The sequence below is a fragment of the Drosophila mojavensis genome, unplaced genomic scaffold, assembly GCF_018153725.1.
Source record: "Drosophila mojavensis isolate 15081-1352.22 unplaced genomic scaffold, ASM1815372v1 contig_231, whole genome shotgun sequence".
Lineage (NCBI taxonomy): Eukaryota > Metazoa > Arthropoda > Insecta > Diptera > Drosophilidae > Drosophila > Drosophila mojavensis.
This window is the reverse complement of record NW_025318772.1, coordinates 536,364-676,683: the sequence shown is the minus strand read 5'-3', so window position 1 is coordinate 676,683 and position 140,320 is coordinate 536,364. Positions and strand designations below refer to the sequence as shown.

Here is a 140,320-nt window from a genome sequence, read left to right as displayed (position 1 = left end):
TGCTAAAGCACACACAAAATATAATTGCCACACATAAAGTAAAAATATATTTTTGGTATAATTCTGCAAACCACTGGGAGATTAGAGATTAAAGTACACTATAGAACGCATAGAGCTATATGTTGTAGATATAGCTGTCTAATTATAAAGGTGTATGTATATGTATATATATATATTTGTATATATATGCTACAAGAAATACATAAATATTTTGCCTAACATACATTTACATTTGTCTTTTTTTGTTTTTTGTATTTTTGTTAATGTTTCATTGCTTGTGGGAGGGTATATAAAGAAGTTCAGTTTAGTTTAGATTTCATTTGCATTAAAATTAAGTAGAACTCAGTGCCTTTAAATATTATACAGACATAGACGTAGAACTGATGGATGCCCAAAAGAAGAAAACCTGAAAAAATCTCTGAGCGTTTTACGTTCAGGAATTTCAGTATTTTTTCTTTCGACTTTTAGCCAGGGAGCTGCATTGTATCTACAAGATACAAGACCGCATTTGGCTGTCAGTTGTGGGCGCCTGGGAGAAAGTTGAAAATTGTTTATGTACAAGCTACAACAACTAAAGGAGATTTTAAAACAATTAAGCTACACGATTCTCTTTTTTTTTTTTTTTTTTTTACATTTTTCATTAGAGATTTTTTGTTTTGTTTTTTTTTTTTTTTTTTTTTTTTTGTATTTTTTTTTTTTCAATATGCATAAATAATTACACTACTTGACATCCACAATGAGAGGAACTTCACTGATATCGATTAAATTTGGCGGCGATGGCAGCGACTGTTGCTGCTGCTGTTGTTGTTGCTGCTGCTGTTGTTGTTGCTGCTGGGCTGTCGCGACGGTCGTCGCTGTCGGTGTGGACGATGCCGATGACAGCGAGCCCGCTGACGACGAGGACGAGGAGGCGGGGGCCATGACCGCTGCCGTGGCCAGTTGCTCATGGCTGTTGCTGTTGCTATTGCTGCTGCTGTTGCTGTTGCTGGCCAGCAGCAGTCGCTGGTGGTGTTGTTGCAGGCACTGATTTGCATTGACAGCGGCCGCGGCCATCATCATAGTCGCAGCATCGCAGTAATTAGACAGCATTGTTGTTGTGTTCACTGCCGCTGGCATTGTTGTTGTTGTTGCAATTGCTGCTGCCGCAGCGGCTGCGGTTGCTGGTGTCACATATGCAGCAACCGCTGTTGCATTGGCCATATAATCGTTGCTGTAGCCGGCGCCAAGCAAACCGCTGGAGCTCATGTTGCTGTTGTTGTTGCTGCCGTTGATGTTGTTGCTGTTGCTGTAGTTGCTGATTTGCTGCTGATTGCAAACGCTGTGGATGCTGTTGCCGCAGTTGTTGCCGCCGTTGCCATATGTTGCATGCATGGCAGCAACATTGCTGTGATCGTGGCTGTGATTGCCAGCAACAGCAATGCCCCCACCGCCACCGCCAATGACGCCGCCAATGTTGCTGTTGCTGTTACCGTTGCTGTTGCTGTTGCTGTTGCTAGTGATGTTGTTGCAGGGATTGATGTTGAGCGTAGTGCTGCTATGATTGGCTGCCACAGCGGCCGCCACAGCTGCGGCTGATGATCAAGTTGTTGTCAATTGGCGCCACATTGTGTGTCACATCGAAGGCAGATAGGGCCAAGAGAAACTGTTGCCGCTCAGCAGCATGTCGCGTATCAGCGTTTCGATTGGCGTTTTGCCGACTAGACGCACAAAAAACAACTGCTCAATGACCTGGTTAATTGAAAAGACAAAAGGAAAAATAGAATGGAAAATATGAATCAGTATTGCTGTATTTCTTTGTGCTAAAAAATTGAAGCATAGTTCGAGTTCAATGATAATAATTGAATCTATATTCTAATCTGTGACAGATTATTCATTAGACTCTACTTACTTGTGAGGAGACGGTGCGTAACGATGGCAATCTGAGTAGCAATTTGCCGAACCTCGTGGGTTGATTGGGATACTGCGTTCTACAATACTCCTCCAGGGCGCACTGAGACTTCTCTTGCAGGGATTCAATGTGTGTCACATCCGACAGTCCGCAGGCATCTAAAAAAATATAATCAAAAAGATTCATTTAATATTGAACACCTCGAACTACGAGCAATTCCCTATAGAGGCAAATGGTCTGTGAGCCTATGCAGTTCACCTGGTGCTTGTCGCGAAATACGTATCCAGCGAATGGGTTTCCAGCGTCAGCTTAAGGCCACGCCCACACACAACAACATCAATAATAATAATAACTGTAGCTAGAAAATGGCACATGACGGAATTACGTCACTCGCATGATTTATGTCCAATTGAGGACTTCGACTCAAAGTCGAACAAGAGGCCGTTTAATTAAATTTACGAAAATTAAACTGAACGGCAACGCCCCTCTAGACAAAGGCCATAAACAAGACGCATGGACGCAGAGGGGGCTGGGGGTGTGGCTGAGGAGATTTCCTCTCTATGTTGTTGACTAGTTGTTAAAGCTAAAGACATTGCGCATACGCAGCGTGTGCCGTCACGTGTTAATTGCCAGCGACACAAAAGTTTGCTTATCAATATATACTCGTGTGTGTATCTATGCCTGTTTTCAAGTATTGCCGGACAACAACAAATTGTGCACACACGCGCTGTATATATATGAATGTATATGTTTGTGGTGCTGCGCCTATTTGAAATTCAAATTAGACATCAGCACTTGTAAATTTGCATAGCTTGAAGTATTCTCAAATGGATGCTCATATTCCATTTACTTAATTAGTCAGCAAGCAAAAAGTATCTTTAGCTCAAAGCAACAAAATGTAAACATACATAAAGTATCTTTTGCACATTACGCAAAATTTACAAGTGGCATTTATAACAGTTTCTCTTCTTCTTTTTCTACTTGTTGGCTGGCGTGCAGCTGGTTTGCGGTTTAATGAATTGGCCATTTGGTGATGTTGGTGATTTGGCCGTCGCTGGGTGTCCAACTCGTCGTCAAACGTATCCGATTGCAGTGTGAATTCAAAGTTGAAGTCGAATTTGAATTTGAGTTTGATTGCATTGCATTGCGAAATGCCAGCTATGGGACGTAATGTGTCGTTTAAACGTCTCGGATTTCAGCTCTTTGAATTTCATTATGCATTTGGATTGGTCGTAGCTGTAGCTGTCTTTAGCTGCACGCAAGCCTACTTCTGCTTGCCAGCTGTCAATTGAAAGCCAATACATTGAGCCACAATGTAAAATGAGTCAAACAAATCGGCAATAGGTTCATTAGAGCTAACTCCTCTGGTGGCAAAACTAACTGATCGCTAACATATTCGCACTTATGCGATTAAAATTTGCTATAGCCGTTTGAGCAACTCATAAAGATATGCGGCGATATATTTAGCGGGAAATAATAAACTTAGCTATTTATCTTCTATACAGACATAGATAACTCTGAAAAATATTTGTGCTTTGATTTCTTTATACTTAAATTACTTAAATACTTAAATTATTTAATTTAATGAAGTACCAAAAGTTCCAATTACTTAATTATTTTATAAGGTCTTAGCTCATAATATTCTCCCAGAATTGAATTTAGAATACCTAATTGTTGTCTTGAGTGAAACTTAAGCTGAGCTAAAAATCATTAATTTTGTTTAAATATTAAATATTGCAATATACATTCATAAACTTAAATTTAATTAATTTTCTCCAATATAAATTTAGCTATTTTTTAAATTTAAAATTTATTCATTTATGAATCTGTATAAACAGTCGATAGATGCCTTCTGCATTGTAAAGTGCAATAATAAACAAATTTAAAATTCTTAAAAAATGTTTACATGCATTTAACTAGTTTTCTGTCGTTTGCTAAGTGAATAGTCAAGCTGTAATATGCCGCAAAACTGAATAAATATCTATAAAAAAAATTGCATATAATTGCAAGGAATTTTGAGCTGAGTCACTGAGCAGTAAGTAAGTAATTTAGCGAGACGGCAAAATGCAGCGGGACTGTGACAAGTAAGAAAACTCTCCATGCTGCACGCTCGGCTTGCATTTGGGCCATTTCCAGTTGGCCCACAAAGTAAACAAATCATAAACAAAGCTGAACGTTAACTGCGATGCTGGCTAAAAGGCCTCCAGCCACACAATGCGCGTAAATCAAGATAAATGATTTGTCGCCAAAGGCAACAGAAATTCAATTAGCCATTATTAACCATTTCATTTCATAAACAACCAGCAACAACAACAACAACAGCCACAACGGCCATTGGGCCAATAATCGTGAAGTTACAAATTAGATTTGGCCAGTTGGGATTGAAAAGCTGAGCGAATCATTTCACTTGGCCATGGTCAATAATTGTCAATTGACTTTGGCCATTAGGTTTTGATGATCCGGAGCCCAGGCAGCCCGACAACGAATAACATAAAAGACAACGAGTCCAGAGGACATGAGAAGCAGAGGATGAAGAAGAAGCTGAACCAAAAAAATCTGGCTACAATTCGAATCAATAAGCCAGTCAAGCACAAATTTTATTTTCATTGAAATGCAGCAGAAGACGACGGAGTGAAAGAAATTCAAGTTTGTGAATTTGGCCAAAAGAAATGCGGCCCGAAGCCGAAGCAGGCTGCAGCTTTCTCGGGCGTTTGCAACGGGCTGCGGCTATAACTATGGCTTAACTTGGCTTTGATTTTTTCGTTTTGGTTTTCGTTTTTGTATTTTTGCTTCCTTTTTTTTTGTGTTTTTTTTTTGGTTTTTTTTTTGGTTGGACCTCTGCCTGGGCTGCCTTCTGCGCAGTTACTAACTCAGCGCGGAGATCGTGACCGCGTGTTTTAAATGCATAATGACCGTAAAGTAGTTGATGTAACTACGTAACCGAATTGTGCTGCCAATAACAACAACAACAGCAACAATAACAGCAAATGCAGTTACAACAACATGCATATCGAATAAGGAGCAGATTTTGTTGTTGCTTTTTTTTGGTCACACAAGAACGTGGCACAGGCTCCGCCCCCTCCTTCCCCCATCCACAAATCGGACCAAAGTAAAGGTTAAGCTGTTTAACCAAAAAATTATGAATTGCTGCATTATATTTTATTATATAGTTTTTATGGCCGGCAACTAGTACGTTGTTGGACTTCGTGTCTGCTTTTGGTAACAGTTATAACTTTATTTAGTTTTAATAAGCATTAGGAAAATGCAAGGAGAAAAAAAAAATACGGCAACAAGACAAATGCCCGTAGATATGGCTCGAGCCTTTGGGCTGGGTTCATGTGGGGTCAGCTATGAATTTATAATCGAGCGCCATTTGTAAGAGTTGTTGTTCGCCGAAAATTGACAAGAAATGCAACATAAAAATGGCAGGTATTTGCTAGGTGACATAGTTCTGGAGGAGCTTAAAGAAGAGGCAGAGAAATGGCTAAGTTGCAAGGGAATGGTATATGAAATAGCACAATCATTCTTTTGCAAAGAGAAAGTATACCGAAATTGAGGTATGAAAATAAAATTAAAATTTTGAAAAATAAATAAATGTATTTATATTATCTATATTTATTTTATTATTCATTTTATTTTTTATATTTATTTATTTATTTATTTCAAATATCCTATAAGGCTCAGAATTAATTAAATTTGTATAAAAGTTTTCTTTAAAAATTACTACTTGCTCTGGTATTTTTAGTTTGTAATATATAAAAAAAAAAAAATCACCAAACATAACTTTTATTATAAAGTACACTCAATTCATACTGTAAGGCAAGACCTTAGCCTGTTTTGCCAAAGAAAATTGAATATCTCGACAGTTTGATCGAAGCTGAATCTTGTATCTAAGCTTAACTGATTGAACATTTCAGCTGTGAGCGAGTGGGTAAAAGAAAAGAGAGGTTAAGCTAAAACGCGCCCAAAAAATGATTCTGATCAAAGAGAGGTCTCAGTGTACGAAACTGTTAATTACAAGGCACAAAGGCACGTCTGTGGCAATTTTCGGAAAGTAGCGCAGGCGATCAATGAGCACCCACAAAACGATTTGGGCATCAGCAGAGAAAAACTCAGAGTCAGCCGCAGCCGCAGCCGCAGCCACAGACACAGACATTGGCAGAGCCAAGGCACAAAGGTTGGCCAGAGCTAAAACCAACACAAAATGTTGGTCAAAAAGTGTGGCTAAGACATGAAAGCTACAACTCTTAACAACTGCAACAAACGACAGCAATCAGGCAGCGAGCGTGTGGAGCAAGAGTGGAACGGGTGGTGGTGCGGTGAGGCAGTACATAGACGTGGCCACAACCAGATTGGAAGATGCACCACCGAGAGCTTGGGCAGACATGTCGTCAACGTGCCGCCGCCTGGCTGCAAGGCAGCAGGCAGAAGATCTACTAAGTCTATACCCGGTATTTTACTACTGCGATCGTGTCTATCACCGAGGGGGGGGACAGAGCAGAGCTCAAGCGCTGCAGCGATTGATCGGCTGCAGTTTATGGACTCATGCAGCCAATTCAAATGCAATTGCGCTGCACAAGAGACTGAGCTGGAGTCGAACTCGGAGTTGAAGTCGAACTCGAAGTCGACGTAGAAGTCGAAGTTGGAGCCGCAGCTCTGGCAACACGAACTCGCGACGCCCCCTCACAATGGACCCCAGCCCAAAAGCCCAAAACTCGACACACACAGCGTTTTGGAAATTGGAAAATTATTTTCATGGCTGTGGCTGTGGCTGTGGCTAGATCGAGCTGGACCTGGACCTGGCCGAGGAGCAGCCGCTGCGGCTTGTAAGTAAGCGACATAAACGAGTGTTGTATTAATGTTCATAATGTGGTATCTCGACGTCAATAAACGTCGCCAGCTACAAACGGGCGGGGGATAGGGGACTCTGTGCTGTGTGCTGTGTGCAGTCAGTGTCGCAGATCGAGGACAGCTGCTTGACAAAACGAACGGGCCAAGCTGCACACTCGCACACACACACACACTCACGGGTGGCGTGTCGAAGGGGTAAAGCGGAGCTAAACTCCGCTTGAGTTGCAGTTGAATGCATCGCTGCATTATTTGGCCACTGTAAATGGACAATGGGCAGATAAGCGTGCCAGACAGAGCAACAGCTGCGCCATCGGCTCAGCCTCAACTTAGAGCGAAACTTAGACTTAGTTTAGTTTCTACTTAGCCTTAACTTAAATAAAATAAATATGCAGCGTTTATGGTTCAAACAGTTAATATTTGCATACAAATATTTTGAATTTATTTCATTTGAAAACGAAAATAAATAAATAAATAAAAATAAGTTAAAAACAAACATTAACAAACATTAAAAAATTAAGCCATGTGCCAAATTAGTTGGAAAAGTTTAATATTTATGTAAATGCTTATTATATGGATGAATGGGTATATGCATGTGTGTGTGTTAGGCGTATGTGTGTGTGTGCTTGTTTCCAAAGTCCAGAGCGTGTGTGCCATATGTGTATATGTGTGCGTAGCTGCTTTTTGTGGGTTTTTGATGCTTTTGTTTAGAAATAAAAATGCAAAATTAGTAAACGAAAAATATAAATCGAGTGCAGTTTAGAAAGATATGAAAGCAGCTAGTTAATTTTTATTTTAAGATTCCAAACTAGCTGCTTTCATAGATTTCTATGATATATAAATTGTCTTATGAATCGGTTATTATATTATGAAACTTTTTTAATTACCAATTCATAAACAATTTCCACTTTGCTCGAGACCTTAATCAGTAATTGTTTTTTTTTTTTTTTTTTTTCATCATTTTAAGGATTCGCAGCAAAAGAATATTTTTTTCTGAAATTTATAAACTTTTGTGTTCAGCAAAGGACAATCAATTTGTTTTAATACCATTGAGTCAATACAAATTTAATGATATTTAAACGAATTGATTGTATGAATATAAATATTTAGAAAAAAAAAAATGAATAAAATAAAAAATAAATAAATAAATAAAAATAACAAGTTTTGAAATGAGGAAAATATTTCAACACTGTAATTTTCTTAATAAAAATTAAAATTAGAAAGTAAGGAATTTTTTTTAAATGTGAAAAATATTAAAAATAATTGTTGTAAACAGGGAAAAAAATTCAAGACTTTCTAATTTTTTTTACTTACTGAAATTAAAATTAGAAAGTAAAGAATTTTTTTTTTTTTTTTTTTTGAAAACCCAAAAAACAAAACAAAAACTATCAAACAGTTAAATAAGAAATAGATAAATAGAAAAGCAAATAATTAAATAAAAATATTTTCCGAAATATTAATTAGTATTTAAAAGCAGCTATGCCATTTTCTATGGTTGTCAAATATATTGAGTTTGTTCAAAATATTTTAAATAAATACTTTCAATTTTTGGAATTTTCGCTTGAAGCATTCATTCAATTGATTGCTCCAATCGAATCTACAGTGGAAACCGTTAATCAAAGTATCTTAAATTGAAGGTTAGTAATCAAGCCACAAATCGTTGTTAGTTCTCAACTAAATCAAAATAAATAAATGAAAATAATTAAATGAAACGAAAAAAAAAAAAACGAAAAGGGCCAAAATAAAACGCTTAGAACTAGTCAACAACAGCTTAAAGAATTAGTAACAAATGGAATGAGTAAAAACACAGGTTAGGATTAATTTTTTGTTTAACAGCAACAGCAGCGTATATTCTCAACTTCTCTCTACTCCTCTCGCTTCAGCTTCTTCTATCTTTGTTCGTATGGATTTTTGGTAAAGTTGTTCGCTAAACTAGATTACGGCTAAAATAATTTAGGACTTAGACTAAGGCAATAAATACATAAGCAATAGGCACTAAATTTAACTTTACAGTAGATACATAGTTTAAGTACGACATTGATAAATAGATAAGTTACAGTTACATAATCTAAGCCCAACGGTTTAGCTGGGTAAACTAAACAACTGAGATTCTTAAGGTGGGCGGGTGGTTAGGGAGGCGGGGCCTCGGGTCTACAGCTGCCATCTACTGCCCGCTAGGCTGTATGGCGAATATCTATAGCTGGGACTGCCGAAGCTGGCGCCGCTGCCGCTGTGAGCGGCCGCCGCAGCCGCTGCCGCCGCCGCATGGCTAACGCCGAACGGCGTGCTGTGATGGAACATATCAAAGGCCGAGCCGAAGGCGCTGCGCGGCGGCGTCTGATAGAACATGCCCGCCGGCGTCTGATATGCTCCAGCCAGCGAGCTGCTCGTGGCGGGGGCAACAGCGGATGCGGATGCGGAAGCAGTGGGTGAGGCATTGGCACTGGCATTGTGTGTGGATGAGGCGCTGTGGTGGGAGGGCTGGGTGGGCAGCGAGGCGCCTAAGCCACTGCTGTTGCCGCTCGAATCGCCACTGCTGCCGCCGCTGCCACCGCCGGCATTGCCGTTGGAGCTGGCATACAGCGCGGTAAGCAGATCGACTTCAGCATTGGCATTGGCATTGGCACTGGACTTGGCGCAGCTGCTGAAAGCGCTGCCGGCAGAGGGCACAACGGGCACAGCAGGAGCAGCAGCACCTGGATCGCTCTTAACTTGGCTGGCAGTCTGCGATGGCTGCTGCTGCTGGTGCTGGTGCTGGTGCTGGTGCTGTTGCTGGTGCTGCAGCTGCAGCTGCTCTGCCTGCTGCACTGCGGCCTCAACGCCAGCCACGCTCTTCATGAAGGTCGCCAAGTGGATGGGCGCCTGCTGTAGTTGCGTCTCAAACTCTGAGCGATTCAGCTCATCGAGATGTTCGCGTACCACAGCAATGACGTCATCGTGGCTGCACTCAGCGGAGCTGCCAGCATCCACACGCCTGCCGAGCAGTGCTGAAACTTTGGTTAGCAGTGCGGGCACATCCTTGTACAGGATGTCCAGCAACTTACCGGTGGTGAAGAGCACAATGGCCTTGAGGCAGGAGTATTCGGCCGAGTCGACATGCAGCGCCTTCAGCTTCTCCACCTGCTCCTGGAAGATGCGTATGTGATCCATGAATGCAACCACGCGATCCGCCGCCATCGGCGAGGCGTGCAGGCCGGCGGCAGCCAGCAGCGGCGCCACATGCAGTGGCATCGAGCATTGGCTGGCATTCAGGACGAACAGCTCCGACCAGACAAGGCGCAGCAGTGCCACCTGATCGGTAACCTGCAGCTCCGGAAAGAAGGGTATGTTCTTGGCCCACTCGACGGCGGAGAAGAGCAGCCGTGCGGCCAGCTCGCAGATGTTGTCAATGCCCATGATATTGTTGGGCTGCAGGCACTGGCCGTAGCGGGATGTGGGGTACGGCTCGGCGCGCAGCAGCAGCGAGATGTAGGAACTGAGGTACGAGTGCCCATTGAAACCAGCCACGCCCATTGGATCGCCGTTGGCCAATTGATACTGGCCGTGCATGCCAGCTAGGCCGGGCTGTGTGGGCGGCACGCGGCCACGCTGAACAGCTGCAAAGAGTCAGAAAGAGAGAGAGAGAGAATTAGTATGAGAATCTGCATTAGGGAATGTATATGTATGTGTGTATGTGTAACCATGTATATGTGTATCCCTGTATCTCTGTATCTGTGTATCTCTGTGTCTGTAGCCAAGTAATTCAATAGCGCGCTCTTTTGTGCGCTTATTTTGACCGCGACATCACACGCCACACAATGTTGCCCCATTCAGCGTTGTTGGCAAAGCTGCCACAACGCACAATGCCTATCGGGCACCTCAATCTCAGTCGCACTCTCCTAGACGCTGCGCTGCCCTTTTGTTCAGCGACCGACAACGTCATAAGATACTTTTCTCGGCTGCGACTACCTTGAGCCTACCCTGAAACCCTTTTCTTTATTTTCTTTTTTCTTTTTTTTACTTAAACATAATTTCAATGTCGTTGTCCCTTGCAACCCCCTTGTTGCCACAACTGCTTAGATATGCAAATTCAACTAAATACTCTCAACGCATCTTTTAAGATACAACAGCACGTGAGAGTGTGTGTGTGTGTTGAGCAAAATTTAAGCCTAAAATGTGTAAACAGAGCGAAAGCGAAAAGTTAGTCAAATGCCAGCCAACAGCTGTTCGAATCGAGCCCAAAAGCTCAGCTCAGGCGAGCATAGAACGGAGGCAGATGTGTGCGAAAGAGACAGCAGCAGATAAGATTGATCAGAGTGCTAAAAGAGACCAAACGGTAGCTCTGTGACTGATGAAAGGGAAAGAGCTTTTACTTAGAAGTTGCGGTTAGACTTACTCAAAAGTTGCGCCCGGGCAAATCCTGTCATCAGAAAGAGAGACAGGTTATGAAAGAGAAAGAGAGAGATTGAGAGATTACTGTTTACTGAGTTGAGAGGCAAATGAACGCTAGAGCTGAGCTCTGAGAGCACTAAGAAGCTGAGCGGCATCGAAATGGGCCCAGAGGAAACTGAGTATGCAAGTCTACTAAGAATTGATACTAAGATAACTCCATATCAATTGACTGCTATTAAGAATGAGATTCGATTATCTGAGATAGCTTCAATCCAACACGAAATTCATTAAGAATTTATAGTTTTCATGCAAAACTCTGCTCTCAAGTCAAGTTGTTTTTAGGGTGCGCTCCTGGTATAGCCGCATGCCTAGTCTCTGATCTTTGAACTGCAAAGTTCCCTTGCATTAGTTATAGGTACAAAGTTGCACCTGCATAGGCTCGAAACACAGCTCGAGACAATTTTGTAGGGGCTTGGCCAAACGCATTCGATACAAATATTATTTTATATACATTTTGTTGTGAAAATAAAAAACAATGGAGCCTTGCGCATTGATGCTTGAGTGTTGTTGGCAAATGTGGGTTAGCAAAGGCTTTTTTACACCTTCAAATATGAGGTACACACCTAGACGGAGTCATATGCACCACACCTAACCCCACTCGAGGAGCTGGCGCAACAGGCTGGGCTTCAATGGAAGTAATCAAAATAAAAATATCGCAAAAATGTTTGGCTCAAGGCGCTGAAAAGCAAATAAAGCCAAACATGATTATTGATCGGGCCAAGTGTTCGGCACAGCCATTGTCTAACACACACACACATGCATGCACATGCACACAGATACATACGCACACAGCTGTCTAGGCAAAAGTAACGTCTTTTGTTCAAGCGAAAAGCGAAAGCATTTTTGGTCAGCAGACAAATGAAAAATCCAAAGAGCAACATGCGGAGCGAGCAGCACTTGGACCAGGGTAGGGTATTTGTTTATTGCTTTACGCAAGCAATTAAGTGCACGAGGGGGTTGCAGAACCGGAACTGCCAAAGATTTGACCACTGTCCAGCGCCGGACGAGACAATTATTTATGAAATACATTTGCGTAATTTGCGCAGGCAAAGCACGGCTGATCCTCAACGGATCTATGCAGGCAGCCAGGCTGGCAGGCTGGCAGGCTGATAGGCAGAAAGGGCAGAAGACGCTGCAAACCGGTCTCTCACTCACTCACTCTCTCTTGGAGTCTACGACCGTCGTCTCTTTCGCTCCTGTCCAGTGGCTGAGCCGAGGCTTATTTATGCGCCTGGGAAAATATATATTCCACACTGACCACAGTGACTCAAAAACTTGCCAGACTGACCGCAACTGCAGCTCAGCGCAGCTCAGAGCAGATCAACTCCAACGACTTTAGCTGATAACGCAGCAGCCAGCAGCAGTAACAACAACAACAATAACAACAACAGCAACAACAATCCAAAACAAGAAGAGTGAGAAGAGTGAGTGAGTGGAGCAGCAGCGTCTGCTTGGCTTGATTACTTAATGAATGAATTCTGTGGGCCAGCACGTGCTCAAGTCTCTGCTGCGCTTTTGTTGCTCATTGTTTTGGAGGCCTCGCACTTATGTAATCGATAAACGATATACAAGTCATCGCGCCAACAACACTCGAGCGCGTGTCCAAGTGGCTCGCAGCTAATTGTGGTCAAGTGGATAAAGTCTCTGACAGCCGCAATCCGTCCAAATCCGTGCCCCAAGGGCTCGATGCATCTGCGAAAATGTCATTTCCGGCCTCAGGTTCGAAAAGCCTTTCACTCTATGCAAATGCGCGCTTTGAGTATTTGCTTCGCTTTTAATATAGCACTTTACGGTGGTTGTTGTTGCTGTTGTCGCTAATATTATTGTTATTTGTTGTTCAGCTAAAATTTCCATTGTTAATTATAATGCCTGCATGATATATGTAAGTGGCTTTAAGTGTCTGTCTAAATTGAGCAAGTCGATTGCATTTAAAAAGCTTTGCTTTACATATTAAATATTTTGTTTTCGTTTGTTGTTCGCATAGAGTCTAAAAAAATTATAATTATACCTCCAAGCATTATTATATTTTTTAAATATAAATATTCACAGTTGAAGTAGACTTTGATTTTATTTAAAATATATATACTATACAACATTATGGAATTTCAAAAGGGGAATCACAACGGCGTTTCTATTAAAAAAGTCCATATATTGTTTATTTGAATTTTCAATTTTAAGGTGTACATATTTTTTTTGCTATCGTAAGATGAAGATTCCTGATAATCCTACATCACATATCTCTCGATCAACCCACTGACTGAACAAAGCCCACTTCAACCCTCGTTGCTGTAGCTTTGCGACCAGTTTCCTCACTTCAAGTTCAATTTTTACTGTAAATTCTTGTACTTTTCTTTCGTTTTGCTTGCCAAAGAAACTATTTATATAAAAAAGTGCTTTTATAAACAGAAATTAATTTCCCTGGCTCAACCCTTGGGCCGAAACAAGTTTCGGCTCAATTTGTTGTCCAGTTCGGTGACCCAACCTCAGCCCCGGGTTCAGTCCAGCCCAGTCCACCCCGTCCAATTGACACTGCAATTTAATTAGAGCGACCTTCGTGCCTTGATTTTATGCGCTTTTTCGGGTTTTTCGCTGTAGAATTGCTTGACCAGGTCTCCCGAGGCATAACCTTTGTGCTGCTTTTATTCTAAGTAGCGCCCAAAAGGAAGGAAAAAAAAACGAAAAAAAAAAAAAAAAAAAACCGTACTGATATTCTATGCAGAAAAGACATTTTCTCACGATTTCTCAGCTCTGATATAGGTTTTAGGCAATTGTGAACTAGTTTTTACGCAGAACTTGTACATTAGGAAATGCCATGTGGAGAAGGGGGCAAAAGGTGCTGAACTCTTTTGCGTTTTATTATGATGAAGTTGACAAGTTGTTGTCAGTGCCAGTGGCAGTGGCAGAGCTACAGGTAATCGCATGCTTAATGGCCAAACAGGTAGCCCACACCTGGGTTCACAGCCCGCTTCATTAGCCACCAACAGAATTTGGTACTGGGCCTAGCCAGAGCTATGAAGAACGAACGTGAATTTAGTCATGTGTATTTCTTTTTTTTCTTGTTTTGGCTATAAGCAAATATTCGTTTAATATTTTCATTTGCGCAATAGCCGCGCTTAAATCAATGTTTAGATACATTTAATTACAATGGCGGTGTCTGTAGCTGCATTTTAATTGCCTCGTTCTTAACCCAAATCACTGCAGCAGCGACAACATCTGCTGTCGTCAGCAGCAACAGCAGCAACAGCAGCAACAGCAGCAGCAGCGTCAGCAGCGGCGGCTATTAGCATTTTGCGAAAAACCTGTCAATATTAGTGCAAATAATAACAGCTTTGTGCAGCAGCTGGACAAGTCTCTCTCTCTCTCTGTCTCTCTCTCTCTCTCTCTTTCTCAGTATATATATGTATGTTTATAGAGACATATATATTAATATGTATATCTGCCGCCAGACAGTTGTTAATTGTTAATGCCGACAACTGCAACTAAGCAAGCGACCACGCAGTCACCGAAACCAGTCAGTCAGTCAATCAGTCAGTCAGTCAGTCATTCATTGATCGATTCACTGTGGCGTCTGTCAATTTGTCGTCGTTTGCCAATTTGTGGACAAAGCATTTGTGGCCCAGCTATGCCAAATATTTGCGCTGTTGCATGCTGCCTTCGATTAAGTCAGCTCGTGCACTGCAAGAAATTACCGAAAATTTCCCATATGCTTGACAGATTGCATATACTTTGCGTCTTCCTATTTAGCCAGCAAAGCTCTATGATTAGGCTGTGCATGCTGCGGCTCGTTAGCTCATAATTTTCTGCCAGTGTATGTCACTAGATCTAATCGAATTAACTTTAATAAATCATTTGAGCCAGCGCCATGGACAGAAAAAAGTGTCGACACACAAATTACAATATCGAGCTAATTCCTAATTCAACTATTCAACTATTCATGCATTCAAGTATTCCAACTGTTTGCGTATTCGATTATTCGAGTACTCGTGTATTTTTTTTTTTTTTACTCATTCAGTTTTAATTATTAACCAACGAGCGAACAAGTTTGCATTTGATCTTTGGGGTCAATATGCTGCAGCCATAGCTTAATTGTTATTTTGTATACCCTGTAATCATAAAAGTGTGACTAGCGGGCCTGATGAGCCTATGCGAGAGCTGCTAACTCAACTGTTTCTTGTATATGTTAAGCTGTCTATTTATAGGGTATGCTCTAGTTGATGTACCTTGGTACCTTGCACCTTGACTCTTTGAGCTGGTTTCACTGTAGTTATGGAACTTGACTAAATGTCATGTGGAGTTTGATATGCAATGCAGTCCGACAATGAATGGATAGCAAAATTGAACGCTAGTCATATAATGTCATTAATAGACGGCGATTATTAAGTTATTTAGAAGAGTTTGATTAGGATTCCTAGCAGCTCTGACAGTATAAGTCTTATATAGATCTAGAGAAGAGCGCTAGCTTTTCTTGAGAGTGGTATGGCGAGTCTCGTGATATAACATCTGTTTCTTGCGCGCTATTTTGAGGCATGACCCGTTTTTTCGCTAAGGTTCTTAGAGTTTCGGCCTATCATCAAGTGGCGCATTCCTTGGCAGACCACTTGGCACTGCCGCAGCAGCCAAAGGAGAGCAGCCCACACTTGTCACTCGTGTGTTGAGTGCAAATTCGTAGCATCTGACATTTAGTTGTCCCATTTATTGGACCGCACGTAACCCACATGCGATAGAAAATCAAATTTGAATTCGCTCGCAGTCTGTGCAGTGCTCTACTTCCGTTTTGCAGTGTAGTTGCTGCTTGCTCTGTCTCGGCGCATTTAATTTATTTATGTATTTGCCTCACTGTTTGACTTTTAATTGACCCACAGCCAATGCAAGAAATTTCGCTGATCACAGTTTGTCTACATAGGTATACTATATGTGCTATATAGGATGGACTTACCTTCGCGTCGCATGCCCATTTTGAGGCACTTTTTCAAGCGGCAATATTGGCATTGATTGCGATGATGCTGATCTATGGGACAGTTTCTGCTGCCCCGACACGAATATGTGAGATTGCGTCGCACGGAGCGCTTGAAGAACGATTTGCAGCCTGTAAAGATGGATGGTAAATAAATGAATAAATGTATTCTGAGAACTGAAGAAAAATAGTTGTAAAGCATATTTGAAATTGTCTAAATATATATCTATAAAATATTCAAAGAAAAGTCAATCTATATAATAATGTAGAAATTATGATAATTATTATAATTCTGCACTCTACTGATTATTATAATATAGTATTATATAGTCTAAGATATACCGATTCCTGAGATTCTTTACTCTTCTCTGTGCTTTTCTCTCGTAAACATCTTTATGATCTATCCAATATATAAATGCTAAATACTTTAAGCCTCGGCTACACCTCCAAATGCTTTGGAACAAGCGAAACAAATTCCATGGCACTTGAATCAAATGGGGCAAAAAAAGGGCAACAAGAATTGTTACCACTTGTAAAGCAAAGTATCCAAAAGCGCAGAACATGCCACCAAATGCGGCAAGTTGCGCTTCACTTCATGACACTCGCAGCTGTTAGTCCGAGTCCTGCCATACGATGCCCTCCCTCCCCTTCCCTCGCTCACTTGTTGGCCATGTCAATGGTCATGTTACACGTTTCATGGCTTAACGCCTTCCATAAAATTACCTTTAATGGCTTTCAATTAACAAAGTGTATCTGTGGGCACGAAGATACGACTGTCCCGGGCACTGTCCCAGGCACTGTCCCAGGCACTGGAGTAGCCAACAGGCTGTCGAAGAGCAGGCAGTGCCTCTTATATTGCTGGGCGGCTGCTGAATTTTAGTTTTTGGCTCCACGAATTTACTGTTAAGACTAAAGACTAGACAAGCTTGTTGTTGTAGCTATTGTTGTTGTTGTTGTGGGCAGCCATTAAGCACTCACTGATATAGTTGGAGCCCGTCGCGTTGTTTGCAAGCTGCATTGCAATTTGATGTCGCCATCCTGCTAAACATGTGTATCACTTGCGTTGCCCAGCTCCGTACAACATCTACCGCGCCCCACCTCCGCCCCCTCTCTATCTATCTTCGCTTACAGTCAGCATCCTGGTGCTGATCCTGTTTGGCTGCGGGGGCCGCAGTTTAGGCCATGCCACACAAAATTTCTCACAATAACTCAAAACAATGGCATATGCTCATAAAATTCGTTTTAAGCTGTAAAATCATCATCAAACAAAATATGTTAGGCCCAGCCAGCCAGCCAGTCAGCCAGCTAGGCAGCCAGCCAGCACTGCAGTCACAGTCGCAGCCCAGTCTCGAGCTATGCGATCTGTGTGCTATAAAAGATTTTCAATGCGCGCTCCTGCCCAAGCAGTCAAGGCACGGGGAGGCGTTCGGCGCTGCGACTGCGTTGCGATCGTGTGCACTAAAACGTGCCCAGGCACAGGCAACTAAAGCTGGCTGTCCAAGTCGATCAACAGATGCGCTATAGACGAGCTATGAGCTGCATTGAAGTAGGATTTGATCTGGGCTGAAGGTCTGACTGAGAAGCTTGCAAATAGTTTGTATAATTTTGAAGAGAAAAGACAAAATCTGCTTGAAAGTGAGACTTAAATAGATAACAAAATCAAATGGAAAATTTTAATACAAAATTTGATTGAGAATCACATGCATAGATAGACAGCAAAAGTGTCAATAGTATGCTTTTTACTGGAAAGGAAAATATTAATAATAATATACATACATATATCGGTCGATAAGATGTTGGATCTGCGAGTAGCTGCATTTAATATGAGAAGGGCATGCGGCAGTGTCTCAGCTGGCAAGGCAAACGTTGGCCTCACACGCCGCGCTAGACAAGCCCAAGATGCAACTGAAAGGCATCTAGGAAATATACACACACTCACACACACACACACACACACACTTATAGAGAGACACACTCACACACACATGTACATGCACACACTTAAGCTTTTACACCATATGATCTACGAATAACGATATTGTACCGAGTCACGATTTCTGCACAAAACGTACCGTTGCCTGTGCCTCTTTGCGACTGGCTGTGGCTCTCGCTGTTGCTGCTGCTTGCCGGGAGGTACGGAGGGAGGGAGCTACGGGCCGGACAGGCATAGGCCTGGCCGTGGTACCTACGGCTCTTGGCCGCGCAGCGAAAATAAAAGAACTGCAAGCGGGCGACCAGGCGCTGCCCATATGCGCATATCGCGGCTTTATCTGGAGCTCAGACGATGCGAAAGCTGTGCCGTGTCGTTATTGATGAAGATACGAGCAGAAGCATTCAGCTATGAGCCAAAAGATACCGTAAGCCTAGGCAGAGAGCGGGCAGCTGAGAGGGCGGGCGCTGCTGGCATATCATGTTATATCAATAATCGCAAAAGGGTGGAGCGAGCGAGCGAGAGAGATACAGATACAGATGCAGATGCAGCGAGTACAGATGAAGATGCAGTTGTGAAGCTGTGAAGGTGTAAGGCCCAAAAAGTCATTTCGAGTGGAGTATAGAGGAGTCTCCCGCCCACCCCCACTGCCAGCCGTCTGGGAAGCCCTAGAGCTGATTGGCTCTCCGGGCCTTGCTAAGGCTTCGAAATGTATCTCATAAGTGCAGACAGTTTAGTTATAAGCCAGGCGCACTTTGCGGTAGTTTCAATTACGCTTCAGCTTAATTGCAGGCCTGCGGCGAAGGTGTAGAACGGGGGGCGGCAGGGGGGCGGGTGCTGGTAGCTACTCGCGTGCGCTACGCGCCATAAAGCGTTCAATACAGTTAGACTTCCAAGAACAACAGCTAAGCTCAAGCGTTCGTTCTATTAATTGAAGTTCCTGCAATGTGTGCGAAAACAGCACGATATCAACCGACCCCCATCAGCCCCTCACTGCCCCACTCACTGCTAGCGTGACCATGGCCATGGGTGCCCGTTGATGGCCCCTGCCCCCTCCCCTCCTCCCCTCATAAATGAAAGTGCAGACTTTTGCCGCTTGGCCGCTTCAATTTGAAGCGTGAAATTGGTTTGGGCCACAGCGAGCGAGCACATATGACCAACTGCTAATGAGTGCATATGAGTGTCGCTACGAGTACTCTGAGTGTCTATTCGAACATTATTCAATTGCCAAAACAAGCCCCAGGGTTCTTGGCCAATCGCAGAGGTTTTAGCGGTCGGTCAATGCACCGTTGCGCAGAAGTGTAACACACACACACACACACAGCAAGTCGATAGCAGTGGCCAGACGCCGCCCCATTGTCGGCTCATTTTCTAATTATTAATACATACACACACACACACACACACACAGCTAGAGTACACAGCTAGAGAGCCATCATTAAGTCGCAATAATTAAATGTTAAGCTTACATGTGCAGGCTGCTAGTTCAAGTAATTAGCACAGCGGCTCAAGACTTGCTGGCTAGAGATGAGCGTGGGCTCGTGACACGAGCGAGATCAAAGTATTATGAAGTAAGCAAATGAACTAATGCCATTACGAATTGTAGAAAGTGGATTACTTTCAGAGTGGGTAAATCGTAAATAAACAAATTTCTTAGTTTTACTATGCGATTTCCAGTTGAAAACGATTCGACACGCTCTCCTCTCTAGGGCAGTCTGGCTAAACTGATGACTGAGATTGAGCCGGCGGCAAAGCCAAAGCGCTGCAAAAGCTAGACAAAGTATCTGGAGTACAACCGAAACATAATTGCAGACCCAGACACGAACCGCAAAATGTTTTAACTTGCATGCACTTCGAGTATCTACAAAATGCACTGATTATGAACGCGCTTGAACTTCGCGAGGCGGAAGCTCAGTTTCAATTGCTGCTGCTGCTGCTGTTGCTGCAGTTGCTGTGATTTCAGCTGCTGCTGCTGCTGTGCAGGTGCCCCCACAGCTGATTACCTGGCAACAGGTAACAGCAGGCAATGCCATTCGGGGTTGACATTGCTATAAACCAGCGGGGTTTATAGCTCGATATAGGTCAATGGTAACGATTGTTGTGGGAAGCTGAGAGTTGAGAGCTGCGGCTGCTGCTGCGGCTGCTTCTGCTGCTGCAATTGAAGAACTCTCCACTTAATGAAAATGCTGCTCAGACTGAGTCAATTGTAAATTGGTTACAGTTGGTTTCTGGCCTCGTTACTTTCGGAGTAGATACGAATTTAAAATAAGAGAAAAACAGAAACTTATTAATGTGAACTGAGATAAGGCTGATGAGCTATAGATACACGTTAAGGGAATGCATTAACTCATTTCGGTACAAACTCAGCATCGACTCAGCTAATGAGAATCGCCTAGAGAGGCGATGGAATGTTTAGCATTTGCATTTGGGCACATTTAGAGGTACTTATATCAGAAATTCTTGGGGCTTCTTGAGGCCTGGGCACAGATATTTATGCTGTTGAGCCAACTGCAGACGCAAACCCGTTTTCTTAGCCTACAATTTGTGTATATTAGGTACGTCTAGGCAGCGTCTTGGCCCATATGCCACCATATGCAGAGCAATTCGCACGTTGCCAACGCCAACGAGAACAACAACAGCAGTTGCTGCTGCTGCTGCAACAACATCAACAACAAAAGGCCGCCAGAGTCTTGGCGAAAATAAAGATAAGCGATTTAGCTTTGATTTAACTGATGCTATGTGAAGTTATGCGCAGCCGAAAGTCTCTATGGGAAGTGGCGCGGCCAAAGCCCAGTTCGAGGCCCGGCTCAAGTCCGAGTCATGTAGCTGGGCAGCAACAACAACAGCAACAACAGCGACAGCGACAGCAACTGCGAGACATTTGGCGATAAGAGCGACTATATTGCAGCGGCGTTGCTGCACTATTAAAGCGGCTACGCCGCGGGGCATGTCGTCATGTTGCAAGTGCATATGGAGGATGCCACGGAACGTGCACAGCTGAGGCAAAGGGCACAGCAAGCGAGTTTGGAGTTAGTCGAATATACATACACACATACATGCATATATATATGTATATTTGTGGAAGGGCCATGCTGCAGCTGATCGATTAGCCAGGTTAGCTGCAAACGAAAATTGCGCATGAAGTGGCAACAACTGTGTCTGCGGCATGTTGCACGTTGCCCCTGGCTGAGCGGCGGCTGTAGCTTAACATAATTAATTAAACCGTTACATTATAAAGCGGATCAAGTCGCTCGCTAGTTCACGATTTTTCCGCTCGAGACGATGGGCCAGGGGCCAGGGGCAGGGGCAGGGGCTAGTTTACGAAATCGCTTCGTGTCAGGATGCATTTTTTGCGCCTCATTTGGCAGAGAGACGAGGCACAGTTGCAACTGCAACTGCAACTTCAACTGCAACTGCAACTGTGGCAGCAGCTTTATTGGCTTTAACTTGGCTTCTAAGTACAACGATTTGTACTACAAGTCGGCGCTTAATGATTACAATGTCTGCCCTCAGTTGTTGTTATTGTTGTCACTGTTGTTGTTGTTGCTGCTGTTGTTTTGGTTGTTTGTTTTGTCTTTGCACAAAATCTGTTTACAATTAAGTTTCGTATTCGACGCGATTTCGCTGTTGCTTTTTAATGAAGGGCTGGCGCTTGTGCCAAATATTTTCCAATACCAGGGAAATAAAAACAACAAGGAATACAGGCCAAGCTCTGCCAGCTCATTAATGTTGACAAAGAGTTGAGTATTGCTCCACAGCTCCAGATTAGAGCCCACCAGAAAACCAAAAAAAAAAGAACAAAAAAAAAACAAAAAACAAAAAACAGACTATAAATATTCAATTTCTTGCCTTCAGCTACCTCACAATTTGTATGGCCACAACGAAATAAGAGTTGAGCCAAGAGTCTGCTGAGGGGAGGACACGTAAATCATGCCAAATCGCACGGAAGTTATAAATGTTTATCATGCAGCGATTTATATGCACTCATATATGATATGATATGGGGGCTTAATTCAACTAACCCCATCTCTTTCACTCTCACTCTCACTCCCTCTCTCTGCCTGTGGCTCGAAATGAATGCAAATTTAATACAAGCTTCGATATTTATTAAGCTTTTCGTTACTAATTAATAAGTAAAATACGCTGTTTTTGTGGCGGGCGTCGCTGCCACGCCCCCACAAGCCGAAAAGGCTGCAACGCCATAAATTGCAGCCACGAAAAACACATCTGAAAAATGCGCAGTGGGCGTTCTTAATTTTTTTGCAATCGTATTTACTTTGTTGCTCTTACTTTTGTTTTTACTTTTTGATTTTAGTTGATTTTTACTTTGTTTTGTTTTTATTTTTTGGGGCAACGAGTGGACAGCTAATTGATTTATGTGCGCCTTTTGTTAAAGCTCAGCGACCGAGTCTACCAACTGGAATTTTCATATAATTTATTGAAGGCGAGCCAAAAAGTGCTGAGGCTGAAGCGCCATTTCGAATATTTTCCCTAAACCGTTGCGAGGTATAAAAGTGAAAAGCCATACATATATTTCGTATGCCAATCAATTTAATTATTGGCGTCAGAATCTTGCTGGCATCTTTGATATCAAAGGAATCAGACAAAGAATTTCTCAAAAAACTGTTCACATTTGATTTCAACTCAAACAGTTTTCTACAGACTTATCGCGGATTTTTCCACAACTTTGAGTGGACTTTGAATGGAATGAATAAACGAATATTATATATTAGCCAAGTCTTTAATCATATTAGAAACTCTCACTCAAATTTCAGCCCTATCCCATATATCATATCACTTCTCCAGCATAAGGCCGCGCTGAAGTCCATAAGAAAAAGTATTTCCTTATTTTTTTTTCCTTTGCTGAATGCAATTTACAATTATTTCGTCTTTTTCTTTTGCATATGGAATGAAATTTGTGCTAAATGCTTTATTTGCCTACAGCATAATGAAGTGAATTAAAAAGCCACACATGTTGTTCAGCAAATTTCTTCAAAAGGAAACGCTCATCCCACAGCCAGCATACAATAACAACAACAACAACAACAGCAAAGGAAAAAGATCTCTTCGGACAGATACAAGATACAAACGCACAATGATGACTTTGGACAAGCATAAAGCATAAACTGTGACATTGTCAACATCAAAAATTGTACTTTTTTTTTACGAACTTTTCGACAACGAACGAACAGAAGGAACAAACGAGATTCCGCTTGACCACATACATATGAATTCTTGAGTTTGGGCTGCGCTTTAATTGCGGGAACGTGGGAAACTATTTAAATGGGCTGACATCAAACGCTGCCTCCTGCGCATTGCGCATTGCGCAAAATGTTAATGTGGCCCACAGCGCTGGGTTGACAAAGTATCTGTGTGTCTTCGTATCTTTGAGATACATTCGCAGCGAGCTCTAATGCAAGTCGCTCGCGCTTAACAATTAGACAAGCGCCAGCCCAGAGTCTGCCTGTCGTATTTTTATATTATTTACTAGCTTTTCCTTGCATTTTCTTAAAGAGTTTTCTCTTCTCGCTGCGCGGCACTGCGCTGGCTGATGTTTATGTGGCATTTAATTAATTGCATGCCAGCTACTTAGATGTTGGAGTAATTTTTCATAAAATTTATTTGTCATTTTCATGTGGGGCAGCAGATAAATCAACTTAATTAGCTTTTGACATGGGCGCTAAGATAACTCTTCATGCAATAAATAAACGCAGCGCAATTTGCAATGCAAAAGGTGTGTACGTCTCTGCAAAGTTCTTGGAAAGCTGCTGCAGCCATAAGAGAGAAACAACTGTGAAAAAAAGCTCAAGTATTGCCAACTAATAGCCATGACAAATAGCTAAATTAATGGGGGAGCAGGAGGCGTGCAGTTGTGTGTGTGGGTGTGTGTGTGTGTGTGTGTGTGTGTTGTCGATGTTGCATTAGAGCGAGGCACTCATTATTAATATTATCAGTCGGCTGATATCAGCGCACATTTTTCAACAGGAGTTTGAACCGTGACTTTTTAGCCAAAAAGGTTAGCCAGCCGAGTTACAAAAACAAAAAAATAATGAGTGGGGAACTGATATTGCTCAAGGTATGCCAAAATCGCCTACAAATTGAAGAAGCAGCTGTGTGCAAAATCAAACAAGTTGGACACAGCAAACCTAAAGGACTGAGGGGTTAGGGTTCAAGGCACAGATACACACACACATATACACACACACACACATACGCATATGCATAAGCATAGGCTACAATTAATCTTGAGACGTGAAGGGGGTTGCCTTTTGGAATAAATTTCACATACTGCGCCCTGCCACCGGACAGAGCGGCAAGCACAGTGAGACAGACTGGCAGGCAGACTGAGCGACAGACAGACAAGTGAGACAGCGGCGAGAAAACGAGTTGGGCCAAGTATCTGCAAGTACGTGTAGCTCAGCTTTTGGAAGTGAATCAGCTGAAAGGACGCAAACGGCGCACATTATGGCATTTTGAAGCCAAAGCATGACAGAGAGAGAGAGAGAGGGGGAGAGAGAGAGAGAGAGAGAGAAAGAGGGAGAGAGAGGGGCGAGCGGAGAGTGAGCTGTAAAGAGAGCGCTCACATAACGCATAACTGGCAATGATATGCGTCTAAGCGCTTTACTATTTATTTTCGAAAAAAAAAAAAAAAACATTCTCGCAGCGAGACTTGAGAGACTAGCATAGAACAAAATAGATTGCTATCGTGGCAACATCATCAGCGGCAGTTGGAGCAGCAGCAGCGCCCCCAAAAGATATACAACAACAACAGCAAAAGCAACAGCAGATACATGTATCTGTTAGCTACATGCATGGCAACATGCGGCTGGCAGAAAACACCTTCAGAATGCAGCGAGGCGGTCACTGAGCCACATTTTTTGATTGTTGTTGTTGTTGTTGTTATTCTAGTTGTCTGTGTTGTTGTTGTTGTTGTTGCTGCTGCGCATGCGTACAAAATGCTGGGTGATTAATAATAATAAAAGCGCCTACAATGCATAGTACAGTGGTTGCAGCTGCGCAATGTATCTGTGAGATACTTTTTTATGCGCTGTTGATAAGAAGAACTGAGGGCAGTTGATAGCCTGATGAGTGTGTGTTGCAGTTTAGGCTTAAGCTTCTTAAACTTTATTTAATATATTCATTAATATAATTCATTTCAAGAGAGCTTGGCTGGAATATTTTTACAATATCTATTTGAGAATTTCTTTAAATGAATTTCTTAAGAAATGAAACATAAAATATTGACAAAATAAACAAATTTATGTTTATAAAACTTGAATTTAATTATAGTTATAGTGAATTTCAATATATTATAGTCATAATGAATTTCAATATTCTTATAACTCAATATTCTAATTTCCCATTACTTTTGCTAGTTTTTATACAAGCTCAACCACTGTGCGCATGTAGCTACGCTCCGCAGCTGTAATTTCTCTCTGACTAAAAGCAGAACATTTGAAGAGATACGAATATGACAAGTTCAGCCTGGCTGTTGTACTAAATGCCAGCGCTGCGTGCAGCGTTAATCTAAACTCATGAGTGCAGTTTTTTGCCCCACAGCTGAAGTACCTACACCCTGGCCGCCGTCGCTCTCCCTCTCTCTCGCTCTCTCTCTTACTCTTTCTCTCTTTTTGCAGTCCCTCTGCCAACTGGCATCTCGACCAGGTCTAAGACAATAAAAAGGTGGGCGCTTCATTTAGCGGCCACAGCCGCCACAATTTGCATGTTTGCACAACAATTGTTTGGCTTGCTACAAAAGCGCGCACCGTATTTTATTTAGATAATAATAATTTTTTCCACTCGTTCTCTTTTCCTATTTTTTTTTGTTTTTATTTTTTATCTAGCGATAAGCGAGTCGAGTGGAGATGCGTGCGCGGGATCGCGGCAAGTTTGTTGTGTTGTAACGGCGTTTTGACCAGCCCAAAGTATCTGAGAAGTGCGCCGTCTTACATAATACGCAGCTCAAGTGGCGGCTGCTTTTTTGAGATATTTTCTGCGAAAAATTTCATATGCAAAAATAGCTGAGATTGCGAGGGACTCTCAGGCGATATTTAGATACAAAAGTATCTGAAAGCAGGTTGATACTAGTCAAAAGATACAAAAGTATCTGAGCTAGACTTGGCTGTTGGATATACAGTGAAAACTAAAAATATATAAATTGTTGTTGTTTTTTTTTTAATATCTTTATCTTACTTTAAGTAATTGCAACTGTAACTGTACTTGAATAATATTATTTGTTAAGTAATTTTAGTAGCCGCAAAAGTATCTTTATGGCTGAGATTGTGTAAATGCATCTAATTAAAGTTTTCGACTAACAACAAGCAGAATATTAGTGGCACAGTGGTAACTGGCTACAGCAGAAGGCAGATTCTATGATCATCTAGTGTAGGGTTGTTGAGATACAAAATAATCTTTTTTTACGCATCTGCAATATTTATGGCTTTGACTCAGACTTGCAGCAGGTACAGTAAATACACGCTATTAGATGAGGATATACACAAATAACAGCAGCCGAGTTTGTTTGGCAAATCAGCTATGTCTGAGATACAAAAGTATCTTTTGCGTATTGCAACAATAACTCAGCTCAGTTAGCGTGGGCTTTGCACCAACTAGCTAAATCAAATTGGAATTCTCACACAACCAGGTGTGGACTGCTTGTGTTTTCGTAAACAGTTAGCAAAGTAACTACGACTGTTGTCATTCGACGAGCCTCGCTCCCTGCACACCCACCTCAGGCAGCTGGCCAACTTGTCTCACATCACCGAATTTTATTGCCAACTCATCAAACTGCCATAATTCACAGTAACTGTCAAGATCAGCACGCTTTTGAGTAGTTGGCGAGTCTGCGAGCTGAGCTGCCAGCCAAACTATCTGAGGCCCAAACATTTCTGTTCAGTCATCATCGCTGCAGATCCACTCGGAGTGGGGCAGCGCTGGCGCAGTCACAATTGAAATCAACTGTCGACTGGCAGTCAATGGATATCTGGCGATTAGAATTAGGCCCGGCTGGGGTACTCACCTTCACAGGTAAATTGTCCGTAGTGCTTGCCGGAGCTCTTGTCGCCGCAGACGACGCACTCGATGTTCTGTTTGGAGTCGATCTGGGAGCCGCTGTTGCTGCTCTGGGAGTGGGAGCTGTTGGCCTGGGAGCTGGGCGTGGTGCTGCCGCCGTTGTTGCCGCCCGCCGAGCCGCCCAGGCAGCTGGCCGACTGTGAGCCCTTGATGATGGGCACCAGATCCACCGAGCCGTGGCCGGACTGGCCGCCGCTTGTGTGATGGCCGGACGTGGAGCCGCTGCCATTGGCGCTGGGTAAGCTGGAGAGATCCTCCTTGATGACGTGATGCGCGCTTTGGTTCAGGTTCGCCGTGGAGGCGGTCAAGCCGGACAGATCCTGCTTGATGCCCGACGACTGTTGGCTGGCCACGCTGCTGGGCGTGGTGCCACCACCGTTGCCGCCCCCACTTGTGTTGGTGCCCGCCAGCGAGCCGGGTCCGGCCGAGGCGTGCAGATGGCCACCCAAATTGGGATCGTGCCAGGCACTGTGCGGCGGCACGCCCAGCGTCATGGAGCGCGACAGGCCCAGATCGAAGGCGGACAGCTCGGCGCCGGACTGCGGCCGCGGGTTGAAGAAGCCGGGAGCCGTGGACGGGGAGGCGCACATGACGCCGCCACCGTACACGCTCAGGGAATTGTGCGTAATAATTTTGGCGGCCGGATCGGAACACGTGGAATAACCGCTGGAATACACTTTGCACGGACTTTCCACGCCCAAAACGCAGCAAAGTCACCAAAACAACTTCTTTCCGAAAATTGCTTTCAATATTTTTCCCAAATATTTTTTTCACACTTTTTGGGCAGAGTATTTTCTGGGCATAAATATTTTTTAAAGAATTTCTTTTCGAATGCAATTTTGTTGTTAATTATTTTCTTTTTGATCTGCACATTTTACACAAAACACTTTCTGTGGTTTTTTTCAATTTTCAATTTATTTTCAATATTTTGTAAATATTTCTTTATTTTTTTATTTCAAAAATTTATTTCGTTGATTCACGCACACGATTTAAAATTTTTGCGACTTGTTGAAATATTTAATTTTATTTGATTAAATTTTTTGAAGATATCTTTAATTTGTTTGCTCGCCTTAGCGCTGCACTTTGATTTGCTCATATATGTGTACATATATATTTATTTCGATTGTAATATATTTGAAAGAAAATTCAAAAATTTTTCTATCTTGTGTGGAAAATGCGCGTCATGCGAGCAGCGAAATCTCAGCTGTTCTCGTAAGGCCTTTTAGAGCCTGACTGGCAAAACATTCGTGGCAAAAGGTACACGACCCGACCCGACTCGACCGTTTCGACCTAACGACACATCACACAAATCTCTCTCATTCCACCACAGATACAGAGATATACAGCAACAGCAACTGCACCCCGGCGACTGTGTCTGCTCTATTGCTGCACTGTTCGCGCTCACGGCGACCCAATGGCCTGCCCGCAATTGAGTGGAAATCTTCGCTCGCACTCGCACTCGCACTCGTACTGGCGCTCGCGCTCGGCAAGAGCGAGCACTCTGCTCTCTTTGGTGGCGGGGCAAGACCTTCGATGCGTTTGGCTGATTTGCTCAGCGGACTCACCACCACCACCACCATCAGTACCACTACTACTACCACTCCAACCATTAGCATGAATATGAACTACCACTACCATCACCAACCGCCGCACCACCACCACCACGAAAACACCTCACTCACTCTCCTTCTCCGACTCTCTCACTCTCTGTGAGTGCATTTTGTGGCCGGCTCTCGCGCTCATTTGATTTGCTGGGCGTCCAACAAGAACTTGTTTCTGTTAACATTTTCTTATTAGTTTTGTTGTTGGTGCATCTGTTCGTTGCTTTACCGTTAGGTTTCTTATCTATTTGCAGCCGAAATCCGCTTTTTTAGCAGAAAAAAACTAACTTTAAAATGAGCTCCACCTACCCGAAAAAAATAACACATACTAATATGTGTATCTATGTATATATACAAAATTTGAGTCGAAAAGTTTTCTGGTTGGTTGATTAAAGTGCGTCGTGCTCCACATTTTGTCGTTTGCTTATCTTTGCTCAGCTTTAAAGTAATGGCCGATATGTGGATATATATGCGTATATATATGTATGCGTGTATATATAGATATTGGAGCTGCCATTGGCTGTGCCCAGAGATAAGCTAAGTAAACTTTCGTTAGAGTTTCCAATAGTTAGGACTTGCTCTTTAAAGTGGGCGCAAAGTGAAAATTCAGTTGTCTTTTCCATATTTTAGTTTTTCATATTTTCTGCCCTACTTGCACTACGCCCCATTTGCCGTTACTTGGGGGAAGCCCCTTGACTGCTTGTGTCTTAATAAAATTAGAATAATATTCGATGCTAATTGGATGAGGCGTGTGCTCTGGTTGGACTCCAGTTACGTGTCACGACACGCAATTGGATACACTTCAAAAGTGCCAAAACATGAAATCATATTTTAATTTGATTTTAACGAGAGGCCGTAGGCGATGCCACATGTGGCACCTGCCCCCCGCCACAACGGGCGTTGCACAATTAGAGACGCCAACATAAATTGTTTTCCCCAACATTGTGGAATTAGCATTTTGCAGCGATTTGCACGCAAAGAGCGTAGAAATTGAAAAAGATTTAAATGCCGAAGAGGCCTAAACAATTTTTAGGCACGCGAGCAGCGGTTAGAGGACCGAGGGGCACTCCTCCCCGGGCAGCACCGAAGAAGTTGCAAGTGCAGCAAAAATATATTGAAAAGAAAAGAAGACAGACAGAAAAAAGTCTCGACCCAGTTGAGGGGCCAAATGTAGTGGGCCACCCCTAACCCGTTGCATGCCTTGCACTTGGGGCTGGGCATGCAGAGCAAATATACAATTGGATGATCAGCGAGTTGAAGTGTTGCAAGCGATGGGGGAAAGGGGGCGGGATGGGTGGAAAGGGACCGCAGGCAGCTGCTAATAAGTCGAGTGCCAATTCGAAGTGCTCGCTGTGTTTCCAATAAGCACACGCACTCGCACTCTCACTCACACTCACTCAATGTTTCGTCAAGTTTTGCTGAGTCGCACTCACGAGCGGATACACACATATACACTCACACACACTTTCGTCGCTCTCAAGCGCGCTCTCCACTCAATGCTTGGCAACGCCCTCGTTAGCCTTGCGTCTCGCTCGCACCGGCACGCAGCTGTCTCGCTTGCACGCGACTGGCTTATCATTAACTGTATCGGAATTCGCTTTTTGTTGGCGCTCTTTAAAAACAAAACAGAAACAACAGCAAAAAACCAAAAAGAGAAGAATAAGGCAGAGTAAAAAAGGAGAGCAGCGCCAAGTGGCAGCAGCTAGAAATGTTGAGTTTGCTTTTTATTAACACCGCTAGATGTCTCTCTCTGGCGCCCATTAAAGTCTAATTCAATTGGATTTCAGTGGCTGCTGCCAAATGGGGGGCCGGGCGGTAGCTCAGCACATCCTGCAGCTGGATTTTTTTTTTTTTAACTTTCTATTCTCTTTTTTATGGTAAGCGTCCTGCCTTTGAACCTAATCTCGTGGTTCTCGGCACCTCTTGTTAGTGCCTCGTATGTTACTCGTGTGGCAGCTGGCGCCCCCCTCCCCCACCCCTTCGACCCTTGGCAGTCCCCTCCCGTTGCTCGCTGCTCCTTGGGCAATGCATTGTTGTGGTCGTGGCTCTGCGCAGAGTTCGCGCAGCCAGGCAGCACCTCCACCCTTTTGGGTTAAATACTGACAACCCCATTTGAGCGCCTCTTTGCACTCGCTGCCCGCTGCCCGCTGTCCACCCGCTGCCCCTTGTTGCACCTAGCCCACAACTTTTGCCATCATGTTGGCAACTGGCCAGTTCCATTATTCCGTTTGCTTCCAATCTTTTTCTCTTTTTTGCCTCCTGCTCGCTGGCGCTTCGCTGGGCAGTTCATTGAAAGTAGGTGCCTTTCCGTTAAATGTTCCCTTTAAACAAAACGAACAAAAAAACAAGTAAGAAGGCTCCAGTCGAGACTGCTCGACTAGGAGATACCCTGAACCCTCCAAGCTGATATTCTAATCATTCTGGACCTATTTTATGCACACATACAAACACATGCATCCACACGCATGCATAAGCCTGCGCTCTGCTAACTGCGCAGTAAGCAGCGACTGCGCTTGGGCTGCGCTGCAGTGTGGGCAATATTATGAAAATTTATTTGTTAAATAATTTCTTTTGTAGACATACGATCTTAATAAAACTTTCAGAGCATAATCATATGGTGAATATGTATGTACATTCCAAAGCACAAGACTCTAGTACTTGAAATGCAAATTACAAATAGGGGGAGAAGGGGGCGTGGTATCCAAAATCTGTAAATTACAAAATCTTTGTATCGATTAACTTTATATACAACGCAAATTTGAAGACTCCAGGTCCAAAAGTGTTCAAATTAGGCTGAAAAAACAATGTCGATTTTTCGATTATTCTCGATAAAAAAGTTATCGGACGATTTATCGAAAAAATAAAGCAAACTCGTACTACGTATGGTACACACGAGTATGCATGCCAAATTTCAGCTCTCTAGCTCTTGTAACTTCTGAGATCGACGCACTCATACGGACGGACGGACAGACGGACAGGGCTATATCGACTCAGCTCGTCGCGCTGATCAAGAATATATATACTTTGTGGGGTCTGCCACGCCTCCTTCTGCCCGTTACATACTTTTTCACAAAACCATTATACCCTGATTTCCCATTTTCAATGGGTTCAGGGTATAATAACAAATCAGAGAAACTGTTGGGCACAGTGGAACCTCAAGATATTTTTTTATTGAACTAAATTTATTTCGATAAGACTAAAAGTTAATGATATTTTTACATAAGATTGAGATTTTTAGTAATAAAATCAATCCTAAAACAGTTAATAGTTGTTGATTGTATCAATGTTAAGTCTATTGGGAAATGTTAGCCATGAATAAATTAATAAAATAATATCTAAGTAGTTCATAATCTGAATTGATATTGATAAAAACTTTTTTCTAATAATCATTAGTTCGTAAAATTAAAATAAAATCATATCATCTAAAAACTAGGATCAACAAATATTCGTTAGATTAATAAATATTATTTTCATATATAAGAAATAATTTTAATAAATAATAATATTTAGAATATTATATACAAATTCAATACATACAGTATAAATATTTAATTCATAAATGAGTTAAATTATTTAGGCGGATAGAAATTAAGAAAATATCAGGAATTGTTTATATATCAAATACATCAAAAAATCCATCAAAATAATTTATTATTTATTAAAATAATTTCTTAAGTTATTTTGGTTTATTTATTTATTTTTTTTAATGCTATATATAAATTTAAAAATTATAAATGAAGCAATAAATGATGTTTAATAATAAGAGATTGGATATGTTTTATATAATAAATATATTAACATAATACCATTTTGTCTTAATAATTATAAAAATAATATTATATTGACTTTTATATGTATTTACTGTTCTAACTATAAATAAATTTAATTCACTCAAAAAATTATATTTATACCAAGGTGAATAATTTAATTGTTTCAAAGAATTTAAAAGAGTTAGCTAGGTTTGAATACATATAACAGGGCGAGTTGGCTGATATAACGAAACAGTTATATCTACTTATATGTAGTATTCCGAGACAGCAACTACTATATAGACAGATGGTACAAGTTTCTGGACTCCTAAAGTTTGACTTGTTTTTAGAGGCTCTACATGTTTGCATTTAGTTCTGCTGCACAAATAGTTATAGGAGTGTTAGAAATATATGCGCCAAGGACTCGAGCAGGAAGTGCACTTATATAACTCATGTGTGCACGCACACAGACACACACGCACACACACAGGCACATAGATACATGCAGATTTCAGACAAAGGCAAACTTGGCTTACAGCAGCCAACTGGCATATAATTTACATTGTTGCTTGTTTCCTCTTTGCCACGCCCTCAACTGCCCAACCGCCCCGCCAGCCCCGCCCACTGCGCTGTGCTGCAAACTTTTACATTGATAAATTTTTAGTAATTCCTCTTTTCGCGTCGCTTTTGCTTGTCTCCTTTTTTTCCGCTTTTCTGTTTGCCGTTGTTTTCCCTTTTCTGTTCTCTGCTTTGTCTCGTTTGCCACGTTTTGGGGCAAGTTGTGGGTGCGCGAGGACTTTATGAATAAGTGCTAAAATGCCAGAGTCCAGGACCGCAATGGACCGGGCCATGTCATCCTGGTTAAACTGACGAGCAGAAGCATGCCATCTGCAAGGCTCCACCCAACCAGCCCGTATTTTGTTGCCTTTTGTTGTTGTTGTTGTTGTTGTTGCTCCTGCTGCTCAGCCTGATGATTCATTGTGGAAAGTGGAGCCACAGCCGCCGCCGTCGTCAAATGAACAATATGTATTCGCTGCCGCGTACACATACACACATCACACACACACATACACACACACAGAGAGACTTTGCCAACTCAATATATGTGATGTCTGCTTGTCCTGTTGATGAAATCCTTCTGCGATTTTTCATTAGTTTTAAAGTCGAGTTTCTAGCTAGCTCTTGAGGTCTTTGAATTGTTTATTTGAACTGTGAGTGAGTTAAGCACATCTTAAAAAGGAATTAGATTTACATGTCTTAGTCATACTATATATTTTTAACTTTTGGTATACATTCATAGGCTGCTAGTATCTTTCGATGTAGTTATTAATCAACTTCAATAGATGTATTATATTTATAAGTATGATATTACTAGATTTATATGCAAAAAAGTCAATGCTAAAATTTGTTGAGATATTCTGTTCTCTATTATCTTATATCATATATTACATATATACCTGATAGACGTTTTGAATGTTATAGAGTTCATTTAGATAAAAATGGTATTCGATATACATTTATACAATATATGAATTGACTGGATATAAATGTATATAATACTTATGTTCACTACTTTTATCTTACAGCTCAATTACTTCTTAGAATTTTCGTCATGAGGCACAGTACTTCAGCTATATCAAAATAGTTTATATATAACTGATTTCATGAACATATACTATATGATTTATACAAAAACCTCGATAATAAACTCAGAAGCAGACCAATAACATTTGCTTGGCAATTTCATTATGGAAGTCGTTAAAAGCATTAAACCCAATCAAATGCAGCGCATGCAACCAGATAGGCGATAAATTTAAGGGTTTGAAATGCCATATACCATATATAGAAAACATGTGTATATATATTTCTGTGTGTGCGTGTGTGTGTGTGTGTGTACTCCCTCAGCATATAGCTCTATATATGACAACTGTTTAACTGAAAACGCACTCACAAATGTATTTGTGCTCCACTCGAAATGTATTTCGAGCGCGCATGTCAAAAGGTCACCTGAACGAGAGTGAGTGTGTGTGAGTATGTGTGTGTGTATGTGTTTATGTGTGTGCGCTGTGCTTGGCTGTAATTACATGCGAGCCTCCCCTTTTTAGTATGAGCAACTAAAACGCCCAATTTTATTTATGTGTCTCGACCAAGCCCAAGTCCAACCCCATATAAAGCAAGGCTGCACTTAGAGAAAAGATTTTTATTTAAAATATATATATATATATATTTTTTTTTTTTTTTTATATAAAATTACTGTATCTTTAGAACAATTTGGAAATAAAATAAAAAATGATTTAAGCATTAAAATTCTGTAAGTAGTTATTTTATTTCACATTTGGTTTAATTGGCTTTTCGCTAAGTGCATCTTTATTTTAACTGTCTCTCTCCCTTTCTATCTCTCGCTCTCTCTCAATACTCTGAGTGCATTGTCCAAGGCCCCATGAATTAAACATGTGCGATAAAAGGCTGACTGTTTGGAACTGCAACTGCTGAACATGTCACAAATCATTAGCACATATTCAAATCGGGTGCCAGAGGTCAGTCAAAATGGGGCGTACCTACCCCAGAAGCACATATGCATATACTTAAATATACATGCAGACATACAAATATAAGAAGCGCTTGAAGTCTCAGGCAACAATCAGAGCATTTTGCAAGCGAGGCGAAGAATACGAAAAAATTAATGCAAAATATTCAAATGCGAATTTTTGACCTTAAAAATGTAGCCTAATTGCGGCCACAGGCAGCAAGGTCAGAGGTCGCAGGCTGTACAATAGCCAAGAGATGCGAGCATTCAAATTTCAAACTATTTTTGCGGATGCTGCTCAGGTAAATTTCTGAAGATTCGAGTGTCCAGCTGACCCCGAGCTATAAGAAAATTAACCTTTGTGTCGCCGAGGATAAGCCTCACGGCGCATTCGCTGACAAGTTCAACCCCCTGGCTGGACCCTACATCGGGTACCCACTGGTCAGCTAGCAATCAATTTTTCCTTTTTGCGTAAATTTTCTGCTTGATTTTCTTGAAATTGTCCACAAATATTTCCAAAGGGTTCCTCTGGCTGTCACTCTACCTGGGAGAGCTAAGCGCCTCGGCTTGGGGTTGCTTTTGGCTTTGGTTCTGATTGTGATTTTGGGCCAATTTTATACGCATTGCCATCTGAAGGTTTTTGCATACGCCGAGATTTGTTGGCGTTTCGTGTCCTTTTCTGGTCAGCGTGGGAATCGCACCAGAAGGACCATTTGTCCAGTCTGAATATTTGTCAGCTAGCAACGGACTTTAATCCGATTTTAATGAAGCGCAACGCTTTGCGGTCTGCTGCACTTTCTTATTCGCTCAGTTTCTGCTCCTTACTTATGCCGCACAATTTTCTCGATTTCATTTTGTGGAAAACTATTTTAAAAATACATTTTCTTTATGACTCTTCGGTACATTCATATGTTGAGTCGCACAACTATTTTGATAACCAAATTTTGTGAGTTTTTATCAGGGAAAAATTTAGTTTTGATGAAATGTGACCGAGCTGTAAGGAAATCAGTTATAATATCACAGTTTGCCGCTTGCTGATTTGGAATAAATTGTGGATTGATATTGTGAAACTCTACTATAAGCATAAATCATTAGAATGCAGAGGTTGAGTTAGAGAAAGAGAGAGAGAGAGAGAGAGAGAGGAAGTGATGTCGACAAACTGCAGATATTACGCAATATTAGAATATCTAGCATTTATGCATAGCTTTCCGACTAAGAATTTATGTAAAATAATATGAGATACACTTCCTAGAGCTCTAAATGAGCTTCTCTTTGTTAATTCTTAAACGTCAGCTACCTACACAAGGTGAGCCCAGCCAAGTCGCATAATGACTGCTATTTATGTTATGTAAAAGAACTCGAAAAGGTTAAGCATTGTAGACGAATCGAACGCATTTCACACATGGGCGCTAATGAATTTAATGAAGTCATTTTTCTTAAACCGATTAACAAAACTGCTTACAACAACAGCGACTGCTCAGCGCCCCAACGATTCCTGGCTGACGTTGGCTGTGCTGCTGCTCCAAGCCTTTGCCACACGTCACTTAGAACAAGCGAGTTCATAATTTCGCATCATTAATCAAGCCGTAACAAAGAGATCTCGGCCTCTGAGGGTAAACTGATGCGCCGATTGACAGCTACCAAAGTGCCCGGACGAAAGTAATTGGAGAGCTCGTATTGAAGTTGGAGTTGGAGTTGGAGTTGGAGCTGGTGTTGGAGGTTTTGAGATTTGCTGCTGCAGTATTAAAAAACAATTGTTAATTATTAAATTTTAAATTTTACACACTTTGCCGCAAATGAGGCTCATCAGTGCAAGGGGCAAAACAGCAGCAACAATAACAACTGTGGCACAACTTGCGGCCCAATCATCGACTGTGTTGTGGCCGACACCTCGCTGATGAGATCATTCATCAAACTTCCAGCTCCAGCTGGAAACATGAAACGAGCGGGTGAAATGAGTTGCCATTGTTGATTGAGAGCTGCCTGCCGAGACAACAGAAACACATTCGCCTCCAGTTGGAGACTCTTTTTGTTTTGCCTGCTTTTTTCTCTACAGTGTATGGCTCCCAACGTTTGACTTTGACTGCTTAATTATGGCAGTCAACGGTGGCTGCAACAACAACAACAACAACAGCAGCAGCAGCAACAGCAGAGGCATCAAATAACTGCTTCAGCTCTAAAGAGATCTACTGAGCCTTGAATGGCTTATGAATGTTTATTTATCCCATGATGGCTAAGAGTCAAAACTTGAAGCTTGAGAAAAAAATAAGCAATATAATTATTGCTATAAAAATCTTTTGGGGGTAATGCGAATTTGTGTGATTTGTGTTTGAGTGCGTTAAAGCAAATATCTTACGCTCAAAAGCCAATTTTGTGTTGACAACTTAAAAATTGTTTGATTAGATGTAGTGAATGCATTTAAGAATAAGTCTTAGCAGGAAATTGTTTGAGTCGAAGCAGTAAAGGTATTCTAGAATAAAACTTTGCAGAAATTGAACTTTCAGAAGAGCCGTCAATGACATTATAGAGCAAGCAAAGTTTTCTATTTTTGAGCAAAGTGTTACTACATGTATTAAAAAGATATTTATCTTTAACCTTTCATCTTTAGCAGAAGCCATGAAAGAAGCTGTATAACCAGAATAATGCAGCTCGACTTTGTCTGAAAATCTTAAGAAATTAAATAATTTCATGGAAAAATATCAAAATATCATTTTGTCAAAAATAATTTTTTTTTTTTTTAATTTATTTATTTTTTTTTTACAGCACTTAAACCAAGAGCCAAGATAAATATTTAACTATGTTAATGTAAACTGTTAAAGTCATCGTCATCAATACTTTTATTTATCCTCTCACATATTTAATGCCTGCAATAGAAGACATTTTAATCAAAAGAAAAATTTTAATCTTAATATAGAGAATAATATTTTTAGCAATAATGAAAGTCGAACTGAAATACATACAATGCAATTCATATATAATTCACTTATAATTCACTTATAAACTTTCCAACAATTTAACATTCGTAGGTCGATCATCGTTAAAAGGTAGGTCAATCATTGTCTTAGCATATTTGGTGTACTAATAATGTTCACTTTTCATCATAATATCAGTTTCAATTTGTACTTGAACCCCATTTAAAATCACTTATACTCTGGCAAATTCTGTGCTCTTTAGTTTCAATCAAGTCGGATTAAGCTAGCCACACACATTTGCTCCATTTCGAGGCACACTGCACACCGCTCACCCACACATTGGACGCAGCTCAAATGCCTGGCGAGTGCTAGGAGTGGAAATCTAATCGCAACAATGATTTCCTTGGCTTATGGCTATTTGCGTTGAGCATGGGAAAATCAATATGCAGTTGGCCAGGAAAATGTCTGAGCTGTCTGTTTGGCTGAGGCTGAGACTGAGACTGAGACGAAGACTGGGTCGAGTGCGCCGCAAAGACGGATTTACGTGAAGCGAGCTGAGAAGCTGGACATGGACCATAAGTCATCCGCATTGATAGCCATCAATCGCAGGCCGTTTTCTGTTTACGCGGTGCGAAGTGTAACTACAATTAGTCGGGGGCTGCAGAGACTGCTGCCAGCCTGCAGTGGAGCTCTCTGTTGGCCAAGTTGCCTTTTGGCTAACACATATGAAAATCTGTTTTGTGGGCTCGTTACTCCAACGCATTTTCCAAAACTTGGTCATTTTTCTTAGACACTGCACACCATGTGCAGGCGGCTGCCTAGGTAACCGCAGACTCAGTTCCCCCCAGTCCCCGCCGCCGCTTGTCTCCCTCTGCCAACGTCGCTTTGTCAGTTTGTCAGTTTGGAGCTCCGTTCGGGTCTCCGTTCGTTGTCTTGTTTCGCTGCTCAGAAGTCTGCGGCTCGTTGAACCTTTTTAACCGTTGCTTGGTCAAGACTTGTTAACCATATTAAAGTGTTCAATGATTAATTACACGCGTCCAAGATTAATTGAAATCAATCAAAGCTGAAGTTAACTAATGGCAACACGTTTGTAATCTCTTCCTCCTGCCTGCCCCACCAGTGTCTCCCCCCTCTCATCCGTGTGCACGCCTGGAATTTCATGCACGGCTTCTACTCCCTGGCCAACACATTCGTTTTCATAGCCATTTTATTGGCCACATATGTATTTAGTTGGCTCTCTTCTAGCTTCGATTCCCATGCTTAATTACAATTAGAGGTCTGTGGGTTAGGCGTCTAATAGCACTCGGGTTGGCTTTGAGTCGAAGCCTCGGCTATATTTCAACAAAAAGTAAAAGTAATGAACAGAATGCGCTCAAATTTATGGAATAAATATATATATAGAATGATTGAAATTCAAATAGGGCACACAAGACTTCATATAAAGCGAGCTCTTACCTAACCACTTATTATTTTATTTAATTTTATTTAGTAATCATCATCTATTGCTTGAAATAGTATTCGCATGGAGAAAACATAATATTTTAGTCCTTCCCTTAATTATAAAAATCTTTATTATTACATATATATCTATAATTATTTCATTTGCACACCTCTCTCTCTCTCTCTCCCCCTCTCACTCTATCATTTCCGTTCACAACAACCACAATGTAACACGTGCCTAAGCTCCAAAATCCTGTACTAATTAAATTTAATATTTTTGAGCTTAATCATGTGACACACACACACACATATACTAAGGTACAATCGGATGAGGGCAAGGCAATATCAATTGGCTGACAGTATGGTAAATTATGGATGATGCCCCTGGGGCAACAATCCGCATATCGGTTACCATGTGCCCGCACAGCGCACACGTGACACAGGAGCAGCGAGTGGCGTGCGCATCCTGGCCGAGTCCTGTGGCAGCCATAACCGATTCGCTTCCTTCCGCTAGCACGCCTCGGCACAAAAGGCGTCGCAGATGAGCGAAAGGCGAGCGGAAGCAGTCGGAGGACACGTTGAGCCAGGACCCCGCACCCGCTACCCCTTTCTCGTCGGTGGCTCAAACCCACATGTGGTTAATTATAATTACGCAATTTTAATATCAAAACAAGCCACGGCACGAAAGTCAGGTTGTGGCTACCGGGTTTCGGGTTCAGGTTGAGCTCGGAGACAACCTACCTTTAACTAACTGCCGGCCGTAGTGGAGGGTTGTTGTTGGCGTTGAAAAGGCGCAAAATGATGAATGAAATAGGACGATATTCAATGACAACAACGACAAGCAACCCCCAATGGCACAAGCAACTCGACAGGTTCGGGCCGACCACCCCAGCCCCGCGCCCCCAGCCCACACCACCCGCCCCTGCTCACACCTCACGCATACTTTGAGCTTTGATTGAGCATATCCGGTGGGATTAATGTGGGGTAGATTCTTGCGGTTATTTATGCCCACAAGTCAACTCCTGCTTCGCCTCGTCCAGCCAACCGCAAAATATTAGCTTTTATGATATTGATAGAAGCCGATGTCTATTGACAATTAAACAATAGCCAAAACAGAGGCCGGCACGCCCATTCACTTCTTGTTGCCACAACAAGGCAGCAGTATGAATACGAATCCGGGCCCAAGCACCCATATGCCACACAGGGCAACTTGATAACCATCTAACATATAGAACGCCCGAATTGACGCAGAAATTAATATGCGCGACTCGACTGGGGTTTGAGTTTGGGCTTGGCTCTTGCCGCTTGCGGGACTTTTATTTGCGTTGATTTTTATGTTTATTAGCGGGATTAATACGTCGTTAATCTAATCAGCAGATATTCGCTCCATTGATGGGCATAATTTGTGCGTGGCTCGGGCTTAACGCATATGCTGCAAATTTAATTGCCAAACTGTCTCTATTTGAGTGAACCAGATTGTCGTTCCGTTGGCAGGCAATACTGGGAACAATTGGGAGTGGGAACTTTAAGTGATGTTCAGAAGAGACAATTGATATACATATGTATAAATATGAGTGGTTGGGGAGTTGATATTGAAGAAAAGGTATATTCTCTGATTTTTCGATTTTACTCACTCCAAATCTTTTTTGTCAAGCCCTGCGTTTGGAATGATCAGACATGTACATATATATATCGAATATTTATACATATATGTATGGATTAAGGGCAGAGGGAATGCGTATATGAAAATGTTCTATACGTATGTGGTTTAGGTCATTAGGGTTTAGCTCAAAGGTAATTTATGCGGAACACGCTGTTTACTTGAAGCAACAAACAAATTCATTTAAATACGTATTTTGTTTGGAGGAGAACAGCACGCAGTTGCTGGCAGAGCATCACAGAAATAACAAACAAAGGTGACGGAAAGACACAGTCAGAGGGAGAAAGAGAGAGAGAGAGAGAGGGACAGAGGGGGAGAGTTGAGAGCTAAAGGTCATCTAATATAAATTCAAATGATAATTATGACAATCGTACGTGATAATTGCATAAAGACAGAGAACTCCCACTCACACACAAGCACCTCAACACACACCCACACACACACACACAAACATGCATACTTATTCATGCACTCTCCAGCACTCCGATAGCTCTCTGGATGATGATCTGTCGTGTCTGCAAATGGTTTACAAAAAAGAACACAAAAAATAGAAGCTGCCGACGTGTGACAGCTCTGAAACATAAACAAACAGACGGCGGACAAAAATCAACTAATTAGCAGGCAGCGCGGCTGGGGACGGACTGCAGCCAGAGATTAATAAATAAATGGAGATTTGCTGTTATTTATTTTTAAACATATTCTGGAGCAGACAGCGCGGCAACAGGCACGCACAGCCGAAATCGGGTCAGCTGCAGCCCACGGGCGAGGTCAAGTTTGGCCAGCCGAATGGGGAATTTCACTTTCGAAAGATCGAAACTAACTAATCTAATTAGCAGTTCCTATTTTCGTAATGGATTGAGTTAAAAACACTTTCGAATTCGCTCAGTCTTCGTTTATTCAATGCGCAATTTAACCGTAGAAGGGTCCTCCGAATCCGCCAAAGCCGCCATAGCCGCCATAGCCGCCATAGCGCTGTCCATAGCCATAGCGACCAAAGCCGCCTCCATAGCCTCCATAGCCTCCGTAGCCACCGTAGCGACCGAAGCCGCCGTAGCCGCCATAAGGACCGCCAAAGCCTCCGAAAGGTCCACCGAAGCCGAATTGACGCTTCTGACGCAGCTGCTCCTGCTCCTGGTCTTCGGCAAAGGCCAGTGATAGCAGGACTCCCAGAATGACGGCGAACAGGATAACGGCACGCATTTTAAGTTTTTGTTCTCGACTAACTTCTGTTTGAGACAAATTGAAAGATCGAACTGTGTCTAGATATTGGGCTGGTATACGCTTTTATAGGCTGCGCTTCTATCGTTTATCGCCTCGATATTAATGAAATTCAAGAACAATCTACAAAGAATTCCCCCAAACTGTTTACCGAAAATATAAAAACAAAAAAAAAACTTGTTTTTTACTAAACTCAACAACAACAAAAATAAATAAACAAATAAAAAAAAAAAAAAAAAAGCAATCCACTTAATCTTTGCGGTTTTTTGTGATTTTAGTTTTGACAAGCATTGTGACGAAATAGATGAGTTTGAAAAAAAAAACGAGTTTGAGCTCGATTTCGATTTAAAGTCAGTGCCCAAAGTCAATGAGCTGATATTTATATTTGATTTCATTTCGGATTATGCAAACTAACCCATAATCAAAAACACCAAATACATTCTAATGTGATAGATTTCAATATATACATATATAAGTGGTATATATAGATATCTAAACCTTTTTTTTTTTTTTGGTTGGTTTTATTAGGGGATTTTTTTGTAAGTTGTCGGGTAGTAATTTCTCAGCTGTCAATCGGCATGATATATATTATTCAATTAACTAAAATTGTGATATACTAATGTATATTAATGTACATAGCTGAGAAGTTTCCATTCTGATTTCATTTTATATATTGTTAACCCATGCCCGTTTACGCCAAGCCTCTAACTCGTTCTCTGAATATTAAGTTTCGTAAATGTAAATAAGTTCCAATACTGTTTAAAATATATACATGCTTAAATAAGACATTAATTAACGCTATAAATAATAATCGAATGGAAATTTCTAAGCAAATTTTGTGTGCACAGTTTATTCAAATTAGGGTGGAGAATCATCTAGCAAAACAAATCTGGGACAAAGGCCATTTCATACGGAAATTGCAAGCAGTTTTGACTAACGTCATTGGGTAGTTCAAATACATTGCAAACTATGGGTTTTCAAATATTATTTGAAAAAAAAAAAAAAAAAAAAAAGAAAAATAAAAGAAATAAATAAACAAAACAAAAAAAAAAGTACATAAATAAATAAATAAAATAAAATAAATAATAATAATAATAATAAATTGGAAATTTTTTGAAAAATATTATACATTTTTTATGTTAATTATTATTAATTTTTATTTATTTAATATTAATATTTAACTAGAATTGAAAGTGCTGATCAAACGTGCTTCAACTTTCATAAATAGCGCTAATTGATAGAATTGATAGATAGTATTTGCTATAGATTGTCTGCCTCTTGAGATCAAACAGGTGTGAAATGTTGTTGCTATTTCATGAGTGTAAGACAAAGTAGAGTTCTATTGCGGAAGCTGGACGGTTGTTGTGCTAGGGAGGTAAAAACAAATTTATGTTTATCGTTGGAAATGCCCAGAATGATCAATGATAAGGCGGCAAGCAAAAGCATATTGAATTACCACAAATATAAGAAGAAGAAAAAATAAATAAAAGAAACTCCAATGAGCTTTAAAAGTTATTTCCTTTCGAACTTGGTTCTGATCTCCTTTGATCTTTAATATTGTTTTTATTTTTAATTTTTTATTCTTCGCATTTGAGTTGTGAGTAGGCAAATAAAACTTCGAACTTGTAGAACAATCGAATTCGCGCCATAAATCAGCAAAAGTTGGCGCGACGCAGCGGAAGCATCGATCGATTGTACTGTCAACGGAGCGACAGAGCAGATCATCATCATTATATTATCATCATGAACGTGCACATTAACAGCGTCTGGTTCTGACTCGCTGTGGCTTCCAAGTTCCACCCAGTGGCACATGTGCGCCGCAGACTTTGACTTCGACAACGCAATTTTCTTCTGGCGAGTTTTCACTTCGATTTCCAATATATGAGTGTGTGTGTTGTCATGTGATTTAAGGGTACCCGTAAATCACGACGCTTGTCTAATTTCGTCTCGCTTGAAATTCTCCGCATACTTGCCAGCTCAATGGAATTATTTCTTCATTTCGAGCCTGTCAAGTGCTTCCAGCACTCTGTCCCACATTTTCGCACATGATCGTCGCACTCTATGTGTGTATCTGCCTTTCTCTCTCTCTCTCTTTTTCTCTCTGTCTCCATCTGTCTCCCTGTGTGTCTTTCCATGTATGCATATCGATGCGGCTTGGTTTTGGCGCACCATTTATCGCATCTTTATCTGTCGCCTGCATTTGTATCTGTAACTGCATCTTCATCTGTGTCTGTGCCTGTGCTTGCTGATCGTACAACTGTTGGTAACTTACTTTGCATGCTCAAAGCTCAACCCCTCCACACCGCCCCTCTATCAACAGTTTTCTCATTCGCTTTTTGCAAGAGAGCGATCGATGATGTATGTATTGCCGATCCTCGATCGAGCATAACATTTACAGACATATCAGCCAGATCAACTCGCACACTAGCTCTGGCTCATGCCCAAGTTGTTGTTGGTGTCTTGTTGAAACCACCAAGCGATCGCTTGTCGATCGTCGAGTAAGCTGACAGAGTTACCAACTTGGTTGGACAAGTTCTTCGACAACTGCGACAAACTACACCGCAGAAACGAAAAGTGAAAGTAGTTGAAGCTTTAATAGAGCTACAAAATGATTACCCAGTCACTCAAATATTTTGAAATTTTTGTTCTAACAATATCAAAATATACCGAAATAAAAATATATAATAATAATAATCATTAGGTTAGCTCGATGTTTATTGTTCACTTTTACACTGTCAATCTATGGTTAATAACCTTCGCTGAACTCTATAAATATATAACTATTTATTACAGCAATCAAATATGAACTATTTATGGCTTTGGCTACAGGCGAGCTGTAAATTTGTGATTATTTTTCCCTTGCGGATGGCGCCACTTGCCCGACACGCCCCACGGCCAAGCCCACAGAGGGCCACACCTGAACAATAGGTGAAAATCCGAACCTGTCGTTACGCTGAAAGGAGCGCTGACAGGTAAAATGTCATGCGGACATCGAGCCATAAACCGTTTGGCATGTCATCAAAACAATGGGAGGCACCTGAAATCACGCAATGCGCACAGAAATTGAAGTTCCAATTTCATATTCTATCACGGTTTGTTTGCATGCATGTGTATGGGTTCAAGTATTACCTTTTTTGTGCTCTGTCGAGAGTTCATTTGGAAATGTCACGAGTTTGACAGGCATTCGAATGTGCTTTAACTAAGTTTTATGACACCAATTATTTGATTACAGCTGGACTAGTTGACATTTCCGACTGTCAGTTACTAAGCAAATTAATTACCTTCAAGCGGAACTAGTTCACGCTTGAACTTATGCTAGTAGAGCTTGTATATGTCTGAATTTCTTGGCAACAAATTGAGGAACTCCTTGGAGCAATGCGCACTACATACACTTTATTTGCTTTTATTTAGAGTTTATTTTTTGAACTAGTTCATTTTGCTTGACATTGTCCTAGAGTTTATATGTGTGAATTTTCCCGTAAATTCTTAGGAAAAATTCTTGTCATTTTCATTGCCTTTGTTCCGTCCGAAATGAAGATTTATGCATATTCCTTTAGGTAAATGAGAATTGCAAACATTTCGATACGCAAATAAACAAAACTGCGAATCATTTGAATTCTGAATTTCGCTGTCTTTGTTCGATCGCAAACTTTAATTTGGAAATTTCATTAGGATTATGGGGTAGATTTTCGCACATGCCCAACGCTGACCTACATAAACGCTCTACTTGGTCCGTCCACACAATAGACTCGATCCAGCGTCGGGCGCTGTGCCTCTCAGGTAACTCCTATGCAAACGCAGCTGGACACGAACTGGACTCATTCTTTGGGTGGTTGCGCTGCAGATCTTATAGATCTCAACCGAAATGCATTTGGTGTGATTTTAGGGTCAGTTTTCGTGAGTTTGCGAATATTTGATGATCGGTTTCTTGTATGCAAAACATTGTTACAAATTTTTTAAGATTATCAAAGATTTTTTTGTGGGGTAAGAAACTGTTTTCCGTTTCTTTTTTTGTGCACGCAGTCATAATAAGGCGTAACGTGTTGTAAGGAGTAGTAGCTGGGGTCGAAATAACCTCAATTAGGTCATGTTGACCTCTTGAGTATGTGTTCTGGGAAAAAGAAAACTCAAAAATAATGGCAAGGCAATAAAAAATTGAATTATAAGGATTTGTATATAATGTGTATATAACAGAATGGACAATATTTGATTAAAAGTTTGAATTGAATTAAATTAGAGCATGATTTATTTTCAAGTACCTCTATAGACTATCTGAATTATAATAATTTGTACATGTTATCATAGGAATAGTATCATATTCTTAAAGTTCTTTTTTTTCTTATATCTATATAGCGCAATAATCAAGTAAACTTTTTTTTTTGTGATTTGAGTTTTCTCTTTAAATTTCTTATACGTTAATATTTTGTCGTACACCTGGTCCTCGTGCTCTACATTTTGCCGCCAAAAATAAATTGCAGAGCTGACAGCTAAAAGAAAACCCCAAAATCCGTATTCAAATGCCGACTTCACGCCTAATCAGCGTCTAAGGCGCTGGACAAAGGCGACTCAGCATAATTTTCGAGACCAAAGGAAGAAAATTCGAAAATCCGAGCACAAAATGTAAAATTGTCAGGCAATCTTTTGGGTAGAAACTTCCCTTAGAAACAAGAACTCTGTCAACAGTGATCTTTGACCTTTACGCCTGAGCAGCCAAATCGCCAGACATGCAAAATAATGCATATGAGAGCAGAACGGACTTCAGGGGTGCAACTGGACGAAGGGCGCGCGGCTGCAGAGGAAAGGCAGAAAGGGAAAGTGATATGCATATATATATACTCTGAAAGTAAAGTACAGTTTATATAGTTGCTATCTGTGGAGCAATATCAAATTTATTACGAATTTCCATCAGTTGGCCATAAAAATGATATCAAAGGGTAATTTCGAAAACCGTTTCAATGAATTGCTGCCGCGAACTAAGGGAAACTTTTCAACTAACCTCAGGTGATAGAGCTCATAAAAATAACACTTGAGATCTATCAATATTTATGGGCACCAGCCCTGGACCCTTTTAGCGTGGAGCTCCTGTGGATGGACGCCCTATATAGAAATCGCCACCTCAATAGGCGCGACTCAAGTGGAGTATGCCTGGCATTTCGGGCCGACGAACTTCATAGATCTGTTGACAGAATACTTAGGGCATACGCGTGGGCGTAGGCATGGCTGTGGGCGTGGTCGTGGACGCTGTCTGGAAGCACGCGCCGTCGACAGTTGCAGGCTGGGCCATAACTTTTCCAAGTTGTCAGAGCGTTTAGCTACTTAAGCACTTGAGATATCATTTTTGGACGTCTGCTCATTCTCTCTCTCTCTCACTCTCTCTCTCTCAATCACTCTCGCTCTCTCCATCTATTTTCTGCTCAGTCTTAATTGCATTGCTTTGATGCCACACATGTCACACACTCGAGAGTCAAGTTGGCGCTTCATTTCATTTCCGAAGGGAGTTTCGCTCTTGTTCTTCTTCTCGTTCTCAGCGTGTTAATTTTTGGTATTAGTAAATTTATTTGGTTTTTGGCAGAGATTTCGTCGCTGGAAAATTTATTAGCACATTAAGATAAAAATGTAGTCGTTTATGTCTTTGGCTCCATGGTTTGGATGCCTCTTCAGTTGCGTGGCACTCGTGCCACTCGCTCCGCTTGCATTTGACATTAAATTTTATTGCCTTTTTTGCTGAACGTGGAAGGGCGAGAGGCGGGGGCGTGGAGCGTGGGGCGAGGGCCGGCTCAATGCCTAGGGGCTGGGCGTGGCATTATCGCATCATTTGCTCGTCATCTGCTCCTCCTCAAGCATTTGTGGAATCTTGTAGTTCCGTATTTTGAATAATGTCAAGCATCTTTATGCTAGATTTATTGGGGGCTTACAGCATTTTGGGCGCGTTCTGTGGGCCCAAAGTTGGATTGGCAGGTGCGGTTAGCCAGCGGCAATAGCTTGAGTGCGTTTCGATATAATAACGGCATTTTTGAATGCTTCCACTTAATGGCAAACAAATTCGACAAATTTGTTCAGCCAAGGTGACTAGAGGTGGCCTTAGCTATCCCTGAGTGTTGGATTAGGTCGAAAGCACGCCATTCATATTCTGGAGTTGATTTCCATTGTTCAAGAAAATTGTTTTGCCTTAAATTTATTATTAAAACTTTAGCCAAATATGAGCAGCACCAGAGAGATATTTAGGGGTATTGAACTATTTCTGTTCTATTTTTATTTCTATATAGTGGACTTTAGTAATTCATTCAATATTGAATGTGTGCCGAATTGTTCTAAACATTTTTATGGGCGATTCATGTACATTTATTCGTGTTAAAAGTAAAATTAATCCCAAGCTAAAAGGAACTTGATCCTAGACTTTGAACTAGTACATTTATAATAACTTTCATTCGAGTTCTTTTCTAGATTGTTCCTATTAAGCATAAACTGTGTATCCTTTGCTTGTGAGAAACTGTGCTGTGCACTTACCTCCCCCGAGCTAAACATTCGAAATTCCCATAGAAGGATAACGCAGCAAGTTCCGCTTAGGAAGTCAAGCTTCCTGCAACGGTTGCAGGGCTGCGAGGGTGCGAGAGTGCGAGGCTGCGAGGGTGTGAGCACTCGAACTCCGCCCAGACAGTGCGGGAGGGGTGGGCCGGCTGACAAGTCCTGAGTCATTTGGCTGGGCTGATTTGCTTTGCTGGCTTGTTATCCTGTGCACTATGCCTGTCCGACCACAGATTGAGTGCATGACTGACCGAAACAGGACTGTGGGCTACCTTGACGAGCGGACTAACTGTCTGACTGACAATTAAGCGACACACAGCGGAAAATAGACGTCGCGACGTGGCATGCAACATCAAAGCTGCGGCCAGCTGTGGCAGGTTCGTTTGATTTTTCAGTTGTTCGTCACATGACAGCAGAGACAGAAACAGAGAAAGAGACAGAGACAGATACACAGACACAGACCGAGACAGAGATAGCGCCAATGCCGTGTGAAAAAGTGACTTGGTGATTTTTGTGTACCAACAGGAAGTTGACGCTGCACAGGAAATGTGATTTGTAGTTTTCATTTCTCCTTTTTTATTTCAACTATATTAAAAGTTTGTTTGTTTTAGCGTCGCGTCGCCTGAAGTGTCCTGCGCTGAGTGCCGCCCGTGTCCTGTGTCTGACACAGGTGAGCGTCCGCGTTGAGTTGCGCTTTTTTCCACAACATTTTCAACCGCTCTTAAAGTCAGACTGCATGACGGGCCGCCATTTTGTTTTGGAAAAGTCAATGCTCCAGGTTGACGCGGTTTTATTTGACAACGCGTTCCAGTTTCAGCAGCACAAAGCCAAGCCGTTGCCGACATGGATACTGATATTTATTTATACTCTCAAAAAATATGTGAGATAATTATAGGGTATATCGGGGAAATCGAGGTTGAAATGTGACCCACATTTATTATAAAATTGATTCATACAATATATGAAGAGCTGAGCTACAAAGACGTTATTAAATAAATCTTTAGCAATTTATATAATTTATTTATATATTCCAATTATTCTTCTTTAATCCTTACACTATATATAGGTGTTCAGACCTATATCTTAGAGTTATATTTTCTTGTAAACATTTTCTATTTAAGAAAGTGAAGTATCAACTGCAATTACTAGGGTATTACTTAGTCAGATATTATTGCCTAAGTTGCTCTATTTATAATTTTATTTACTTCAGGCATTTACGGGGTTCGTTTATTGCTTATCTTTCCTCTAGATTGCTCAGTCAGGGTATTTATAAGTTCGTCAGTTTTACAAATCTAGATTTATAAAATTTTTCATTTCCTTTGCTACTTTTTTTTGGCGCATGTCCTTTTGCGGCTGCGACTGCGGCCTCAAAGGCGGAAATGTCGGGCTCATGTGTCGCCGTGTGCTGCCGATGTTGTCTGACTGTGTATATGTGTATGTGTCTATATATGTGTGTGTTTGTTGTTGTCACTGGCAGTTGTACTCAACATTTTTGCAATGAGCAAAAGGCTGCCAGAAAATCATTTCTTCTCATGAAGGTATAAGTGTATGTGTGTGTGTGTGTTTATCAAAAGAGTCAACTGTGCGCAACCTGGTTGCTCTGAAATTTTCAATTTAATTTTCCTGTGCTGCCTTTCATGTTGTTTGCTTTGACTTCAGCTCCGCTGCCTGGCTCTCTGTGTGTGCATGTATGTGTGCTTGCGCCTCTTTTTGACGCATGACAACGCGCCAGTGACAGGCGCATGTCCTTCTGCCCAGCAACGGCTGCACCTACACACAGCCTTCACTCCAGCTCATTCCCATTTTCGTCCTGGCATTCTCGTCCTCCTGCCGCCAGAGGAAACGCGCACGCTGCTCATTTGTCGCACATTTGGCTCGTCTGCTTTTACTTTTTCATTTTCTCTATTTCGTTTTTTTTTTTTTTTCTTTTTTGCAAGAAATTGAAGTGTCAGAAATTTTGACATTCGAATTGTGCCGTATGACAGATCGACTCCAGGCCAGAGGTGGCACAGCAAAACGCATTAGCACAGAGCACAAACACCATATGGTTTATCTCCTTACAATTGCTCTGCACCTTGGCGACGAACAGCCTCTACGATTTCCATTTACATTTTAAGAAACATTTCTTAAGACTCACATACGGTTCCCATACATGTAAGATGCTGAAAATCCAAGACTGGACTTTTGCGCTCTGCTTAAAACAAAGGAATGATTTGAGCCTTTAATTATTGTTCATATAAATATAATTTAATAATTTACGTATTTGCTAAATGATGTTCCAGAATAAATATAGATCCATTATATGGTAAAGGTATCTGCATATGTTAGGCTTAAGACTGTGGATGAGAGCTCAATTTCAAATGTAATTCATTTTGAAAAGTTTAAATAAATCATGAAGAGTCCCTCTGCATTACCTAAATTTTTCTATACTTTGTAATTAATTTACATTTTTATTTTTATTAATATATGACTTGGCTTGGGTTTTCCAAAGAATTAACAATATTATTCAACTTGATGAAAATATTAGCTAAATACTTAACTTAAATATATACGAAACGTGAGTTTAATACAAAGAACAGGCAGCTATATCATTTACATACATAAGTAAAGATATTTCAAGCCTACGTGAAAGTCAAACCTTTATCCCTAGATCCAAGAACAACCCGCTAAACCGAAAAAAGGGGTTCGGCTGTGGGCCAGCGCGAAGCTAAAGAAAAATTATGAATTTATGCAGATCGTGTTGTAAGGGAGCGACAAGGATTCATTTCGTGTCATCAGTCAACTTGATGGTGTAATTATATGAAATTACAAAAACAACAACAACAACAGCAGGAGTAGCAGCCGAGCAGCAGAGCAGCAGCAGCTGAGAGCCAAGTTCAAGTGCTGTGCAGAGCCGTGGAAAGTGTTAATAATGATGATGCCGAAACTGGATGCTGCCGATGCTGGCTGCAGCCGAAACAGGATCTGCCTGCCGTACACAAATGCAAATAATTGACTGTTACGCGCCTGTTAGCCTGCACACAGGACGCTGTGGCCGGGCAGTTTATTAATTTACATGTCAAACGAAACTCGCGAAGGCGACATAGACAGAGAGAAAGAGAGTCAGAGAGATGGAGAAAGGAGAGGTGGAGAGAGAGTCACTGTTGGGTGTCAAAAGGTGAAATTTCAAACCAAAACACAGCTACAAACTGCATCAAGAAATTCATATCCGACAGATATTTTCCTGTTCCAGCGAAACTAACACATAACGAGATTTATCTTCATTAAAGTTGAACAAACGTTGTGTTTTCTTTATCTTCTTCTTCCTCATTTTATGGCCGGCAGCAGTTCCGGAAGTGCACTACCTGTAAATAGTTCCAGGTAAGGCGGGCCACCTCAAAGCGCTTGACAGCAACAAACAAAAGCTGTGTTTGGCCAGCGCCAACAGCGCCAGGGCACTGCAGTTGCAACCGTCAGATAGTCAGATGGTGGCACTCATAGATGCGAGCAAATTAGCAAGATCTTTGGAACAAAGACCCACCTCACAGTGACCCAAAGTTGTCACCAAATTGAGCTGCAGGTGTCAGCGGGCCTGGTCAAGATGTTACCATTAAAAAACAAACAAACACGTCGCCCAGGCCGTTAAAAAGCCATTAAAAGCCATGAAAAAAACATTTGGACGGTCGCTGCTCTAGAAACAAAACAAAAACAAAAAAACTTATAAAGTTATAAATGAACAAACAATTTTATGAGCACCACGAGTCAACGCTTGAGGTCCGCGATAAGTTCACTGAAATAGGTTTTTGGAATACTTTTTAAAGTGCAGAAACGCCGGATGTCTGTGCGGATAATTAGTTATACGGAACTCGCACGCCACTTGGGTTGGCCGCGCACCAAGAAACGCTTTGAAGGATGCCCGCAAAGACGGCATAGTAATAGTAGTATAGCACTCGCTTTAATTGTGCTACATTAGCTGAGAAAAGTCAAAGGTTTTGCCAACATAGAAAGAACAATTTTAGATTGTGCGAAAATGGAGAATGCGAAAAACTTTCTAGCGAGAATATTCATCCATTAGCTGCTAACAAGGCTGACTCACTTTAGCACTCGATGGTTGGTTACATTTCAACAAAATGGCTTCTTGGCAACACACTCAACACACACGGAAATGTTGCCCTTTGAAGCCTTGACCCTTTTTTGGCGGAACTGTTGCAATGTGAGGCGCACAAGCGACTGGAGCCATTTTGAAAATATTCGCGCAGCTTGACCTATGAGGACAACTGGGACTCGGACACTCCCCTGGCAGCAAGCCGGCCAAACGGGAATGGAGAGGAGAGTAGAGGAATGGAATGGAAAACTGCGCACTTTGGGAAGGGCGCGCAAAGCTAATTTGAATATAAAAATCATTAAAATTCAACGTGAAAACGTCTTAAGTTTCCTGCTGTTTGCATGACGAGTGCTCAGAACTCGAATTCGTACTGGTTCTCTTACTGTGAGAAGAAATGCTCAAAAGTACGGTGCTGACCTCTGATCCCGTTGGGTGTCCCGAGCGCGTCCCAAAGGACATGCGAAAATTACGTGCGTGACTGACCAATGCGCTGACCAATGTCCAGTTTGTAAGCTGACCGCTGCACAATATCCTTTCGCGCAAAGGGATGCGCGCTCAACTCGTTGTCCTTCAACTGTCCCGTCTGAGGATGGGCAGCGACAGCTACTTGCCTCTTGCCTCCTGCCTCCTGCCTCCTGCTTCATGCCTCATGCTGGCGTCTTAATGATTAATAAAGTCTAATTTATGAAAATAATCTGTTTGCCTCTGCAATGGAGAATTGAAATGGCAGCCGCCTATTGTTGCGCCCCTTCTTATAGATGTATGTACGTATGGGCATTCAGATGTCTGTGCCCAACCCAACCAGGTGTAATTCGAATCGCAATTGCGTTGCATAACTTATCGGCCTGACAAACCAAAACAATGCCAACATCAATCAAAAGATTTCCCCGCGAAAGCTTTACAGAACAGCTTAGGCCTGTGTTTTGTATAATTAGCTAAAAAGGATTCATTATGTTCGAAATAGAATAGGATTACATAAACGCAATTTCGAGCCAGCTTTTGAACTTTGCAAAGGTGATGGAGATGAGGATAGGAATGGGAGGAAGAAGATATGTGGAGAAACATTTAAAATACCTAATTCAATGATGAAAGAGATTTGCAAAGAGAGTGAGAGAGAGAGAGAGAGAGAGAGAGAGAGAGAGAGATGGGAGAACTTATTCTAAATATTCTAAAATAATTAATCCTTTAATCGTTGCATATCGAATATTGAAACTATTAATATAAGACAATATTAGGCATAAATATTTTTAATACAATTTTTTTTTTTTTTTATATAAATACAATATATCAAAAATATATCAAAAAATGTATTCATATTTGATATCTACAAATATTATTCTTATTCTTGTATGCAAAAAGTAATTAAATAATACATTTATTGGCTCCATCAAAAAGAGTTTACAACTCAAACACACGCACACACGTCAATTAAAATTTAACGACCGACCTCGAAGATCTAATGGCACGTGGAGTCTGAGAAAATAAAAAACAAAAACACAAGCAAACCCAGAGATGAAAGTGCAAAAGTCAAACTAAATAAACAGCAGTCGGAGAACCTGAGCATTCGGGCAGCCCGAATCGAGATCGGCAATGCAGATATAAATCAAACCAAGAGAATATCATGGCAGAGCGATAATATGGACCAACACACAAAGAGGAGGAAGGCACTGAACAAGATCAACAAGATCAACCCTTCGGTGCAAACATTTTGATCTCGGGCATTAAAAAGCAAACAAAACAGCCCAAAACCAAACCCGATTTCAATGATAGCCCAAAAGGCGCAAGGATGATGATGACGATGGTGCTGATGCGGATGCTGAGTGCCCTAATTTGTCGAGCTAACTCCGTTTCGAGCCTAAATGGGTTAAAGAGCCGACGAACCGCACACACACACACGCACACTAAATGGTCCACAATGGAAGCGGAGGCTGTTGCACGCGCAGGGTCCCAGACCTTAACCATAGGGTTCGATCGGGTGCAAGGGTTTTGGTCTCTTTGCGTCTTCAACTCGCCACGCCTGATCGGCTTAAGTGGCACATTGAAAGGATTACGAGATCTTGGCTGCCTCTTTGTTTGTTTTCTATTGCCAGCTACTGTCTCGCAACCCTCTCGCACAAAGGAAAGAAGCAACCTGGATGCTGTCATTGAGAGTTTCTTTTTTCTTTACACTCAACTAGCTCTTGAATGCTCATTGAGTTTTACGCAGCCGAATGAGACGATTAGCATAGCAATCCGATTGTGAGGATCTGCAATTGTTGGCATTGTCTATAAGGTTTTTAACACTCTCCCAGAGGGTTGTTGCCACTCTTGTGGGCGTGTGAGACAAGTTTCCCGTCCCTCAGTCAACGCGACTCGAACCACGCTCAACGGGGCGCTCCGTAGCATCAGCCCTTGCCAATTGTCACTATCTCTGTGGCCTATTAGACGAGCACTTGTCACGTTGTGAGAGTGTGTGAGTGAGTGCATGTGTGTGTGTGTGTGTGTGTGTGAATTTCGAGTGCCATTGAAAAGGCGTTGAAGCGCGCAATTTTACGTGTTATTTTCGCTAAATTGCACTAATCGCTTAAACTTTTCAGCAATGAAACGAACGCAGTGCAGGGGGAAGGTGTTGCAACAGAGGGGGGAGGGCCGTAGAGGAGGCGGTCTGCTTAGTATTTGCTCATTGTCATTGCGGCTTATTAAATAAGTACTCATGGCAACGTCGACAACGACAACAGCTTAGAGCACATTTCAATTACATATTAAACAGAAATTAAATGTGGAAAAAAGTCTCAGTTAAGCTGTTCAACAAGCATTTAGGAATTTTTGATTATGAGCCAATTTTATTATACTTATTTTTGACGCACTCATGGTGAGTCATGAAGTATTTAAATAATTAAGTCAAATTGACATTTTAATATTTAATACAAAAGTTATCAAAATAATATTTTTATAACTTTAAGTAGATTCTATGTTTAGCTATAAAGTTAGAAAAATTTTTGAAAACTTTTAATAGCAAATAAAAGTTTATAACTATTTAAAAATATTAAATAAATTGAAGCAAAGACTTTGGAAAAGTATAGATTAATTTATTATTTTATTTTATATAAATACATGTATATATTATATATATATATATTTTTTTTTTTAATTTATTTTTTTATTTTTTTTTTTTTTTTTTTTTTTTTTTTTTTTTTTTTTATATTTTATTTGCAATCTGTCTTGTATAAAAATATAAGCAAATCTTTAAGCTATAATTATAAATAACCGGTAGGTTTGAAGTCCAACGAGATCAATCCATATATTTACATATATATAATTTCTAGTATCATTTGCTTACTTTACCTCTTTAAAATTCGTATTGCAATTTCTGCAGATTCAAATGAAAAAAATAAAATGAAAAAAAAAAAAAAAACTTCCAGACAAGCAAAATAATTAATATGCTACAAAGGGAGCCAGAATATACAGAGATCTGAGCACATATGCTATTTACCAGCTGTATATATATTATATATACACATTTTTACTTATAAGTACATACATATATTTATGTATTGCTGGCAGCCACTCAAGTGTTGTTGTTGCTGCTATTGCTGCAGACAGTTTGTTGATAAGAAGCATTTTGTTTCTTTTGAGCAACTGATAAGCCCCATTAAAAAAGAACGCTGGACCGAGGTCGATTGACCTGCTTTTAAGCGTCGACTTGTGCGCGTTCGTTTTTCATCAAAAGTGCTCTCCAGCTGCCACGCCCCACCCCCTATAGCCAACCGCACCGCCCCTCCCGACAGCAGCGCATATTTCGTTGTTTATGACAGCCCGTCAATTGTCTGTCTACAAATGTAAACAAAATTGCATAGCAAATGAAATGTTCAACCGAAAAGCCTCCGCTCATAATTAGCAGCCAAATAGCACTCAAAGAAAGTGTATAAGTACTCAAACTATAATAATACATGTATGTATGTGTATACGTCAGATTCAGTGCCTTATCAGCGTACTTTATTCATAATAATCGCAAATGGTTTATATAAGTCGCATAGATAGTAACGGCAAGTGTGATTGTTGTTGCTTTTGAGTTATTTTTCCTGCTATGCCGCGATTAACTGGATTCTATAAGTATAGCTCTATAACTACAGCTGTTGCTGTTGCTGTTGCTGCTGCTGCTGCTGTTCCATGCTGAACTTTTGGTCCTGATCTGTATGCAGCAAATGTCGATCTTTGGTGACATCAATTTTTAGGGTGAACAATTTCAATTAGGTTTACGCTGAACCGCGATTGAGATTAAAGACGCCAAAGAGCGCCGTCCAGCAGCTGCTTAGTTGAGCATGAACAGCAGCAAATCGATTGCCAAGTCGAGAATTTGCCATTGATAATTGCAATTGTTGTGCACGTTAATCAGGCAAACTAGACGTGCTACTATTTATAAACTAGCACTCAAATTAAATATTAAATTTGTCACACTTAACGAAGAATAAAATATCAAGTTGAATTAAATTTGATTCCTTAAGCTACATATGAATACTTGTAAATTTATTTTACAAACATCTATAACCTGAACTGGAATATCGAACTAGACTTCCTCCTTACCACAATATTTTTCTCTCTGTGCAGCTGCGTTTTTAGCTTATTAGCACATACTATAGTTTTAAGAGCAACTTTTCGCTGAGTGTATCTGCGGTTTTCGCCAGTGTCCCACGCTGTGCAACAATGCCGTTCATTTTGAGTGGCTCGAACAATAGATACATATTCATATTAGATGCACATTAGCTGCCGCCAAACTGCCCTCCCTCGCCTTTTGCACGCGCTGTCACATTGAGGCACTCAGGAGCGGCTGCTGCAGGAGCCGCACGATCCCACGAGACCCAACTCCGAACCCAAAATGCAAACAAAGGTTGCTTTTTGTCTGCGGCAGTTGAGGCATAGATGGATGGCTAGATGGATGCTGCGCTTGCTGCTCTTCTCTTTGGCCAACCGCAAATTGTCGCCAAGGAAGCTGTAAATGTTGTCTAACGTGCACCCTCGTTGTCCCACACACACTCTCACACAGCTAACAAGATGAAAACTCTGAGATACAATGGGCTCGGGCTGGCCACAAAAATACCGTTTAATGAGCACAGCTTGAGGACTCCGTAGATCTTGTCAAAGGATATTGATATTAGCCGGCTGCCCATTATCTTGAAAATCTTTTCCTTAAGCCATTTCGGCAATAATTCTTCCTACTTTATGCGCCGCTCTATACCTTACACACAGTCTCTCTCTCTCTCTCTCCTCCTCTCTCTTTTGTTTGACCGCAAGCTGTCCGTGTCGGGAGTTTCGATTGAATTACCGTTTCCTTCCGCTTCTCTAAGTCGTATAAAATCTAAATAGTTTTGGGATACTCGGCTGGAGGACCCAAACAAAAAATGCAGCGATGGCAAGACTCAAAACGAACTGGTTACGATTCGATTAGATGATGTTGAATTGGTTTGGTATTCTAGATTCTATTGAAATGTGGACAAACTACTGAATATGCAAAAATTTGATTAGCTTGAGAGCCGTTACACTAAAAGGAGCTAAAAAGGAGAATAAACAGCCAATTGGAAATATTGGGAAAACAGAGATCAAGCTGAAAATAATAAATTAAAATTATGTAAATTAAAAGAAAAATACTATAAATAAATAATCTATATAATTATTAATTAATTATTAAATTTTTAGAATTTGTTCACTTGCTTTCTTTTTGTATATTTTTAACGCAATAGAAACAACTGAGATTGGCCAACAAATAAGCTTTATTTTATGTAGTGTAGTGAGTGAGGCTTAGCCTCATTTTTGCATTTTTTCTCCTATCCTTGCCAGACAAAAGGCGTAAAAGGATAATGCTTAGGACACTCGAGACTCATCATCTGTGCACTTCACATGAATGTATAATTTTATATGCAATGAATGAATCGCTATAACAAAGCCAATTGCTCTCAAGCCAGCTTAAAGATGCATCCATTAAATGGATAAAAAGTTATAAGTGGATAAATCAATATTTATAAAAAATATATGTAAAGCAGAGGAGAATAATTCGATTGACAATATTTAAATATACATATTTTCAAATGAAATATAAGCGAACTTCATTTGGAGTTACAGTTGATGCATATGGCTATTATCTTCCAAATTCAGTATAAATGGGGCGTAGCAGGAGGTGATAGATGGCTTGGGAAAGTGAATGCCGAAATGAAGGTTCACATATTGTCAACCTTTTGGGCAGCACCTTTGTAGCTTTTGCTCTCCATTGATCTGGTCAATTTGTGAAAGATTTCACACCCAAGACGCGCACATCATTAATTACGGCCCTAATCCGTCAGCATCCATCAACAGCTGAAGCCTTTCGCTCACCTCTCGGTGTCCAGTTGGCAATGTCCATCGGAATCTGTGCATCATTAGGCGCAACTTTCTCACACTCAGCCAGGACGCAGGATAATAATTAACCAAGCCAAAATAGCGAAACTGACCATCAAGACCGTTGCATCAGTCAGTCAGAAACTATTATCTCTTTAATAGCCATAAACACACGCGCTGGCCCTGTAAGGGGATACTTTTTATTTCAGATGGATTCCGTCGGCTATTATATACCTGGTTGAATATTTCATAATTTTCTGTCTGCTGTCCAGTTTGCAACCCTTTGGTTATCCTTCATTGGTATATTCTTATTCTTATTTTTATTTTTTACATACACACATCCTTTTTCTTTGCTTAAGCCCTTTGTTTCTCTCGCCATTGTCCGGTTCGGGCACTTTGCATAATCAATAATCCTTGACGCTGGCTCCTTTCACATTGTCGCATCGGCTGACCAGCGAGCCAACACGTCTGAAAAGATAAATTATGGTTTGTAGTCAAATTGAAGGCAAACAATCCGCACAAAGACGCACATACCGCACGGGAATTGTGCCTCGGCTCAGCCCAGGGATCTCTGGCAGCCAGCATACGGGGTAAGTCCACCAGAGGCAGCTGCCTGCCCAGAGACTGGACACTGGTCAGAGCTGCGCTGCGCCGTCCTGAAGGGGTGGACTGTTAGCTCGCCTATGGCTCAGAACAGTCTATTTGTTTTTCTTACCCATTTGAATTTCTCTATTAATTTGATTACACTCGGCTGTTAAGCAACATAGTCAAAGTTAGCTGAAGAAGTAGGTAAGACTTTCACTGGAGTTAAGCAATGAATAAGCTGTTATTCTGTAAGGAATAACAATTGATGTTTCTGATATGTATATATTATTGTAGTCACTTTATCAATAATTTATAGTAATAAATTTGATATCTCTGTAATATATTATTATAGTCAATTGCTTATCTGATGATAAATTAGGGATGCTCATATTGCTAAATAAATATTATTCGATAGAGTTGATTCAGTTTCTAGACTATGGCAAATGGGAGCTGAGACATTGTATATTTCCATTTATTTTGATGGCATTTGGCATGATGACCTTCGCTGATTCACAAAGTTTCCAGAGTATATAAGAAATATTTCATATTATGTATATATTTAAGATCAACATATCATCCCGTTTTCAGGATGCAAACACTAAGCAAACACTATCCTCAGATTACCAAGTCGCTGGTTCTAGGTGATCAATTGAGTGACCCGTAGTAAAATGCAAACATAATTACAGTTTTATTCAAATGGCCGAGGTCAGTTGACCTTTTGCTATTGCATCTCGTTGACTATTATCTCTGGGGTAACATTTGCTCAAGAAATGACCGTAAGCAAGTCCTAAGACAAACGAGCAGCTGTGCAAATGTCAAGACGTAAGTGTCAAAATGCTCATTAATAACAGAGTCCTTAACGCGGAATTGAAACCCAGGATGCGATGCGATGCGATGCGATGCGATGCGATGTGATGCGATGGGATGCGATGCAGATGCGGCTGTGCTGAAGGATAACGGGAGCTGAGCAAACACATTGGCAGCTAGCAAAAGATGGATCGATGAGAATGCAAAATTGTGAAAGTAGAGGCTAAGCCATCAAAGCAACTGGACAATGCGGAAACTTTGTCAAAGGATGTTTGCGCAAGTAAACATTGAGGCAACTATCCACAGGACATGCAGGACAATGTCTCTATGGAACGGTGTTAAATTGAAAAATTATGATAAATAGCATAATAGGAAGTTGCACAACAACAACAACAACAGCAACAGCACACATCGCAACACAGCAAACGTCCCACTGTGAGCAGTCGAGTAAGTAATATGCAAAACGGACATAAATAGACGTCGGGCAGGACGTCTCAGGACATGCGGCAAGGGTTGCGGCTGCAAGACAATCGCGACGAGTCGAGTGTTGAGTGCCGAGACCTGAGTGTCGCTAAAGTGTGCAGCGGCCTATAAAGGAAATCCTTTCGCCACGGGATATCATTTACGCAAACTCCAAGTTTGACCGATCCCCAGCCCGGCCGCATGGCAGGCCGTACATGCCGCGTGTATGTATCTCTGTGTGTGTGTGTGTGAGTGTGTTGGCACAGCTTTTGTTTATCTATCCGGCAATAGTTCACATAAGCTTATCTCCGTCCTCTGGCAGTCGTGCAAAATGTTTGCGAAAACTTCACCAATTGCCCGGCTGGTCGTGGCGGGGGTTTGCTGCTGGCAGCCGGCAAAGGGTTAAGGGAATGGCGCCATGTCGTTGCCCAGCTTCGCTGCTACTTAAAGGATATTCACAGCTTAGCCGTGTAATGCGTTTGGCGACTATCCTGTTTGCATTTTATTCGCCAGCGGGCGATAAATGTCACGTAAATTACATGCCCACATTTTCAGCTGCAGCTCGTCTTTCTAAATCGCAATTCCCTATATGCCAAGCGGCTATCAGTAAGTGCATTAATTTCCTTTATTTCTCCGCTCGACGCTCATATCCTGCGGCGCGTATGGCATACTGTTTCTTACTTAAGAACTGTTTGACTTGAGATATGAGTGCAATTGAGCAGAAAAGAAAAGCTAAATAGGATATAAGGATTTTACTAGATGAAAGACTCAATCGACTAAGTAATCGAAGTTGGACTCCCTATTCTATATACGTTAATTGTAACTACATTACCTTTAATAAAGCCCTGGAATATCTAGCTTCAGACAAAGTTTTTACCCTATCTTAGATTTGTATGCCTAATGAAACTATTAACTGATCTTTAAGGCAGTCTTTACATGATCCACTCCCTTTCTCTATAAATAATTTAGACATCTACATGGAGATGGAGCCACAGCTGAAACGGGAACTGGAGCTGTGTCTGCGGCTGTAGTCCGTTGGCATGTGTCTATCCCCTTCATTTGCCGCCTAATCGCTGTTGACGCGCATAAATTTCAGCTTGCTGGAGGAGGCAATTAATTATAAGGGGTATCTAGTTAGAGAAGAGCGGCTGCCTGCATGGCGGGATCACCCTTTTCCGAATTTCCGCGTATTTATTTTGTCAACAAACGGATTAGGCTGCGTGGTAATACGATCGCCCCCGAATGCAGGCGAGGGTTCCCGTCCTCGTCGAAGCCGTAGCGCTGCGCGCTGTGATTCAGTTGAGGTGAGAAATTGATATATCCGAAGTGTTTCGAAATGTTCGAAAATGTTTCAATTGACAACTGTCAAAAGTCGGCGTGTCTTGCCGAGCACATGTCTAATTTTAGAAGCTGCGTCGCTCAAACTTTCTCAGCAACCACCCCAGGAGCCGGCAGCTCCAATTAAAATTTAATTTTAAAGCAAACACTAATTGCGCTTTTTATTTTCCCTACTCGACCGACTCGATCCACGCCCCTGGCAAACCCCTATTTAAGGTATTGCGCTCGCCCTATTTCCAATTGAGCTGAGCTGCATGCTTGTTCGCCTGCTCTCCTGCTCGGCTGTCGCAGGTGGTTCATTTCATGGCGTTTCAGTGGTGCTTGCGTGCCAGGAGCCCAAACACACAGATTTTGTTGTGGCAGCCAAAGCAATTTTATAGTTTCCGGATCAAAAGATCACTTCCTGACAGGATGCTTGTAGGCTGCTCCTGCGAGTGGGCTTGTGGGAAAATATTTAGTCCTGGCTCAACAAACACTATTTATAGCTGGCTAATGATGTGCTTTGATATGGGTTGGCTTGAACATTACTAAATTGAAGCAGCTATGATTATACTATAAATGAACTATGTAAACTATAATTGAACTCCATGACTAGCATTTAGTAACCTCCTTAAACAGCAGCAGTTCTGATTTGCCCTCAGCCTGGCCAAGCAGCAGAGCCTGGCACGCGATCAATGTAGACGTATTTACATACAGTTCGGTTTCTGGGAACACTTGTGCTCAAAACCGCAAAACGAGTGCTAGAAGTGCACCCGCTGTCCAGAGTCCGAATCCGTGTCCATGTCCATGTCCATCTCCTTGTCTCACCACGGGACAGCTGAAACCGAACACTAATGGTGGCGGTGCAGGAGTCGAAGCATATCCTGCTGGCAGCTACCTGCCAAGAAGCAGCACTTGACTGCCATTGTTTAACGTGATTTGTTTGGCTCTCAGTTACGACTGCAATTAGGGCGCACGAAAGGCAAAGCCGCAGCATGTGCCCAGCGCCTGCAGGTAGCAGGTAGCGATAGCGCAAGGTGCAAATCTGATCACGGTTCAGCGGCTCAACCTTTGGCATATGCAACGATTTGCAGCACTTCCTGTGTTTCCATTCAATTGCGACATTTCGCTGAAACTCTAGACAAAATACTAATTAAGCATAAACTGACTAATTCCTTTTGTTGTTCTACTCCACTCCGCTGCCCTTAAAATAGTCTTAAAGAAAAGTGTGGGAATTTCCAGCTAGAAATTCAAATTGGAAAACTGTGTACCGAGCCGCGTTTTCTCGCGGTGTTCAAATTACGCTCATTGCAGAGCAGGCTGCGCACACCCGCGCATTGCTCTGAGGTGCCCCTCGGTGTCCGGGTGGAAAATGCATTTTTCCTGCTCGCCTGCTTGTAGTTGAATATCCTTGGGAAAGGCAAGCGCAGCAGTCTTTTCTCTTCATTGAGTCAGCATTGTTTTGTATGTTTCTTGCGCTAGGTAAATATTTGAATATTTTACGTGATTTTGGAGCAGTTGGATTTCCTGGCGACCCGGACACAGGATGTGTTTGCATAGGCAGGTTACGCTGTGGCTCGAAACAGGTGTAGGAAGTGAAGTCTTCTCAGGATGAGCGAGCACTCTGATGACCTAAAACGAGAGCAAAAGTAACTAAGAGAGCTTACACATAGATTATATATGAGAAATGGATGACGATCTACGGTTTGTCAATTTTATATTTTCCACCCGATCAACTCGAACGGAGACTAGAATAATTTATAGAATATGTGCATAGAATAGATATATGTGAAAGTTAACAGAGTATAAAAAACACTCGACTAGAACTTGATCGATTGTTCTATCAATCTTCTCAACTCGATCAACGCTCATTTGGTCCAGCTAGGCTCACTTCCCATTTGGTAAACCTGACGTCACACCCTCTAACCTCGGTATGGTAAACATGTCAATAAATCATTAGATCTTGCGGCACTAGCACGTCATCCATCCACTCGAGTGTCAATAAAGCAACAGCTACAACAACAACAACAACAACAACAGCAGCGACTATGAAATCAATAGCCGGAAAATAGTTGACAAAGCAACCGTAAAACAAACACGCAACCAAAAATCCAACACCGAAAACACCAGAAATCACAAATTAGCTACACGAGTGTGAGAAACGAACCGGGAGAGAGAGAGACAGAGAAGAGAAAACCCCCAAACGACCGTATTTAAATGAGTAGAGAAACCTCGACACATGGTAGTGTGTAGTGCTCAGTGAACATCTGGAGAGGCATTAAAAAAACGACAATCGTATTCCTGTGGAGGATCTACGACAATTTGCCCGTGGAAGATCACAATTTATGGTGGAGACCCAATCGATTCCGAACAGCGCTTAACTATAAACGGGGGAATTCCTGCCCGAAGGCGTGTACTCCCTGCACTCGCTGGAATTTGTTACAGTACGAGAAAAACAGAAAGAAGAGGAGAGGAAAGCATTTCCGTGAGAAATATGTGACATTTTATTATATATGCATATGCAGTCACAGGGGCAGGATGAGGATGTGGGGACCTCAGCAGAACTTTTCCAATCAAATAAAAAACATACACAAATCCTTTGCTATCACGCCATGCTGTTGACTTATTTATGATTCTAATGAACTGTAAGCGGAGATAGGATCGAGTGTTATCTGCCGCGGACACGCTCTGCTTCCCCGCCTGCTCTAGTTCGCAGTCGATAAGCGAGATGATGCTGTGGCTTATCGCACAGATATGGATGCAGTTTCCAATTGAACAAATTTTATTTATTGCCCGCCCAAGCAACAAGTGACTCAATTTCCAAGAACCCGAGCTAAATCTAACTCGAGATAAGCTGGTACGCAGATAAAGATTACGAGTTAACTGTATCTATTTATAGTCGCAGCTCAAAAGACACTGGAAACCTCTCACGAAACGAATGCAACCCTTTGGCTTTTGGTCAATTATGACTCAATAATACTTTCAATATTTATATCAATTGTTATTAAATATTGTGTGCCAGCCCTAAAGGGTCGTTTATTGACCGCAAACCCTGCCAACAGGAGTTGGCCATTGGCAACTGTCGCTCCAGTTCCAGCACGAAACTCGACACCGTCTGGCAATCAAAGCCGCACAATGTGAGCGAATGATTGGGTTTCAGCAATTGCGACTTCGATTCGAGAGGGTTGCCTCGAAGGTGTTGAATAACCTGGTTCCGCTGTGGCAGAGCTACCTACTAAATAAGACCCGATGTGGTCAATCGCGCATGCCTAATGCCTGCGATTTGCATTTCACAAGGAAGTAATTAACCGGCTCGAGAAATGTAATGCTTAAGAAATCGTATAGCTAGCTTTGCATACTGAGGACCGGATGTGAAGCGTATCGCATGGAATTCGATTTGCATTAAAAGCAATAATGAAAGCCCTAAATGACAGACTCACAGATGTTATTCAGGAATGTAAACGAATCACTTAAGCAGTTTATATTTGTAAATTACAGCAAAGTGACAACTGTGTGAGTAGCTTAAGAACTCATGTGTGATACGGGCGGACATAATTGGAATTCTTAGTTAACATTGCTGTCTGAGATAATGAGGAGCTCTAGTGAGAGTCGACTAGGCAAGATTGCTCTGTTACATATTTTTTATTCCCAAATACTTTTGATTTCTTAAATAGCTCTCTCTCTCTCTCTCCTCATGCACTATTCCACAATGATAACAAAAATGCATATCTATAATTATATCATCATTACAATTATAAGCATTTCATTGCTAAACGGAACCGCAGCTTCTTATCTCAGACTTCCGCTAGTCAGCGTGCAAGATAGATTTTCCAAATAGTTCCCACAACATTTTTCACCTCTGGTATTTACGAAATGATCAACGGAGACAACATTGTGCATACGCTTGGCTTGGCCCACAGCCCAATGCGCATCTAAACTTGTGTCTCGTTCGACGACCCAGTTGCACTGCACTGCTCTATTATGATGTCAAATATTTGCATTCTGATAAACTTAGAAGATCTCGTTTGTTCTCTCTTTGTTTTGCTCGATTGTTTGGCTTTTACTGCATTACGCATACTCGCACTTCCTTCAGGCCGCAGAGCTTTTGGGGGACTGTAAGTCTCTAAGTGAGTTCATTCATAAAAATAAATTTGGTGAGAAAGTCGGGGTGTATTGCGTAACGCAGTGCATATCTCTTTCATGAAATAGTTGGGACTTCAGCTAAGAAAATCTTGCCGCTAACTGCAAATAGACTTGAACAAATTTACACACGCCAGACTTTGCTTTAGAAACCGCTGATAACTGATAAATTTCTGGTTGTTTCTTGTGCAGCTGCTGCTGGACGCTTTCCCACCAAAAAACGAGAAAACTTATTCTCGAAATACTTATATACATACGTATACAATATATAGTCTGTTGGCCTATACTCAAACGGGCCTTGGCCAAGTTCAAAGGTCATATTAAAATTTTAATGCCAAAAAAAGGTTATTGAAATTGGTGCAGAAACGAGTTTTCTATGCCCAAAAAGCAGACTGACCCATGGGAAGTTTTCGTGCAGTTTGACCTTTGACACGAACCACCCCAGGAGTAAAGCCCGACCAGTTCGGCCAGAGAGCCGAAAAAATAACAATTGAACCCCTAAACTGCAAGCTCGAGCACTAGTGAAGCTGAGCAGCTAGTCGACTAGTCTCTGGCCTATTCATTTCGCTTTCATATGCATTCACTTAGCATTCACATTCACATTTATGAATGCGCGATCAGAGATCAATTGTTCAATTAGCTGCCGCAGAAGTTGTTTTCCTATACGCGAAGAGAGAATTATGAATGAAAGGCAAGTGCGCGTGCGGAGTGCAAAGCCCCCCTTTGGGCCGCCTCCAAAGGGCAACCAGCGGGTGACTGGACCCCTGTCCACACACTCTCTGCCCGGCACTTACTTAATCATGTTAATGCCATTAAGCAGCTTAATCGACGGCAAGATCTAAGCGCTGGCGTCGATAATCAGCAGAGCCAGAGTCCAGAGTCGCAAGCCCCAGAGCTGGGAGACCACCCAACCGGCTAGTCGTACCCCGGCCTGGGCCTCATCTAATTAAAAACCAAAAGTGCAAGCGGCTTGTAAATGTCAAGCCGATTACCGAAGAGTTCGCGGATCACGAACTTCCCAGCCAGTTGCCAGTTGCCAGTTGCCAGTTGCAAAATCAAAATGCATTTAACCCAAGCCCCTCCCGCCAATCGCTGGCGACAATTAAATGAAAGCCGGCAGAGATCACAAAACAGAAATCGGAGTAGGGGAACAAATTATACTCGATGAATAATATAATTGATGTTGTGCCGAATCAACCCCGCATATTGACATTTGCCTAGTTGACATTTTAATATATTTGTTTGCGAAACTTCATTCCATTTCGGTTTCTTTTTTTTTTATTATTATTATTATTTTTTTTTTTAACTGCGGCTTTTGCTTATGTGTAGCAACTTTTTCATAAAAAAATATAAAACTGAAATATAACATTATTTGTTGGCCACAATAATGGCCAAATTAAAAGGGGTTAAACATTTTGTTGATCTCCTCGTGGCTGCGCGCAGCATCTCTCGGACCGGTAAACGACCTCATGTGAGCGCAGCTCTTGTGAAATAGTAGATGGAAATGTGGACACACTCGGGAGCAAAGGGTTCGGGCACGGGGTTCAGGGTTCAGTGAGCGGCTTTAGAGGTGACCAGAGCAGATCACTTCGTAATTTAAATAGTTTTAGCTGTACACAGTTTTCAACCAAACTTCAATGATTTTTAATATATAATTAAAATATATCGCTTTTTAAATATTTTTAGGATATATTTATTATTTCATATATTTATATTGTATACTTCATATTTTTTAAAATATATATTTAAATTCATTTTAAAATGTATAATAATAATAAACATATGTATATTTTAATAGAAATATCAATTAAAATATTGTTAATAATGGTAATAAAAATGCTGAAAATAATTTAAAAATATAAATTAAAATATAAAATATTATATTGGAATAAATATCTCAGATAAATTAATAAATTATTCTTCTTCTTATGATATACTACAACTCTTTCAATATGATAGATATACATAAACCCAGCAAATTCATCCTTGTCTACATTAAAATTAATTCATTGCTGTTGCCCTTATTTCTGCTTCCATAGGAGATAAAATCGACCATACAAAACTACTATAAATCTCTCTGTGCCGCCTGGTGGTAAAAGGAGCCGAGATATCAAACAGAAGCCACAGCGTTAATCACCTGAACATAAAGATATCCACGCCTTGGACTGGCTCGAATGACCAGAGGACAGTTTTTGTTGTTTCTTCGGTCATCTTTTTTTTTTTTATATTGTGGCTCTAGCATCTGGCCTGGAGGACAATAAACCAATTTGAACGCCCACAAAATGAGCATGAAATTGCTTACGGAAGGAAGTTCGTATGCCACAAAAACAAGGCCTAAAACAATTGTGGACCACTACAACTAACATAGTTGTCCGAGCTAAAGAAATTTGTGGTAATAGATGCACAAATGGCAAAGGAAATATGCCCTGCATAAAAGGCTAAAATGCCTCATAAATATGGCCAATTATCTTTGGTAACAGACACAGCACACGCTGGGTTTGTGTGTTTGTGTGTGTGTGTGTGGGCGTGGCTGTGTGTTTTGTGTTGTGTCGCAGGTCGCTCTTCGCAGTCCTTTCGTCAGCACGTAAATCAAGTCAATGCTGGCTCAGTAGGTGTTGCCCATTGACCATTGTCCTGGCTTCCTGTGACTCTGCCAACTGCTGCTACTCCTGCTACTCCGGCTACTCCTGCTGCTGCTGACAAAGACATCAAAACCATGCGCCCAAGGGCTTGCCAACTATTTTGTATGCCGTAACTTGGCCAACACCCACGTGGCAGCTGGTCTCGGCCAACTAATGCGGTAATTAGATAATGCCTCTAGCCCTGAGGCACGAGCCCTGCCTCGACGGGTTAGAGATCTGCAATCTGCAACTGTAATGCGATACGTGAGACGGACCTACCGCGGCCCAGGCGCAACGCAACTCGACATCCTTGAGGTAGCTACTGCCACCCCTTTTTCTCTCGCGATGTATCAATTTCGTGATCCTTTTGCCAGCATCCTTTTGAAATCGAAAACCGCAAAACATTAGTAAACCCATTTCAGTTATTATTTTTCGCTCTGTTATCTTTTATTGTTCTCTAGCCGCAATTGTATTTTTATCAAGCAATTTGTGCAGTCAAAAAAAAAAAAAAAAAAAACCAAAAAAAAATGCCATGTCCCCGAAGGGGTTTGAGCCATATGATACTTTATTAGATGTTTTGATTAGCTGAAGTTTTTTATCGTTGACAAGTTGGAGAGATTTGTCAAATTTCGGGTTCAATTAACAGTTTCGTTTTAGTTTAGCATGGAGATTCGAACTAAATGATAGATGTACATATGTGAATGGTTTTTATTATCAATTGAAATATATATTATAGTTTGAATCGGTTTAAAGATGACTTAGGCATATGTTTCTATCAACTTAAACCACAGTGAAAATGTCTCAGCAATAAAAGAGATCATAAATAGAGCTGGACTCTATATATTTCATAAATATTTCACTAGTATCATCTACTCTAACCAAGCGAACGACAACTTTGTGAGAGAGAGATAGAGCTTACTCCGTAGTAATCATTTGAATCTCAATGAAATTTTTTGAGTTTCCTTCAAGACTTTCACTCTCAAAGCAGTCGCAGAGAAAACCCTAAAGACAACTAGAAATGTCAGACTTTCCGTTACTTTCTCCAATTGCCACCTCATTAATTCCAAGCATAGCCTTGCAGCATCCATCGAGGGCAACCCTTTGGCAACCCATCTGACCATTGGTCAAATGTCAGCTAGAAGCTCAATGCCAACTTATGTTTGCAAGCGGCAAAGGGCAGCTGTCGGCTTTAGGCAGTCAAACTGTAGCAAGACTCGAGATGCTGCGACCCCTGAGCGAGACCCTAGCAAAAATTAAGATCTTGTTTGGCAACTATGTCAACTACAATTAAAAGACACAGAGAAATATAAAGAGCTCCGTACATAAATGCAATTTGATGGAAATGCCAGCGAAATGTCAATCAAGGAATTATGAGCACAGAAACTTAGGATCTGCGTTACAGCGAGAATTGAGGTATACATTTCAATCTTATGGTTCAATTGGCTTCCCCTACTTTTACATTTGGGAAGTTTTCCTTTCTCACCATTCAGCGAAAATTCATTAAAAATTTTCACATTTTTTACCCAAAAAGAATTCAAGTTTTATCCCAAAGACATGAAAACCAGAAAAAATTTGTAAAAAATCATGCAACGACATATATTCCCGAAATATATTCAATTGTCCATAGCTTTAACGGTCTATGCAAATGCAAGTAATGCTCGAGGTCAGCAGAGGTCAATGGCGGACCGTTATTGTTGTCTTTGGCCGAAGGGTTGCTCGTCTTATTTGTCCAGCTGCCGTCGCGAAGCTCAAAGATCTTCAGTTCTGATTTTTCATTAGAAAGTCATAAAAATGAAATCGCAATTGCCTCTGGCCGTCGAGGCTTATTATGCGTGACAGTCCACAAAGCATTCGTATAAGCATGACAATCGTATCGCCGCGCACATATCTTGTGAGACATCCACCATATGAGGCTTTGATTGCGCAATCAAATTCGAGGCAGATGTCCTGATGCCTCGGCCACTACTTCACACATCCCGATACTTGCCTAATTCAATTAGCACCAAATATCGATAGAGCTGGATGGGGGGAAGAGCTCTTCAGCCCTTGTCCTAGGCGTTGGTGGTGGCGATTGCGCTCGTTTTTATGAGGCGTGTCCAAAGGGGCTGACAAAAGGCAGTTGGCACCTTCGATTGAATTGATATTTCGGCTGTCAGCTATGCGGAATATGGAGCTCTGCTCTATATAAAATATACATATATAGGTACAATAAAAGTGATTTTTTCTATAGAAATGAATGGTATATGATGCTAGAAGGGCAGTTAATTAGATATAAGTATATGTGAGCTATTCCATGGGACTTTGTCGAACAGCTATCATAAGTTGGGACTGCAAATGTAGTCTGTAATGTAGAGAGCTCTTGAGTGAATGAGAAGTAGTCGATGCTGTATGCTAAAAATTATTTTTATTGAGCTTATTACACAAAAACAACAAAAGTATAAGATGTCAGATTAGATATATTGATATATATGTGTATTTATTTATCTATCAATTCGATTTGATGCGATTAATTAAAAGTTATTTTCTTTACTGTTTTTATCATATATAAATGTTCAAATAAACTGTAACCAATCTATATCTAAATTGCAGATCTATGATATATTATGATTTTTATCCATATCCATTTACTATTTAATCTAAAATTTTTTTTTAATAGAAAATAAATAAAGAATTTGAAATGGAACAAATATTAAAAAAACAAGTAAGAAGGCTCCAGTCGAGACTGCTCGACTAGGAGATACCCTCCAAGCTGATATTCTAATCGTTCTGGACCTCTTTTATGCACACATACATACACATGCACTTATAAGCACGCGCTCTGCTAACTGCGCAGTAGGCAGCGGCTGCGTTTGGGCTGCGCTGCAATTTGGGCAATATTATGGGAATTTATTTGTTGAATAATTTCTTTTGTAGACGTACAATCCTAATGAAACTTTCAGAATGTAATCATAATGTTCAAATGTATGTACATTCTAAAGCACAAGTCTCTAGTATTTGAAATGCGTTTTTTCCAAATTGGGGGCGAAGGGGGCGTGGTATCCAAAATCTGTAAACGACAACATCTATGTATCCATTAACTTTATATACAACCCAAATTTGAAGTCTCCAGGTCTAAAAGTGTTCAAATTAGGCTGAAAAAACAAAGTCGATTTTTCGATTATTCTCGATAAAAAAGTTATCGGATGAGTTATCGAAAAAATAAAGCAAACTTGTACTGCATATGGTATACACAAGTATGCATGCCAAATTTCAGCTCTCTAGCTCTTATATCTTCTGAGATCCTTTTGCTCATACGGACGGACGGACGGACGGACAGACGGACAGGCCTATATCGACTCAGCTCGTCGTCCTGATCAAGAATATATATACTTTATGGGGTCTGCGATGATTCCTTCTGCCTGTTACATACTTTTCACAAAACCATTATACCCTGATTTCCCATTTTCAATGGGTTCAGGGTATAAAAAAAATACATATAGCAAAATATCTCGTAAGCGCTATCAAATATCAAATCTCATGCTGATCTTAAGCTTAACATTTTTTATGCCTCACTTATCTCATTTTCTTCGTTTTTTGCCCAAGAAAATCTCGTTTTAGGCGCGAAATGGATTTTCTTTATTCCTGCAAAATTATGAAAGAAAATGCGCGAAAATTTACTCCAGATCCATTGTGCAGATACGTATTGCTCTTATACGCTTATGCCTCGAGCTGTCAATAAATATTTATGCATTATGCGTAAACAAAAATAATAAAGTCAACTCAACAAAGGTGCAAAAAAATAATAATAACAATAAGGTAAAACGCAGACAAAGCAATTTCTGAAGTGTGCAAAGTAGGAAGAAGAAGAAGACGAATATGAAGAAAACTGGGCGCTGCCCCACGACACGCGGCTTTTCGTTGCACATTTCCATACCCAACTCACAGAGTTTTCCATTTTCACGAACCGTCAATGAAAGAAAGCAAATGAGTTTGGGAAATGAGATGAAATATTCAAAGGGCGACGGCTGCTGTGGCTGCTGTTGCTGCAGCATATGCAAAAGCCAAAGATGCAAAAATATTGGCAAAGCCTAAGAAACTGGGTCAAAGGTCAGCAACAGCCACACACACACACACACATACACACGCACGCACAGCGATCTCTTTGGGGTGCAACAATTTTCTATGCCATTGCATATGCAAAAAAAAAAAAAAAAAAAAAAATTGCCCTAGTTCAGGCACGATCTTGATATGCCAATGCCCGCTGTCCCCCTTCTCCTCCTGCCGACCAGCCTGCTTTGCCGTTTTTCCGCTTTCCGCTTCCCCTTGTTACGCTTGACATTATTTCTGCCCATTTTCAATGCATTTTTCGCTGCAAATAATTTGGATTTCGCATTTTATAGTTGCCTTTTTTTTTCGATTTTCCAACATTTTTGCTCAGCATTTCCCAGTTTTCCCGCAGGGTAGGCGTAGTTGCGTTGGAAAAGTGCGCGCAATTCAACGCATTTACACAAATTTTTGGTTTTTAGCTGAAAGATCATTAATTATCATTTTTATCTGTTGCTGTGACTAATTCGATTTTTATGTGCTGAAATGAAATTCCTTTTCTTCTTCCTCCTTTTTTTTTAAGGGTGTGGAGGTGAAAATTGCTGTTGTTACATTTGCTATGCAAACAAAAAGTAGAGCCTGAAAAATGTTTATAAAAATGTATATTTATTTAATGTTTTACATAGATGGAATTTGGAGAAAAACGTTTGGCAGAACTGCAAATAGATGAAATAGATGAAACAGAGTAAGGAGAATATACAAAATTTTATTTCATAAACATTTTTTTTATTTTTTTAATATGGAAAAGGCAAAAGTTTTTAAAAATATCTTAAGTCTCATGAAAATCTTTCTTAACTAATATATAAAAGTTCTTCTCTCAAAGATATGATGAGCCCCTGCAGAAATCAAATTTCTCATTTAAATTTCTTTAAAAAGTGTCAAGTTTTTTTTTTTTTTATGTTATCTGTTAAGTTTCTCAGGAATTATACGTTTGCAACGGTCAACTGTCCATCATTTGCCGGCTCTGGCTGCTGTTTCCCATCTTAACTGGACCAAACCGCTTGGCACCTCTGAACCCGAATCGCCTCTGACAACACGTCAGGGGCAATTAATAAAGAAAGTTCAAGATTTGAGGAAAAAAGTAAACACACTTCTGGTTCTTAACCCCAGACACATATTGGCCAAATGGACCAGCATCTCTGATCTCTCGAGATCTGCACCCTAAAAGCACTAGAGGGTCTCGACACTCATCCCTTTCTCTTTATGAACTCTTTAACGAAAATTAATTTTTTTTCTCGTCTTTTCAACCCAAAAAGGAAATCTTTTTTGTGATGAATGAGTTGCAGCATCTTTGTGGCAAGGGTCGGAAAGGGCTATTTGTTGAGAGGAGAGAAGGTTCAAAGCGGTTCAAGGGGTAAACGGCGCTTGTGTATTGGCACAACAAGTTATTAATTATAGCTGTATGTGAACCTTTGCGGCAGCCCCTCGAGAGGGCAACTAAATATAGCAAAATGATTTCATTGAATGCGGAATTATCTGTTGCCAGCTTATGTCACAAAGTCTACAAATTCCGAATAATTTTTTTTATTTACTTTTTATATTTTTGGTAGATGTTTAATCTTTATAGATTTTCGCTGCTGCTGATAAACAGTTCGTTTTTTTGACTGTAAAAATCTCAATATTTTATGGCTACTTCAAGAATAAATAAGCAGAAGCCCGGCGACAGAGAGGCACACGAGAAATTCATTGCTCAACGTGATAAGCGGCGCGGACTGATAAGCATATGCTACAAAAACAAAGATGCGACTAGAAACCGTTAGACGCTGGCAAATGCTGCGTGTGTGCTCCACTTGGCTGTCGCCTGCTCGCCTCCAACTAGAAATTTTCTCATTTCTCTGCCTCTGCCTCGCTCTCGGCTTCTGCCTCTGCCTCTGCCTTTGTCTCTGCCACTGTCTCTGCAATTGGCCATCTCGCTCGCGCACCCAACGAGGCGCCACACAATTGGAGCAGTTGAGGTCTTACAGTGCAAGTCCGAAGGTTAGAGTAGCACACAATTTGATTAGCAAATAAAAAATGAGCGCCAGCCGCTGCACTGCTCTGCAGGCGCTCTCACTCACACGCACGTACACACAGCCAAAAGCACTCAAGCAAAAGGGGCGGCGCTCCGCGTGAGCAGGAGAGCGTGTATGCGAGCGAATGAGTGTGCGAGTGAGTGAGTGTGCGAGTGAGTGAATGAGTGAGTTAGCTGTAGCCTGCTGAGCACCTTTACAGCATTTGAGTTTCGTTAAATAATTCTTATTTGAGCTTAACAGTGAGTCGTTTACCAATTGGCTAAATTAACAGTAATGGCAAATGTTAATCAACAGCATTCTTGTTGCTTATGTTTTATAGGAAATAGAAAGAGTGCATAATTATAGGAAATGAAAAAAGATTGAACTGCAATTATACATATACATAAATATGTATCAGTTAATATGAAAATATATAATAAATCATAGCGAATATTTAACAGAAAACTGTTAAATACCAAAAATGAAAGCTTCTTTGGTAGATCATAAATATTGCATAGATAACTTTGGATTTGGTGTCCTGCAGAGTGTCAAATTGTGAATAAAAAATTGTGAAATTCCAATGCGAATTTTCTATTAATTAACAACCTTTCAGAGAGGCATTCGACCGGTATTCATGCAGACCGTCTCCAGCTCGAAGCTGGGACTGAAATCTCGCCTCACCTCGCCTCGCGTTTGTGCCTGAAATAATTAATGATGTTGGCAACACGGCGGCGTCTCAGCTTTCTGGCTGTGCAAATATTAGCAAATTATTTTAGTTTTAGAAAATCTCCACACAGCTAAACGAGCGGGAAGGAGAAAGAGAGGTAAAGGAATCCTGCTCCTGCTCCGATTCCGGCTCCTGCTGCAGCATTCGCTGTTTACTGTCAGTTTTCTCAACTCTCAAGACAAAGTCGAGCATCCCCTGATACCGGGCCGTGGGAGGGAGAGGTATGAGGGGCACTAATGATGTTGCTGTGTGGGTTTTCCATTCCATTTTCCATTTTCCCTTACCCGTTGCCCTTGCAGCCAGCAGCATCCATTCATTCACTCCTGCCCGGGACTAACTGACAATATTTGCACTTTTCCGTTTGGTTAAATGTCAACCCGGAGCCAAGGCTCTGTCGTCGGCCTTTAATTGTTCCTCTTGTCAACTACTTCGAGTAATTAAAAACACCTTTCAGCTCAGCTCAGCTCTGCTCAACTCAGCTCCAGCCAAAGATGTTCCACATTCTGTCTCCCTTCCTCTCCTTCTGCCACTCTCTTTGTCTCTTCTGCTGGCATTCTGTTTGATTAGCAAATTTGTCAAATTTGCCACAGAGAATCAATTTATCAAAGGCTGCTAATGATGGTCGATAGCATCAAAGATATTCGATCAATTACTCCAAGGACTACAAGGGACCTCGAATCTAAAGACTGAAAGACTCTGATTTATTAAGAAAGCATAGTCAAACTTAATATATCAATGAAAAATATATATTTTCCAAGAATAAAAATATATATGAATAAAATTGTATAGAAAATAATATATGATTAAAAATCAAAGGAAAGTATTTAACGCTCAAGTCCCATATCATATACAACTATTCAATAAGCTGGCTATAGCTAACATATAAGTTTATGCATAAGCTATATAAAGATAAAATTCTATTTTCATCCTCTTCATGGCATTATACTTTCTCCAAATTAAAAACACATCTCAGTCAAATATCAAGCGAATTCATGAGAATTGCAAAGGAGAGCTGCAGCATTATACTATTATTATACTATTATAAGTACACTCTGTAAATATATATGAATAAACATAATATAGTTAATAATAATCTACATAATCAATTATTTTACTCCTATATATATCATATCTATATCTATATCTATTAGATATATAAGTATTCAGTAAGTGAAAAAAGTTGCCGTAAAAATTAGTGCAAAAATATGTGGAATATACGTATATGTATATATTAACATATGGACATTTTTCCAGAAAAGTCTACATTTTTTAGCGTGAGAACACTTTTTTTTTCAACTATCTTGAAAATGCATCAATTATAATTTGAGTATAAATAATGAATAAACACATATTTAAAATTTTTACATTACTTCTTTCACGCCAAATATTATTGAGAATCGCAAAGAAAGGCTAAAAGAAATGTATTTCTATTTAACTGTATTTAGAATGTAATATAGCTTACTCGCTTTCTCTATCTCTCTCTCTCTCTCTCTCTCTCTCTCTCTCTCTCTCCCCCCATTCTATATACATCTATATACATATATATTTCTTTATTGCTGTTCTTAAACGCTTCTTAACGCTCGCTTGGCGCGTTCGCCAATGCCTGAATAATTAAAACGCAGGACATATGTAAGCAGGATAATAACAATAACAGCTGCAACAACAGCAACAACAACAATGGAAATAATAAACTTTTGCCACGCTATGAATGGCAAAATGTTGGCATATATCATATATGCATATGCTTGGCTGGCGCCTGTTGCCAAAGGCAACAATTATGGCTAGAAGATGATGGGTGAGAGGGGAGAGGAGAGGAGTGGAAAGGAGAGGGGGATGCTGGGAGTGAAAGCGCGTAAAGGAGCGAAAGGATAAAAGCCGGATGTCAAAATATGGGCAATAAATGTGCTAAGCAGGCGCAGCAAGATGATACACTTGATACACACACACACACACACACACACACACACACACACACACACACACACACACACACGCATGCTGGGCTGATGAGTTAAATGGCAAATGCTAATGGAAATGTGACAGGCTGAAGGCAGCAGCTGCCTGAAGACCACACACATACAGCATACACACCCCCACACCCCCACACACACACACACACACACACACTCAAAGAGACGCCACGTGAATTTAGTGGTTCCGGAAACTTGATGGCATTTGGGAGCGAGTTTTATTGCCGTCTTGAAAGTTTGCTTACGCCTGCGAGCATAAATGAAAAGACGCGAATTCAAATTCCTGCTGAAAGCCACCCAACAGGAGGTGAGTGTGTATGTGTGTGTGTGTGTGTGTGTTGTCTTTTATTGTGTGTGCCTGCTGTGTGTGTGGGTGTGTGTGTGCCAACTAAACGTGCCACAAAGCCAAGTCGCCACCCGTGCCTTAATCTAAATCAGCGTCGCTTTGCACTCCGAATTTTTGGTGGCTTGGGACGGATTCGGCTAACTGGCGTGTAAATATGAATAGCAATAGCAATTCCCACGGAGCATATGTCTGTTTATTCATTCCACTTGCTGTTTGCTGTTTGCTGTCGTTTGGAGACAAACAATTAAAATGTGGATGCGGCTTTAATTGAAAATTAATTGCAACTGTCTTCTGGCGGAGCGCAATCTCCACGTCTTCACGTTTTTCATTAATTCTAATATATATGTATGGCATGTGTGTATGTGTCTAATGATGGTACAAGTTTGTGTTTTATATCTTGCTTTATAGGAAAAACAAAAATAATAATATGAAAGACATTAAAGAGTTGCCAGATGAGACGAAATGAAAGTACATATAACTTATGAGAATTGCATAGGAGAGCGATACGTATTAAAATGTGGAGGAAAATTCACAGGATTACTAGTCCATATTCATATTAGTAACTCATGAGAATCGCATAGCAAGGTGATATGTCATAGAATATATGCCAATTTAGGTTAACTTTTAAGTAGCAAATGGATTGCATATGTATATATGTAAATAATTATATTATACATATAAGTTCAAGAAAATTGGAGTGAAATGTGATGCGATTACTAATGTGGAACTGAAAAGTCTAATGAATATAATAGAAATACTAACAAATATTATAATGAATATAATGAACAAATACTAAAAAAAATACTAAAAAATATTATAGTCAATATAATAAACAAATACTAAAAAATACGAAACAGAATTTGTCTTAAAAGTTTATATTAAATATTAATTCAACTTGACATTGAGAAAGATATTTTAATAAATTGAATAGCATACATATACTAGACTTGTTTTAAGAGACTATTTATATTAACGAAAAACATGATAGTTGAAAAGAAGAAATCTGAGCAGATGAATAAAATATAATGTACAATTGAATATAGTATAAATTAAAACTTTAAAATGTTGTAAAGAGAAAATATTTCAACCGTTCATCTCGAATAGTAAATTACGAATCGCTTTACACTAGAATACGATGGACATATGATGATTTGACATACAACATACTACAATGCAGTTTTACATGTACTCATCCACTCATACGATCATTTTTAGTTCGTAGAGATCGAAGTCAACTCAAGAGGACAAGAAACTTGTGCAAGTGAATAAGAACTCAATTAGAGAGTTTCTGTTTGATTAGTTTGCAGTGGGCATCAGCTATTTGTGCGAATCGAGCCATTCCATTGAGTGGGGTAAGGGTGAGTGCAAATGGAATTTAACCTCGAGCGGGGTGTGGAGCGCAATAAATGAGCTGCTATTGGCTACTGATTGTTGAACTCTTGAACTGCATCGGTACTTAATGGAAACGCAATCAAATAATTGCGCAAAGTGTGCCACAATCAAATATAGCAACAAATTAAGCAACGCCAACACCAAATCCAACAACAACAACTACAGCAGCAGCAGCAGATGATGATGAAGAAGAAGAAACTAACTGTCAATGCGGTTTGCTTCTGCCTGCAAATCGATAAATCGACAAAACCGCAACAAAACTCCAAGAAGAAGAAGAAGAAGAAGCAGCAGCAGCTGAAAAATAGTTAAGAGACGCGAAATAAGTTATCCCAATGCCCCCCACAGCCGACGTCTGGCTGCGTCCATAGACCAAAGCGATAAGTTTACAATTGCTTATGACTTCAATTAATCTGTGGAAAGCGCCTACGCGCTGCAGTTCATGGGCGGAACACAGGGGGGTGGACGAAAAAAAAGAGAAAATGAAATAGGAGAGAACGAGAAAGAGAGACAGAGTCGAAGCTGAAATACCCTTACTGATAGGGCGCCGAATCGACCTAAGAAGGGTTTCTCTATGTCAAGTTTATTCGTTAGTAAAATCAACTCAAATGCCCCTCGACTAATATATGAGCTAAATTTTATATGTAAACTAAATTGAGAGAAGATATAATGTTTAGCTTTTTATACATAAATACATTCCAATTCTTGTTTTTCCATAAATATTATTATTATATATTGTTAATTGATCTTATTTTTTACCCCTATCCTAATATAATAATTTATTAGTTATACTCTTTATTAAAGTGACTCGATTTCCATTCACAAACTGCACAAAAATATATACGTTAGACTAAAATCTGCATTTGTTCAATATTAATATTCAATATAACATTAAAACTCTATTTATAATTCATAATTCATAATTCATAATTTACTTTAATCCAAAAATTCATCACTTGACTTATTTATTTAAATATATTATTATATGTAATATACATATATCTATTACCAAGCTGAAACCCTCAATTGCCAGTCCTTCATTTTGAATTCAGCTTATAATAAATAAATAAAAATATATAAATTATGACAGTAGAATAAGCTAAGAAATATTTTAAAAAAATTCAATTTTTGTATTATTTTTCTTATAAGCTTATAATCTAGTAGCAGAAAAAATGTATATACAAATATTTCAAAATATATACTTTTATACAATATCTAAACTTTTATTTGTAAGTATAGTATTTTATAATTTTGCAAGCTGCATTGCAAATCTGTTCATATATTTTCAAGCTAGGGTATTCGGCTGCACAGTTCACACACAGAAAATAATAAAAATTAAAAAAAAAAAAAAAAAAAAAAGACTATACAGGCTAGAATTCTGCACGAAAATAGAAATTGGCAAGAGCTGCGTCTGCGTCTGCGTTTGCGTCTGAGTTTCAGTTTGAGTCTGCGGTTGAATCGGCTTGGGCCCTCGCCTCGTACAGTTGCAGGCGGGCACTGAGCCATCGCTCAGTTCAGCTCAGCTCAGCTCAGATGCAGACGCAGTCGCAGTTGCAGTTGCCGCCGCAGAACACAATTGACCTGAAATTTCATTGAAGATGCGCGCGGTCTGCGGCCAGAGCCACGGTCAGAGGCACAGTTAGCGGTGGGAGGGGCGGGCGGAGTTGTTGCTATTGTAGATGGGTGCAAGGCTTTGAAATCTATACAAAACGGTAAATTGCTTAGTCATTTGGCCAAGTTGCTGCGTTGATGATGCCACAGCATACAGCCATAGCCATAGACATAGACATAGCCACAGCCATAGCCTGGGTCTCAGCCTCAGAGACCTCGACAGGCGCTGCCCGCATCGATGATTGTAATCATGATCATTATAATTATTTGACTTTGGCATTATTATCAAAATGAAATCGCATGCTGAGTGCAATGCGACCCACACCACACCACACCACGCCCTGCACCGCCCTGCACCACCTATTGCCAAAGTCCATGCTCATGTCCAGCACGCAGCTCTCGGGCATTCTCTAGCTTCTCCTTTAGCTCCCTAGCTCAGAGCCCTATTTCACACACCCACGCGAACGATGCTCGTCTGCAGCGCCACCTCCACTTGGCCAGCTCCAGCTCCAACTCCAGCTGCAGGTAAGCGGGCGAACAGGTAAGGGAACGTTGGCCAGACTACAGCTGAAATTGCTTTCTTATGAGCTGAACGCCGAGCACTTGCTATAGCCACTTCGACTAATTTCTTGGGTAATTTCGATGGGAATATAAGAAATTGTGGGAGAATGGAAGAACTTATTGAGTTAGGATAGAGGCGTCGTTTTATGTGCTAACTAAATTGAAATCAAGCCAACTGAAGTTGTCAACTCCTTTCGGTAAGAATGTCATTTTAACAAGCTTAGCTAATCATGCTCATTCTTGTAAGTGAAATGAGAATATTGGTTTTGTGCAATGTCGGCTTTGATAACCGTTCGACTTTAAGTCTAACACAAGATCAAACAAATATAGCGCATATATGCCCACCGGGGGCGTGGCAAATCTGAAAAGCCTCTATCTTGCCATTGTGAATGAGTATTCTGCAGTCGGTGGCACCCAATAGCAACATTCTTACTTGCTTTGATATCTGTATGCCTAGTCTAAGACACGCCTATCATAAGATAAGCTAACTGAAAAGTTATCAGATTTCTATACTATACCGAAGCTTAAATAGTCTTTATAGATACACATTTTGCTAGGGGAGTTCCGATACTGAGATACGCCTACTCACAGATGAAGGTGCGCAGTTGCCTAGCTACACACAGAGATTGGCCAGGCTACCAATTTCTATATAGCTATATCATATATGTTTATGGTATATTCATGTTTATAGATAAGCATGCCACGCCTACTTCTAGATACATGTTTTCATATTAATACATAATAATAGATACGCTTGCTCAGAGCTGCTTATGTGTATCTCTATCTTTATCTACAACGCACATATATTACATAAATACCAAATTTCTTATACAATATATTTGTATATAGTCTATCTCCCAGAACTAAAGTCCAAGCATATTTGTTTTCTGGCAGTCAATTTTAGATTTAATAATATTTTTTTCTACTGCATCAACAAGACATTTATGGACTTAACTTTAGACCCAGTCCTCAGGCCATTGATAACATGTTTATTAATAAATACATTTATTTAAAGCACACTTTTTACTACAGATTTGATTGTGATTATAATAATATGAAATAATTTGCTTTGCTATTGCATATAGCATATATATATTATTAAACAATCTTCTACATTCATGGCATATAGCTACACGACTTTCCTTATAATTTGCAGCTCTAATTTAATTTGCGCTCGCAATTTTCATAATTCAAATTGATTTCGATATCGAACCGGAGCACATGAGCGAGTTAAGTGATTGCAGGTGTGTGCGAGAAATCCTTGGGAGGCTCATTTTCAATTTACGCAAAGACAAATCAAATTAGCCAAAGGAAAACGGAAAATGAGCTCAGATGCGGCACACACACACACGTGTGGGTATGTGTGATTGTGTGTGTGGAGCCAGGTGCTCAAATTGCCACAGGTAGAAATAAGTCGCTGCAAGCCGAAATTCAGCTGCAATTGCAACTGCAACAGGAACCACAAGAGGTTAAGCGAGCAAAGTTCACGAACGTGGCACATGTGTGTGCGTGTGTCTGTGTTAGCTGCAACTGCATCTCAATTTCAACTGCAGCTGTGCAGTAGCGAGCTCCTATTTGGGGTCTCGGTCTCGGTCTCTGCGTGGCTGCCGCCGCTTCCAGTCTCCAGTCTCCAGTCGCCATTCCCAGTTCCAGCTCCAGTCTTTATTTTTTTTCTTTAGCCACATTCACTGCGTTTGGAAAACTCTTGACCTTCTCACGCGTCTGCAAAGATTTCCATAATTGTAAGCGCCATTTCATTTATTTTGCTTCTCTTTTTTTGGACAAGAGAAAAGTTGATTGTGAAATATGATTAGGCGCAACGGAACGTGTTCAAAGTTGGGAAAGTTGATCGATTGCAATGGATGAGTTCTTAGTTCTGGTATGAGCTCTTAATGAATTGAAGGAGCTAATGGGCATTGATATAATTATGACTCCTATATAAGGTCTAGACTGTCAAATCTCTATTGAACTTGACCTCATTGATATAAACTTGACTCTCATTGACTAAAGTGCAATAATATTTGATCTGATATTCTTCAGACTGCAACCCTGACCAGAATTATTATCGTATACTTTAGCTATGTACAACATTTATCCATATCTGCATAGCATTTATTTAAGTTCGCCTTATCTAGGCAAATTTCTGAAGATCGAGCTGCACTTGCAGGCAGCGCATCTATGGGATTCATTTAGTATAAAAGATAAGACTCTATGGATTGTGAGATATTTGTAAAGCGCTGACTGACAAAATGCCAACATCGAAATATCAACTGCTCGTGCTGAATCTCTGCCTGGCTCTGCTCAAGACTCCCATAGTTGAGGCGGGCGAGCAATTGCCCTCCCAGCAGGAGCAGGAGCAGCAGGATATCTTTCGCATCAATGGCGGACAGCTGATGAATCAATCGGTGCCCTATCAGGTCTCCATGCAGATGCTGCGACGCGGCGGCTGGCGTCACTTCTGCAGCGGCTCCATAGTCAGCGAGCAGCACGTCCTCACCGCCGCCCACTGCGTGGACAAGCTGGAGCTGCAGAGCTTCAGCGTGCTCGCTGGCGTGCTCAACTGGAGGCAGGCCGGCCAGCGGCACAGGATCGTGGCCAAGCACGTGCATCCCCAGTACACAATGAGTCCACGCATCATCTACGACATTGCCCTGCTGCAGGTCAGTCCGCCGTTTCAGCTGCAGCTCGCCGAGATATCCACAATACATTTGGGTGGCAGCGAGCGTATTGGCCGGCGCATACCCGTCCGGCTCACCGGCTGGGGCTCCACACTGCCCAGCAGCACGGGCGCTCAGCTGCCCGATCGGCTGCAGGTGCTCGACTATCAGACCATCTCGAATGAGGAATGCGCCAAGCGGGGCTTTCGCGTCACGCCCAACGAGATTTGCGCGCTGTCCGCGCCGGGCCGCGGCGCCTGCATGGTGAGTAACTGACTCGTTCCACTGAGATTCGCCCCAGCTAATCCGCATCTTCAGGGTGACTCGGGTGGTCCGCTGATCTTGGCCAGCGACGGCAGCAGGCAGCAGCAGCTGGTGGGCATTGTGTCATATGGCAGCTCCACCTGTGCCCAGGGCAAACCTGATGTCTACACGCGCGTCTCCAGCTATTTGCCCTACATCAGCGCGATCCTTAACCAGGATCTGCACAAACAATAAATTCCGCAAAGACTTGCACTTTGTCTCATTTCGTTTACTTTTATTTGGTTTCTTGACTCATTTCTTCTTTTATTTTTGTTTTGGCTGCTAATTAAAAATCTTGTTCAATATTCGCCACAGTCGTTGGCCTGGCAGCATCTTCTGCCCGGCCTTAGGCCCAGCCCTGGCTCAGGGTCGGCTCTGGCCCTGGCTCTGGCTCTGGCTTTGGCTCTGGCTTTGGCTCGGCTCCAGCTTGTGGACCATGATAAATGCAAAAAGCAATTTATCGCACATTTAACTCAATTCAGTTTCTTTATGGGCAGCCGAAGCGAGCCGGCGAGGGGCAGCGGCTTCGAGCTGGGGGCACGCCTTACAGGCAGCCAGTCAGCCAGCCAAGCGGACGGACGGACAGACAGACGGCCAGGCAACTAGTCAGACAGACAAAGTTTCGCTAACACGCACGCTTCACAGACTGCAGTCGGCTGCCCCCTTGGCCGGTTGCATGCCACATGCCGCATGCCGCATGCTGCATGGAACTGTGGCACGGCTCTTGTAATTCGATATTAGATTTTATGTGCGACAAATACGAAGTGCAAACATTTTTATGTTCCCTCAATTTCTATGCTGCATTCGTATTTGTAGTGGAACCAAAGCGAGAGATGGCCCAAGCAGCTCTCCTTTCCAGTTACATAATTAAGTTCCAAACAAATAATACGGAGCTCACGCTTTTCGATTTGACTGCAACAGATTGGCGAAAAGAGCCTCAGATCCAAGAGCTGCACTTGCTTCCTGTAGGCAACTCAATTCATTCGCTTTGGAATGAACTAAGTCGAGCTTATCGCAGCTGAAATGTAAATTCTAATTCGTCTATTAATTCTTTTCATTCCATTTGTGTTTTTGATGTAATCTATAACTATTTTTGCCCCCATAAAGTATTTGTTAGTTAAATTTATGAAGCCATCCCAATGAATGACGTCTTTTGAAAACACGTCAACCAAACTCCGCGAAAGTTTTTAAGGCATGTGGAGGCTAGGCTTGGTTTATTCGAATAACATTTCTATTTTAAGATGAGACTCGACTGCTGTTAAATAAAAAGTATAAATATTTAAGCTGCTTAAATCATATCGAGATAGCATATTAACTAGTTTTCGATGTTAAAAACTTACATAACTGAATATTTATATGGTTTGTTCTTAGCAGGAGGTATTGGTCATTTCTTAGTGTTCGCTAGGTAGACCGAATACAAAAATAAATTTATATGAATGGTTTAGTTTTGTTGTATTTACATTTAGATTTAGCGTAATCTTTGAAAACGAAATTGACAAAAATTTTATATTTCCATCATGCTATATAATTAACTCTTACTCATATCAGGACTTTGTCCTCAAGTATTCCTTTCAAAACCTAATACCTAATACTTATACTCCAATAATACATAATAACTATAGAATCTTCTGAAGTATTCCCAGTATGCTGAGTAATATTAAATATTTATGTAATATAACTAAGACAAACATATGGAATTCAGATAGTCCACTTTGAGCTAGTCCTAAGTATGCCTAGTACCACACCCCCAAATATCCACTCAAACTAGAGCAGGATCAAATAATATATATGGTCACACTGTCCGCATGACAAATCCAATTCCAATTCGCTTCATTCCGAGTTTCAGATCCAGTTAAAGCTGGTAATGCCTAGAAAATATATAGTGACTAAAGAACTACGTACGTAGTTATGAATAAGAATACAAGTCTGAGCTATTGTGAGTGTGCAATGGAGCATGAGGCGCGATATGGGGGTAAAGAAAGGCTGAGAGAAGGAGAGCTCAAGCGAGAGAGTGAGACTGAGAGATTGGGCTTGGGTATTTGTTAGACGCTCGTCGCTGACCGCATAAATTCATTTAGATCAATCAATTCAATTTGTTTGTCAATAAAGCCTAAATGAGTATTTCATTTAAACAAATTAAAATTCGACCCATTTGAATGTCGCGCAACAGAAATTCCAACTGAACCCGAACAACAACAATTAAAATTGACGTCGAAATGAGACTGGGATTGGGTCGAGAGACTGCAGACTGAAGCCAGATATCTCTCTATATCTATATGCATATACATGTATGTATATATGTGCATCTGCATAAGTATATATACACATATACATATAGTTATGCATTGGTATATATATCTTTGGCTTGGCTGTGGTCTGGCAGCCTTTGTTGACTTTTCATTGTCAATTAAAATCAAATAAATTTATTTGCTGCTTGACATTCGCGTTTTTCGCTCACTCTCTCAATTCCGATTCCGATTTTGATTCGGATTCAGACACAAACACAGATTGTGCCCAGCATCTGTGCAAGTGCATTGGGCAATATATTGTTTTGACCTTCTTCTCGTATTTATGGCAATTTATTTGGCTGCGCTCTGCAGCAAATGCGTCGAACCCTAGAAATAACTACTTAGCCTTGCCCTGCTTGGCCACGGCTTCCATGGCCTTCTTAACTGTTTCGGGATCACCCAGAAATTTCATGGACGTCAGCGGCGCCATGCTGGCGTCTAGCTCATAGATAAAGGGTATGCCCGTCGGCAGGTTCAGCTCCATGATGGCCTGGTCGGAAATCTTATCCAGATACTTGACGATTCCCCTCAGGCTGTTCCCGTGCGCGGCAATGATCAGCTTCTTGCCCTCCCTTATCTGGGGCACAATCACCTTGTTCCAGTAGGGCATGGTGCGCTCGATGGTCAGCTTCAGCGACTCGGTCTTGGGAAACTCCGAGGGCTTGGGCCCATCGCAGTATCTGGGATCCTTGGTTATGCACTCGTAGTACTGGTGATCCTGCTCCATGGGCGGCGGGGGCGTGTCGAAGCTGCGACGCCAGATCTTCACCTGATCCTCGCCATACTTCTTGGCAGTGTCCGCCTTGTTGAGCCCCGTCAGACCGCCATAGTGGCGCTCGTTGAGGCGCCACGACCTCTGTATCGGTATGCCCTCCTGTCCACATTCCTTCAGTATGATATCGAGCGTTTTCTGCGCTCGCGACAGCACCGACGTATGCGCTATATCGAACTTCATTTTGGCATCCTTGATGGCCTTGCCCGCCGCAATCGCCTCCTTCTGTCCCTTCTCGCTCAGCTGGGCGTCGTACCAGCCGCAAAAGAGATTCTTCTGGTTCCACTCGGACTCACCGTGCCGCACCATCACCACCACGAACTTATCACAGCTACTCGAGCGCCGCAGCGGCTGCTGCATTGCCGCGCAGTTGCAGCCCTTCTGGTTGCCCCCGGAACAGGGGCTGAGGGAAGGACTGGCGCAAGCAAGTCTTGGTAGAACAATCATAGCTTCAAATTTATACAACTAGAAAATTGGACTAGGAAAATTTAGTGTTTGGTTTTCGCAAAGCTAAATCTGTAACTGAATAATCCCCATGAGCTTAGGCGCCATGATAGCTAGATATATAGAAAATTGAGAGTGCATTGCGAATATGATATTTTCTGTTCGTGTTTAAATCTGATTGTTGGAAAATGTGCAAAACTATATAGATATTAATTATATTAATTTAAAAATATTAATTATATTTTGTGTAGTATTATGAGGTCTAGTGGTAAAATTACTAGATTACAAAATTTTAATTATATTTTATATAGAATCTCTGTGAGGCTGAGCGCCATGATAACTAGATATATAGAAAACTGGGATTGAAATGAATTTGTAAATTATATAGGAAATCATTTTTATACTATTATGAGCTCTATTGGTCTAATTTCTAAATTTTAAAGTTAAAATCTATCAAAATATTATTTCGTATGTCAAATAGAAAGCTCTAAAAATTTAGCAAACATTAAAAATTCGATCTCTTAATTAAAGGAATGAAACTATAAATATTATTTCGTACATTAAAAAGAAAGTTATAAATATTTAAATATAATTTATAGCTCTATCTTAAATATAGCGAATGTAATTGGTTTTCATGTAAGCAAAAGACCTGCTTGAATAGCTGAGAGAGCGTTGCATATGGGCGAGTAGAGTAAATCATTTTGTGCATAAAAGCGAACGACAGCTCAATGCAAACTGTCAAAGTGAAACGCGAGCAGAAAAGCTATTGGCTTGGAGTATGTGGCTCAGGCTATGTGGTTAGAGCAGGCGCAGGAGCCACAGTTGGAGCAGGAGCAGGAGCAGGAGCAGGAGCAGGAGCAGAAGCAGAAGCAGAAGCAGCCATAAAGAGCTTTTACGACCGCCACTAGGCGGCAGCTCAAATGATAAATTGTCTACAGTGGTCAGCTCTGGTGGTGCTGGCTACCAGAGATCGATGCACCACCAGCCAAATAGCCACATAGCCAAATGGCCAACAGTCTGAGCAACGCAGTCGGAGATTAGACAATTTGTAGAGGAGCTGCAGACTGTTCGCCTGTGCCTGCAAGCGCCACTCTGCTGGCAGAGCCAAGCACGGGCCATCGGGCCATGTGGAATGCCAAGCGGCCGAGCCGAGCTGAGCTGAGCTGCGCTGAGCTGGTGCTCAGTCCGCTTTACAGTTGCCTCGTGTTAATTGAAAATTGTACGGTAATGTTGCTTATCGCCTGGCTATCAGGCGATGTCGTCGTCGTCGTCGTCTCCCAAGTTTGAGGTCTGGGGCTTGCGTGTAGCATGGAGCCGTGCGGCATGCTTGGTGCCACACCTCGAGGCCTCACGCATTGGCAGAGGTGTTTGATAAACATCCAAAGTCATGTCTCAAGATTTTTGTGGGCTTTTTTCTCAGAGTGTGTGTGTGCTGTGTTTGTGTGTGTGCGTGTGTGTGTGTGTATGTCGCTTGCGGTGAAAATTTCTCAAACGCTTTTTGACAACTTTCATGTGAACGCACTTAACAAAATTTATCGCCTCGCGCATTATTTGTGGCTTTAATTGCTTATAGACGTTAAGAACTTGTCCTCCAGCTTCTTGTCGCCGCCAACACCTGCGCGTTGCGAGGCCGAGGCTTAGCCTTCTAAGCAGGGCCTTAAACGCGTTGCCAGTTGACACGAAACGCGGCTTAAATGCTTTTACAAATTGATTGATGGGGCGACTATTCAGAGTAATCAAATCTATTACTGGAACAAGCCTCAACTTTTGTACTGTTTCAGTTCTTAGATGCACACTTATATATATATATATATATATATATATATATATATATATATTTATATATATGTATATGTGTATATGAGTGCCTATGTCCACTGAGAACTTCATTAATTTGCCGCTGCCAATTGCCTTGACGAAATTCCTGCTAAATTAAAGAGAGACAAAATCCACTTTGTATTCGCTGCTTTAGATCGTTTCCCGATTTGGTTTTTATTGGACTCGTTGCAGTTAACGCCAGTAGGTTGCAAGGTACGCGGTGTTAACAAGATAAGCATCCTGTCGGATCCGCCCGGAACGCCATCATTATTATGACATTTTGGTTGATTGGCCGGCTCATGCGCGCGGCCTTGTTTGTCGGCCAACTTCTGCGGAATTGTGCGTGTGGCCGGCCAAGCTAAGAACTACACAAAAAAAAAAATATATATATATATATATACATATATAAATATTCAGCAACTGCAATTTTTATGGCCCGACCGCTGGCTTCAATGTGATTTATATGCGGCTTCTTAAAGCAACGCCGCTCGTTTTATGACCCGCCGTGGCAGAGCTCACAACTGGCTGAACCTTCACAAAACAGTAGCCCCTTTGGGCCTCAGCCTTTAATTGTGAACTGCTCCGAAATGGTCGTTACCTTAGGATTTGTATAACCCATAAAACAAAAGGCGTCACACGGCCAAAGTGAAACGCCTATCAGCAGTGAATGCATATGCAAATGTAATTCAAATACCTCGACATTCTCCCTAGCTAAAGCTAAACTTCTATGCTAAGCCTTCAGTTTTTGGCAATAAAATTAAATGAGAATTATTTGAGTCAATCAATTTGCACAGCAAATAGTTTATATCTAAGCCAATTAGCAATCGTAATATGCAAATGCTTCCAGCCACAATTATAGATAATAAATTAGCCCTATGCCTGGCCTTGGCTTGGCTAGCAGCAGCAGCAGTAGATGCATTTTCTACATGCCTGTTTGTCAGCGCGATTCCAAATAAATTTTCCACCTGTTGTTGCAGCAATTAATTTTCCCCACTCGTTGCGACAATTTCGCGAGACAACAACAAGTTGCAGTTAATGCCACGGCATGGAAGTTTTGGAATAAATGTGGAGTGGAATAAATTAATTGCATGTTTTGCATAATCAGTAAATTGGTCGTTTATTTCAGTGCTTAATTTGCCAGGCAGTCGCCCAGGTAATTCCCCCCCTCCCCTCCCACCAAATCTTTGCATGAACTATAAATTATGAGTGCAGTGTAGCTGACTCTGTCTCCCTCTCCCCCTCTTCTGCTCTCTCTCTCTCTCTCTCTCTCTAAGCGTGCCTTCGATGTGGCCACATGAAATACATTTTTATTTGCAAATCAGATAAGAGATCTTGGATCAGAGCGAGCAGCTTGAACCATATGCATGCATCCAGCACACGGACAGAGGATATTTATCGGCTGCGTGTGCTTGTTACCTAATTGATGACAACAGGTAGGCGCTTCTGTCAACCCGGTGAGAGAATATGATTGCAGCAGCTCATCTGCGAGATATCTCTTACGATTATCTGGCACGCACACCCAAAACAGCAGGCGGCAACAGTTGTCCCACTGTGCGCGCCCAGGGCCAGAGCCAGAGATTGGTTTATAAAGTGAAATGGTGGCTGAATGTGATACCTAATGCAAGTTATGCAAGTTGTTATGCAGTTTTTCTGCTCAAGGCCTGACCAAAGGTATTATAATTAGAGCCAATGTATAAATATAGATATTCTAGATAACTATCAACGGATAAGTCGACGACATATGCCGCCAAGCATAAAGTTTCTCTCCCTCTCTCTCTCTCTCTCTTTCTCTGCTTTTTCACAGCCATCCTACTAAATGTAATATATATTTTAAAATATATAAGTCGCCATTGCTATATTATATAGCTAAACTTGAGACGAGTGATTTGTAAAATATACATACATAGACACAGACAATACATACATATGTATATACAAAATACTTAAATACATAAAATGCTTAAAAAATACTTAAAATCATGGATAAACTCAACTAGATGGTTCGTCTCATTAATTGCAAATTTAAAAATTATTTTCTGACTGTTTATATTAAATAGTCTATATCAAAAAACAAAAAAATAGTTAAATTATTTAAAGTTAAATAAATATGTTTAAAAATGTAAAAATAATAAAAAAAAAAAAAAGTATATAAATAGAGTAGATACAAATATTCAAATGTTTATGTTTTACCTTTCTTCTGGGTCTGTTATCACATCCTATATTATCGAATATCATATTACAAATATTTTTTTTTATTGTACATTATTATATATATTTAATATAACTTTGTATTGTACGATTGAAAAAAATATCCCAACTAAACTCACAGACAAAGAACTTATTAAACTAAAATACATTTATACAATTATAATATAATTTTCAAGTGATGACTTTTTGATCAAATCATGTTATTCAGATATTAACTTCAGACAAACAGCTTCTAGTATCTCAATATATGGTCGAGCTCGAGGCTTTGCTTGTGCATAAATCGCGCATTCTTCGCTTGCCAGCAATTGAATAGCATTTGAAATGGCTGTGGAGAACACTCAATTGCAGTTCTGATTGCATTGCATGCACTTTCGGAGAGTTGCTTAGCAAATGCATTAATCATGCCAAGCGCTTTGTTGCTGCCACTTCTTGTGGGTCTCATTTTGGGTGGCATTCGACAGAGAGGAAGAGAATGTGAGAGAGGGAGGAGTGGGAGGAAGGGGAGGCAGTTGAAGCTGTTTCCTCAATTCCTGGGAATGGCACCTACAGAGACTCGGCAGAGAGGTCTGTAGTCGAGAGCAACACCTACAACCAAATTGAAACGACAAGCACAAGTGGCACACGAGAAACACAGAGAGAGGTAGAGAGAGAGAGGAGAGCAACCTGTGTGTGGCTGCAGCTTGATCTGGTTGCAGTTTTAATCAATGAATAATTTAAATATTCCGATTAAACAAGCTGCTGGCTTGGCAGCGGACATTTCTTTTAATTCATTGCAGCCAGCGGGAAGGGCAGCAATTGGAGCGCACTGGGAGCTCAGTGGAGCCCAATCAACACCTTTTTGGCTACAGACTATCTTCGTTTTTTGTTTTCTGTTTTTGGTTTTTTTTTTTTTTTTTTTTTGTGGCTCACATGTTCGATGCAAATCAAGTTGGCAACGTCTGGGCGGGCACAGGACACAGACTTGGGCTATCTCGCCGTCGATCCCGATGCCTGCCAAATGTCAGTTCCGGCCTGATTGCAAGCCAGCTAATGAATCATTTTGCTCAGCTCTACAGCTGCCCCTCTGCACGCCCTGTCCCCCTGTCCCACTGTCCGTCTGCCGGTGTGTGGCGCGAATTAATTATGCACACCTCTTCGTTTTCTGGGTAGTCGCATGTTGAGGTCTTGATCTTTGGACTACTGTGTTAATTGTTGGCTCTGGTTTTTGGCGCTCACTACGAACCGATTTGAACCCGAAATGGCTTTATTACGCCCTCCTTTTCGTCTCTTTAGCCAGGATGTGGCTCTGCCTGGCTTGGCGTCTGCCTTTAGTTAATTGGACCACCCAGCCCCAAAGCCGCGTGACGCGAAAGGATTTGAATCAGGGCCTTTGTTTCCTATCGTATTCTCAGCTGTCAGGTTTAATTTGCATGCGAGACCTTGACAGCTCCGTCCTGACAGATTAATCCACGTGTTAGACTGGGGATTCTCATTGAATGAACTCTTTAGAGTTCAGATTCCACATGAGCTCTAGCTATGTGGACTACGCCAGCTGGTTTTACCTAGCAAGCAATGTTCTACATTTGAGCAGCTTATCGTTTTCGATGGAACGACCTTGTTACCTATTCATATGTAGTTGATCAGACCGCCCACAGCTAGCGCCTCGTTTGGCATTCGATAAAATTCTAATGAGTGCTGAGTGCAACATATAAAAGCCCAACAATCCCCCATCGCAGCCAGACAGTGCACAGTTCTAATCCAAAGCCTCAACATGGTCAATCAATGGAGCTATGTCTTCGTGCTCGTTTTGCTGGCGTCGCTGCAGTCCTCAATTGGAAAGCCCATGGGCACAGTCATCGATTGTAAGTAGCAGTAGATCACCTAGAGCAGGACTTAGTTAACCCCCATTGCAAATCCAAGTGGATGCCTACTTTGAGAACGCGGATGGCAGTTCGCAGGAGCGCGTAGTGGGCGGCTACGATGTGCCCGATGATGAGTATGTGCCCTACCAGGTCTCGATGCAGTTTCTCACGAAGAGCGGGAAAATGCGCCACTTCTGCGGTGGCTCCCTAATCGCCCCCAACAGAGTCCTCACGGCGGCCCACTGTGTCAATGGACAGAATGCGAGCAGGATTAGTGTGGTAGCAGGCATTCGGGACCTCAACGACGACAGCGGCCAGCGAGCCCAAGTGCAGTCGTACGAGATGAACGAGAACTACGAGGAGTTGGTGACCAGCGACATAGCTATACTGAAAATCGATCCACCCTTCGAGATAGACGACAAACGCGTCAGCACCATCGATGTGAGCAGCAGTGATCTGGTCGGAGCCGATCAGGAGGTGATGCTCACGGGCTGGGGATCTGTTTTTCATTTCGGCACCGGACCCTTTGCCAAGTATCCAAACATACTGCAGAAGCTGTCCTACAAAACGCTAGACAATGCCAAGTGCAAGGAGACCATGACGCAGCTGACGGACACGGAGATTTGTGCTCTGGAAAGGTTTGGCAAGGGCGCCTGCAATGTGAGTGGAAAACTGTAGCTCGGCATTATCGAAACCGAATAATGCATATCTCTTTCAATTCAGGGTGATTCGGGCGGACCTTTGGTCATGGCTAACGGCGACTCCCTTAAGCAGGTCGGCGTTGTCTCCTATGGCACCGCTTTCTGCGCATCCAACAGTCCCGATGTCTACACTCGCGTCTCCATGTTTAATACTTGGATAAAGGAGCGCATGGCCTAGACCGGAAATTCCGATGTACTGCAACTGCATTTGCACATACATATATGAAAATAAATTCAAATTCATCAAATGGCACACGCTCATTAATTCAAGCAGTTGAAACGGCGGCAAGCAGTTCACACAATAGTTGAGTCTTTCCTTGCATACTTTCAGGCTGAAAAGACAGTTTCCGACAAACCGTTTATAATTAAAATTTATTCGAATGTTTTTATTGTTATTTGTAAATTATTTCATTACCTAATGATACATTTAATACTCTAGGTAGTCACCATATACTTTAAATGGATTACGGCGCTGGCTTACTGCTAAAATGATTGGTCTATTTCCGCTTCTTGCGTGAACTACATAGCCTTCGACTGGCTGCTCTGGGTCCTCTGGTTCTATGTCGTTGGTCTCTCCACTATCGTTATCATCCTGGTATTCTTCGTCCTCCACATTTTCATCGTCATTCTCTTTCGTTTCTTCTTCGTCTGCATCTGCATTTACATCTACATATGCATCTGCTTCTGCATTTGCATCATTATTTACATTTGCATCGGCATCAGCATGATCTTCAGCATCAGCATCTACATCTGCATCTGCATCTGCATCTGCATCAGCATCACCATGAGCATCAGCATCAGCATCAGCATCAGCATCAGTATCACCATCAGCATCTGCATCTGCATCTCCATCTCCATCTCCATCTCCATCTCCATCTTTATCATGGTTCTGTGACTCTTGAGCTTGTGCCGCATCTTCTTCGGAATCCTCTACACGTTCATCTTCCAATTCTTCTTCTTCGCTGTTATGCTCCTCATACACTGTTGTCTTCCCATTTTGTTGATCATCTAGTGTAAGTAGACTCTTAGTAGAGGCTTCTATTGTTGTTGTCGGTGGTGTGGTAGGCGTCGTGGTAGGTGCTTCTGTTGTGGTTGTCGGTGGTGTGGTAGGCGTCGTAGTAGGTGCTTCTGTTGTGGTTGTCGGTGGTGTGGTAGGCGTCGTAGTAGGTGCTTCTGTTGTGGTTGTCGGTGGTGTGGTAGGCGTCGTAGTAGGTGCTTCTGTTGTGGTTGTCGGTGGTGTGGTAGGCGTCGTGGTAGGTGCTTCTTTTGTGGTTGTCGGTGGTGTGGTAGGCGTCGTAGTAGGTGCTTCTGTTGTGGTTGTCGGTGGTGTGGTAGGCGTCGTGGTAGGTGCTTCTGTTGTGGTTGTCGGTGGTGTGGTAGGTATCGTAGTAGGAGGCCAAGTGGGTGGCCATGTTGGCCTTGTAGGCCAAGTGGGTGGCCATGTTGGCCTTGGAGGCCAAGTGGGTGGCCATGTTGGCCTTGGAGGCCAAGTGGGTTTCCATGTTGGTTTCCATGTTGGTTTTGGAGGCCAAATGGGCTTATGAGGTTTGTGTGGCCTATGAGGCCTGTGAGGCTTGTGAGGCTTGTGAGGCTTGTGTGGCTTATGGGGCTTATGGGGCTTGTGCGGCTTATGGGGATTATGGGGCTTATGAGGCTTGTGGGGCTTATGCGGCTTAGATGGATGTCCTTCTTTATGATGGTGATGATGATGGTGGTGTTCTCCGTGAGGTCCCTTGTGTGGAGGCACAGGATATGGATAAATTATTTGCGGCGGATGGTGATGGGATGGCGGTGGCGGTGGAGGCACAGACCACACAGGTGACGATGGCTTTCCAGGGTGTCCTGGGGGTCCTGGTGGGCCTTGGGATCCAGGAGACCCAGGCGAACCAGGAGATCCAGAGGAACCTGGTGGTCCAAGAGCGCCTTGAGGTCCTGGTATACCAGGTGTTCCTGGTGAACCTTGAGGTCCCTGGGAGCCTTGGGGGCCAGGAGGTCCTTGAGATCCTTGGGAGCCTGGAGCTCCAGGTGGACCTAGAGGCCCTTGTGGTCCCTGTGGTCCCTGAATTCCTTGTGGACCAGCGGGACCCTTATCGCCCCTCGCGCCCGTGTCTCCTTTATCACCCTTCAGGCCATCGTCACCCTTATCACCCTTGTCGCCTGGACGTCCTGGTTTTCCGGTCATGCCTGGGAGTCCGGGAGGACCCGGTGGACCGGGGGGGCCAGGCGGACAATTACATTTAGGTGGCGGATGATGATGATGATGATGTGGTCGTGGCGGCGGCGGCGGCGGCGGCGGTGGGAAGAAAACTGGCGGCGGCGGTGGCGGTGGTGGATGATAGTGGGCAGGCCTTTTGATAATCACATTTGGTGGAGATGGCGCTGGAGCAGGAGCAGGTGCAGGAGCGGGAGCTGGCACTTGAAGTGTAATATGTCTTCCAACACCGTTGCTGTTATGATTCCGGGTGGGCACACTCGATCCACCAACTATTGCCAAATCTGGAATTGCATGGGGAAATAAATTTATTTTTAAGGATCAAATATTTAGAAGCCATAACTCACATAGACAGAGGAGCGCAGCGATCTGCATCATGGCTAGAACTTATTTGCTGGGGACAACATATAATTGATTTCTTTTATACCAGTTGAACGGTTCTGCCACACAAATTTGCTAATCAAATAACTTTCAAATGTCTAAACCTGATCAAACCGTTATTGAAATATAGAGCAAACCATTTTTACTTAATAGTTTTTTTTTATGATCTTATCAGCGATGGATGAATATAAATAGTATAAATGTTCTTGATTTGGCTAGCTAAAACAACGAAAAAAACTCGTTTCCTACACTCACGCAAGAAATGAGAATCAAGTTAAAAGGCTATTATGACTGCAAATGGACCCAGAACAGGCAATTCACATATTTCTGTCCACACTCTATAAGTTCATCAAAACTAATATGCTAAATAAATGTTCTTGCAGATCATTGGGTGCGCCAAAGAGCGTAAGAATCTGTGTCCAGAATTTATAACATAACATAATAACGTAGAATAAGAGTGGCACATTACTGTTAAAATTTCTTTTTGTTTTGTTTGACCTTTTTAATTTGTTTGGAACACAATGCACTAATTGGATTTTATCGGATGCAAATGGGCATAATGTTTCTGAGAAGTCCATTGAACGAATACCCAAATAAATTTGCGGCTAATATATACATACATTTTTTTTCAATAAGAGCCGTAGCATGAATGGGTAATAAGCATTATAATATATTGTATAATATTAGATAATATTAATAATAAATGGAAATATTTAAAATAGGTACGGTCGGACAGACAGACTAAGCAAGACTAGTTTAATGTGCTTGCCACACTAGGGGATATTAAGTGGACACTACATATATTATCATCATCGGTATCTCATTATCACGTTCCTAAAATTTAATGTTATAAAGAAAGTTTCTGCAGGAGACAAATTATTCAATAAATAAGTTCCCATAGTAAAGGCCAATACATACAAACCAACAACCTCTACCTTGCTGCTTCTTGAATACAAAATCATTATGCTGTAAATTATAATCTAATCATTTTTAGCAGTTTTCAAGCTAACCGAGTTGATTTCATTGCACAGTGAAAATTTCAACCAAAACAGATATCAATTTATTAGAAAGTAAATATTTCTACATATACAGTAAGCTACACAGCTCCATATTTAACATCACACAACCTTACGCATGTTTCTCTGCTTTCCCTTGAATCGTCAATCGGTACTATATCTCTGTCCACTGGCAGATCGAGCAGTTCAGGATTGTCATCGCTACGGGATGGGCCATCTAACTGTTCCTTTTCACCGCTAAGTCCGGGATCTCCTTTTAATACACGCATCATTTCTGCCTCCTCAATAGGGACAGCTTGACCATTGTTATCTCTGCGCCGTCTACGAAAACCTGGCGGTCCCATTGCACCCATGTTACCCTTATCGCCCCTGACGCCCGGCGCACCTTGAACGCCGGCATCACCCTTGTATCCCATTGGGCCCTGAACGCCTGGTTGACCGGGAATACCATCTCTACCGGGTGTTCCATTGCGACTTCGAGGACCAGGTGGACCCGGCGGACCCGGCCGACCCAGCGGGCAAAAACAACCACTTCGCGGATAAGGCGGATAAGGTGTATATAGATAGGAGGATGGGGAAAAGTATCCAGATTCTTTGCGACGTGCACTAGATGAGCTAGAGCTACGGTTTGGAATCTCTATAGAAATTGTCCGACCAACATCATTATCGTTGATTTTTTTCGCAGAGAGAATGCTGATGCTGGCCACTAGGATCAGACCTAGGGAATACAATTTCATTTAACACCATTTCAATGGATTTAATATCCGGTCTTACCTATACAGAGAAGCGTTGTGAGCCGGGTCATCTCCGAATCACATATGTCACCATGGACATTATGCGATGCCATTTATACGCAACTCTTCCATTCTGACACGTTAATTTAACGACGAATATGTATGCTAATGAAGTTACATTTAAACCAAAGTATTTTAAGACCAGATCTGAGAGTCTAGATTCTATGAAACCGTTATGAACTTACTGTTGGTTGTGGTAAGTCAGCAAACATATAATATATGTGCATATATAATACGTATCTCTGAAAGTATTTGTGGGTTACGTTCATATATTTAATAATTAAATTATCTAATTTTTAAGCCGAGAAATATGAAATATTATATTGACCGAGCTGGGAAAACTGTCTACTTCACTCTAATACGTAGCCTGACTGGTTGCTAGGAAAATTTTTATCATGGAGCATGTCCCACAAGAAGATACCCTTTAGAGTTTGACGAACAGAGTCAGCTCATCATCCACATTAGACAAATTTACAAAACCATTTAAACTCTGAAGCCATTTTCATTTTGTTCGCTGTATAATAATTTGCATTTAATAAATTTTAGAGGCAGCAGTTACAGACAATCATTATTTTATTGACAAGTATTTTAAATAAAAGTTCCATATTTTTCATCACACAACTTGACGCATGTTGCTCTGCTTTCCCTTGAGCCCGCTGATTGGTATGCTTCGTCAATCGCTCCTAAGTCTTTGTCCCCAGACAGGTCGAGCAGTTCAGGATGGTCATCGCTAAGCTGTTGGTCAGAAGTTGAGCGATTGGGTTGTTCCCTTTCATCGCCTAATCCAGGATCGCCTTTTAATATGGGGAGCTCTTTCGTGCTCTCTGGCGATTTAACATCTATATTCTCAGTTAGAGTGAGAATTTGTGCATTATAATCTCTGCGTCGGCGACGACAAGATATTCCTGGTGGTCCCCTGTCACCCATCGTGCCCTTTTGCCCCATAGCTCCTGGTTGACCACTAGGGCCGGGTTCACCCTTGAGTCCCATTGGACCCTGAACGCCTGGCTGACCGGGAATACCAGGTCTACCGGGAATCCCAGGAGGACTTGCAGGCCCAGGTGGACCCGGCGGGCCCGGCGGGCAATAACAGCTCGGATAGGGTGAATAGTGATAAGAAGGGGGCGAAAAGTATCCAGACTCATCTTGGCGACGTCCTTTGGATGTGCTACGGCCTGGAATCTCTATAGAAATTGTCCGGCCAACATCGTCATAGTTGTGTTTTTTTGCAGAGATGATGACCACTAGGATCAGACCTAGGGAATAAAAGATAATTTAACTCAAATTTATTTGATTTATTATGCGGTTTTACCTAGGCAGAGGAGCGTTGTGAGCCGAATCATCTCCAAATCATTTATGTCACCATGGACATTATGCGATGCCATTTATATGTAGCTTCTACGTCATCACATGTTAATTTTATTATAATTATTCATAATTATAATTATTCATTCTAGTGAAATAACGTCTGAGCTTAAATTTTTGAAGATGCTTTCTAGTTTGAAACCGTTACAATCTTATTGTTGTTTTTTTTTTTTTTTTTGAATTTGAAGCTGTGTAGGTATGTTAAAGCATTCGCACGTTTCTATGCGAATATTTTTCAATAATTTAAAATCGAAATTATATCATTTCTAAAGTGTAAACCATGAACAAATCTTTGATTACTCGAGTTATGAAAATACTAGTCCAGCCATAGCTATATTTAACTCTAAGAAAATATGTAGAACGATTAACGAATCAACTTATCTGAAACTGTGCCAACTTGACTCGGTTTTTTTTGCTTTTGCATAATGACGGTTATTGTTATTCGCCGATTTGATGAGAAGCCGGTTGACAAAATGCCATGCTATTGTTCTAGCCACATCTGTCCAATCAAGCCAATCAGATCGTAGATTTTTATTGACCCAATTCAGAGCGTCGCGAAGAAAAAAATCAAAAGCTGAGCGAAAGTAAATTCTCAAATGAATTGGATAGATCAACTAAAGCTAACTGCCCGGGAATCTACTCTCTAATAAATATTTACAGATATATAATATATGAATTAATTATATAGTCAGTTATGGTTTGCTCTCCTAGAAAGTCGTTTAGTTCCAGAAAAAGAAAAAATTCCCTAACGAGCCGCGACTTAGTTAGCCTCCAAAGTTTATCAGCTAATTGTCGTTTTCTGGGTTAGGGCGATGCATATGAGGCATATGCCAATTACCGGCATGAAGGCTCATTACATTTTGAATTTCAAGATCAAAACTAATGGCATAACTCTGCTTTATCTATGTTAATTTTTAGCGCAATGGGTCTCGCGTCGAATCCAATAAATAGGCTGAGGCATGGGCCAAATGGTATGCATAACCCAAGCAAACATGGCTCTTATTGAACTCATTCTGTGGACAGCTCTGGCCCTAGGCACCGCCACGGCACGTCACAACTGTAAGTAGGAATATTGATGGCATGGACCGAAGGTATATTTGCAAATACTCTCCGACAGCTCGTCAGCCCAATGACTCTACGCCCTCTCGCATCGTGGGCGGCTCCGATGTGCCACAAGGCGAATATGTGCCCTACCAAGTGTCGATGCAGTACCGAACCCGTGACGGCTATGCCCACTTCTGTGGCGGATCGATCATAGCTCCCGATCGCATACTCACAGCGGCCCACTGCTGTGACGGTATGAATGTAACGCGCATGTCTGTCGTCGCGGGCATACGCAATCTGTATGATAAGGGCGGATCACGCTCTCGGGTGGTCTCCTTTGTCATACACCCCGATTACAGGCCGCTGAAGACCAGCGATATCGCAGTGCTGACAATCGACCCGCCACTGGTCTACAACAATGTCAGTGTGGCCCCCATTGAATTTTCCTCCGATACGTTTGTGGGCGGCGGAGTCCCTGTGACCCTAACCGGTTGGGGCTTACGGCTGCCGGCCCCTTTTCCCTTCCTGGACAACCTAAACTATCCGAATACACTGCAACGCATGAGCTACAGAACGATTACGAACCAAGAGTGCCGCGAAAGGGGCATGGAAGATGTGACGGATACGGAGATATGTGCCAGAGGCATCTTTAGGGGCGCCTGTTCGGTGAGCAAATCAAAAAGTAAACATCTTGAGGTATCTGAAGATTTAATTCCTAATTGTAGGGCGACTCGGGTGGTCCCTTGGTTCGCGACGACAATGGTCTCAAGCAGGTCGGAGTCGTCTCCTATGGACTGGTTGTGTGCGGCCTCTTTATCTCCCCCGATGTCTACACCAGAGTCTCCACCTTCAGGAACTGGATACAAGAGGGCATAGCGAACAGCAAATGATTCGATTGCTATATTCAAAACAAGTTGAGTTCGTCTGAGCTGAGTTGTCATTTAATTGTGTTCATTCAGTTGGTTATTCTCGAGACGTTTTAAATATATGCAATTTCACGTTGAACTAATTTACAAGCTTAAAGATCACGAATTCGTAAATTTGAAAGGACGCGGGGAGCATCTGTCGATGGTTGTTAAATAAGAGAACATAACGAAAGAAAAAAAAAAAAAACTTAATACTATTCAGCAGGAGGTGCTTCTTCTGCAGCTGGTGGTGCTTCCTCTGCAGCTGGTGGTGGTGCTGGCTCTTCAGCTGGTGGTGGCGGTGGTGCTGTCTCTTCAGCCGGTGGTGGTGGTGCCTCTGCTGCTGCAGCCGGCTCCGCCTCAGGTACCGGAGCTGGAGCTGGAGCTGCAGCTTCCTCTGGCGGTGGCGCGTCTTCACCTGGCGGTGCTACCTCTGGAGAAGATTCGTCTGGTTTGGCCGCCTCTTCCTCAATCTCCACTTGGGATGGAACGGCTGTGGCTAGAGCTGTGCCAGCAGCAGTGGATGTTGCTGTAACCGCAGTGCCTGTAGCTTGCTCCGCGCTATCGTCTCTGTCAGTTGGCGTTTCCTTTTCCTGGCAAGGATCTTCAATCTACAAATATATACAGGTTAGGACCAGAGCATCGCCTAAGCTCTACAACACTTACCGGCTTAATGGCCTGGCGCTGTAATTCAGGATTCGAGTATTAGGCTGTGGTCTACGCATACAATTGTCAAGTGAAAACCCACCGATAGAACGTAGCGGAAGAAGCGCTGTATCACGCGAGCAGCTCTGTCCAGGCGCATGAACTCGTCGTCGTCCTTGTCCTGCAGCATACAGGTGCACAGGCACACGTGCTGGTCCATCATGCGGCGCACCAGGTAGCCACGATAAGCGGCTTGTATGGTGGTGGCCGCTTTGTTGCGCATGAGTTCCTCAAGGCGCTTCAACTCGCGGTCGCGGAAGTATTGATAGAGCAGCTCGGTGCCCTGGGACTCCTTGCCTGCAGTCATGTAGGCGTCCACGAAGCGCTTGTAGGCGCTCGCGATTGCTGGCCGCGAGGCGTCCAGCTCCTCCTCGGTGAATTTGCACTTGCGTATGAGCTCCTCCAACATGTCAATGTCGGCGAATTTAATGGTCTCCTTGCCGCGTCGCATCTCGCAGCGACGTTTCTCCAGGAAGTTGCGGAAGCAGTCCTCCATTACCTGGGCCATCTCATCCGATTTCTCCTTAGTCAGATCACAAATGCACAAGTCGGATATAATGCTGTCCACCTGGCGTAGAGCGCGCTCCAAAATGGTCTTGGCCACTGCAGAACAACCCTCGTTAGCTTCTATGACTAAATTCATATAATTAGATAGAACTCACCCAAGGCCTTCTCTCGAGTGACAATCACCGAGTGCAAATAGTCGATGATGAATTGGCAGAGGCACTCTTTGGTCGGCTGGCAGCGCAGCACTTCTCGGGTTATGTCGGAGAGCAGCTCCGGCAGGCCTTCGGGCACATTGATTGCCTGCTGCCGCAATTTGCCGCGTTGAATTAAATAATTCATATTGCTATCATATATTTAGATGTTCTTTTTCTCAAATTATAAAAGAAACCCGTCAAAATAATTTTGGAACTGTTTGGGTCGGCAATTGTGTTCAGATCTACAGATTATCCTTAACTTCAAAAGAAATGTATGATATTATAAAAACTACTTTGAAGGAAAGCAAAGTCTACTGAGCTCCATCTGCAGATGCAGGAAAAATGATTTCATAATAGAAGAGATGAAAAACGGTTTATGATCAATGAAAAATACTACATGAACCTTATCTTCATATAGCTATATTGTTTTTTAGCTATAGTGCGTTTGCAAAAGTGGGTGTGTTTTATTTCGCCAGCGCAAGTCATTAAATTGCACTTAAATTTGCAATCCAAATTTAATTCTCAGCTGCGGGTAGCGACAATAGCACTAAATCGTTGAACCGCTTTCCATTTCTGCTATAAGCTGAACTTTCTACCCAGTAGAGTTCATTTGTAAAGCGCTGCGCGACTAGCCGATACCCTAAGCAAAAGCAACATTTGAATTTGAACGCAGGCTGTGTAGGTCGTGGTATATACCCGTTGACTTCCTCAACACGGGAACCTTAAGAACTAACATATGCAAACTTGAAAATCTACTTGATGTAGGCTCAATGTATTTTAAGTAGATCAGGGGCGTTGTAAAAGACTTTTCACTCACAAACAGGGGCTTTTTCTTCCATCAAATTTAACAATTCCTAAACCTTAAACCATAACGAGTTGCATTTTCCTTCTTTGGTTTGATTCTTGACTAAATTGTGAGGTTAGCTTCTTAGCTCGGAGACTAAACGTTAACTCTTCATTAATTAATTATATTATCATGCTTAATACCAACTACTTCAAATCTCAAGTTCTCTTTTTTTTGTGCCTTACATACTTGTATTAATTGCATATTTACTTTGAACTGTAAAAATGCAAGCATTCCAATAAGCATTCACTCACATCAGCTGATCATTCCATTGGGAACTGCTTGCCGTAGCTGTTCCCTCGCTCAAAAGTTGCAGCGCCGTCTTTGTTTGCATGGGCTGACGTCAGAGCTCTGAAATTGCATATAAAAGTTTTTATGGCATGCTGATTGTTTTCGATTGCTCATCGGATTTCAGTGCGCGACGAACCTTTCCGCGAAGCAGACAGCGTCCAAAAGCTTTTCCGGATAACACAAGCAAAAGCGGCTAAAGCTTTCTCACCATGCAAAAGCTGTGTAGAAGCGTATGGGCGCTTGGTAATAGATACATTCACATATATTAAAAACAATAACAATAAGCTTTGCCACTTTGTAGGTCATCGAACTGCCAGAAGCGGCAACAGAGGTATCGCTTGCCTGGCCGCCCTCTCAGAGACCCATCAAATACTGCAAAAGACCTGCCGCGACTTTGCAAATGCGGAACTGGCGCCCCATGCGAGACGTCACGATCGTGAGCGCCTGTACCCGGTTGAACAGGTGAGACGCCTCGGCGAACTGGGCCTCATGTCGGTCACGGTGCAGGAGGAGTACGGTGAGCACTGCACCCAGAGATTGGGCAGAGCCAGAGCCTGATTGTCAACGACTACTTGCAGGTGGCACCGGTCTGGACTACCAAGCCTATGCAATAGGCATGGAGGAAGTGGCGCGTGGTGATGCGGCCGTGTCGATTGTGATGGGCGTGAACAATCTCTATCTGGGTGCAGTGCAGCAGCATGGCACCGAGGCGCAGAAGCAACAGTTCCTGGTACCCTACACCCAAGGTCAACACATTGCCTTCTATGCACTGTCGGAGCCGGGCAGCGGCTCAGATGCCAGCGCCGCCAGTACCACTGCAAAGCTGAATGCTGGAGGGGATTACCTGCTGAATGGCACAAAGGCGTGGATATCCAACTCCAAGGAGGCCAGCGGTGGCATCATCTTTGCCACTATTGACAAAAGCCTCAAGCACAAGGGCATAACAGCTTTTCTGACCGAAAAGAATGTGCCTGGCCTGGCTATAGCGAAAAACGAGAGCAAGATGGGCATGTGTGCCAGCTCCACGTGCCAGTTGACGCTCGACGATGTGTGTGTGCCACAGTCTCAGGTGCTGGGATCGCCTGGAGGCGGGTTTAGGATTGCCATGGAGTCCCTCGACTGCGGTCGCATAGGCATTGCCGCTCAGTCAACGGGAATAGCGCAAGCGGCTCTCGAGCTGGCGCTCGACTATGCAGAGAAGCGAGTGGCCTTCGGGCAGCGCTTGTCCCGACTGCAGATGATTCAACAGAAGCTGGCGGACATGGCATTGCGCGTGGAGACGGCACGGCTACTCACTTGGCGAGCAGCATGGCTAAAGGATAACGGAATGTCTATTACTAAAGAGGCAGCCATGGCCAAGCTGCACGCTTCCGAGACGGCCACCTACTGCGCGCATCAGTGCATCCAAATCCTGGGCGGCATGGGATATACAACAGATCTGCCAGCAGAGATGTATTACAGAAATGCCCGCGTGACGGAAATCTACGAGGGCACCTCAGAGATACAGCGTATTGTCATTGCCAATTGTGTTTTGCAAAGCATTTCCAATTAGTGTAAATAATAAAACGAGATTTTGTGCAATCCACATTTAAAACTGTTGCCGATGTTAAATAATCGTGTTACCGCCACAAATAATCGCTCGTCAAACAGCTGTTAGCATATGCGGTGTAATCGGACGACCACCACAACGGCTGCGACTTGCACAATAATCGTTATCGCCATTATCGAATTAAGAAAGCCGAAAGAACTTTACAATTTGTGGATAATCTGAAATCAATGAGCACCGATCTATTGCAATTAGATGTGGACACGCTGTTTGAGCAGCACAGCGTGTCCGAGATCGATGCTGTGCAGAAGAAAATCCAAACAGTAGTGGAGAATAAGCGAGAAGAGCTGCGCACCATGGTCGGGTAAGCTGTGTGATGTGGCACATAGAGAGCCAGCGCAACGAAATTAAATAGGAATTAATCTCTTAACTGCAACTGCAGCGAACGCTATCGGGACCTGCTCAAGGCTGCCGACACCATAGCTGCCATGCAGGCGTCGGCAGGCACGCTCATCGAGCAGGTCCACTGCATCCAGGGCAATTGTCGCAGCCTCAACGAACAGCAACTGCTGGGCTTCAAGACCACGCCCACCGAAACCGAAGTACTCCTACATAAGCGGGCGGTGAGCAAACAACTGACCAATTACTATAGCACCATGGTCCAGATCAAACTGCTGAGCAGCCTGCCAGAGCTGATCTGGACCCACCTTGACCAGGAGGAGTTCTATGCAGCCACAGAGCTGTTCATATTCAGTAGACACATTAGCACGGGCTTACAGCTGGATGCGAAGAATACGCTGATGCAGCGGCTGCCTGTGGCACAGAAGCAATGGGAAATCTTGCGTCCATTCCATATAACCATCAAACAGGCGGTGCTCGGAGTGCTGGAGCGAGAGCAGCTCAGCGCCGATATGGCAGTGGACTGCCTGTTGAGTCTGCTGTTGCTGGAGAAATGCGACTTGGGTCAAGTGCTTCAAACGTTTCTGCATCTACGTTCCACAGCGTACTTTAACTGCCTGCAGAGTCAAAGCAGCGAAGGCGAAAAGGACAAGCCGCGGCGTGTCAAGGAGCGCATCCTGGCCAGCTTGCACATACTAAATGGCACCATTGAGCTCCTAGACACCTGCTTACTAGGTTAATGAGAGATATTTTCAATACTTAAATATTTTTCTGACTTATATTTTCTTTGTCTTTCAGCTGATGGCTTGCTCTTTAAACGCTTAGCGGAGTGCGTGGCGCCTACTGCAGCGCCCAGCATCAATCGCATGGATAGCAGCGATCGAGAGTTGGCGCATCTGCTACCCGACATTATAGCCGGCTATAAGCCGCAGTTTGAGGCGCCAAAGCTATTGCCCGCACAGCTGTGCGATGCACTGCAGCAGTGGATGTCGAAAATTGACAGCTTGGCGGACAAGCATCTGCAGCCCATCTTTGGGCTGGTCAGCAGCATGCAGACCATACAGGATATCAAACTGGCAGCGGGCAGCACGGCCAAGCGCGACTATGCCCAGCTGGAGCAGCAGCTAGCGCTACCGCAAGCACAGTTGGACTTCTACAAGCTGAAGTATATGCCGCTGATCAATGCGCGCATTCGTGAGATAATACGCAGCAGCTGGGTGGAGGCAATGCAGCAAGCTTACGACGAGGTGGTCACGCTCGCGGAGAACAGCAGTCCTCCCGCACCACTGCAAATCTGGCGAGAGCAGAGCGATGATCTTCCGTTAAGTCTGGCTGCCGCTCTCAGCGATCAGCCGAAGCGCTTGGCCAATCGCACCAAGGGCTACGACGCACCCACCATTACGCTTTGCGCCCAGTTCGATGCTCAGCTGGCAGCCATTGTACAGGAGCTGGATGTGCTGCTCCAAGAGCAAACAGCCCGCAGCGAGGATAAATTGGCGTTGATCAATTTTCTGCGCGAAACGGCGGAGCAGCAGATGACGAGCTACCTGACTCAATTGAAGGCGCTGCGTCTGACGGAGCGACAGGCTCTGTTGCAGGCGCTCCGCAATACGCTAGCCCTGGTCGAGCTGTGCCCCCATCTGAAGCTCTGCTTCTGCCAGTCCAGCAGCTGGCGTCAATGGGTGGGCAATCAGACAGCAGCCGGCGCCGAGCATTGGCAACGTTTGTGTGCACTGATCGAAGAGGAGCTGATGCAGTTCTGGCAGCTGGTTGTCGATGATATTCTGGCCACGCACAGCTGCGCGGATAAGCTGCCACAGACCATAACACACGATGTGGTCTTAAGGGACTTTGCTGTAAGTAAATTAACCTAATCCAAGTCTTGGAACCAAGTCTAACTCTTCTTCTTCAACAGCTGTGGCAAACCCAGACACTGGAGCAGCGCGATGAGGAGCACGATCAGAGTGTCCAGTCCACCATACGCATACCCTGCCAGCCACGTCTCTCGCTCCAAACTTACTTGCATCAATTGATTGAAGTCCTGAACATAGCCGTACCCCAAACGCTACCCTCCAAAGTGCTTCAGGCTTTCAATCAGAAATTACTCGGACAACTCTTGACCCACTACGAGCATCTGTCGGCCGCAGAGAGCACTAAAAGCAGTCAGAACATTGCGCTGCAGCTGTACTTCGATCTGAAGTTTCTGGAACGTGTGTTTGGTGTGAATCGCGAGGAGCGCAGTCTCTACGAACAGTTCCATGTGCTGCAGCGCAGCCTGCGCGACTGCATCGATCCGTTTGATTTCGAGCTGTTCGCCGAGCACATAACGACGCATGTTTCCCGCGCCACGGCTCGATTGCATGGCGAACTGGGCGTTCTAACACCTCCGCAGGATAACACGCCGGCTGCAAACGCTAGCTCCCTATCCCATGAGGCCGATCCCAATATGCTTTGTCTAAGCTCCTCCGGCTCCACTTCGCTTTGGTTCCCATTGTTGCCTATTGTTATGCCGCAGGCGGCATCAACGACCACTTTTCCTGTCGAGCGCAAGCCTCCTGCCACGGAGGCAGATAAGGTGAGTTTTCCAATGGCTTTGCTCTTAAGTGGAGAATAATCTCCAATATAAACCAAACTCATTCTCTTTAGATCTAATTTTAATGCAATGAATTTTTATGTGCAGCCCATAAATATCTGGGTAGTGGTCCGAATATTATGCATTGGGATATGGTTTATATCCTTTCATTGCATATAATTATCGTGTATTGACACATCCACTCAGTACGTCTGTTATTTTCTTAGTTGATATATGATATCATATAGTGTGTTGGTAATATGACGTATTAGTTATACTGATATCTGTTTAAATATATGGGTGTGTCTGGGAGAGTATAAAATCTTCGGTACTTCGAAGAATAATGTTATATATTGTATTTAACAAATATTCTTTACTATTTTATAAACATATATATTTTTATTTTAGGAGCTCTTTGAATTGTAGTTAATTTCCAAATTTCTCATCGTTTATTCATTTGGGTAGGCATTGTGTGCTAAGTTCTGTTTGTTCTATATGTTTAGCATGATTGTTGGTTTTTTAAATGGTTTATAAAGAGAATAATTTAGGGATTCAAGTGTTGAATCTTTTGTGTTTACTGCTTTGCATGAGAAGTGTTGTATGAACTGCTTGCTGCGCACTGCTTTTGACCGTTGCCGCACAGCCAAGACACAAACCACTTTTCTATTAATGTGTTTCTTTTATGCATTATTGTTGTCAATGCTTGATTTCTTTTTTTTTTTGCATCTTCATTATGTTGGAGCTTAATTAGACTAGCCAATTTCAGCAATTAACAATAAATAAAGCAAAAGAGCCATTAAATAAATTATAATTAGCAGTAGCCACAGCTGTAATGGCATTCGCAATCGCCGTCCGCGCAAAAGTTTTGTCCGTTTCCAAAATGGCGAAAATCTGAAATCGAAATCAAAAACTTGCAACTGCCACACACCTGGGTTATTAGCGTGCGCGTGTGTCTGTCTGTCTGTCTGTTTGTCTGCAGCTTAAATGGTAATTAATGAATTGGTCCATTATTGAAATCAAATCGTTGGGCAAATGTTAATTTATAGCCGCGCTGACTTTGTTGGTTATGTGAGCGCAGTTAGTCGCATGTTTCACCATATAAATTGAGCTCTAATTATGTCCATGTTTATTGCCCTGGCCCATAAATCTTTGCACAGTGCCGCAAATTAATAGATTAATCAACCCAAAACTGCCACAACACATTAATAACCCATATGTACGCCTGTATATCTCTCTGTAGGCGGCAACGACACCAACCCGCAAGCCCGGCGCACGCAGGAGCGATGCGAGCAGCAAATCCAAGTCGAGCGCCGCCTCATTCTTCGGCATGTCCCAGGAGTGGTTCCGTTAGAGCCGTTTGCCATCAATGCCACAGCGAGTGCTCACAGCAGCAGATGAGCCTAATGAAGTGGCCAAGTGGAGTGCACGAAACGCGCTCATCCAACCGGAAATCCAATGCAGCAACAACAGCAGCAGCAGCCCCAGCCGAAGCAGCAGCAGCAACTGTCATTGCTGTCTATTCAGTTGTGTAATGACTGTGTGCTGGGTGTGTCAGCGTGTGTGTGTGTGTGTTTGTTATCTGTTCCATTCCAAGCGTTTACGATCCACAAAATGTTCAGTATGCAGTACGCAGCTAAATATCGTTATTCAACTACTGTTTCTTCATTTATAAGCTCCCCTTTGAATACATCTTAAAAATATAGTGGCATATTTATTCTTATATTGTAACTTAATGCGCTTTGTATTTCGGCACACCCCCAAGGGCTATTTTTTGCCACCCTTCTTGCCGCCACCGCCTGCCTTTTGATCCGCTCCTTTCTTGCCACCTTTATCAGCCGCAGGAATTGGTGGTTTGTTTTTACCGCCGCCTCCGCCACCGCCTCCGCCTCCACCGCCTTTTTTCTGTTAACAAGGAGCACAAAACGGATTGCAAAAGAAAAAGTAAGAAGTAAGAATAGTGCACATAATAATAAAGATTCACTGAGAATTGCTGCGAGGTAAGTACATAAATGACATGATAAGTAAACTGGGAAAGGTAAATCATTAAATCAAATGAAACAAAAAAGTGGCTCTCTATTTAAAATGTAGTAAAGTCTTGTATAGTATATAAGTCATTATAAGCTTGTTTTCGTTTTATGTTATACGTAGAGTATTTATCAGCACTTTAATGAATTGTCTAAATAAATAGATTTAGACTGTGATGAAATTATTAAGAAAAATTTCATTGAGTTGAGTTTTAGTTCTTGGTAGAAAATCAACTTAGGAATAATTATGAAAAATTAGTATTGAAATATTGAAATATATATATATGATGTTAACACTGTAGCTGTTTTATCGAATTGATTTGCTATTCTCCTAACTATAATTAAATTTTAATATTATTACTATTATTATATTATATTCTCTTCTGACTAATCACAAAAGCTGATTTCATTTTGAAATTTTCAACTCTAAGTTTTAATTAGCGATTTGCAACTTTCGTTGAATTAGCTGTTTCAATTCGGATCCCTCAATAGGTTTATCTACTTAAAAATAATATTAAAGGTTATGGATAAGAAACTTTTAGAAATTGCTGTAAATCTATATATACTCAATAAATGTTATGAATAATTTTTTTTTTTTAATTTTTCGCACACTACAAATTCGTTACATTGAATGAACATTGAATTTATGCATAACTATTTAGTATTTGCGATTTTCGGGAAATGTCGATTGAGTCTACAGCTAATTCACACTTTGGGACTCACAATTAAAACGTTAGTTGCATAACACAAATATTGCTTACATTGCCGCCGCCGCCACCACCGGAAGTGCCACCGCCACCGCCGCCGCCTCCACCACCGCCTCCACCCTTGTTTTTGCCCATTTGAGCAACTTTCTTTGCGTTAAATTATTTAATTTGTTCGACTTGTTGGCGAACAACTTTCGCCGCAAGCAAATTGAAACTAATAAGCGCTCGACGCAAAAAAAGAGAGACAAAATGCAAAATGCATAAATAATTTTGCAGTCTAGAGAAATACGAACTAAACCATGAAACCAAAACAAAATGCAAAAGCGCAAAAGTAAAAAAAAAAAAAAAAAAATAAATAAAAATAAAACAAAACGAATCATTGAAACGCCAAAGGAAATGGGGAGTGGCAGAGGGGCGGTGTGGCGATGTGGTGGACCCAGCGCGACCTCCGATGGACGCCAATGCAGCCACAAAAGCAACAATGGCCAACTGCTCTCTCCTCTCTCCTCTCTCCTCCCTCCTCTCTTTCTCTTTCTCTATCTCGCTCTCCCGCTCGCTTAACTGATTTAGTTATCGACCCCCCCTTCGGCCACGCCCCCGGGGACATTGCTTGTGTTTGTGTTTGCGCTCGACGAAACGAGTGGATTATTTTGTAGTTCTTTCTATTTGGCATTTTGTGTTCCGCCTTCCTTCCCCAAGTGGGCGACACCCCCTCGATGACGACAATGACATTGACATTGGGCTCTTCCGCATAGACGCTGGCACCTCGCACCGCGCACCGCGCACCTTGGGGGCCTAATAAAAATGCAGCGAAAGTTTCGAAAGCTCTGAAGCGCAGCGGACGATGGTTGGCTACAACAATTTGTAGCAAAACTTTCGGCGATGATTGCGTATACTTAATGTGTAGCTTTTGTGGTTGTTGCGTATGGCCAGTGTGTGAATAACTCGGGAAATATTGAAAAATAGCTTCAGTTTATTTAAAGCAGGAATTTTCTCTACCCCAATTGGATATTCTATGCGAATGGATTTGCAAGGAATTTTCTTGAATTCTGAAATATTTTAACAAGCACGAGAATAAACAAAACTGTTATAATTTTTCAGTAATATTCCTTCCGCAAACTTCTTGTTTATTAATTGAATTGAATGATGATCTCTTTTCATTCTGGTTTTTAAATTCCCCCTCAAGATAAAAATGTAAACTTTGATGCAACGCAAATGCTCAAAAAATGTCTTAAAATATGTTTTGCATAGTAAATTGCTCAGCCATCTGCATAAATGGTGTCTGCAGTCGGCATTTTAATGGCTTTGTGAGATACACTTTGACTTAAACCTGTAAAGGTCCTGGCAAAGGTCTACAAGTAATTCAATTAAATTTACATGCGTGCGCACAAGCAGACGCTCCAGAGGCAGTGCGGCTGTGGGTGGGCGGAGTGTGTGGGCGACGGCGGCGTGGGGCAGCAGAAGGTGACCAATTTAATAAATTTTCCACGTGCCTGCATGCTGCCCGGGCAGCTCGGCAACAATAGGACAAAGCTGTGTGGCAGAGTCGGATTTCTTCATATGCTAATTGCATGTGACCTGGCATCCAGTTGCTATGACGTTGACGTCAGCAGCTGACACCCGAATTAGGATGCCCCAAACTCAATGCATAGCTAATGAGTGAGCATCTCATTCGGTCTAGTCGACTCACTCGCCACGGGCTCCATGCTGGTGGCTAATTAAGTGCGATGTTTAAGCTGGTCAGTTGCTAAGTGAAACTGATCTGCAGCATGTTGAAGGAACTATGCTTCACTCCTCCCCTTGGCCCTTTGGCCAGCTCGGAGTTTCATTCCGTTTCATCCGTGTCGCTGCGCACTGTGTGGCCTTGGCTCGCCGTGCACTCAGTTAATTCAACAAGTTGGAATCTGTTCATGGCTTATAAGCAATGAACATAAAACCAAATTAAAAGCGAAAAGTATAAAATAAGCTCATCAAATTACATACATGAGCCAGCGGGATGGTAGTTGAGTGCCTTCCTCGAAACAAAGTCGTATCGCTGGGCCATTTGCAGCAGGTGCAGCAGGTAAGATAAACTGAAAGCCGCCCATTCGAGAGAATGGCAAAAAATAAATGTAACCCAGTATATAAAGAACGGACAGACAGACGAACTGTGGAAACGTGGGCGTGACCCGTGGGCGTAACTGTGCTGACTAAATACATATATAAGAGCTGGTGCAGCACGAGCAGGAGCAGCAACAGGAGCAGGGGCAGCAAGTGCAGTAGCCAACGTTTGGGCCGGCCACCGGAAAAGTGCGGAACTTTAATTAAGTTTTGGTTCTCCCAGCTGACTGACATCTTGAATTACAAATGAAAAACTTGTGTGCAAACTACAGGAAAACCTAAAGAAAAAAAGGAGAAATATATATATACATATATATATATATATAAGAGAAAAACCTAAAAGGAAAAACTGGCAGCATAATAACACAGCCAGCTAAAGGTGGAATGGCAGCGGACAAGAATGCGAATAACTTGCGTTTGGACAGACAAACCGACTGACAGCCAGAAGAAGAAAGTGCGAGAGGGACAGACTGAGCGACCCGGAGATAGAGCTGGACAGGGAGAACTACTGAGAACCTAAGCAGGCCAAAATACATAGTAGCATCGCCCCAGCTAGTTAGCCATTATAAAATCAGCTAACAGTTGCTTGCGGAAAGGAAAGCAGCAAAAACGCAATGATGTCGCCGTACACTGTGACAAAAATCACAGTAGGTACATGTACTTCTGGGAAATGCCGTGAATGTAACAAACGTACAACAGTAGCCCGCTGAATGGAAAATTTTATATTCATGCCGCAAGGAAATGATTACAGCTGAACCATTTCAAGCACCAAGTAGTCGGCGCAAAGATACCCTACATTAAATACGGAGAATCTGAAATAAATTGAACTACTTACCTTAAAAGCTATCTCTGATATTATTTATAATATTTTTAGTATATTTAAGTATTTTCTTTTATTCGACTTCGGAGAATTGCAAAAATATATGCAAAGTAAATTTGAGCATAAAGCATTGTCGAATATAAATATTCTATAGAATATAGAAAAAAAAAATAAAAGAAATCATGTAAATTACTTTATCGCAGCCACCCTAGTTATGGCTCCATTGCAGGGTATTTTTAGCTGACTAACTTGTCAAATGAATGAATGGGGATTATCGCTGGTCTGAGCCATTGGATAGACCGCATTGGAACTTCATCATCAGCGATTTTGCTGGCAGCTGGCACTGCACTCGGTTCTCCAATTGCAGCTTGATTTTGTGCTCTGGCTGTGCGGTGGGGCGCGGTAAGCGTCGAGGAAAAAGGGAGCTCGGCGCAGGCAACCAGGAAACAGATGTTTGCAAATATCTTGAGAAAAGTTTTGGCTGAGGTATTTAAATAAAGGTGCGCTTCAACAACTTTTTCGACAGCCGCAAAATTAACAAAAAGAAAAAAAAAAAAAAATAGAAAAAAGAAAAAATCAAAGGGAAGAAAATATACGAAATGCGCAGCAAAAATAAGAGGAAATAAAATTGAAAATGTGCGGAAAAAGGAAAAGCGAAACCAAAGCTATTCAATTGCATCATTGAATTGCCAGATTATTCCAAGGCAGAGACTTGACTCTAATGGAAATTCAAAGGATATGCCAGTCAAGATCTGAGCTCCTAATAGCTGTCATAGTATATGCACGAACATATCTCTCTCTATATATAGTATTTGAATATCTGTTCTTATCTAAGTGAGCAATGTAATGGGCTATGCGATAGCTGTCTGTGATTATTATAGAAATGCAGAAAGCCTGGGGATATAGAGATAGATGCGGAGGATAATAGACATTGAGATTGAAGTAACAATGTAAATGAGTTATTAATTAAGATATATTCAAGTTTAATTGAAAATGAAAGCTGCAGCAAGTAAATTAATTATAATTGAATAGGTTTTGTACTATTTAATTATTTATTACTCCTTCAATTCTTTCACCCTACCTTATTCCTTTTATATGAAATATGATGTTATTCCTATTTTTATATCCTAACTAAATAAATTTGTATACGAATTGTTTTCAATGCCTAGCAACAAATGATGAGCCCGAAAAACAATAGCGACACAAGATTTGATTCACGTTTGCCATAAAAGAGACGTAAAGTTGCATAAATCAAAGACCCAATGGAAAAATTTGTATGTGTTTATTTATGGTTAAAGACTTTCAAACTCATGTCTGTCTCTGTCTCTCTCTCTCTCTCTCTCTGTCTGCTGGGTAAATAGAAATTGGCATTTTGAGACGTGGGGATAGCCCACATATCGTTCAAGTGGCTCAGTGTCGGAGCAGCGCATCAAAACATTTTATTTAGTCATAAAAATCGCGTGCGTTTAATTCAACAATTGCCTGGGTGAGATTTGCTCGCCCACAGTTCAGGCAGATGTTAAGCTGGTGGGCGGGTGAGGCGAGTAAGGGGTGTGGCGCGGCTGGGTCGTAGGGAAAATCACATTAAATCACGGCGTGAAAGCATAAAAGGCGCTTCGCACGAAATTAAAGGTAAATAAAATGTTTATGAGTGGAGAGCAATCGTTCATATGATTTCACATTTGATTGAATAACATTTACACACGCTAACGCCAGCTTCTGATTTCTGGAGTGGGCTCTGCTATCGCATTGCTATATGCGTGTATGTGCGTGTGTGTGTGTGTGTGTGTGTGTGTGTGTGTGTGTGTGTGTGTGTGCGTCCATATCCAGGCACTCGCTTCTTTGCCAAAGATGGGCAATAAATTCAAACATGTGCACATAAATTTTTATTTCGATTTGCTGAGCCGCCCACGCACCCGCACCCGCACCAGGCCACGCCCAATTCCGCCCAGTGGCTCAATTTTATGAACTGTGAATATGGACGTCACGGAAAGACCTTTTGCTCCGTACGCCCGCCCATCTGCCAGCAGGATGCGGTTGTAGGTGGCAGGATGCTGTGCCGCAAAGGATGCTGCCTGCCTGCCTGAATGTCTGCTTGGGGCGCTGCATGTGGTGCAGTGGTGCGCCAGTGGCATTCGGCATCACAAATTATTGCATCCGTTCGTTGCTTGGGATTACGTTAAGCGATGTTGTTGTCTGTCAATTGACTTGTCATGTCCCACCGAAGGCGTCTCTGCTGTGCGCTCTGCGCTCTGTCTCTATTCAGATTTCTCGAGATATTCCACTAAAAGACAAATTTCTGAGGCCACCTCTTGATCTAATTTTTGGTCATGGTCGACTTGGCAAACGAATGATGATTCGATTTAAATGAAAGAATGCGCCGTCTATTCATCTCATATTGCTGAAGTTTTCCCTGAATTTACTGACTCCAATCAGTGCCCAAGCTCCCTTTTTATTTATTTCTATAAAAAAGTCGTCCCTATTGCCTCCTGTGAGAATTGAACTCACGGCCCCTGGTTTACAAGACCAGTGCTCTGCCACTGAGCTAAAGAGGCCGGCGATTGGGATCGCACAGCTCTGGCATAAGAGAGAAAACGCATCATTAGCTAAGTGCTGGCACAGATCATCAAAGCAGATATTAATTAGTTAAGTGAAACTTCTTGATAAGAGTACAGAGCGTCGAATTCAGCTTCGCACACGCAGCGAAGCTGCTTCACATGCGATATTTGATAAGAGCGAGGGAGTGCTCAGGGCGCGACTGCTCGACTAGATGATACCCCTGGCTGTGTTGACAAACCAAGCATTGAGCATCCACTTTCTATGTATATACCCAACAGCTCCAGCATCCACACAGACACAGGCACACGCTCTTTCTACTGAGCAGTTTATGTAGCTCTGCTCTTGCGCTTTGCGATGGGACGTTAATGGTTTTTTTCACTTTAATATAAAGTCTTGCTTTTTGTTCTACGGATCTACGTTACTTAAGTTACTTGTTAAGATCAAAGTCAAATTATCAGCTTGGCATTGCTAGTGTGCCAAATCAACAAAAAGATATCCTGAACTTCCATTATCTTTGATTTTGGATGAATATAGCTTCCTTTTAAACTCGACATAAGCATTGCAAATAAAAGACTCCATGAGTAATAAATTCCATTAAAAAATATGATATCCTAATTGATATATTTATAGTAAATGGAGTACAGTTTAAAATCAAAATATTTCCATGTTAAATGTGTTTATAAAATAAATTTTTAAAATTCCTGTCTTGCAAATAAAATCGCATATAGTTTTCGGTAATTGAATCATTTTGATGATGGTAACATTAAATATTATCTTCGTTGAATTGAATGGGCCTTTGATTGCCTTTGTCCGAGTGGCTCTTAAATAAGCTTCTAAACATATATACCTTGCACCTCGTATTATCTGTCTCTATCGATGCGTAATTGCGTGCGCCACTGAGCCGCAACGTTTCATGTATGCATGTGCATGTGCATATGCGTGTGTGTGTGTGGTTGTGTGTGTGTCTGCGTGCATTTCCCTTGCTTTAGTGAATTGCCAAATCAATTGGCTGTGAGCAATACCCCACCCACATGAAGCCAACAGCAGCACCTGTGTATTTTGACAGCCACCCACCCGGCATCAGGCAGAGCTTTTCATTAGCTAACTGTCGAGGTGTAAAACATTTTCCCATTTGCGGCATATCAATTTCGCCTGTTGCATGTGACTGAAGGATAGCAATTAGAGCGGGAGCAGTGCCAGCCCTAGGTAGGGGCTGGGGATTGCATTAAATTGACTGCCAACATGAATGCACGTAGTAATTGACAAATATATAAACGACTTTTCCGCGCATTTTCCTCTCGGGCCAAACGTAATTGGAGTATCGCATTCAGTTAATGAATTCACATCTGATTGAATTGAATTTGTGTGATAACGGTAAACACACCTGTCCCAGCATCACACCCAACTGTATTGTTAAGCACTCATTAGGAGATATCTGACATCACGCATTCAGATGCAGCAGATACTAAAAAAGCTCATTCGATTTGTATGCAACGACGTCGATAGCTAATTGACCAAATACGTAAATTAATGAAAGATTGACTCACGTTTCTTTAGATGAGACCAGAAATGAAAAAAGATATGAAATATTTTAAATTAATCATTCTTTTGACTTGAATTTCATATGACTTAATGCTAAGCTGCTCAAGTATTCAAATAAAATTCAATAAGAAATACTTTAAAATGCCTTGAATTTAATATTACCAAAATCTAGTCTACTGAGTTTTAGTTGTCTTGAATAATATATTAACTGATTATTTATTTATTTTTTATTATTTTTAATTTTTTTTTATTTAATTTATTTTTTTTGTTTTTATTTTCTTATGATATATCCTAAGGAAATGGGTTTATCCTGTTGGTCGCATAAGTTAATATTATCTTAAAACTCCTTTCAGCTATTAATAGTTTTACTTATACGTTCTTTTCAAGCAAATAAGTAATATGAGAGATAAAAAAGAAACGTATTATACCCATGGGCAACAATTAAAGTATTAAAAAAAAAAATAATAATAATAATAATTTTTAGTTCAATTTTCAAAGATATTGTATTCGTCTCTAGTGCATAGATAATCAGCAGCAGCAGTTATAGTAGCAGCGACAGCTTGGAGAAAGAGTGAAAAGGGAGAATGAGAGAGAGAGAGCAACCAAGGGAGCTACAGATAGTAAGTAAGAGAGAGATAGAGTGCTTGAAGGCAACGGAGCCCGTAGCCAGACTTAACAAGTATTTATCGTGTTTTTCAATATTTTTAATGTCAGTTTAAATACTTGATGCGATTATTTTTCCAGCGATTTTGTTTTGCATACACCCCAAATGCTACGCCGCGAACAGCGCCTGGGGGCACGCTCCGAACTTTTCAAGTGCCAAACACACGCAAAGTTTTTCAGAACATGCAGCGAGAGACATAAAACTTTTATGCAAGTTATTAAAAGTGCAATGTTCGTGGGATGGCAAGGGGCACGACGCAACGGATGAGCTTCAACGTCAAACGAGTTGATGCAACAAAAAATACAAAAAATACAAAAAGGCCAGCAGGCCGATTAAAGCTGTAGCCGAAGTTTCAATGCCCTTGCAGTTGAATGACTTGGAAATATTGCTCCATAATATAATTTTTTTTTTCGATTATTTAATCCTATAAAAAAAAGATATTTTATATGAAGGTTTTGGCAAATGAAAACGCTTTCAATTGCAGTGCTTGTTTATCTTGATTGGCCAGATATTATCATAAAAAGTGTCTGCAATAAAGAAGCGGATGAATATGAAATGAGACTCTATACTGACTTGCTAGTTTAGCATTCATTTATTTATTTATGTAGAGGCTGAAAATAATTAATTATAGAGTGAATCGCTGGCTGCAGAGGCCTTTAGCTGCTTTAATATATACTTAATGGAAGAGCGTAGATCAAAGATGTCTGATTGATGCAACTAAGATGCCCCTCTGCTTGTCGATACCCTAAGAAATGGTCTGTCATTACTCATTATCAGCTTTTTAATATGGATTGTACTTTGACTTTGAGTAAAATATTTGAATGAGATAAACGAAGTAGTTCGAGCAATGTAAAACTATTTAACTTAATTACTGAAACTTAATTTAGACTATGACTATGCCGAATCGATAGTATACATATGTATGTTTGAATACTGTATATCTCTTAATGTATTATACAAGTCTTTACTTTTCTATCATCACATTCAGCTTGTGATTTATATATCCGGCTATTTACATTAAATACAATTTACACTCTGTTCACCCATTCATGGCGCATGCAGGGTATCAGAAATAAAGACGAAAAAATGACTCATCTGGCATTCAATAAATCTTAACGCGTTTTTGCTGCCAGATGGCCGCCAGTTGCAAGCCTCGAGCTGTGCTACAGACGGCCCTCTAAATAATGACCGCGCAACGGCGCCAGTTTGTACATTGTTATCTGCTCAGGGCGAGAGGCAGAGAGCGAGAGAGATAGAGATAGAAAGAGCGAGAGAGAGAGAGGGAGAGAGGGGACAGGTTTGAGGCTGGTTGCAAGGTGCACGCCGGCTAAAAGTAGTCTTGCATTCATTATTCAAACGCATTAACTGAAGCTGAAGTTGGCCGGAACGAGTGCACGACAATCTCATGATATCCTTGACTTGGCATAACTTTTGCGCCAAGACGGCAGAGCGAGTCCAAGCCTTGTCCCAGCACACACACACACACATACACACACACCGTTGGCGCCGCCGGCTGCACACAGAGTGGTAGCAAAAGTTGCCTTGCTGCACTCGAACAATAACAGAGCCAAGTATTTAAATGCAAATTAGCCCCAAATGATGCAATCATAATGCGGGGCTACTTGCCTCAGGCAATTGCTGCAACTCCCGTGGATGCCCATGGATGGCCATGGATGCAGTGCTCGTCCCTCGACTCCGTTGGCCATGCCCGTTCCCATTCCCGTTCCCCTTTTTAGTTTTTAATTTCGACTTGGCGCTCATTTAGCACAATTTGGCAGGTTTTCCTACGTTTGCTGCCGCTGCTGCCCCTGCTCCAGGCCGAAATTAATTTCCACCTTTTTTCCCCAGTTGTTAAGCGAAGTTTTAGTGTCCGGTTGCCTCGACGGCCAGAACGTGGCGCGGGGCGGTATGCTCGTTATGAGTCCGGAAGATAAATGCATTTCAACACATGTTGTTGAAAGTTAATTTTCTGAAAACGCAGCTCATTTCTGCTAAGTGCGCATTTGGATTTCTTTTGCTGCCATTTTCCTTGTTCCCTTCATTTTTCTTTGGCCCATCCTTTAATGCGCGCAAATGTGTTTTTGATTCCAGCGACTGTTTCTGCTGCTCTAGTTCCCGGGAAACTGCAGTTACTTGCGCAGCTATGAATTGCTGTCCAATTATTTTAACGTTGGTAACGAATGAATAGCTACCTAATAATCTTGTTTAAATTTAGTTAGTAATATATATTTTGTGCATATTTATCACTCACACTCTATTCCTGTTTAACTTAAGCAATTGGCCAGCCGCTTAACCAAGTAAGGCTAAAAGCCCCAAAAGCCAGAGAATGCCAAATGACTGTCCTGAGAGTTGAAACAATGAGCTAAGAGCAGAGGACAAGCGTGCGAGCTGACCTCAGGACACTGACTGGAAACTTGAGTCTTATAAACGGCATCAAATTTAAGTGCTGTTGATATTCCTAATTAACACACACACTCTTGCACACATACAAACATAGATGAATTGATGCTGTGCATGTGGCAATAAAAGCAATTTGCAAAATTAGAAAAAAAAATCTAGACAATGCGCAAGTTGAGCATGCTTAGCTCCAAATAGTTTTTCTGTGTGTGTGACTGAGTGTGCATGTTCGTGTGTGTGTGTGTGTTCTTGGCGTATTTCGAATGAGGACATTTTACTATTTACACAAAATTATTGTAGCAGCTACATGCTCAAGCGATTGTCTGCTTTTTATATGAGTGCCAGGGGAGTTTTTGAAGCTGCCACAGTAACAGGGGGCGTATGCGCAACGTGTGTGGAGCACTTTAAACTTTGGCAACTGTCTGCTCGAAATCTGGCACTGAACGCTTCAGAACACACTTTAAAGTCCATTAGCGTCGAGTAGCTGGACAGGCAGTAAGGCGGCTACACTCGAATGTGTAACACGAGGCGTATGCGCAATTTGCAATTTGATTTGAGTCATGCTCTTGCCCTGCAGTTGCAGCTCAATCTGTCAATATACTAACATATATATATGAACATATATGGGCGTATACACATCTTTTCAGTCCACTTACAAAAGCACAAGATTTGCTTGTCGTCGCCATTGTTGTTTTTATTTGCATTCCTAATTTATCATTTTATTTATTTTATTTTATTTTATTTTATATATATTAAAGTCAGTGAAGCAAGGAGATTGTATTTTGCATATATTTGGCGCTTTGTGTCAATCGTCTGACATCGATATCTCTTTCTTCTCTTGTCAGCCAAAAATATAAACAAAATGGAGTTGCAAAAACTTGTCAGAAGTAAAAACCCATTCCGCAACCCTCTAACAGCAGAGCAAAAAACATTTCATTTTCCTTTCTTTTTTTTGTTGCCTCCTCTTTTATGGTTTCGAATGCTTTTTGCTTTTATTGACGCAAACAAGACGTAGCCCTGACAAAAAATATTCAAGAAATATAATATTGCTGCAAATTATCGCACTACATTGCTTATGGAAAGCTTTTATAGTTTTTGTGATGGAGCTCCGACAAATAAATACATAATTCATTATTTAAGAGCGGACCGTATTCAAAGAAAAATATTTATCAATTTTCAACAATGATTCGGCAATAATAATCCTGTTACGGTCATTTTTTTTTAGCTTTTAATTGGAAAATGTAAAATTCTGTCTGCAGAGCATAGGAAAAAAAAAAACAAAAGAAAAGTAATTGTATAGGATTGTTTTCTTTATTAATGTTTTTGCTTGCTGGAATTAAATGTAATATGTTTTAAAATAATTGAATTTGTTTTGTAAAAATGTCTAAAGTGAATGGATATAATACATAAGTGAGAGATAAATATAAATACTACATATTTAAATTTGAAATCACCATATCGGTATATGTCTATGTCGGAATTTATTTAGTGAGAACCGAATCATCTCACTCGTAAGCATTTTATGATAAATTCTACTTCCACTTGCAATCACTACGAATCTCACTCTCATTCAGTGTCACCCGACACTACGTTAAGCAACGGTTATCTATTTGTCCCTCTCTCTCTCTTTCTCTCTCTCTCTTTAAATTTCATATGATAATGAGAACATAAGTCATAATTGACGCATCAATCAGCCTTACATAAACTACTACTCCAACAGCAGAAGACTCCTCGTTAGAGCCTTCTGTTAGACTATGCTGTTAAGCTCTTCTTTTAGATTCTGCTGGGCCACACTGTTAAAACATTCTCTGAGGCTGTTCCGTTCTACTGTTAGAAGCTGCTGTTAGATTCTGCTGTTATACACTGTTAATGGTCACTGCTGTTATTCACTGCTGCTAGGCACTTCTAGACACTGCTGTTAACATCGCAGCGTTACGTCATATTATACATACATATATCAGCGATAGCACATATACAATCACAAGTCACTTAGAGGGTAACCCCCAGCCTGCATTATCTGCGCGAAGAGCAGCTTGTTGCTGTCATTAATATTTAATTAAAACTAATTACAGTTCCAACTCCTAAAACGAAGGCCACCACACTCCATATTTGATTTTCTCTTGTATATAATCAATTACATTCATTACCGATGACTCACACACTCACACACTCATGCACACACATTTTTATGTGGTATCTAATTGAAACATTGTTATGGCTGTGGCAGTCAAGTTGAAGTACTTAAATAATACGCATATCGCATTTGGATTTGGAACAAGGCAATCGAATTAAGTTAATCCAATTTTATAGCGCCTGACAAGCGGCTCAGTGTACGTGCGGGGGTCTGACTGTGTGTGGCGGATCCTTTTGAATGTCGTTGGCTTCCTTAAGACGAATATAATATATTTGGAATCCTGAGTGTCATCGGGGTTGAGTCACTAACAAATTTCCAACAGTGAAAAAACAATGGAAACACAATTTGCCATTATGCCGGAAATCTTCGATAATTTCAAATAATCCACAAACACAGAGAGAAAGACAGAGAGAGGGAGAGATAGAGAAGGACAGAGAGAGATAATGCTTCAATGGAAGTGCTGAATCAATGCTGGGCTCGCGGCAATGTCTCAGACAATCAGCACCACGGACAAGCAACAACAACAACAACGAGAACAACAAGCGGAAGCCAAGGACATAAAGTGTCTGCGGTCTTTGCGGGTCCTCGCAGGACTTGACTGACTGAGCGACTGTAAAGGCGACGCGCTGCTTGCACTGGGTTAATGTCATTGCGACATTAGAGGCGACCATGGAGTGAGGGCAATGATGTTGCCTGGTTGTGTCAGCATTGGCATTGAGAGGCCAAGAGCAGCGGCTCACAAAGTAAGTAGAAAACTTTTACCATTTCTTGCAAAACACACTCACTCACACTCACACACATAACTTTAACATTTACTGTCAATTGTTGTTGTTGTTGTTGTTGGAACAAAGTTACAAGCAGCATTTGAAACTTATCGCCCTCAAAGTCAAAGTCGCCACAGCCGGTGCGTATGAGTAATTTTATGAACTCCACCTGAATGCAATTGTTGGCTCTGCGCTTTGGCCTGAGTCGAGCAATTTAGTGTAAACATTTTCATTAAATATTTATAACTTTTTTCTTTTATTACGACTAGATCGCAATATCTAATAAAATAAAAAAAATATGTAAAGTAAAATAAAATGCATAGACAATATAATAAATCCCATGTCTAACATTCTGAAATTCTGTTTACCAATTGGACTGCCATAAAAAATCTGCGTGTCAGCTTGCATAAGTTGGAACGACTTGTTGGATTTCAGCTAAGTGTGAAGGAATATTAGCTTGAAGATGTGCACATGACAAATCTGAAAACTTTTCCAGCCACTTGCTACAAAGAAGTTTTATTTAAATTTGCTTGCCACAAGAAACTTTTGCAGTCGCCTGCTGCAATGCTGCATATGAGTGTAAGTGTGTGTGCGAGTGAGTGTGTGTGTGTGTGGGTGTGACAGCATTTTTTGGTTCGCCAAGTGCGGAAGGGGGAGCTGAACTTGTGACTTGAGGCAGCATTGTTTGATTGTGGCTTAGGCATTTCCTTTATGCCGCTGCACATTTTTGCCAGCTAATTGTGTGTGTCCTGGCCAAGTGGAAGGATGCGACAAGAAATGGCTAAGCCATTGAGCACACACTGCTAAAGAAATGCACAAAGAAGAGGAGAAGCGCGCATCAAGTCATAAATCACAATGGATACATGCATAAATTATGGCCTGGAGCTGGGAGAGCTGCAGAGCTGGAGCTGTGCTGCGCTTGCAAGAAATCAAATTGGACAAAAAAAAAAAAAAAAAAAAAAAGGGTTGGGAAAAGAAAACAGAGAAAGAGAAAGAGAGCGAGAGAGACAGAGTGCGGGGGCAGCAGAGCAGAATGCAGCGATGTTTAAGGATTTAACGAGAAAAAATTGCTGTCACGCAGATGCTGGACGCATCGTTTTAATCAGTCGGGCGACAGACACAACCTCCCCTGCCCCCGTTCGCCCGTTCCCCCTCTCACTCTCCTCTTGACTCCACCTGCTGCGCTTCACAGTTTGCCGCTTCAGCTTCACTTGCGACTCGTAATATTTTGTCCGGACCAAAGTCAACAGTCGGCACTTGGGATTGCGTGGCAGCAAGAAGACAAAGCCCGACAAGTAACGCACTACGAAGTGATGGGTGGGGTGTGTGGGGGGTCTGTTTATCAAGAGGGGCGGGTAAATTTACATTGGCGCTGCAAAGTATGCAACGCATATTTTTATTCCACTTCTGTTTGCCCAGTGCTCGGCTCAGTGGACCAAACATACCCAATACCACAGAGCCACACCAAAGCGGAGTTTTCGCATTTACCCGATTCGCGCTTTATTTGTAGCCAACCGCAGCATATACAAAGAGGTATATATGCATACATATATATACAATAAATACATCGACATGTCCAGGCGCTGCCTTGACTAATGCCAAAGGCGATTCGCGTGCCATGTCAAAGCCTATTGTTGGTTTGATTATTGGATTTAATGTTAATATATTTTTATTCCATAATTTGTTTTACTGCCACAAACGATGTCAAAGGCGGAAAACATTTTCAATTAATTCATAATTAATTAACTTTTTTGCCGAGATTTAAATTCGCGCTTAATTTGAATAAAAGCTGTCGAGGTGTAAGGCTCGATGGAATCTGCCGGTCTCAAATGCAGGATTCGTTGAATTTGGGCAGCTTCTCGATTTGGACGCCAACGATGCGCAGGACCCGCTGGGAGGCGAAAATGCCAGCGCGTATGCAATAGTCGACCGGCATGTTCTGCACCAGCTGCGAGAGGTAGCCGCCCACAAAGGCGTCGCCGCAGCCGTTGGTGTCGATGACCGCCTTCTTATCGATCGGCGGCACGGGATACTGGAGCACCTTGTCGTTGTCCTGGAAGCAGAGCACCGGACAGACGGAATCGGTGATCAGGACAATGCGCGGCCGACAGTTATCCTTGGGAAGGCTTTGCAGCCGACGCCCCACCTCGAATATGTCCGTGGTGTTCCAATCGTGCGTATTGGCGTAGGCCAAGGCCTCCAGCTTGTTGCCAATGATCATGTCGCAGTAGGGCAAGATCTCGTCCAGATGATTCTTGTGCGAACGGAGCACGAATACTGCGCTGAAATTGAGCACAAAGAAGCGGTTCGTCTGGCTCGCGAGCTTGGCGATGCGGAGCACGCTCTCCGGGCTGACGGCTATGAAAAAGCCGGTGGCATAGAAATACTTGGCATTATCCAGGAGGCACACATTCTCCTCAATATCCAGCCACTCCGTGGTGAAGAGTGCCGCGGCGCCGAGATTGGCCACCACGGATCGATCAGTGCCCGACAGGATGACTGCGCAGGTGCCAGTCGGCACATCATCCTTGATTTGGTAGCGGGTCTCGACGCCATCGACTAGCGCTCTCTTGGCTATCGTGTCGCCAAACTTATCCCTGCCCACAGCCCCGAAGAACGCCGACCGAAAAGGCTTGCCCACGATCCACTGGAAGATGCGCATCGAGTTCTGGCAGGCGCCGCCCGCCGAGTAGTGCACAAACTCCTGGTTCGTCAGCTCCTCGAACAGTGGCATGTGGCTGTCCTCGGCTATGATTGCTGCATTCGAACGCAGGTCATACTTCTCGATCAGCACGGTGTCCTCCACGGTGGTGGTGATGTCCAGCAGCGGATTGCCAAAGCCAACAAGCACGCACTCCGGTAGATCCATTGGTTCCTTCGAGCCGCCCTTGATTGTTGCGTAAATGTCCTTCGAGGTCTTGCCAATGGCAGCTGTTCCCATCAAACTACTGCCCCCCTTGATGAGATAGCTGCTCCAGTGCTTGCCCTGCTTGGCTGCTGGTACTCTACGCAATCCGCGCAAAACTAGATTGTTCACAAAGTATCCGCGCAAACGTCTCATTGTCCTACCTTCTCACAGCAACAAAACAATATTTAGCACATTTCTTTTTTTACGAAATCAAAAGCGGAAAGAAAACACGAATTCGGATCTACCGAGCGAGCTGCCAGCCAACAGACGATTAAAACACTTCTAGCCCAGCATTGATGGAAAATACAAATGTTGTTTTATGGACAGGAAAAACCCTTTTAAAAAGCTAACTGGATAGATTTGTATATTTATATTCATATATACGCAAAAATATATAATGAGATAATGGAGCGAAAGTATAATTTATAAAATTTTTGGCTCTAGAAAAAGTTTTAATAATCCTAGTTTACCATAAATAACAAGTATGAAGGCTCTAGTCGGGACTGCTCGACTAGGAGATGCCCTGAACCCTCCAAGCTGATGTTCGAATCATTCTGCACTTCTTTTATGCACACATACATACACATGCATCCACAGGCAAGTATAAGCACGCGCTCTGCTAACTGCGCAGTAAGCAGCGACTGTGCTTGGCCTGCGCTGCAGTGTGTGAGAATTTTATAAAGCTTAAATGTGTGTATATTCCAAATACCGTTTTTTTTTTTTTTTTTAATTTGGTGCGCTGTATCCGAAATCTGTAAATTTCAAAATCATTGTATCCATAAAATATATATAGGCAATGAATCTGAACTCTCCAGGTCTAATAGTATTCAAATGAAGCTGAAAAAACGAAATAAATGTATCGAATAATCTCGATATCGGTATAGATATCGGTTACTGCCTATGGTATCGATATCGGTTACTGCCTATGGTATCGATATCGGTTACTGCCTATGGTATACAGGAGTATGCATGCAAAATTTCAGCTCTCTACTTCTTATGTCTTCAGGGATTGACGCACTCATTCCGACGGACGGACAGGCAGACGGACAAGGCTAAATCAGCTCGTCGTCCTAATCAAGAATGCCACGCCTCCTTCTGCCTGCTACATACTTCTCACAAACCTATCATACACTGATTTCCCATTGAAAATGGGTTTAGGGTATAAAAAGATCATTGAGTGAAGCTATCATTCAATAGATTTTATGTGATAATTCCCTTTAGTGAAACTGTTATATAGGGTATAAGTTATTCTTTTAGGTGATTTTGCTTGGTTTATAAATTTTATGCATGTTTATTGATTCACATTTCATTTTATTCAACTTTGCTACAGGTTCTGGCGCACTTTAATTAAATTATTTAAAAATTTTCAGCACATTTTCATCTTCCACTTAAATTCCTTACAGGGTATATCCTAGTCGTGGCTGTACTATGCAGCAGCTTTAATTACCCGCATAAATCAATCATGTTATATTAATGGTCGGTCCATTTAATATGCTATTAATTACATTTACATTTTGTCGTGCATTTTTATATGTAATTTAAGTGCCATTACGACGGGCACGTAGTCCAAGCGGGCGGGGTGGGGTGGTCTCTGCTGGTGGTTGGGTGTTTCTGGCTGCCGACGAGGTGTGAGCTGTTTTATTTTCATTCGCTTAAGGGGGCCAGTGTGGAGTGGGGTGGGTAGGTGGGTGGGCTGTTGGTATTGCTGGTGGGGCAGGGAATCGGACGTCATAATAAAAAAATACCTCTTGTCAGCTGGCAGCGCGTTGCGCTTGACGAGCTGAGGACGCAGTTGCGGCCACCCGGAACGTCCTTGCCACGAGTGGGGGCTGTTTGCCGGTTGGAAACAATGGCATTTGCAGTGCTTTGCACAAGTTGCCTCGCATAAATATTAATTTTTATGCAACAAAAGCAGCCGCAGCAACAGCAACAACAACAGCAGCAGCAGCAGCAGTAGCCGTGCAGCCGTACAGCAATGCAACTGAATGGAACAACAAGAACAACAACAATGGCAATGGCAGCAGCAGCTAACATAACAATAGCAACAAGCGTCGCTTATCGCCTGCAAGCGCCGCAAAGAATGCAAGCGGTTTTTCACTTTGCTGCTGCTTCAGTTATGCAGATACCCTGTACCTAGTTAAGCACTTGAAATGAAACAGGCCGTACTCGCCTTGGGAAAAATTTGAGCTCCAATAAGTTGAAGAAAAAATATTGTTTTTTTAAACGTACAAATTTTTAAATAGACAAATTAACAGTAACTTATAAAATTCTTATTATAATTAAAAATACAAAATTAAATAACATAAAATATACAAAATCTCTGATACAAAAACAAAATTACATTAAATTTATTTTATTTTTCTATTTTCCTTTTTAAAATTAATTATCACTTAAATATTTGACCAATACTTAAATTTAAAAAAATATGTATATACATATTTAAATTTACATAATAAATTCAAAAATTCCAGCTAAATTTGTGAAAATGAAAATCACTTAAGTCAAACTCTTTCTACATTTATATTCCAAGTCTGTCAGCTTAAAGAATTCACAGTTGAGAGATTTCCAGGATATGAGTGTGCTGTTAATACCTGTTCTTAGATTGTCGCTTCCTGGGTAAGTTCTTGCTTATGTGCGAACATTATTCTTCGTCGTGTGCCTTTAGTAGACCGCAGCAGCAGAGGCGATGGGGGCGGAGGCGGCGAAGCCAGTGAAGAAGGAGGCAACACCAGTTGTTCGGGAAGCCGAGGATGGGCGCGGCTGATGCTGATCTGTAGCTGGAGCTCGACCGCAGCGGCAATGCAGCTGCATAATGTGGCATGTGGTTAGCATTAAAAATGATATGCAACATGAGCTGCAGCTGCAGCTGCTTGAGCGCGGGGCTTGGGGTTGGCGGTTGCATTTTGAGGTGCCGGCAGTCACTGACAGCCGCATGGCAATTATAATCCACACAAACAGACGCGAGCAGCCGCTGAGCCACTCACACCCACCGAAACACTGGCACGCACAGCCAGCCGAGCGAATGTGGCTTAAGTGTGTTAACTGTAGTTCAGGGTGTCAAGCGGGCGGGGTGGGATTTAGGGTCCACACTGGGTGTCCGTAAGCAGCAGCAGCAGCAGCGGCAGCAGCTGCCACTGGCACACAATGAACACATCAACATGACACTGTCGGCCTGACAAAAGCTTAGCAGCCAGCTGAGTGCCAGTCAGCCCCAAGCAAAAATAAAAAAAAGATTAAAAAAAAAAAAAAAAAAACAAAAAATTACAGAAAAAAGTAGAAAATACCAAAAAGCAAAAATGAAAACAAGAGACCAAGTCCATTCGCATATGTGCAGCACATGACTTCAGCTCCCTCCAGCTTCAGCCGCCTTCTGGGAGACATTCACACGCTTGACGCGTTTTTGATATCCGCTTCCGCTTTCGCCTGCGCTGCTGCCTGGGCAACAGAGATTGTTAGGTAACAAGCTTTTTATGTGATTACCTTTACCTTCTGTTAGTTTTACTATAATTTGGCCTTTACTTTTAACGAGATTGTTGCCAGATTCTCATACACGACAGCACGAGTACATCCTCTGGAACTGAAACTGAAACTGAAGCTGAAACGTGCCGCATTCAAGCATAAAATGCAGGATGTTCCTGTCCACCACTGCTCGCACTCGCATTCCCATTCACATTCATTCGGATGAGCTTGAGTACTCGGATGCGTGTACGACTACATGTACTCGCATTTCCATTGTGCTGCATCTGCTGCTCATTTCCCCATAAGAGCACAATGCCAAAAGTACCCTAGTTATAACAATAAATGCGCAGCTTTCGGGCTTTCAAAAGGTATTAGGTTCGAGGATACAGTGACTGTTCTTAGTATTTAACTAGGCCTTTACACACAAATGATTTGAGATTCAGGACATTCGACGACTCGTGCTTTATTAAAACATTAAATTCGAAATTTATAATACAAATCCGCTAAGATACATTGTAGGCTCTATATGCTGTCTGGATTGTCAGGTCTTAAAAACACCTAGAAAACGATAAGTCTTAGTTTAAGATTTCATCAAAAACGCATTCAACTTGCCGGCAATGAGCGATCCAAGTTAACCTTGGGTAGGAACAGGCGGCATACCATAAAGATGATGCTTATTCCTATAGTGATTGTATTTACCGACCACCGAAAGATTTTCAGGTAATCTACCATTGTTTTTCCTTTTTATTGATTGCTATACGAAATTAAAAGTTTTCTTTCGATCTCAATATGCTAGCATTCTCTAGGCTCTGTTGATTTTCCATTCTGTTTTACAAAAGTGTATAAAGTGCGAAAATATATCGATTGGAATGTCAAATATAGGAATGGAAATCGAGCTCTATTTTATTCATTGAATTCTCTTGGCGATCCAAGTAGGCTATTAAATTTTGAAAAACTTTCATGCATTGCTTTACCTTTCAATATTCATTTTCGCCATTTCACACTCGGGAAACGTGTTGAAAAGACTTTCTAAATAAAAAAAAAATTAATTAATTAAATCTACAATCGAAATTGAATTTTTTTTTTTTTTTTTCTTTCGTGCAAGAATCGCGAATAGAGCTTTGTTTAGAAATATCGATTTGAATCGAGTTTGCATTGGTTAATCATGTCGCACTACGCGCCGTTCATCAAGCCCTACATCGAGTACAATCAGTTCGGCTGGGGGCCCTGCGATGTGTCGGATATGGAGGTGCCGTATCAGCCCTTCTGCAAGAGCGACCGCCTGGGCAAGATCAGCGACTGGATGCTGCCGGTGCAGGACAAGAAGTACACTAACAAGTACGCCTCGACCTTTGGCAGCAACAACAGCCAGTACGCCTACTTCCACGAGGACGACGACGCCACCTTTCACCTGGTGGATGGGGGCAATCCGCGCGCCCTGAAGCCCTATCAGCGCAATCGCTATCGCCCCAATCAGCGCAACAATGTGCGGCTCCATGGCCGGTATGTGCGTGGCAATGCGATGATTGGTGTGGGTCAGGGTGGTATCGGTGGCTCTGGTGGTGCTGGTGCGGGCAACAAATACGGCAAGGGGCGCGACATGCGGCGTGGCTATGCGGGTCGCCGCTTCATGCGCAACGCCCCGGTGCGTCTGCGCGAGAGCTCCGTGCTTGTGCGTTCCGACTGGGTCTCGATAGAGGAGATCGACTTCCCTCGACTGCTCAAGCTCTCGCTGCCCAACATTAAGGATGGCATCGACATCGTCACCTGCGGCGCCCTGGAGTACTACGACAAGCAGTGCGACCGCATCAACGTTAAGAACGAGCGGCCGCTGCAGAAGGTCGATCGCATCATCAATGTGCCGGGCACCATAGACGACCCGGTCATCCGGCGCCTGTCCAAGACGATGGGCAACGTGTTCGCCACGGATGACATCATCGCCACGCTGATGTGCTGCACGCGCTCCAACTACTCCTGGGACATTGTCATCGAGAAGCTGGGCACTAAGGTCTTTCTGGACAAGCGCGACAATGCGCAGTTCGATCTGCTGACGGTGAACGAGACGGCCCTGGAGCCGCCGCAGGATAGCGAGGGCTCCATCAATTCGCCGCAGAGCCTCTCCCTGGAGGCCACACTCATCAATCACAACTTCAGCCAGCAGGTGCTCAAGATTGGCGACCAGGAGCCGAAGCACAAGTTCGAGGAGCCAAACCCCTTCGAGGAGCCCGGCGTGGAGCTAGCCTCCGTCGCCTATCGCTACAAGCAATGGCAGCTGGGCGACGATGTCGTCCTCATTGCTCGCTGCAAACACAACGGCGTCATCAAGTCGCCCAGTGGCGAGCTACAGTTCGTCTCCATCAAGGCGCTCAACGAGTGGGACTCGAAGGCGGCCAACAGTGTCGAGTGGCGCCAAAAGCTGGACAGCCAGCGCGGAGCCGTGCTCGCCTCGGAGCTCCGCAACAATGCCTGCAAGCTGGCCAAGTGGACCGTGGAGGCGGTTCTCGCCGGCTCCGATCAGCTCAAGCTGGGCTATGTCTCGCGCGTCAATCGTAAGTCATCCAAAAATCTCAATCTCATATGGTCTATATATTTATATAATCTTAATTGCAGGCAACGATCATCTGCGCCACGTTATTCTGGGCCTACAGCAGTTCAAGCCTCAGGAATTCGCCACACAAATCAATCTGAATATGGACAATGCTTGGGGCGTGCTGCGCTGCCTGGTCGACATTGTGCTCAAGCAGCCGGATGGCAAATATTTGATCATGAAGGATCCCAACAAGCCCATGATACGCCTGTACGACATACCCGAAAATGCATTCGACTCGGACGGCAACGAGGATGAGGAGACTAGCGAGGACAGACCTTTCCTAAAGTCCATGGCCAATTAAATTTACGATTTGTTTCAATTTTGCATACACATGCATATATTTGTATTGTATAAATAGCTTTTCGCTTGAAAAATAAATCAATGTTAGGCACAGCGAAAATTCCTGGCTTATGAAAACAGTCCAGTCCGAAATAGAAGTAAGATTCGGCTTGTAAGGCAATGTTAGATTATTGTTATGCCTGGCACCCATTGAAAATGATAATCAGGGCGTGATGGTTATGTTAAATGTATGTGACAGGCAGAAGGAGACTTAACAAGCCCCAAAATTTTTTTCTATATAAGCATTTCCTTTAAGTGTTTGCTCTAAATATTTACTCTAAATATTTACTCTAAATATTTACTCTAAATATTTACTCTAAATATTTACTCTAAATATTTACTCTAAATATTTACTCTAAATATTTACTCTAAATATTTACTCTAAATATTTACTCTAAATATTTCCCCTAAATATTTCCCCTAAATATTTCCCCTAAATATTTCCTGTAAGTATTTCCTCCATGTCTTTACTTCTCTGCTGATGGATCATTGAATACTTACACACTTTTCACACACTTCAGCTTACTTCACATCACTGCACGACTGAACTTCACCAGGCCTCTGACGACTGAAGAAATGCTGCAGCTGCTGCCTTTTATATAAGGCTTCCTTCTTCCACTCATACACTCAGTCTCGCTCAAATGTTGAGCCCAGTGCCTGAGAGAGATCGTTGCAGTCGAGCTTCAAGCGACCAATGGGAACACTCTCTGGTGCTGCCAGCATTCGAGCTTCGTCTTACTCAAATATAAATACCAAATGAATACTGCTGTATACATATAGACAACTTAAATGATGTTCTGCTGTTCTTTGTAGTAATTTGACGGCTACGCTTGTATAACCAACAAATTGCACTATTAGAAGGGGCTGAATAAACGAATAAAAAAGTTGTATTATTTAACCAACTGAATCTCTTCAACCCAGCATAGCATAAAGAGTCTAAAAATATGTGTATGTATATTCATTCATTCGAAATGCAACTAATCAATGGATAGTGTTTAGGATATTTGAATACCACGTATGAATATATGCAGATATACATATATTCAGGTTTCTGTTATTGTTACTGCTGTGAGCGTCTGGCTTGACTGATAGCGACCCTCGAGCTGTGAATCCAGATAAATGACCTCCTGACAGCAGCAAACAACAGGAATGGCAAATGCGCTTGACTGGTGCAGAACAATGGATATAAATACAATTTAAATTGAGTTTTTGACCAAGCGGACACAGATACACACACAGACACACACACACTCACGCACAACATAACATATGTTGCCTTATGCACATGTGTAGAGCTCAGCATTCCCCTGCACAGACAGACAGACATGCTGGAGCCCCTCGAGATGTGACAAGAGTCACAGTTATTTGATGATAACATGTCCGCATCAATCATTGCGGTTCTGCATACAAAGAAATACGAAATGAAACCAAGCTAAATAAATGTACACTGTCAAGTGTAGTAGTGTGTGTGTTTGTGTATTTGAATGACATTTGACATTCTCACACACACACACACACACCCACACACAGACACAGCGAGTAATTGAACTCAGGACATTCGACTGCTGTTCAGCTCCGCTCTGCCTTAGGCCACAATAAATCACAAAATGGCATCAATCAATGCAAATTTCGTAGCAATTTCATTAGGCAGAAGTAAAAGAATTGAGCTGTGTTGAAATTTCAATTGAATTTCACTATTTAACTTGGCGCCAAATCAAATCGCATTCAAATTAACAGCCTAATTGATAGCCAGCCCTTGGGAGCGCAGCTTTTGTGCCGTAAACTAAATTGCCGAATTCGATTCGTTTTTAACAAAACAATAATAAAGGGAAGAACGAAAGAAAAACATAAACAGAAACATTTAACTGAGCGACCGGCTTGTTATTCAATTTCATTTCAAATATTTAATTGTTTGTGAAAATGCCCATTGGCAAAAAAAAAAATTTTATTCGTTTTGTAATTACAAAACAGATTTAGTAGCTGTCAGATATTTTAATTAATCTGTCTGCAGTTAATTAGTATTGTGCTTTACATTCAATAGGATTTGGCTGTGATTTTTGTTATATGTATTAATATGATATTATTATATGAAATTTATAGAGTGCAGCTATGCTGATTGAGTATGTGATTTGAATAAAATAATAATAGTCAATGCGTCTTATGCATGACTCAAATAACAAAAACAATTGCAATTGAAGTTTGCAGCAGACACTTGGCTGTGCGTATACTAAGCATACGCACTGCTAGTCCGAACAATGTCAGAACAGGCAATCTTAAAGCTAACTTAGCCCGCAGCGGCTCTGGGCAAAATCAGACAATTTTCAATGGACTCTCTCAGCACAAGCGGGGCCATATTAAGCATACGCAGTGCTGGCTTTTGTTTGAGAGAGGGAAGAGCATATGAAACAAAATGTATAAAAAGTAAAAGTAAAAAGACATAAGTGTTATTCAATTAAAACATTTTGTTTGCTAAATCAACATGTCCGGAGCAACTGCAAAATGACTTTTGTTGATGGTTGCAAGCTTAGTTGTGTGTGTGTGTGTGTGGATGTGTGTGTGTGTGTGTGTGGCTGCCCCATAGCAAAGTTGCGCGCTTGGTTAGCTGCCCCCACCCGCCCCGCACCGCTCTGTTGGCCATGGCAGGACTGCTGCATTTCAAGGTCTGCGCTTGGCTAACCACGCCGTTGAAAGGCGTTTAACAAACTGCGCACTTGGCACTGCGGCCTGTGGCAACTCTGAAGCCAGCTCAAGTGCCGCCTCAATGCGAAACTTTGTGTGCATTTTAACGCACAGGCAGGTCCAAAGCAGGGGCTGCGCCACTCAACTGCCGGCATTTGCATATGGAACCGCAAGCTCGACGCCCGACGCCCGACGCCCGACGTCGACCCACATCGGGCGAGCGGCGGCGCCGGAGTGCGGCATGAAAAGTTATGCGTTGAATGAGGGCGACAAATTGCAAATTAAACTCTTTTGCATTTTACACACATGAAACTAGTTGTACAAAATAAAAATGAAAATAAAAATGCGCACAACAACTTTTGCCCACAACTGTAAATTGAATTTGATTTGAATTCAGCCAACGGCCACACGCGCAGCCCTCCCGACTGCAGGAATTTAAGCCAGGGGCCATTTAACCGTTTAAGTAACAAATCTCTAAAATGTCAAAATCAAGCTGCCTACCCCAGCCCCCAACCCCCAGCCCCCAGCTCAGCTAAAGCCCAGGAAAAAAGCCCTTTGGCGCACTGCTCCGGCTAAATTTGAAAAAGAGTTTCGAATCAGTTGAATGTAAACTTTCTGAATCTCTCTCTCTCTCTCTCTCTCTCTCTCTCTCTGTTTCGCTGCTTCTCTGGCATTTGCTTTGCCTTTTGGCATATTTAATTTGGCGACTTCTGTCAGGCTTTCGCTCTGCTTCTTTTTTTTGTATTTTCTGCCCAAGACATTGGCCCTGCCAATTTGTCCATGCGCTCGCAACTTTTCAAACGCAGCTCATTTAAATATAATTTGTCACAAAAAAAAACTTTTTTACTTCCCAAAAGGTCAGCTGCACAAGTATGAGGTGTAGCAGCGTTAGGCGTGGCACTTGGCCTTGGTAAATTGTTGATAGACATTGGAAGCAATGGACACCAATTGGTACGGAAAGTGGCCTAAGGTATTTGACGGTTTTGCCTAATGATTGATATTGCTGTTTAGCTTAAAATAAAGTTAATAATAGCTATGGGATTTTGAGAAAGATTTGCATTTCTATATATAAATTGTCCCATATAAATAAAAAATAAATAAATAAATATAAATATATATATATATATATATATATAATTCTAAATACATAATAACATCCATTTCATTTTAATTACATTTGATATATACAAATTTGTAGATTTTATATACATTTTAAGTTTTTTATACATCCATAAAAGAATTGCTAAAAGAAAAAGCTAAATATCCGCCTCTTCATCTTCTCTCTGCCTCCTGTGAGAATTGAACTCACGACCCCTGGTTTACAAGACCAGTGCTCTGCCACTGAGCTAAAGAGGCTGCTTGCCCATGGTCGCCGAATACCTCGACAAATTCTCACTGCGCTGACAATCCATCAGCGATAGCTGATATAAATACTTATAAGTGATACGAGCTCTGAAACAATTGTTTGAACAGTTGTTTTCCAAGATAGCACGCAGCATATGTAACTAAAGATAAAACATGCGCTTGCCATTTAAGGAAATTAATGAAGATAGCGAGACGGCATTTATTGAACACAAATGTTTCATAAACTGCAAATGAACCTTAAATATCAGCCATGATTGATTGAAGCTTCAGCTGAGACACAATTTGAAATCCAAATCGAGTGTGAAATAGTTTAAATTAATGAATTGATCAACATTTAACTGCCGATCATCTATCGATTGATATATTGATAATTAAAAACAAGTAAGAAAACTCTAGTCGAGACTGCTCCACTAGGAGATATTCTGATCACTCTGCAGTTCTTTTCGGCACACATACATACACACGCACGTATTAGAACGCGCTCTGCTAACTGCGCAGTAAGCAGCGACTGCGCTTGGGCAGCGCTGCAGTGTAGGCAACATCATAACAATTTATTTGTTGAATAATAAAATAATTTCTAGATGTACAATCTTAATGCAACTTTCAAAACATAATCATAATGTTATATACATATAAGTCTACATATTAAATTTGCAGGCTCCAGCTCTAAAGGTGTAGGAGATATAATTAAATAACTAGCTTTCGATAAGGTTTTTGATCGATAATAAAATATCGGGAGTAGTTATCGATATATAGAGAAAAACTTGATATGCGCGTGATATACACGGACCTAGGAAAAAAAAATTTTAACTCTCGAGCTCTTATATCTTCTGAGATCGACGCGTTCATACATACGGACGGATGGACGGACGGACGGACAGACAGACGGACGGACATACAGACAGACGGACAGGGCCAAATCGACTCAGCTCGTCGCCCTGATCTAGAATATATATACTTTGTGGGGTCTGCCACGCCTCCTGTCTCCTCCTGCCTGTTACATACATTTCAACAAAACCATTATACCCTAATTTCCCATTGAAAATGGGTTCAGGGTGTAAAAATAATAATAATAAAAATAAAATAAATAAATAAACTAATATATAAGCTTTATCAAAAAACCGAATGGCCAAACTGTAAATGAATATAATTTAATTGCCTTTGAAAATGTATAAAAATCATCTTCAATCAAATACGTTTAGTTTTGGGTTTTCTTTTCGCATTTTTCATCACTCTCTTAACTAGTCTTATGTTCAGGCACAGATGAGATTGGCAGGCCGCACGATGTCCGCAGTGCAGAGCTGACAGGCGATTTTTACCGTCCATTTGCAAATCTGTAACAATAGTGATAATTTTCCTTAGCCAACCCAAAAAGGGAGCAAAATGAAACTTTGCACAACATTTTGATAAAGTTTTTGGGGACGCTCAAATTTCATGTTCAACGCGCAAAGTTTTCAAAAATGTTGAAAAATATTACAACAAAAAGAAAATGTGAATATAATTCGACAAGCGCGTGCAGTAGGCGGAGAAGTGGGGTGGTAGGGAGGCTGAGAACCGGAGGGTCGTCGGTTGCGCCAGCTCAGCTGCTTAAATCATTAATATTCAGTTACACCCTCTGCGAAATCATTGCACTGACACTCGGCACAATGGCTGCAAAAAGTTTTC

The 140,320-nt window shown here is 41.8% G+C and overlaps 15 protein-coding genes, 1 long non-coding RNA gene and 2 other non-coding genes across 21 annotated transcripts in view; 6 read left to right on the top strand and 12 right to left on the bottom strand.

The window, feature by feature from the left end:
* Positions 1-1,373, bottom strand: part of LOC26528590 (kinase and exchange factor for Rac A) — a 1,390-nt gene extending 17 nt beyond the window's left edge. The window contains exon 1 of the mRNA XM_015167477.3: positions 1-1,373. This exon is cut by the window's left edge and continues 17 nt beyond it. Within this exon, the coding sequence (XP_015022963.2) occupies positions 721-1,371 (651 nt within the window). The 5' untranslated portion in view covers positions 1,372-1,373 and the 3' untranslated portion in view covers positions 1-720.
* Positions 1,374-1,611: 238 nt separating this feature from the next.
* On the bottom strand, positions 1,612-28,096 carry LOC6574500 (steroid receptor seven-up, isoforms B/C). Of its 2 annotated transcripts, XM_002000508.4 has the most exons (5): positions 27,071-28,096; positions 16,104-16,253; positions 9,781-10,332; positions 1,889-2,046; positions 1,612-1,728 (listed from the first exon to the last, which is right to left on the bottom strand). In XM_002000508.4, exons 1-5 carry the CDS (start codon positions 27,711-27,713, stop codon positions 1,612-1,614), a joined length of 1,620 nt encoding a protein of 539 aa, XP_002000544.3. In that variant the 5' UTR covers positions 27,714-28,096. The 2 variants fall into 2 exon arrangements, with proteins under 2 accessions (XP_002000544.3, XP_032587091.1); XM_032731200.2 differs by lacking the exons at positions 1,612-1,728; positions 1,889-2,046 and adding an exon at positions 8,190-9,452 and having other exon boundaries at positions 9,525-10,332.
* Positions 28,097-41,921: 13,825 nt separating this feature from the next.
* Positions 41,922-42,212, bottom strand: LOC6574499 (keratin-associated protein 19-2). The gene has a single exon (XM_002000507.1). It carries the CDS (start codon positions 42,210-42,212, stop codon positions 41,922-41,924), a length of 291 nt encoding a protein of 96 aa, XP_002000543.1.
* A 16,367-nt stretch (positions 42,213-58,579) lies between these two features.
* LOC122756980 lies at positions 58,580-63,984 on the bottom strand. The gene is made up of 3 exons (XR_006356856.1): positions 59,722-63,984; positions 59,422-59,655; positions 58,580-59,370 (listed from the first exon to the last, which is right to left on the bottom strand). It is a non-coding gene; the product is annotated as an uncharacterized LOC122756980 (long non-coding RNA).
* A 20,032-nt stretch (positions 63,985-84,016) lies between these two features.
* On the top strand, positions 84,017-84,989 carry LOC6574498 (chymotrypsin-1). The gene is made up of 2 exons (XM_002000506.2): positions 84,017-84,718; positions 84,773-84,989. Exons 1-2 carry the CDS (start codon positions 84,047-84,049, stop codon positions 84,950-84,952), a joined length of 852 nt encoding a protein of 283 aa, XP_002000542.1. The 5' UTR covers positions 84,017-84,046; the 3' UTR covers positions 84,953-84,989.
* A 2,331-nt stretch (positions 84,990-87,320) lies between these two features.
* LOC6574497 (phosphoglycerate mutase 2) lies at positions 87,321-88,541 on the bottom strand. The gene has a single exon (XM_002000505.4). The coding sequence runs from the start codon at positions 88,262-88,264 to the stop codon at positions 87,383-87,385; it is 882 nt and encodes a 293-aa protein (XP_002000541.1). The 5' UTR covers positions 88,265-88,541; the 3' UTR covers positions 87,321-87,382.
* A 5,299-nt stretch (positions 88,542-93,840) lies between these two features.
* LOC6574496 (chymotrypsin-1) lies at positions 93,841-95,224 on the top strand. Its single transcript, XM_002000504.3, has 3 exons — positions 93,841-94,128; positions 94,187-94,788; positions 94,852-95,224. Exons 1-3 carry the CDS (start codon positions 94,038-94,040, stop codon positions 95,005-95,007), a joined length of 849 nt encoding a protein of 282 aa, XP_002000540.1. The 5' UTR covers positions 93,841-94,037; the 3' UTR covers positions 95,008-95,224.
* Positions 95,225-95,256: 32 nt separating this feature from the next.
* LOC26527800 (collagen alpha-5(IV) chain) lies at positions 95,257-99,586 on the bottom strand. Its single transcript, XM_044007971.1, has 5 exons — positions 99,418-99,586; positions 99,213-99,337; positions 98,521-99,156; positions 95,613-97,325; positions 95,257-95,513 (listed from the first exon to the last, which is right to left on the bottom strand). Exons 2-5 carry the CDS (start codon positions 99,283-99,285, stop codon positions 95,257-95,259), a joined length of 2,679 nt encoding a protein of 892 aa, XP_043863906.1. The 5' UTR covers positions 99,286-99,337; positions 99,418-99,586.
* Positions 99,587-99,779: 193 nt separating this feature from the next.
* On the bottom strand, positions 99,780-100,617 carry LOC6574493 (collagen alpha-2(I) chain). Its single transcript, XM_002000501.2, has 2 exons — positions 100,545-100,617; positions 99,780-100,488 (listed from the first exon to the last, which is right to left on the bottom strand). Exons 1-2 carry the CDS (start codon positions 100,615-100,617, stop codon positions 99,821-99,823), a joined length of 741 nt encoding a protein of 246 aa, XP_002000537.1. The 3' UTR covers positions 99,780-99,820.
* A 936-nt stretch (positions 100,618-101,553) lies between these two features.
* On the top strand, positions 101,554-102,554 carry LOC6574492 (chymotrypsin-1). The gene is made up of 3 exons (XM_002000500.3): positions 101,554-101,656; positions 101,715-102,307; positions 102,367-102,554. The coding sequence occupies exons 1-3, from the start codon at positions 101,557-101,559 to the stop codon at positions 102,529-102,531; spliced, it is 858 nt and encodes a 285-aa protein (XP_002000536.2). The 5' UTR covers positions 101,554-101,556; the 3' UTR covers positions 102,532-102,554.
* A 6-nt stretch (positions 102,555-102,560) lies between these two features.
* Positions 102,561-104,238, bottom strand: LOC6574491 (tropomyosin-1, isoforms 33/34). The gene is made up of 4 exons (XM_002000499.4): positions 103,914-104,238; positions 103,295-103,854; positions 103,213-103,230; positions 102,561-103,157 (listed from the first exon to the last, which is right to left on the bottom strand). The coding sequence occupies exons 1-4, from the start codon at positions 104,095-104,097 to the stop codon at positions 102,762-102,764; spliced, it is 1,158 nt and encodes a 385-aa protein (XP_002000535.3). The 5' UTR covers positions 104,098-104,238; the 3' UTR covers positions 102,561-102,761.
* A 923-nt stretch (positions 104,239-105,161) lies between these two features.
* On the top strand, positions 105,162-106,672 carry LOC6574490 (short-chain specific acyl-CoA dehydrogenase, mitochondrial). The gene is made up of 3 exons (XM_002000498.4): positions 105,162-105,330; positions 105,389-105,604; positions 105,666-106,672. Exons 1-3 carry the CDS (start codon positions 105,297-105,299, stop codon positions 106,637-106,639), a joined length of 1,224 nt encoding a protein of 407 aa, XP_002000534.1. The 5' UTR covers positions 105,162-105,296; the 3' UTR covers positions 106,640-106,672.
* A 117-nt stretch (positions 106,673-106,789) lies between these two features.
* On the top strand, positions 106,790-111,332 carry LOC6574489 (conserved oligomeric Golgi complex subunit 1). The gene is made up of 5 exons (XM_002000497.4): positions 106,790-106,997; positions 107,076-107,767; positions 107,831-108,888; positions 108,948-109,607; positions 110,845-111,332. Exons 1-5 carry the CDS (start codon positions 106,864-106,866, stop codon positions 110,953-110,955), a joined length of 2,655 nt encoding a protein of 884 aa, XP_002000533.1. The 5' UTR covers positions 106,790-106,863; the 3' UTR covers positions 110,956-111,332.
* Positions 111,243-113,047, bottom strand: LOC6574488 (putative glycine-rich cell wall structural protein 1). 2 transcript variants are annotated; one of them, XR_001449585.3, is made up of 2 exons: positions 112,352-112,415; positions 111,243-111,506 (listed from the first exon to the last, which is right to left on the bottom strand). XR_001449585.3 is itself a non-coding variant. In XM_002000496.4 (2 exons), the coding sequence occupies exons 1-2, from the start codon at positions 112,468-112,470 to the stop codon at positions 111,369-111,371; spliced, it is 219 nt and encodes a 72-aa protein (XP_002000532.1). In that variant the 5' UTR covers positions 112,471-113,047; the 3' UTR covers positions 111,243-111,368. The 2 variants fall into 2 exon arrangements, 1 of the variants encoding a protein (XP_002000532.1); XM_002000496.4 differs by having other exon boundaries at positions 112,390-113,047.
* Positions 113,048-117,738: 4,691 nt separating this feature from the next.
* Positions 117,739-117,810, bottom strand: Trnat-ugu. Its single transcript has one exon. It is a non-coding gene; the product is annotated as a tRNA-Thr (tRNA).
* Positions 117,811-126,966: 9,156 nt separating this feature from the next.
* On the bottom strand, positions 126,967-128,532 carry LOC6574486 (adenosine kinase). Its single transcript, XM_002000495.4, has one exon. It carries the CDS (start codon positions 128,374-128,376, stop codon positions 127,141-127,143), a length of 1,236 nt encoding a protein of 411 aa, XP_002000531.1. The 5' UTR covers positions 128,377-128,532; the 3' UTR covers positions 126,967-127,140.
* Positions 128,533-132,112: 3,580 nt separating this feature from the next.
* On the top strand, positions 132,113-134,661 carry LOC6574485 (eukaryotic translation initiation factor 3 subunit D-2). Of its 2 annotated transcripts, XM_044008041.1 has the most exons (3): positions 132,113-132,402; positions 132,479-134,231; positions 134,293-134,661. In XM_044008041.1, exons 2-3 carry the CDS (start codon positions 132,848-132,850, stop codon positions 134,571-134,573), a joined length of 1,665 nt encoding a protein of 554 aa, XP_043863976.1. In that variant the 5' UTR covers positions 132,113-132,402; positions 132,479-132,847; the 3' UTR covers positions 134,574-134,661. The 2 variants fall into 2 exon arrangements, with proteins under 2 accessions (XP_043863976.1, XP_002000530.1); XM_002000494.4 differs by having other exon boundaries at positions 132,113-134,231.
* Positions 134,662-138,574: 3,913 nt separating this feature from the next.
* Positions 138,575-138,646, bottom strand: Trnat-ugu. The gene has a single exon. It is a non-coding gene; the product is annotated as a tRNA-Thr (tRNA).
* Between the last annotated feature and the right edge of the window lie 1,674 nt (positions 138,647-140,320).

What these genes read in the sequence shown, in the direction of transcription:
- LOC6574500 (XM_032731200.2), bottom strand. Translation starts at nt 27,713, where the DNA reads ATGTGCGCCTCCCCGTCCACGGCTCCCGGCTTCTTCAACCCGCGGCCG. An exon ending in CGGACAATTTACCTGTGAAG is followed by an intron (nt 16,254 to 27,070) that starts GTGAGTACCCCA and finishes CCATCTTTACAG; the next exon opens with GCTGCAAATCGTTCTTCAAG. An exon ending in AATGGGCATGCGACGCGAAG is followed by an intron (nt 10,333 to 16,103) that starts GTAAGTCCATCC and finishes GACTCTTTGCAG; the next exon opens with CTGTTCAGCGTGGCCGCGTG.
- LOC6574499 (XM_002000507.1), bottom strand. Translation starts at nt 42,212, where the DNA reads ATGCGTGCCGTTATCCTGTTCGCCGTCATTCTGGGAGTCCTGCTATCA.
- LOC6574498 (XM_002000506.2), top strand. Translation starts at nt 84,047, where the DNA reads ATGCCAACATCGAAATATCAACTGCTCGTGCTGAATCTCTGCCTGGCT. An exon ending in CGGGCCGCGGCGCCTGCATG is followed by an intron (nt 84,719 to 84,772) that starts GTGAGTAACTGA and finishes CCGCATCTTCAG; the next exon opens with GGTGACTCGGGTGGTCCGCT.
- LOC6574497 (XM_002000505.4), bottom strand. Translation starts at nt 88,264, where the DNA reads ATGATTGTTCTACCAAGACTTGCTTGCGCCAGTCCTTCCCTCAGCCCC.
- LOC6574496 (XM_002000504.3), top strand. Translation starts at nt 94,038, where the DNA reads ATGGTCAATCAATGGAGCTATGTCTTCGTGCTCGTTTTGCTGGCGTCG. An exon ending in CATGGGCACAGTCATCGATT is followed by an intron (nt 94,129 to 94,186) that starts GTAAGTAGCAGT and finishes TGCAAATCCAAG; the next exon opens with TGGATGCCTACTTTGAGAAC. An exon ending in TTGGCAAGGGCGCCTGCAAT is followed by an intron (nt 94,789 to 94,851) that starts GTGAGTGGAAAA and finishes CTTTCAATTCAG; the next exon opens with GGTGATTCGGGCGGACCTTT.
- LOC26527800 (XM_044007971.1), bottom strand. Translation starts at nt 99,285, where the DNA reads ATGGCATCGCATAATGTCCATGGTGACATATGTGATTCGGAGATGACC. An exon ending in CACAACGCTTCTCTGTATAG is followed by an intron (nt 99,157 to 99,212) that starts GTAAGACCGGAT and finishes TGTATTCCCTAG; the next exon opens with GTCTGATCCTAGTGGCCAGC. An exon ending in TGTTAAATATGGAGCTGTGT is followed by an intron (nt 97,326 to 98,520) that starts AGCTTACTGTAT and finishes ATGCAATTCCAG; the next exon opens with ATTTGGCAATAGTTGGTGGA.
- LOC6574493 (XM_002000501.2), bottom strand. Translation starts at nt 100,617, where the DNA reads ATGGCATCGCATAATGTCCATGGTGACATAAATGATTTGGAGATGATT. An exon ending in CACAACGCTCCTCTGCCTAG is followed by an intron (nt 100,489 to 100,544) that starts GTAAAACCGCAT and finishes TTTATTCCCTAG; the next exon opens with GTCTGATCCTAGTGGTCATC.
- LOC6574492 (XM_002000500.3), top strand. Translation starts at nt 101,557, where the DNA reads ATGGGCCAAATGGTATGCATAACCCAAGCAAACATGGCTCTTATTGAA. An exon ending in CGCCACGGCACGTCACAACT is followed by an intron (nt 101,657 to 101,714) that starts GTAAGTAGGAAT and finishes ACTCTCCGACAG; the next exon opens with CTCGTCAGCCCAATGACTCT. An exon ending in TCTTTAGGGGCGCCTGTTCG is followed by an intron (nt 102,308 to 102,366) that starts GTGAGCAAATCA and finishes TCCTAATTGTAG; the next exon opens with GGCGACTCGGGTGGTCCCTT.
- LOC6574491 (XM_002000499.4), bottom strand. Translation starts at nt 104,097, where the DNA reads ATGAATTATTTAATTCAACGCGGCAAATTGCGGCAGCAGGCAATCAAT. An exon ending in CACTCGAGAGAAGGCCTTGG is followed by an intron (nt 103,855 to 103,913) that starts GTGAGTTCTATC and finishes GTTGTTCTGCAG; the next exon opens with TGGCCAAGACCATTTTGGAG.
- LOC6574490 (XM_002000498.4), top strand. Translation starts at nt 105,297, where the DNA reads ATGCAAAAGCTGTGTAGAAGCGTATGGGCGCTTG. An exon ending in TAGAAGCGTATGGGCGCTTG is followed by an intron (nt 105,331 to 105,388) that starts GTAATAGATACA and finishes GCCACTTTGTAG; the next exon opens with GTCATCGAACTGCCAGAAGC. An exon ending in CACGGTGCAGGAGGAGTACG is followed by an intron (nt 105,605 to 105,665) that starts GTGAGCACTGCA and finishes GACTACTTGCAG; the next exon opens with GTGGCACCGGTCTGGACTAC.
- LOC6574489 (XM_002000497.4), top strand. Translation starts at nt 106,864, where the DNA reads ATGAGCACCGATCTATTGCAATTAGATGTGGACACGCTGTTTGAGCAG. An exon ending in CCTAGACACCTGCTTACTAG is followed by an intron (nt 107,768 to 107,830) that starts GTTAATGAGAGA and finishes TTTGTCTTTCAG; the next exon opens with CTGATGGCTTGCTCTTTAAA. An exon ending in TGGTCTTAAGGGACTTTGCT is followed by an intron (nt 108,889 to 108,947) that starts GTAAGTAAATTA and finishes CTTCTTCAACAG; the next exon opens with CTGTGGCAAACCCAGACACT.
- LOC6574488 (XM_002000496.4), bottom strand. Translation starts at nt 112,470, where the DNA reads ATGGGCAAAAACAAGGGTGGAGGCGGTGGTGGAGGCGGCGGCGGTGGC. An exon ending in GTGGTGGCGGCGGCGGCAAT is followed by an intron (nt 111,507 to 112,389) that starts GTAAGCAATATT and finishes CCTTGTTAACAG; the next exon opens with AAAAAAGGCGGTGGAGGCGG.
- LOC6574486 (XM_002000495.4), bottom strand. Translation starts at nt 128,376, where the DNA reads ATGAGACGTTTGCGCGGATACTTTGTGAACAATCTAGTTTTGCGCGGA.
- LOC6574485 (XM_044008041.1), top strand. Translation starts at nt 132,848, where the DNA reads ATGTCGCACTACGCGCCGTTCATCAAGCCCTACATCGAGTACAATCAG. An exon ending in CTATGTCTCGCGCGTCAATC is followed by an intron (nt 134,232 to 134,292) that starts GTAAGTCATCCA and finishes TCTTAATTGCAG; the next exon opens with GCAACGATCATCTGCGCCAC.